General features: G+C 37.6%; 5 protein-coding genes and 1 pseudogene across 7 annotated transcripts; 4 read left to right on the forward strand and 2 right to left on the reverse strand.

Moving 5' to 3' along the window:
- Nucleotides 1-882: 882 nt before the first annotated feature.
- On the forward strand, nt 883-26,583 carry LOC127941729 (E3 ubiquitin-protein ligase Siah2). Its single transcript, XM_052537092.1, has 2 exons — nt 883-1,477; nt 25,356-26,583. Exons 1-2 carry the CDS (start codon nt 1,031-1,033, stop codon nt 25,905-25,907), a joined length of 999 nt encoding a protein of 332 aa, XP_052393052.1. The 5' UTR covers nt 883-1,030; the 3' UTR covers nt 25,908-26,583.
- A 1,307-nt stretch (nt 26,584-27,890) lies between these two features.
- LOC127942316 (RNA-binding motif protein, X-linked 2-like) lies at nt 27,891-40,509 on the reverse strand (annotated as a pseudogene).
- Nucleotides 40,510-40,590: 81 nt separating this feature from the next.
- Nucleotides 40,591-46,855, reverse strand: LOC127941727 (glucose-dependent insulinotropic receptor-like). The gene has a single exon (XM_052537088.1). It carries the CDS (start codon nt 46,034-46,036, stop codon nt 44,939-44,941), a length of 1,098 nt encoding a protein of 365 aa, XP_052393048.1. The 5' UTR covers nt 46,037-46,855; the 3' UTR covers nt 40,591-44,938.
- A 6,805-nt stretch (nt 46,856-53,660) lies between these two features.
- Nucleotides 53,661-72,854, forward strand: LOC127941728 (brain mitochondrial carrier protein 1). 3 transcript variants are annotated; one of them, XM_052537091.1, is made up of 9 exons: nt 53,661-53,824; nt 54,396-54,491; nt 55,193-55,331; nt 57,226-57,320; nt 58,023-58,108; nt 60,434-60,529; nt 60,658-60,782; nt 60,892-61,105; nt 70,530-72,854. In XM_052537091.1, exons 2-9 carry the CDS (start codon nt 54,428-54,430, stop codon nt 70,569-70,571), a joined length of 861 nt encoding a protein of 286 aa, XP_052393051.1. In that variant the 5' UTR covers nt 53,661-53,824; nt 54,396-54,427; the 3' UTR covers nt 70,572-72,854. The 3 variants fall into 3 exon arrangements, 2 of the variants coding, with proteins under 2 accessions (XP_052393051.1, XP_052393050.1); XR_008149138.1 differs by lacking the exon at nt 53,661-53,824 and having other exon boundaries at nt 54,266-54,491; nt 70,530-70,848; nt 71,107-72,854; XM_052537090.1 differs by lacking the exon at nt 53,661-53,824 and having other exon boundaries at nt 54,266-54,491.
- Nucleotides 72,855-80,601: 7,747 nt separating this feature from the next.
- On the forward strand, nt 80,602-104,522 carry LOC127941720 (protein POF1B). The gene is made up of 13 exons (XM_052537080.1): nt 80,602-81,302; nt 84,948-85,016; nt 92,554-92,768; nt 93,176-93,209; nt 93,966-94,046; nt 94,453-94,545; nt 97,877-97,990; nt 98,126-98,278; nt 98,841-98,960; nt 99,790-99,918; nt 100,702-100,772; nt 100,868-100,991; nt 102,850-104,522. Exons 1-12 carry the CDS (start codon nt 80,739-80,741, stop codon nt 100,986-100,988), a joined length of 1,764 nt encoding a protein of 587 aa, XP_052393040.1. The 5' UTR covers nt 80,602-80,738; the 3' UTR covers nt 100,989-100,991; nt 102,850-104,522.
- Nucleotides 104,523-123,751: 19,229 nt separating this feature from the next.
- On the forward strand, nt 123,752-131,277 carry LOC127941730 (protein sprouty homolog 3). The gene is made up of 2 exons (XM_052537093.1): nt 123,752-124,305; nt 128,596-131,277. Exon 2 carries the CDS (start codon nt 128,664-128,666, stop codon nt 129,513-129,515), a length of 852 nt encoding a protein of 283 aa, XP_052393053.1. The 5' UTR covers nt 123,752-124,305; nt 128,596-128,663; the 3' UTR covers nt 129,516-131,277.
- The last annotated feature ends 12,902 nt before the right edge of the window (nt 131,278-144,179 follow it).

The following is a 144,179-nucleotide window of genomic DNA, read 5'->3' on the forward strand; positions in this document are numbered from 1 at the left end:
TAAAGAGATGCCCATTATTCTTGAATAACTGTCTCACCAAGATTAGCATTAATAGCATTAATGTACCGTTTCTGTAAAATAAGTTATTTTTTACTTATTTTTAAACAATATAAACATATATTTTGTTCCAAATCACTGAGTTAGGTGGAGAAAAGTTAGGCTTAAAAATCATCCATAAAAAAAATAACCTGTTAATGAAAAGAAGAAAGCTTTACTGGAACAAAATTAAATATAAATAAATAATAATAATAAATATTAATAATAATAATAAATCCACATAAATAATTAATAATAATAAATAAAAATTCTAGCCCCCTTAATTTATCAAAAATGTACTCAGGGATGTTATCATAGACTGTATAAAGGATGATATTCCAAATTTTGCATTTAGATTTAAGGTCTTTATCCATTTATTAAATACATAATCAGCAGTATTAAGTTAGCAAACCAATTAATTGGGTATATAACCTTGTCGTATTCTCTAAATACTGCTAACAAAAAATATATATTCATAATATTCACCAATTAAACAATCATTCCCAGGTGATTTAAGCCTTGCTCAGACTGTCAGTTCGAATCCGTTTTTGTGCATATACCTATCCTGTTGGAATCTGATCTAGATGACTGAGTTTGTTTGTTAATGCAGTGATGTACTTCATTTACAGAAATATCTTCGTCGCACATTTGAATAGCAGAATTATTTATCTTTTGAATATCTTGTTCAATAAATTAAAAGAATGACTATGCATTACCCAATTTGTTATTATCACTCACGTAATTACTACTACATGTTCCAGCACCTCTCACGTAGACATCAAACGCGGTTCTCTGATTGGCTGAGAAGAGTGTCAATCAAAGAACCTTCATCCAATAGGATCGTTACTCGCTCTCAAACTATGGCGGCCATGTTGCATCCGTGGGGGACTGGAGGCTGTTCGGAACCGAGTCTGTCTCCAGTCGGGGGTATACGGTGGGGTTCTCGGGCTTGAACTTGTCTGGGCTTTACACCATTTGAGATCTACTCCTCGCCATGAGCCGTCCGTCCTCTGCGGGTGGTGCGGCAGGAGGACTCGGGGCTGGTAAAGCAGGAGGAAGTAAGCATGGAGGTTCTGGAGGAGCAACCGCCTCTGCTGCAGCCGCCGCCGCCGCAGCTGCTGCTGCTGCCGCCGCGGCCGCAGCAGCCGCCGCTGGGGTATCCGGCTCTGTCGCGGGCTCTGGTACGGTAACCGCGGCCGCTGTATCCCTTCCAGCCACTGCCCTACCGGGACAGTCAGCAGAGCTGACAGCGCTGTTTGAGTGCCCGGTGTGTTTCGACTATGTGCTGCCTCCGATCTTGCAGTGCCAGGCTGGGCATCTGGTGTGTAACCAATGTCGGCAAAAACTCAGCTGTTGTCCAACTTGTCGCGGCCCTCTCACGCCGAGCATAAGGAACTTGGCAATGGAAAAAGTTGCATCTACTCTGCCGTTTCCGTGTAAGGTAAGAACAACTGCTGTCATAACCAATCCAAAGTTGCCTGCAACATTGTTTCATTCAGTTCAGTATGATGACATGAGTTTAGGATGTGTGGTCATATCGTGTAACTAAAGCTCAGATGCCACAGGTGTATGTTGCATCAAGGAAAGATGCAGCACATCTGCTTCATTCATATTTTTAAGTCTCCTTTTATATTTCCAGTGAAACATCCAGCTGAAGTGTGTATAGATTCCGTGTTAAATACTTTCCTCAATAACACAAAAATGGTGTGCACATCCCAAACATCCAAATAGGATGCAGGTGCAAGACAACTGAATAATATAATCAAATAAAGAAGTGAAGTCTGCACACTTAGAATAGTAGTGGAGCAGTAGTTCTCAGTGTGCAGACTTCACTTCTTTAAATACTTTCCTCAATCACAGCATAATATTTAGTCATTTGTATGAAAATATCACGGCAAAATCAATACTATATTTTTAAATATCCGATCATCTCCAGCGTCTCTACATTGTCTCGGCCAATGGCATTGTTTTGTGAGCTTGCTTATGATTTTGTCCAACCAATTGCAGCTAGTGTGGCCGAAGAGAAGTGCTTTGGAAACCTGTTTGAGAACAATCCTTATTTTTGTAATTCCATTTGGTCATATTAGAGGTGCAGAAATGGCACACTTCAGCTTTAAAACAGAGGCATATTTTTACAGGCACCCCCATCAAAAAATATTTGAATATTATTATTTTACATTTATGGATTTAAGTTTACAGTGATTATATATAGTGCCTGTCATTGTTAAGACTCTATATCCCTCATAGTCTCTTTTTTATTTGGCTAAGGACTTTATCAATCTAACCAAGTGACCTTTATTTTGCAGCTTATAAAATATCCTGTTACTATTTCAGTGTGAGAAACCACTACAAACGATTCACTGCATGAGTGAACTGTCCGAATGAATCAAACTAAATCACAAACCTTTTTTTGCAAATCTGATAAATTCTTCTGAACAATTTTCAGTAATGTCACAATTAGCTTTGTTTTTGTTTTTTTTGCAGTCAAAATGACTGATTTATGTGGTGTTAATTTTTAGAATATTGTGGAAAATTTGCAATGTCATTTTATAATAAGTATATCATATTTACAAATCACAAATGTTCACGCAAAGAAAGAAGGCATGGCTTCAGTAACCGAAGTTAGTGTAGAAGCAGCCATGTCAGGGGGATGCTGCATCTAGGCAAAAGCACGTTATTTGGCGTCCCAAAAGTAGATGCATCTAGGAATCTTTAAGATTACTTACAACAGAACAGCAAAGTTATGTGAACCTAGGAGAGGAGGTAATTTTGACTTTGCTACGACAATCTGGTGCTTTTGAATCAGCTACTGTAAGTATGTTATTAGTATAAGGATTTGCTATTGACTGATTGCTCAGTTTCAAGTTTCAACTTGAGATCAAATGCTGAGTTTTGCGTGTATGTGTGAGAGAGAGTGGAGTCAGCTGTTTTATTAACCATAAGTGGCTTATGTACTGCAAACACATATGAGCTTCATCACTGTGTCTGTCATGTGACTCTGTTCCTCTTTCCAGCTTGAACTGAAGGTAAATCTAAGGTCATTATTAACTGTCTTTACATTTATTTTGAAAGAAGAAGCTCGCGATTATGGAAAAGGGGGTTATATTTCCAATGTGTGCTTGCAGTAATCGGCCAATCACAAAGCACTGGGTCAGTTGGCCAATCAGAGCATACTGTGCTTGTGGAAGGAGGGACTTTGTAGAAAACTACACGTTTGAGAGAGGCGGGACATAGAGGACCTACAATAATGTACAGTATTTGAGAATCCTTTTTTTTTATATATATATATTAAAGCATGTCAACATATTCTATTACACCAAATACACCAAATAATGATCTTTAAAAAAGCATCATATGACCCCCTTTAATAAATGGTGACATTTTGTTGATTTCGCAGAACACAATGCGAAATCAACAAAATGTCACCATTTATTAACTAGGGGAACTGAATCGTGTCAAAAGTGTTTCATTCACAATTCCAAAATTTGTGTTTCTGATTCTAAACAGCTGATAAAAAAAACACACACACTGTGATTGCTGAAATATTGTCAAACAAGGCTCAGTCACATTTTTACTGGAGCAAACTGAAAGTGGAAATAAGTGTGATTGCTTGGTTTAAACGTCTTATTAAAGCCTAATATATCTTGATTGTGATCATTATTTGATAAATTAGATTGCATTAGAAAGATCTGTCTAAACTAAAGATGTCTCTTGACAATGCTGTTACATTAATTTCAGTTTACATTTGAGTTTACACTTTTTGGGCAGTTTGAGTTAAGTTTTCTCTCTAGTTTGACTGACCTGAAACACCTTGATTGCATCATCAGTACATTAAAGTTGTATTCTCTGTTATCACTGGCCTGTGAAAGCTGATCACTACTATTATTTCCTAGGGTAAAGTTTCCTCCTTTACAGTTACTGTAATCAGGACGTGACTGGTACGTGATGTAGTGCAGTCTCTAGAGTGTTACCAGCCATCAGTAAAGAAAAACAGCCCTCAATGTTTGTAGTGAATGTAAAGCTGGATCCGCTGTTGTTTTAGCAAAGGGCTTTGTCAGCTAGTTATTCGATGCACTGTACCAACAGCATTAAAGTGTATGGGACCTCAGTTTTTGTGGAGGGATGTTGTGAAAACAATCATTCTGGGACTGTGCCATATGCTGCACTCCACAGGTGACCGCAACTTTGCTCTTTAAAGACATCATATACTGTCTAGTTTTTTTTGTTTTGTTTTTTGATACAGTTTTGAAACATTTATGAATTATATTGGAATTATATTCAAATTTAAAAAGCATAATTTAAGTTAGGGTGAAGAGAGAAGCTTTTTGCTTCTCTCCTGATTACGCAAAATATTATTAATGCACGTTTAATACAAGCATTAGAATACATGACTGTTAAGTTAATAATATAAAAAAAAAATGTTAATAAACCAATTATAATTAAGTTGCTTAAACAACTATAAATAAAACAATGTCATGTGTGCATGCATAGTTTCAGTATTCGTTACCGATACCAGTGAAAATCCACGGTTCTCGGTACCAATTTCGGTACCAAAGCAAAACACAAAATTATGCTAATTAAAAAAAAATAACTTTTTAGCACTAAAAATGAAACCAGTGCCATTCTTTATACTTATTTACAATTGTGTTTAAAGTTTTTCTACAAGTTATAGAATTATGAAAAACAGTAAACACGTTTCACCCAAATTTAATTTGTCTTTTAATTTATGAAATTTAAACACATTTTATTTTTGGTAAATAAAGGGGATTTGCTGTTAAAATTAAAACATGGAAAAAATATTGTGATTTATTTCTTTAAAAAAGTTTTTGGATTCGAATGTGAATTTTTAGTTTAAATTCGACATATTTGAAATTAAATAATTTTTTTGACTGCCCTAATTAGAATTAAAGCGGTCATATGACATTGCTAAAAAGCATTATTTTGTGTATTGTATAGTGTAATGCAATGTGTGATTTAAGGTTAAAAAACACATGATTTTATTGGTGCTCCTCTATGCCCCGCCTTTCTGAAATGCATACATTTTTACAAAGCTCATCGGTCTGAAAATCGAAGTGTACTCCGATAGGACAGCCATCCGGTGCATTGTGATTGGCGAAATTACTCAATCGTGTGACGTAAATGTTACGTCCCTTACCATACTGTGATGCCGTGTCCCGGCACGACGGGACAAAACCAATGTAAAACCATTACAAACGAGGCATTTGTAGCATCAAGTGGGCACATAATTACTGATTATAGTACAGTATTTTCTGCACTATAAGGTGCACTTAAAAGCCTTTAATTTTCTCAAAAAACGACAGTGCACCTTATAATCCGGAGCACCTTATATATGGATCAAGGTGCTCTGTCAAAATGTTGACATTCCCTTTAGCACAGCTCCATCTAGTGGATGCATAATGTAAATCCAGTCAAACGTTTCACTGCAGTGTCTTCTATTCTATGCACCTTATAATCTGATGCACCCTATATATGAAAACAGTTCTAAAATAAGCCATTCATTGAAGGTGTGCCTTATAGTACGGAACATACGTTAACTTATACTGTTATTTTAAGGGTTTACGCGAATAAACATATAACCATGTCTGCATTTTTGATTGGAGAAATGATAAACAACAAGTGCTGATTTACACTGCTTAAATTGCGCATTTGAATCATCAGTGGCAAATTCTTTAAATATATAAACTGGGGCTGCATGGCCAAGTGGCCACATGATACCTGGAAAATTATACGGTGTAGTCTTTATTAGGGCTGTGCGATATGGACAAAAATATTGGACAAAACATTTTTCTTTATCAATTTTGCGATTTCGATTTTAATCACGTTTTGACACACACAGACATGCTTTACAGTCATAAATGCATTTAATATAAATTTTAAACATATTTCCAAAAGAAAACCAATGAGAGCTTTATCAAATGTCTCTAGAACAGACATAGGTCAAAATAATCACGAAGATGTCAAACAAAATGTCTAGACATATGGAGAATCTTTTATTTTTTTTTTATTTTTTTATCATGTATTGGTCATAGAGCTCGCTGTAGCGGTGCCTCAGGTGTTATATGTTTTGCCCAGTATATTTATTGCCCAAGGTTCACACGTACTCCATCTGCAGTGCGTATACAGTACGCGGTTCAGAAGCAGCAACGAGAGCGCATTATTGAAACACTAAAGCACATTAAAATAATGCGAGAGCGCGAATCTATCCTCTCGCACGCAGATTTCCTTTGCTCTGTTCACAAAACAAGATGCGCATGCTCAGATCATAAACTGAATAAGGGTCAGATACACGCTGCCTTACAACGTGTCTCCTCTTGCTCAACTGGTGTCCTGTGCACTCACAACTCTCTCTGTGCTCACGTGCAATATATTAAATCTTTTCGCACCTTTCTATTTATAACCTTTTCTGTTCTCATCTTTACCGCATGCAGTGTGAACTTTCCGTTCCATTAACAAAAAGGCTACGCATCACAGACCGTGTGTGTGAACCTGGAGTTAGGCATATGCCCAGTCTGCTCTGTTCTCGTGCTCCACTTAGACGCGCTGCATCTTTATTGGTTCAGTTAACATACTGCAGGAGGTAAGGGCGGCGGAAAATCATGCTATAAAGCGAATTAGAAATCGCGCACACTCAAATTGATTTCGATTAATCGCACAGCCCTAGTCTTTATCACCCTGCAGAGGTTTATTTTGCAAAAATCTGCTGATTATAAACTATCCCTCAGTTATGGAACCACTGGAATAGGCGATTTGCGCTCTATTAGTTTGGTCTTTTACAATGCTCTGTGTTTGATTACTAATGTCAGTGAAGTACTGTGTTGCCTCAACTCATTAACGTCATTTGTGTTGAAATATAGCAAAATTGCGGTATAGCAAAATCCATGTCATTGAGAAACATCATAGCAACCACCCCTACATGAGGGTGAATAAATGATGACAGAATTTCAAAGAATTTCAAAGAATCAAAATACTTCATGTTGACTTTGAATATTCAGTATTTGCAGTTTTTTTATATGCTTTTTTTACTGGTTTTATCTTTGCAGATGTTATTGGTGTATGTTATTCTAAATTAAAATAAGTGTTGGTTTTAATAATATTTTATGAAAATGTAATTACATAAACAGCCTCTGAAATTACTTTTTTTTTCACACAGCATTTCATGTTTTATTTTAAATCCAATCTGTGACAATTGTCCTAAGATACTGATTATTGAATGACATTAATGGGTGTTAGTGAATAACTTGGTAAAATAATTTTGTATTATTATTAATTAATTCAGTTATTAATTCATAAATATACAACGTTTTTGTAGACTTGCACGACATTACATTTTACATTCATAATTTAATTTCCTTGCCTTTTAAAAATCCACATTTTTTATATTTCTGATTTATTATTATTTTTATTCCTTATTTTATTTATTTTTTATCCTAGAGTCATGACTGCACTGTGTGCCTCCGCCTCCTTTTCCTTCCCTCTTTCTTTTACCCTGCATAAACTTTTCAGACTCCTTCTTAAACCTGAAATAGTTCCCTGTTAGCATACAACAGGTATGACAAATATACATGAGTTGATCCTGAAATAGGATCCGTTTTTTTTTTTTTTTTACATTCCCAAGAATTATTTATTTGGTTTATAAGAAACGCACACTTTGGGAGAAGTGGGAAAGGAAATGGAAGACTGTGTCTCCTCAGATGTCTTAGTAGCACACCTCATGTAGGATGTCCGTGGAGCACGGCCCAGAGAGTCTGGCAGGAAGGGAGCAGTTCTTCAGAACTGTCACTGATCTGCTTTCCTCACAAGCCAGGCTCTGGCAGCGGGTGGCTGTGTCCAGCTGGCATACGTAACAAGATTAGACATAGATATGTTTAGTCCCCTAAGGCTTTAATGTGTGAGTCTATTTTCAGCTTGTTCTGTGGGTTTAAGACAAAAGTTGCTGTCACCATGAATAGAGGTGTGCAAAGGCGAATTAGAAGTTTGTTATGATCCCCCACCATACACCGTTTATAGGAGAGAGCACCCCAGTGCGACGAAAACTGGTGACACCTGGCTACTGCGCATGTATCGCATTGATATTAGCACTGAGTGTAACACTCCTCCAATCATCTGTGTACACAACACACAAAGCTCTGTGCCTTTGAAAACCTCAAGTGTCAGGTCCAAAATCTACTGACAGCCTTGTAAATTTGTTAAAAAGTCTTTATTAATAATAAAAAAAGTCTGTTTTTACAATAATTTTTTTTAATTTATAGATTTGTTCAAATTAAATTTGTTAATTTATTTATAAATTTAAAAGAAATATTATCCAATACTTTGTATCCTTTATATAAAATGTTTACAAAAATATGTAAAATATTAATATATCATTAAATGTTAATTGAAAGTCATCGTCAATATGTAATAATCCCTGACTTATTGTTTTTAGATTTAAATAATAAATGAACACATTATAAATAACTAACAAATTCTTTGTGTATTAGTTATATTAATTCTTTACAAAAATGTAAATATTGAAATAAATATTCAAATATATTGTACACTTTTTTATTTATTTATTAAAAATTAGATTTTATTTAAGCAAAAATTTATACTTTTATATAATATAATATATTTATTTAATTTATATTTATATTAATTTATTTAAATTATTTTTTTATATAAAACCTTACATTTAAATTTAGTAAATATTAAAATATTGTGAAATGTTTGTTATTTCTAATTAGTATTTATAATATATATAAACAATACATATGTTTTTGTGAATATCTCTTTTACTGCCATTTAATTATTATATAATGGTGATATCTCATTCTTAGAAGTGTCATGTAAAATGTGTTTCAGTGGTACCAATGCACAAAGTATTGCTGCATACACATGGCCTACCTCTTTCTTATATTAAGTGTGCTGCTATTAATAAACCATGAATGTATAAACACATATGTCACATGCACTATTATACAAATTTAGCCTATACACACATGCAAAGAGCTCTCAAGGCACTCACTGTCAATTAATTAAAGAAATGAAAGGATTAATGAAAAATTGGCAGTTTTCACACATGAGCTGTGCTGAGTTTTAGCACACAGCGTTTCCACCCCCTCCAGTAATAGCTGCAGCCCCTTCATCACATCATTGGAGGAATGAATGTGAGCACTGAGCAGCCCGTAATTAATTTCACAGATGAGTTCCTCACAGGGTGACTCGCTTGCCCCTCTGCAGCTGCATACACACAAACTGCACGTGTGCGTTTGCAGGTTGTGTTGAGAAAGGACATGGTCAGCACATTGATCTTCTGTATGATCTTCTGAGAGCAAAGCACGACAGAAATTAAGGCGTGAAAGCATGACCTTAGTGAAGCATTAAGGTTAATACAGAATGCTTTTAATGGCATCTTTACATTCACCAGAGATAATGTACGATGTGGTCTTCTTTATACTTCAAGGATCCATCTGGTCGATAAACGGCAATTGTTGTATGTAAACATTTAATGCACCATAATACCTCCTGCTTCTGCCCAGGACATTCACACCTGCAGAGATAATAATAGTGAGCAATGCTGGGCTCAGTTATATCAAGTCAATTTTGTTGTTAAATTTTGTAAGGTTTCAATGGAGAGACAACAAATATTGCTGTAAGTGCTGCCCTATTCTTTATGCAAATGCAACTTCTTTTTTTTTTGTTTTTTTTGGTGATGCAACTTTAATAGCCCAGAAACAAAAATTGAAAAATATCTGTAGTCAAATGGCAACTTTCTAGAGATCAGTGTAGATGAGATAACGTTACAATTTAATATTAAGACCTCATCGACTAAATTGTTGACCATTTGACTTTTAAGGCTAAATAATGTAAAATGTAAGACATTTTAAGACTTTAAACTGCAAAAAAAAAAAAAAAATAAACACAATGTTTTAAAAAGTTTAACCCTTAAATGCATTAATGTTGCACCAATCATTACATATCAGGTCGAAGTTATATTGAACTGGGTCTGTAACACGGATAGATCTCTAACTGCTGCAATAGCATAAAACTCTCCTGAAATTTTAATAACAATTACAAAGGAATAAAATAAGGCATATTCCTTTACCCTTTCAAACCTGGAAGGTTTCAATATGAGCAGACAATTTTACCATCACTGACTCATATTCGCGATCTAAACCATATTGTCAAACTATCGTTTTAAACGTCTTCTGAAAGAGCATTTTGATCGCTACTCACCACATCCACCATCAATTGACTGTGCCACCTATATTACATTGCATACAGTAATTGATCTGCAGTAAAGCCATTCAAGTCCGTTAAATTTTTGCAGATTATATTTTGTCACGTTGCATTGTATATGAGACAGTGCCAATCTGAGCAATTTATTGAGTCATCAAATATTTAATTATTGTTGTGCATTATTTACACTATTATAGGCCTACCTCGGTAGTAGGGCCCCTATACACTTTTTACAAAAAAAAAAAGAAAATACTTTTTTTTTATATATATATTTTTTTTATTATCACTTTAAGAGAAAAACAGTCCAATTTGACCCATTGTGATTTCCCCCATCCCCATATCGGGAAACCCAGGAGTATGTTGAAGCAATTGATGGCAGTTTTGGGGATCTAAATAAAATTGCTTTCTTTTGTTTCACCAATACACATTTTCTTATTTTTGTAAAGGATGTCTAGGCTTAAATATCACAACTTAAATCTATTATATTTAATGTCTAAAATACAGAGCTGATTTCATAATCAAAACAACCTATAAAATGATTGCATTGGTTAATTAAATTGGACTTATTTAAAAAAAAAAACCTTTACACATTACCTTATTCATTTATGTAATTAGATCAATTCGCATTTATTACTGTCGATTTTGACCTATAAGACAAATTTTAAATCCATCAAATTTAAAGGAGATATGTGTCCTTATAAAGGCTTATGTGGTCCTCCAAGTGAATTGTAATGAGTAATAATTGTAATAATTGTATTTTTATTTGCTGTTGAAACTACAGCAGGGACCATGTTATTGTGGAGGCCTTGATGTTTTTTTTTTTTTTTTTTTTTAATGTGGTGGCATTTTCAGACATTTACCTCCTCTACTTCATAAGGCAGCACAAAGTAATAGCACATTCCCGTAAATACTGTAGTTACATTTCCTGCAGCTCTTAAATATATGAACAAAATTGATTTTCATCTCGCACAGAGCAATATCATCCTTTGCTCCATCTTCAAATTGGATTATCTGATTCTCTGGAATGCAGTTACCCAAGCGTATTCTTCCGCCTGCTCTCTTGTTGTACGATGTGAGGATGCCTATTGAAAACAGTATTGAACTTTGGTGCCATGTCGTCAGAATTTTGTATCTGGCTCGTGGGCTCACTGATGCGTCACTCTTCGCTACTTATGGACACAGCGATCCTTGACCACATTGTCCTCACCCTCCCTGCCTGGCCTGTTCAACGGTGCGCCATCTGCCTTGTGTATGATTCAACGCAAGGGCCACAATCTTCACGTGATCATGGCTTACTGGCCACAAGGAAAATGGCTCATCGTGGAATCCAGAGAGGGTAATGGGATTACGACAATCCACTGAAAAAGCAATTAATAGTTTAAAAGTTAATAGGTTAATTGAACTCTTCATGACAAAGCTTCAAAGGAGCAAACTCTAGAATACTTTCAAAGAGTACTTATTAGGGAAATTAAGTGCTTTTAAAGAATATACTTAAGTGTAAAATTAATTTAATGGTTTCAGACACTAACATTAATTGCATGTCATTTACAGTTAAACGAATTAGATGAAGTAGATTAAACTAGTACAATTAAAGTAGATGAAATTGATTTAGTTGAACTCGAGTGGTTTTTCAGTCCACTAAAGTAGGACTTGAGTTCATTTTTGTCTAATAACCTAATTTCTTCTGTTGTCTTTAAAATATGGTTAGTGTACTGCTGAATGTACACAAGAGTTTTAATTGTAAAAAAAAAAAAAAAAAAAACTTTCATGATTCTGCATGGGAAGTAAAGCAGTTGTACGATGCAGTTGAATATGAATCTGGATGCTTTGCTGAATGTGGTTTAACCTTCGGCCTTATCCCTAAGCTTTGTTTAATGTCCATTATAGTGCAGTCAGTGAGCTCTTTAGTCGGCTGTAATCAGTCGCTTACGGGGTGACCTTTCCTCATCCCATTAAACTAGTGAGCACTTACCTTAAATCCATGGATGGGCTAAATAAGCTAAGTGAGAGCCACCAATCCTCTTTGTAGATATATGGCTTAATATATTCCCTTCCCAGATCCAGTTCCTCTATGTGAAGAAGGTAAAAGGAAGTCAGGGCGAGATTAATGGGATAGCTCAATTGTCTCTATTTCAGTCATCTTCTCTTTGTAGTCCTTCTTCTACACCCAGTCCCCATCCAGCTGCTTCAGCCATTCACTTAACGGAGCCTTTTAATCAGAGGCCATTTAGAGCAGAGACGGGAAGCTTGGACTATTTTGCCTGCACTGAATGACTCCCAGGAGGCTAAACTCAAGGGGACACAGCAGTTTGTCATACAATGGGACTCAAATTAAATGAAAGTCCAATTGAACCTTGTTCTACCCAATTAGGATTTGAGAAATAGAAGATATTGATGGTAGGACATGCTCCTAGACAGGTTTCAAGACTTGTGAATTGTGTTTCCTGTCATGATGTAATATTTGGTAAGGAAAAGGTTGAATGTTGTTTGTGAACGTGGAAAACATTTGGAAAAGAATATGAAAACCTATTGCTCTTTCATATCATACTCGGTTGGTTCTTTTTATTTTGGTGCTTTTTTTATTTTTTATTGATAGCTAGTAGAGATGGAACAGGAGACACCGAATGGGGATACAATGCCGGTCAGATAGGAAATGTCAGTGCATCACTAGTTTTCCGTTTTACATGGCTTTTAGTTCCCATGTGGATGGATGTTTTATTACACTGTAATCTCATCCGTAGTTTATAATATAACCAGGCTTAAATGCCATGTGAGTCAGCATAATGAATGGTGTTTAGACTAAATGATTTGTGGCAGTATATAAATTTGTACAATGGCAGACATTTCCACATGGAAGTATCCATGTTGACTGCTGCTTCCAATTTGGGAGGAGAAAACGTCCCGGCTATAATTTATTCTCTCTCTCTCTTCCTTCCTTTCATAGTCTCTCCATCATTTACATTTCACACTCTGTCAACCCTAAAATTTCCACATTTCTCAGCTCTTTACATTTTGCTCATGTCCGTGTAAGAGCTGCTATTTTCTCTTTTCTCGCACATATGTTTGCAGGAAAGAGAAATGGAAGTGATTTTGGAGTGTGCACATACTGGCAGACTGCCAATCTCATCCCATCACTGTCTCACATGGGTCTTCGAGCTCTCTGTGTTGGGGGGCTACAGTTGTTTGATTGATAGGGGGTTTTCTTTGTTGAGCTATTCAGGTATGGCTTTAGCATTAATCTGCTTTGTTTAGCTTTTTGTGTTTTTGTTTTGTTTTGAGGTTGTTGTTGTTGTTGTTTTTTTGTTTTTTTTAATAGCATTTATAGCATGCCACTAGCAAACATACTATTATACTGAATACTGTGAAAACATGTTGTTGTGCCGAAGCAGTATCCATACGATCTGTCTCTGTCCTTGCTCAGCAAACATTAAATTTAAACTGCAATCATGGGTCAATCACTCATGTCATGCCCCATAAATCCACAGGCACCATCGTTTAATTAAATTGCCTGGTTTTGAGAACCCAAGGCAAGTCTAGCTCTCTCTGTCTCCATCCGTCTCAAACATATCTTTCATCTCTCATCATGGGGTCCAAATGGAAACACAGCAGGCTCTTTAGCTGGAGAGATGCACCCTTTTTAGCTCATCATCTGTGTGTGTGTGTTGCGTGCATGCCCATATGCTCATTAGGGCTCGGTAGTATGACAATGTATAACGTGTGTCAGTAGAAATGTCAACAAATATCCAATCCTGCTGTCTGGTGTGATATGTCCTCAGCATGATTTTAAAAATATGATGACAACAAGCTAAACTTGTATTCTATTTGTCAGTGATAAACACAATGTCATTCGCTAATGCATGCCGTTGTAATGAAATGAGAATGCAAGTGTCAGACTCCATCTCGTATACCCCTCTAATTGTAGCCTCTTAATTGTGCTGCCAGTCATCGTCAGGCTAAAAATAGGTGGCCTTTCCACTGTGGGGAAGCAAAGAGGTATGAGGCCTGTGTAGCCCCTTTCACACTGCATGTCGGACCCATTAGATTGCCGGAACATTGCCGGGTTGTCTTCTGTGTGAAAGCAAACACGTCCAGGGATTGATTCCGGCATTGAACCCGGTTTGGGGACCTAGGAACATTGCAGGTTTATCCCGGGACGAGCGCTGTGTGAACAAAAGCCAGATCTAATGCCGTGTCGAAGTGGTGACGCACGTTATCGCGCGAGTCTTTTACCGGCTGTTTGGAAGGAAGATCAACGTTTGTGATGAAAAAATATGTGCAAACTGTAATGAAGCAGAGATCCGTTTGTTCCTCACTTTCCGCGCTGACGCAGAGATCGTTTGCTTGCTTCAGTGAAAGTATAACGTGCCTAACGTTTTCGACTCGTACATTACACGTCACGCCCTGATGTCACGTGTCGTTACGGGATCTTTACGGGTTGTGTGTGAAAGCACGCACATATCCCGGGTAATCACTGCCAGTGTGAAAGTGCAAAATCTAGTGACCCTGGAACAATTGCCAGAACACTTTACCCGTGTATTTGCCGGAATGGCAGTGTGTGTGTGTGTGTGTGTGTTCTCACCCAGAAAGTGAAAGGGGGTAAAGATGAGTAGAATGCAGTTAGACAGATTGTCTTTCTCTGTGTGCTTGAATGTAAATAAAACCTGTGTTAGTGATGGCTAGATCTACAGACTTCCAGCCGCACATATGTGTGAATGCATCCAGGTTCAAATTAAACCCTATTGCAGAAGGTGGATGAAAGGGAAATGGACAATGGGTAAAAATACAAAATGCTGGAGCTGTGAGGAGATATCATATTCAGCAAGTCAGCTGTGATTCAGTAAAGAAAATCCAGTGCCTGGTATGGTTATTTACAGGCAAACACACAAATGTAATATTTAGAATTGGGACTGTGCAATGTATTTGAGGAAAAAAAAAAAAAATATATATATATATATATATATTGGGGGTGCTCCGATCACGATCGGCCGATCGTTTATGCGCATCTCGTCAGTAAAGCCGGTTATCTAATCAGCTGTTAATTCCATCAGGTGCGTGATTTCACATAGAGCAGCTGTTACTACACAGAGCCGTTGTTAACTGAGAAGATGCGCCAATAAACGCTGAAAATGAACTGGATTTGCGCATCTTCTCTATTAACAATGACTCTGTGTAGTAACAGCTGCTCTATGTGAAATCACGCACCTGATGGAATTAACCGCTGATTAGAGAACCGGCTTTACTGACGAGATGCGCATTAACGATCGGCCGATCGTGATCGGAGCACCCCTAATATATATATATATATATATACACACACACACACACACACACACACACACACACACATACACTCAAACACACTTATCAGCCACTTTATTAGGTAGACATGTTCAATTGCTTGGTAACAAAAATTGCTAATCGGCATGGCAATAATAGCATGGCAGCAATTCAATCCATTTAGGCATCTGCGGAAGCATTTGACATCACGCAGAAAGGCACCATAATTTCCGCAATGAATGAATGGCTGATGGTTTAAACAAAACACCATCAATACCGCTCATCACCGACATTAGTGGTGTTTTCGACCCCTGTCGTCTCACTACAATGATATGAATACACAGCTGGGGAGATCTGCGCCGATACCCAGCCTTAGTTGTTGGTGCCAGATGGGCTGGTCTGAGTATTTCAAAAACTGATATGAAAATATCCAGTGAGCGGCACTTGTGTGCCTTGTCAGAGGAGAACGGGCAGACCGGTTAGAGATGATAGAAAGGCAACAGTAACTCAAATAACCACATGTTACAACTAAGGTATGCAGAATACCATCTCTGATCACACAACACATCGAACCCTGAAGCAGATAGGCTACAGCAGCAGAAGACCACACAGGGTGCCGCTCCTGTCAGCTAACAAAGGAAACGGATGCTACAGTTCGCACAGGCCCACCAAAATTGTACAATAGAAGATTGGAAGAATGTTGCCTGATATGAGTCTCACTTTCCGCTGCAACATTCAGCTAGTAGGGTCAGAATTTGGTGTAAAGCATGGATCCATCCTGCCTGGTCTCAACAGTTCAGGCTGGTGGTGGTGGTTTAATAATGTGGGGTATATTTTCTTGGCACACTTTGGGCCCCTTAGTACCAATTGAGCATTGTTTAAATGCCACAGCTTACCTGAGTATTGTTGTATTGTTGTATGTGTGTGCATATATATATGCACATCTGGACTTCAATATTTGCCTACTCTTCTTTAGAGAACTGTACAAGTTCAGCTAAATTTGATGTTGACCGTTTGTTGTTTGCAGTCTTCAAGTCATTTCACATATTTTCAGTGTGGTTTGAGTCTGGGCTCTGACTAGGCCATGCAAGGACATTCACCACTGCATGCTCCTTCAATCCTGCTCCGGTCTCTGCTGCAGAGGAACACCCCCATAACACGATATTACCATCTCCATGCTTTACTGGAGGAATGCTGTTATTTGGATGGTGAGCTGTGTTGGATTTCCATCAGACATATTTGGTGTTGAGGACAAATAATTCAATTTTAGTCTCATCTGCTTGAGAATCTTCAAGTTGTGTCGTGCGTCAAAGCATAGTCTTACTGCATGTGGCCTTTCCTGAGGAGTGGCTTTTTTCATGCAACCCTCCCATACAAGCCAAATTTTTTTGTGATATGGTTGTCACTTGCACACAATGACCACTCTTTGTCATAAATTCCTGCAACTTCTTCAGAGTTGCCGTAGAACTCTTGGTAACCTATCTGACCAGTTTCCTCCTGGTTCTTTCATCCAGTTTGTAGTGACATCCTAAACCAGGGAGGATCTGTGTTGTACCAAATGACCACAGCTTTATCCTGGATATCTTTTGATAGTGCCTTTTTCACCCATAGTTGATTGTTTGCTTCAGTTGCTCTACCAAGGACTGAAATGCTCCAGGAAAGCTCAAAATGAGCTGATCACAGTTGAAAGTCAAATGGTTTTTTTGTGTGCCATTGACAAGGAGATTAGCTACAAGTCATTTTTAGGAGGGGGTGATCCTTGCTCCAACTCCTCAGTGATTCTGTTTAAAAAAAACAAATTCATGACATGTTGGCATTATATTTTTAACTTCGAAGTTACAAGTTGCACTGAGCAAATAAAGCTCGATAAAATAAAAACAGTTTCTGTCTTCATTTTAGGCTGCAAAGCAACAAAATGTGATTTATTTTAATGGGGGGTGATTATTTTCTATAGCCACATTATAAATATAAATATATTCCCATCTCTATATAGTATAGATGATTTAGATATTCATGATGCATTCATAATATTCTTTTTCCCTTATGGCTTACACAGAATGGTGTAGTGTATAAATAGTGTATGTTCATATTTATGCCCTTCAAAGTGCCGCAGGGGAATAAACGAGCCCAAATCTAACATGAAAGTCCTGTAGATTATTTTCTGCTTGAAGTCCCCAAATGGCTGTGCTATGGGCATCAAAGACAGAAAAAAACATGAGCAGAGGAATGGGGAGGTGTGAACCCTCCCCCCCACCACACACACACAAACACACACACCACCTCCTCCTCCCATCCTCCTCCCGTCGTGTGCCAGTGTTCTGCAGTCCAGAATGTTTTTCCGCTTCCACAGCTCTGCTGAGTGGTCACTTTCCAGAGTGCAGCAACAACAGAGGAGATCGGTAGAAAGAAAGGAAGGAGAAAAAATTGTTTTGCAGGGATCCCAGTCACTTGTCTATCTGTATTTGTAGGAACTTGCACAATATGTGACGATGCTGATGCTTTCCTGGGGCTACAACATCTTACCTGGAATCTCTGATTCAGTTTAAAAGCTTTTTATTGAGCCTTATCCATTTCAACTGGATGCTGACCTATCCTCACAGCTTTTTCAAAGAAATAACCTGCCTTCACTGATTTGACCTGCGTTTGCTGAAAATCCTGAATTGGGAACTTAGAGGAAATAATCTTTTTGCATCTACATGGAATGAGAACAGAATTAAAATTGGGATTTAGGTGTTTTAACGATGACAGTTTGTGTACCGCTAGTGAATCACAGCATGGGTCTCTGGTCCTGTAAGGGGACAGTGCAGTTCATGGTTTATGTTTTGAATCAATAGATTGTTTGTTTGGCTTTACTGTTGTTGTGTGCATGTGTCTGCCACCATACGAGGAGGCTTCGTCACTATAACGGGTCCGCGATGCTTGTGTTTTGGCAGTAGATGTGAAACGTGGTCTATCCTGGCTGTGTTCTTCAGTATACAAAAGCATCCTTGTCAGAATCAGAGGTAAACAGGGAGGCATTTGATGTAATTGCTCAGCGCTGCCGTACACACTTGCACTTGTTCAAATGCACTCGTGGGAATGGTGTTTTCGCTTTAGTGAAAGAGTACAGATTGTTCGGTTTGCTTCCTCAGCTCTTAGTAGGTCAGTAGGTTCATTCCTAACACATTTGAAATACATTTCTTTGCAGGACTCAGTAAGATTCTTAAGACTTTCTCTACCAGTGAATAGAGAGACCCCAAATAGTTTTCTTGTTCATGTCGAGCATTACTTTGGGTTTAATTTTGGGTGCAGAAGCTCGAATTACATTTGTCCCATTTTGTCCGACAAGGCAAAGACAAGTCTCAAAACATTTTGACTGAAGAGTTATTGTAGGGTTGTATTTGAAGTGATGTTGTGCCCGGCCTCCTGTTTTCCACTCCTGAGGGATTTGTCCCAGTTGCGGTGCCTACTTAGTTGGCCACGACAACGAGGTGTTTGTGTCACAGGCACAAATCGACCGGTTTGTCACACCAAACCACTTCCAGGAAGCAAGGTGAGTATGGAAGATCATAGTTCAATGTTCAATATATCAATGTTTTTTTATTTTGTTTTTAAGAAATAATTTGCTGTTTTATGTAGGAATATACTGATTTTTTTTGCCTTCATTAATTTTTCTTGTTTCCATACATGTCAGCTGGCAGCATAGTGCATTATGTATAGGAAACAAAGAAAAATACATATTGTATAGGAAACTAAAAAAAAATTCAGGAAAGCATTATAAAATAGGAAGTGAAGTTGCACCACCAATGGGAAATATTGTTGCACTGCTTACAGGAATATAATCATGCTTTTAAGAATACTCTCATAATCGTAATAGAATACTTTCTCAAGACAGAGTTTTGAGTATACACGAGTAAAACATGAGATTAAAAGTTATGACAATGAAGTCACAAAGAAGCTAGCCTCAAAGTAAACATTCTAAAATTAGTAAAAGACTTAATGTACTAAACATTTTGATAAAAGTTGACACGGTTTGACTTTATTTTTGTAAAAGGCCTATTATGTAATCATTCTCAAAAACACTTTATTCTTTAAATTATTATTATTATTTTTTTTATGGGGTGGTTTTGTTATAGGCTTGATTATGTTTATGGTGTGCAGTCTAATATGTTCATGCTTTGTTCTTTTAGAAATGCATAATTTTTCACATATTTTACCTTTATTCCATACCGATCTGTCCCTTCTCTGACAAACGCCACAATTTATTTCCTGTTATTATGAAGCCCTTCCTTCAGAAATATGCGATTCACTGGCTCAGTGAATTGTGATTCGCTAAACCGCCTCTGAAAATCCTGCCCCTCAAGCTCAGAATGTGCTCCGGGTGTATTGTAAACAATGACATCCTCTACATTGCTTATCAGTTTGAGCATGATTTAGACGCAAAGAATATTAATTAAGAGGATCACACAAAACTTGTGCAAGCACGGCTCTTAATGGTATGTTTGTTTGTTGTTGTCTCATACTTTTCGATACGCTGTTGTTTGTAAATGCTACTGCTTGGACCGTATACATGGACCGTACACACGTCCATTTATAACGCTTCTCATTGCTTTGTGAAAATAAGTGTATAAAATGTTGGATCTGATCTGACAATCTGAATGAGAGAGAGAGAGAGAAAGCAGAGCAGGCTGACGCGAGGAACAGAATTAAGAACCACTGCTTTAGAACATTGGTTTTGAAACTTGTGAATCCATTAGAATCATTAGAAGACAGAATCGCGATTCATATATGAACAGATTTTCACGTGCACCCCAGTTTTCTCTTCCTCTTCTCTAAAGCAGCACAACATAGCCTCGCCCCCTTTGTTGCATGTTCCCGGGGGGCGGGGTTTATCTGGGTTTGTGACGTAATGGACCCTGGAAGAAGCTCGTTGTAGTCACTTACCAGACGTTTTTTAGGCATTAAACTGTCAGAATTTTAAAAGATGATATCTCCGTTTGCATTTAACTTTTAGTGCTGCAACTTAGCAGATATGGTTTATGCTCAAACAGCAACATTACAAACTAGTTAAAGTTAAAAAAGTGAAATCGCAATCAACCACCCCTTTACTGTCACACTAAAATGTCCTTCTATAAAGAAGTCTTTGATACAGTGCTCAGTGGCGTTTATACTAGGGCTGCACGATATTGGGAAAAAATTACATTGCGATATTTTATTTTTCTGCGATAAATATTGCGATATGAAAAATCTAATCAAATTTTTCTTCCAAACAAAAATGGGGTGAGCACACTTACATACTAATTTTAAATGATTTAAACATCGACACCACCGTGTCAATAGATTAATATGCGCGAGGGAGAGTGAGCAAGACAGGGGAGCAGCTGGCCCATACAGTTAATGAATAACAGATCAACTACGACAGCCTACATCGCACATCCTGCAATGTGACTTTCGTGGATTCTTACATCGCGATATCTATGCTTAAACGACACATCGTGCAGCCCTAGATTATACTATGTATTAGTGTTGTCAAAAGACCCAGTACTCCGGTACCAAGTCGGTACTACAAAAATGAAAATGTCATGGTACCAGGTTTCTTTAAGTACCGGTGGTACCGAGTGAATGGTCAACCTGGTTCTTGACGCATACAGCGCTATGATCGGAATCTCAAAATCCAATAATTAAAATTAAACGTACATTTTAATATGGACAGTCACGGAATTTGTCAAAGTTAGCGTAAATTAATAAAATCAAATCGCCATATGGATCAGTATCTGTAAATGTTAAGATGCAAAAATTGGTTGAAATATGAATCCTGCATGTTTTGCACGTCTCTGTCTGAATGAATGAATGGCAGAGATGTGCGGGTTTGTTTAATACATAGACTGAATCGCGTGATGCTTGCAGTAATTTCTGCATCTGCCTTCTCAATGAGGACATAAACACATAAACAAGTTCATCTTTACATAAAGGCATTGATTGTGCTAGAAATATTACTATTATTTAGTAGAACGTATGTGATAATGCTACTACTGTTGAAAAATTTTATAAAACTTTAATTTTTAAAGAAAATAAATCACACTGTTTCTTCCATGTTTTAATTTTAATAGCAAATCCCCTTTATTTACCAAAAAATAAAATGTTTAAATTTCATTAAAATAAAAAATAATTGGGGTGAAACTTACCTGTTTTTCATAATTATATTACTTGTAGAAAAACTTTAAACACAATTGTAAATAAGTATACAATTATATGGCATTAGTTTTATTCTTACCCAAATTGGTACAGAGAACCGTGGATTTCTACTGGTATCGGTACCAAATACTGAAATTTTGGTACCATGACAACACTACTATGTATATACAGACAGATTACACTAATTGCTACGTAGAAACATTAAAGGTTCTGTATGTATGATTGACACTGAGTGGCTGTGTTGTGTATTGCAGTCCAAATTCAAAATATTGGAGAGGTTTTTTTTTCACCCGGCCCCCTGAGTGCACTTAAAGATAAATGAAATGAAATGAACTGTGTTTTTCCTGCCCTGAACGCACATTATCAAAGGAGAACAAAATAGTCAAAATTTTACATACAACACCTTTAAATGTAATTGAAGAATCGAGTGAGAAGATAGCAAGCAAGAATTCCCCTCCCCCCTTTAACCTAATTAATCTGGCCTTCACTTGGCTGATTTCAGCTTTGAAACTTTTAACTAAATTGCTATTGATTCCAGAGAAGGAAAGCGAGTGTCTAGCTTTCCATTGCAGTGGTAGAAGTGGGTGCGACAGCTTGCCACTGATTAGGAGAAATCCAATTTCTCTGTGCCGATGCACAGGCCTTTCGCTTGGGGTAATTGAAGGCCCCCACAGAGTTGATTTTAATTATGACCTGAGCCAAGCCGCATCCTAGCAGTGATGAGGTCATGTGCAGGCAGGAGGACCAAGAGGGGACCAAGATGCTGGTGGGCTCACTTGGTTTCAAGAACGCTTTCTTTCATATGCACTCACCCTGAGGGAGAAGGGAAAAGAGATTGTAACAATGCCATCTTGTCTGTCCTGGTTTCCAACTCTAGGGATCTAGATTTTTTTTTTATAACTGACACATTGGTGATGGAAACTCAAGGTCCTCCTGCTTGTTAATGGAGGAGCGATAAGCCTGTCTCTCATCCATTGCTCTGAATAGGTGTATGGGAAACATCAATTGTTTCTTGAAATGAGGCCCAAGGTACCCTTGACCTGAACAGTACTTGTAGCACAGTGTGTTTATCTGGCAACTTGTTATAACCATAAGTTTAGCATATTGCTTGCATACTTTGAGTAAATGTTATTTCGTCTGTTTGGCCTTCAAGTTCATAGATGCAAAAATGTAAATGTATTGCAGCAAACTACTTTTAAGGACTTAGCTAAGTTTTTCTTTCAAGGTCTAGGGTTCTTTTGTTGTACATTGAGAAATATCCAGACCCAGATGCTGTGTTTAGAAAAACATTAGCTCTTTGCTGCTAATATTCTAAAAAAAAAAAACACATTTTAGCCTAGGGTAAGATTAGAACCAAAAGACAGTTGAAGACTATAATTATTACATGCCCCTTTCATGCTCTGGTTTATTTGAGTTAGCCTAATTATTTGATTTTAAAACATACTTCCATTTCAACACAAAAAGAAACAAATGAATAGACCATCCAAATTCATTGTCATTCATTAGCATTTCCAATGACTTCTCCTCTTGGCTAAAGTACAATTTGCAACTTAAATGCAGAAATGTGTGAATAATTCAGTAGCTAAGCTTCCAGCCCAGGGTCTATGCATCTCCATAGGGCCGTCTTGGCTCAGCGTCAAGGGTGTATTAGAAAGAGAGCACTTTACTTATTATTTTGTCAGGCAAATTATTTTTTTATTTTGGTCCTCCATTCATTTTAATGGAATTTTTTTTTTTTTTTTTTGTGGGCATATTGGTACGGCTGCCAATGTGTTGTTGAAACGCAGTTAATTTGTTTGCTCCAAGGGCTAAACAATGCAAGGTAAATGATATACAGGGTTGTTTTGAAAAGTTCACAACTGGAATCAGGTATAGTAGTGACTGAATGCACACATACGCATAAAACCACACACTCAACAGTGTACCCTAAACAGAAACTTTATACGATTCCTTTTTACACCAAGACTCTCAGTGCCAACAGGCTTTAGACAGATTTTTTATCTCCACCGTACTGCCTTAGGATTACTGCTCAAAATCCTCTCATTCTCTCATTAAAAAGCTGGATAAGAGGATAACTGTCTGATTGGGAGGGAATAGATGGACCACATAAACCTTCAACACCTCCAAAAGTCAGATGGTCTGATCCTTTAAAGAAAGGCTGGGAAATTAGAAAGGATTAGAATGATGAATTTGAGGTTATTTGGGCATAGGCCATGTCCTAATAAAAGACAGTTTGGAAAACCCAGTATAATGTGAAGGAGATACAATGATTATTTCTCCCTAGCTGCTGCTTAACAGATTTTGACAATAAATGTCAGTGTTTTAAGGCAGTTATGGCCTCTAGGGCCTTCTGGACCACTGGATAACGGCTGACACTGATTGATTTTTGCTAGACATGCCAGTCATTTACCACTCAGAATAATAATTAAATTGGCAGATATTGAGGCACACCCTTGTTGGGGGGGGGGGGGGGGTCGTTGAGTGGGCTGTACACTCATACCTCCAGCTTTGCTTTAACCTGATAGAAACGGATTGTCCTGTGGTGTAGTTATTTAACTCTGATTAATTAAGTTTACATAGATTTTCTGGAAATAATATAACACGTCTTTATACAATTATTTTAAAACGGGAAAAAAAAACTCAAATTCATTTTCTTAGCTTGTGTGTTTAAAAAGTATTTTTTTATTTGGTCTTAGTTCTTTATGAAGACATAAGACATTCTAAGACATAATTGATCTTGCCTTTTGCCTTTTCTCCAGCCCATTCATGCAAGGATTTACTTTCTTTGTTGCTTTGTAAAAGGTCTGACATTTTTCGGTTGAATTCTAAACCTTTACCCATAATTTGAGCTGAATGCCTTATTTTGAATTCAACTCTGCTAAGCTGATGAAAATTCCCCGGAAGGGCATTCATCAGGTTATTGTGGGATTTCACCTTTTGTTGTTGCAAGTCCAATCCTGTAGGTCAGTCAGAGAGATAAATGTTGGTTTTAGAGTGATCAAAGAAAGTCATGCAGTGTGCACATTTCTAGCAAAGTGGGCAGCTTGGGGTAACATTCATATTTCACCTTCATTTTTATTCCCTTCCTGAGATAATCTAAGAAAGCCTTGCTGGGCTATACATCTTGAAGCAATGCGATCCGTCCCGCTCATTTTCCCAAACTGCATGGACACATGCATAAAAAATGAGTCTTGTCACAGCTTGACACATGATTAGCAGGAACCTCGTTTTTATGGCAGGTACACACACAAACAGACTGATTACTCTAGGCAAAATATGGATTCACTTCTAATGATACTGACATATCTCAACACATTGCATAGTTCCCCCTTTGCTTTACCTATATATTATTCCCTGTCGCCTGTGTCCTTGATCTGCCCTCCTGAAATCCCCTTATCCTAGTTCCCCTTCCCCCTCTTTGTTCAGCCTCCCACTCACCTTTCCTGCTACTCTGTCTTTGTCCTTCATCATCAGTAACTTCCAGTGTTGTCCCATTACTTACCTGAGCGCTCTTGATCCAATCTCTCTTTACTCTCTCTTTCAGTCATTAAGTATCTCTCTTCAAATGTTTTTTTTTTTTGTACCAGGACTCATGCAGGTCTCTCTCTTTTTGTCTTTTTTTTTTTTTGCAGTATGCTTCTGCTGGATGTATGCTTTCCCTCCACCACAGTGAGAAGCCAGAGCATGAAGAAGTCTGTGAGTTCCGGCCGTACACCTGCCCATGCCCCGGGGCTTCCTGTAAATGGCAGGGCTCCCTGGAGGCCGTCATGCCACATCTCATGCATGCCCACAAATCCATTACCACCTTACAGGGCGAGGACATTGTCTTTCTGGCCACGGATATTAATCTACCGGGGGCTGTGGACTGGGTCATGATGCAGTCATGTTTTGGGCACCACTTCATGCTGGTTCTAGAGAAGCAGGAGAAATACGAGGGACACCAGCAGTTCTTTGCCATCGTGCTGCTCATTGGCACGCGAAAGCAAGCAGAGAACTTTGCCTACCGCCTCGAGTTGAACGGCAACCGTAGGCGGCTCACATGGGAAGCCACGCCACGCTCAATACATGATGGTGTAGCAGCGGCCATCATGAACAGTGACTGTCTTGTATTTGATACCTCCATTGCCCACCTGTTTGCAGACAACGGTAACCTGGGTATCAACGTGACCATCTCCATGTGCTGAGGTGGCAGCGTAAGGCTTTTTCCAGTGACCCAAACCTAGGACAACCTCTGCTCCCTGTCAGACTGCAGGTTCTGAAGGCAACGGCTGGGAGATATATACAATTACTGTATATTTATGTTCAAGAGTCATCCGCTAAAATAGCACACACTATCCAGATTCACTAGTGGGTTGGTATGCTCGACGGATGGCAAGAATCCTTCTGGAAATGAAGCGGGGAGTGTGCAGGTGTTGGCTATCAGTTGAAGTCATTAGTGCAATTGAGAATTTCTTTTGCACACCCCAAGGATACAAACACCTCAACTTTCTGATTACACCTTCGATTAAAGTACAGGTGTGGATGACCATCGTCGCAGAATCAAAATGCTAACTTAGAAAGAGTCTAGGCATGAAGGTGTAACATTTGCCTCAGAAGCTTATAAAACCTATATGTATAAAAACTGCACTGACTACTTTGGTTTTTGTCTTTGGATATTGAGTGAAACCATGGAAAATGTACATGGCAATATAAATGGTAATCCTCTGAATTTCATGGTTGTATATCGGCTTGATAAAACAATGCCCATGGTGGAAATGCGGTGTACATGGAAATAAAATACACTTGCAAAAATGACTACATAGCCACCATATTTATAAGGCAGGAATCTGACCTCTTCATTAAATTTCCTTTCCTTTTTTTTTTTTTTTCTAAAAAAAAACACCATATCTGCTGTCAATGTTGCAAGACGTAAATAAGGACAATAATAAAGTTAGTTATTTTGGGGTCCTCTCTTAAAACTTGTCCAGAGGAGAGAACTGGTTTGTGATCAACACCGATATTGATCATAAGCTCCATAAAATGACAGCACTACAGCCAACCTTTTCAAATTTTGTTACTCATGATTTAATGCTACATATTCATAGGTAGATTTGTATATGATTCTTTATTTATTTATTTTTTTAAAGGCATAGTTGACCTATAAATGACTAAATCTGTTATTTAGTTACCCACATGCTTTATAATCCTTATTTGTGGAGCACCAACCTTGAAGTTTATTAGAATATCTCAGCTGTTCTCTTTCAGTACAATGTACGTGGATGGAACTGCTTGTCAAGCCCCAGTCAAGGACAAACAAAGCAGGATAAACTTAGATCATACAACCTGTGCTATATATTGCATGTCTTCTGAAGCCATACAATACCTTTTTTTGAGGCAGAGACTGAATTATTTATTTTATTTACTGAAAATCTCTAATTGTATGAAAAAGAACAGCTCACACATTTTGTTAGATAACTCCTTTACAGGATTCAATAACACAAGGGTGAGAAAAATTATATAATTTTCATTTTTGAGTGAATGGTTTCTTTTATATAGGTGTTCCTTCATTTCTTTTTAGTGTACTTGTCAACAGTGGCTGTTATGTAAAAAAATTTAGACTGCGCACAAACCATGTTATTTTCTTGTTGATAAAGTGTCCGCATTTATTTAGTTTTGTTGTCTTTGTACGTATTCCTTTCTTTATATTTGAGGTTATCTTCAAGGTTAAGAAAATCTTTTGTAAAAACACAAAAACAACTTTAGTTTTATTGATATTTGTTGTTGCTGTTACGTCTCTTCAAAAATTATTTAGTCTAGCTTTGTTTACTCTAGTTCACTTAAACCAAGTAAGATCTGAGCAATCACTCACTCTCCTCTTTGATCAATGAAACCCACAATGCCTTACTTGTATACAAACTCAGTCTTTTAGAGTCTGCTGCCTTCTAGGACTCCGTGTCAAGTTCAGGTCACTATCGTCCAAACCTCCAGTGTCTAGAAAGAGACTTACATTTTACAAAGTGGCATTATGAGTGGGAAGGACATGGCACGTCATTCTACCTTGCCCCCAAAACCTGCTGCAGTAACCGTTTCCCTTACACTGTTCAAGAATGGACCCAAGCCTCTTTTCAAATACCTCTGATGTCTTTGAAGATGTCTGTGCAAGGAGAGCATTGATATACCTGATGTGGGTGGTTCTGTGAAGAGATCGAAGTTTGATGCACAACTGACACCCTCAGCTCTTCTTTATCTGTCTGCTATTTCACTCCTGGAAAATAATTTACAAATGTAAATTAAATGTTTTAGATATGTGGAGCAAATGTATTCTGTTTCGTTTATTAATTTTTACATTTAGAGACCCAAGAGTGTTCATATGGTTAGTGTCTCCACTCCTCAAACGTGTGGAAGAGGAAAAAAGAGTTTTGTCCCCGACGCTTGTTCTCGCTACATGCAGTTGTCATGACAACTTAATATGCAAATGAGAAATCTAGCTCATTCATTCCTTTTTTGTTTTTTTTCTTGATTAATCTGAAATTTTAAACTGAAACAACTTTTTTTTTTTTCTTATTTTTTTTTTTTTGCCTTCAAAGTAAGTGAGTCTCTTATGGTATTTACAGGAAATGTATCATTCCTCTAAAAATAAAAATATAAAATGATGCAGTTGATCCAAATTAATGGTGACTGTAGAATCTTTATCATTTTAAGTCCTGGGTAAAAATATCAAATGCATGTTGAACAGGACAAAACACCTGCATGTAGAATACAAGCCCTGAAGGAAGCTCTAAGCTTCCAGGTCTATGTGGCATGACTTCTGCAGAATTGGCTGACAACGCAAAGCTTGTGCAATAAAGAATAACAATTTAGTCACAGAAAAACCAACCATGTTCAATTTGCACATTTAGCCTGTTATGATTTCCAAATAATACACAGATATATTCTGATGTCTTAATTCTGAGGTGAGCATCCACCAGTTGTATCTTGTTGCAGATTGTTGTATCTCCAAGACAGAGACAAGACATACCATGTCAAAAAGAGACCACCAGCCATCTGTCTCTCTCCCATGGCATTTTAGACTCCCCTATACAGAAGTGAACACAAAACTGAATACATGCTTTTAAATGAAGTGAGCAGGTGGTTTCCTGAGCTGTGTGCCAAGCCTCACAATCAAGCCATCACAATCAACATTGAGCACCACATCCTAATGAACTTGCGAATAAACATGTATTCGTCAAGGACTAGAATACTTAAGGTTTATGGCAGGGATAGGCAACTTCGGTCCTGGAGGGCCACTATCCTGCAGAGTTTAGCTCCAACCCTAATTAAACACACCTGAACAAGGCAATCAGTGTTTTCGGGATTACTAGATAGATACAGGCAGGTGAGTTTTTATGAAGGCTGAAGCTAAACTGGATAGTGGCCCTCCAGGACTGGAGTTGCCTATCCCTGGTTTATGGCAATGAAACAATTAAATGTTTTCTGTGCCAAATCAGTGATAAAAATACTAGCATGTGAGTTTACAGGTCTATCAATAAAAAACCCTAACCATAGTTATCCCAAATACATAAAAAAAGTAGTGACATCTTTTCTTCCATTTTGTGATGTAAACCTGATTATCAAAACAGAAAAAATGTAGGGCGGTTCATTGGCTGTTGATTAAATGTAGGCAGATCTGCTGAATGTGAGCTTGTGGTGCATTCAAGTGCTACTGGGAAGTTCATATTTACAAGTTGGTAAGTCGTAAATATGATGTTGGTGAAACAAATCATTTGATCGGAGAAAGATAGTGATGTAAGTTTTCAATAAAATAATCTCTCTCCACCTGTAATTTCGACTTTTGGTGGCGTTCATGTGTATTTAAGTCATAATTGGCTTTCATGTGCATTCAAGTCGAAAATACAATATTTCCTAAAAGACTTACTCACCGTCGCAATTGAATGTAAAACAAAAATAAATAAATGGCAGGTATAATATAATTTTCATTACATGCTGACTTTAAAATACATTTTGTAAACAAAACCTGGAACACACACTACCCACCACACAGAAATCACGACCATTTCAATAACCAATACTGCAACATATTTGACATGATTTCTCAACAAATACTAATTTTACTTCATGTTTTTAGAAGCTATTGTAAATTTATTTGCCATACTGAATGGTTTTGCTGCAAAAAGCTAATGTTTTGCCTTTGATCTGTTCCTTTAACTATTACATTGAGAAAGTAATTAAAGAATTGATATGATCATTCTCATGACAAATATTCACATTATTTAGTTTGGAAATACTGTGACAGTGGCTAAAATGTCAAGAAACCACTTACGACTACAGAAGATGCCTACATCCAAAGATATGATGACCTATTTGGCAGCTGTTTGTATTTTTAGATGGGGTTTCATTAAGAACCAGCATTTTATCTTTTTTTCTCTATTTTTAATAGCTTATTATATAGTAAATTATTCCAGACAGATATTGACAAAATTCTGAACATTTATTTACATTTGTGAGGTACACACAAAAAGTCAATTTTGTATATATATATATTAAAAAAGAAGAAAAATAGTGAAATTATTATGTGCTCGATTTTACCTGTGTTCTCTTTCACAACTGCCATCTCTGTTTGGCAAACCCTCTGTCTCTATCCCAGTGTCTCTCTCGTTCCCTTTCTCTCTCACGCTCTCCGTCTCGTTCTCAGTCCATGCCTCATGTTTCTCTTCCTTTAGTGCGTTTTTCTTCTCTTTCTTCTCCCTTTTCTCTTTTTTCTTTTTTTTATCGGAAGTATAACAACATAATGAATTAGTCAAATAACAAATAGTTTTTTTTCAAATAAAAAGATAAATGTCTTGAAATAATCATATCAAATGTAGTTACATTTACTGAACAGATATAACCTCTTCTCACCTTTTTTTTTTTTTTTTTTAGCTTTTCCACAGGTACAGCATACTCTTTTTCAGATTCGGACTCAGAGGAGGATGGTGGGGGGACTTTGGGAGCACATCCCTCTTCTTGCAAATGTTTTGTGACATCATCAATGTCATCTGTGTCCTTTGGCGGTCGATAATTTGCTACAATCTTTAAAGCAGAATAAAACAATTAAAAAACAAATATATGCAACACATGGGTTAATAACATTAAATTATTATTTCCCTAATATATGAATTCCTTTTTTAATGAATAAATGAAATTAAATGCAATAATTTGACCTCTTTATAATAGCATAGGGCTGGGTGGTATGGCCCAGAGTATGTGAGCGGAGTGGAGTAGCAACAATTTCCCCTCCGCGCTCAGAGCATTTCATAATCACTCCGCTCCAGCTCCGCCCTGGGTTCACAATTTCCCGCTACCACTCCACTCCGCGCTCAGTGATACCAGAAACACTGCTCCGCCTTTGCTCCGTGGCTAAAGTATTTTAGTATGTTTGAAATGTTATGTTCATAACGTAGCCTATATTAAAATGAAAAAATAAAATAACAGGAGAGTTTCAAAGTGGCTTAGGCTATTGTGTGCAAACTTTTTTTCCTACCACATGCCAAACTAATTAAATGGATGTCAGCATTAATATAATTACTGTATTCTGCTGTGCAAATTTTGTTTGTGATGAAAATAACAGTAAATTTTTATTTTATCTACAGATCAATGCATTTATTACAGATTTCTGCTCATTAAAAATCAGATACAGATGAAGTAACACTGTAAGATTACATTTGTTTGAATGCATTATTGCAAGAGCGATTGCGTGTGAATGTGCTGTAACTGTTTAAATCATGCTTTGACCCGAAAATATTCAGTAAAAGGAACAGACAAACTCCTTGAGAACTAACCTATAACTTTCCGCTCGGCTATTGTTGTCATTGTAACCTGCTGATTTGAGAGATCCATCTGTATCAAGCTATAGTTAAATATGTTTAACGTGAATACTTGCTAAATATAAAGTTATATTACGGGCCGTTGGCATGAATTGTACTCGTGATGGAGCGGTGGTGGAGTGCTCTTGGAGCGAGTGAAAACCACAACGCTCCGACTTTTTAAAAATCCGCTCCTTGCTCCTGTCAAAATCACACCGCTCCGCTCCCACTCCGCTCACATACTCTGGTATGGCCAGAAATAATATCACAATATTATTATAATATAATTATAATATCACAAATTGATATTTACCAATTTATTAATTTTTTCTAGATTCTGTGTTTTATGATTCAATACAAATTTGTCATAGAAAATGGTGTCTAATGAAATGAATAAAATGTTAACAGTTTGATCATTCTTATAAAATGTAATCAAGTTAAATTAATTTACAACAAATCATTGCATTTTAATTGTCAAGCACAACATAACTGTATAAATGAATGGAAAATACCCTAGTTGTATGATATTCCTTAAAATAATATTATTACTATTATTATTTTGAGAATTTTATTTTATCATACAATAGTAATATCTCTCTGACAATTTCTTTAAGTTAAACCTGACTTTTATTTTGACGAGTTGTTGTGAAGGTCTTTCAGTGTATTTGATGGTAGTTTTTTCTCAATTGAAACAGTGTAACAACATGCAGACTTTTTTGGTGCATGCACTGACTTGTGTGATATACTGTAATATTAATTAATATATTAAAAATGTCCAGAGCTCATCATTTTTATCGACAATAACAATGTTAAATGCGATTCTTTCAACAAGTAGAATATATTCCATTAGTAAACACACAACTGAACAAGCAACTGGAATAAGCCTTTCACCTTTATTCCAGTAAAGTTATCTACAGCCAGAATGGTGCTCCTTTGATCTTCATAGCACAGGAAGCAGAATCCTTTGGATTTTGCCCGTCTTTTTATCTCGCACCAAATTGACGTTGGCAATCTCTCCATACCTGACATGCACAGAGGAGAATTAAGCTTCACTAGGAGAAAAAAAAAACTGAAGTACTGACTTCTTTAGCAATAAGTGAAGACGTCTTTGAAATGGGAAAAACATGGGTGTGAGCAATTAGGACTTACTGAGAGAAAACACAGATCTTGTCCTTCTGTCAGCTCATATGGACTTCCACTTGAAGATAACAACATATTTACATACAGTGTTGACTGGATTGGCATTAAATAATAATAAAAAAATTATATAAATACATAATTCACTAACAAAATGCAGAGGTGTAAAATACTTAAGTAATTTTACTTGATTACTGTACTTAAGTATTATTTTGGGGGATTTGTACTTAACTACAGTTTAAACTGACTACTTGTACTTTTACTTGATTACATTTCTTAAGAAAAACTGTATTTTTTACTCCTTACAATTTTATTTCATCTCGAAAAGCACATTATATTTTTATTTTATCTTATGCACAATAAATATGGTAAACAGGAGCTCAAATGTGTGTGCCTGATGTGAGAACTAATGATGATTGTTTTCATTCATCAAACACACACATTTCTACTTCAATTATGATTTTCATCAGGAAAAATGTCTGTCTTAAAAAGTTCACCATCAATCTGAGGAAGAACATTGAAGTAGCAATAAGTAAGTTTATTCATTATTTGTTCTGTTTTGATAGAGCCATTAGCTATATAATATATTAGCTGAATGCACAAAATTGAGTGCAAATAAAATCGGTGATGAGAAATTAAATACAATTAATATTTTTGTGGGATTTGTTTTTATTATTAAATGTTACAAATCTCCAAAAAAGTGTTTAAATAAACATTATATGCTAAATTAATTGTATTTCATGTTTAGTGCTGTTCTTACCAGGTTGTGGATAAGTTGTATTTACAATATGTCATTATATGAATCATTAAGTAGGAATTAGGACTGTCAGTGAATATTGTTTTTATCTTAATAATTAAGTCACATCTAATTAGTCACAAATAATTATTTAAATTCAATTCAATTCAAGTTTATTTGTATAGCGCTTTTTACAAAACAAATCGTTACAAAGCAACTTTACAGAAAATTATGTTTCTACAATATTTAGTAGTAGCTAGTAGTTTGTGCACATTTGACAGGATTTTAGAAAAAATAAAAATAATAATAATAATACAAGACGTAGTCAGCTAGACGATGAACTATCAATATTATTAAGTTATTATATGATTCAGTCACACATTTAGCAATAATTGTTAGTTCTGTTTGTTGATTCAGGGTTAGCATCATCTGAGGTCCTCTGAGGGTCAGCATCATCTCTTCTCAGGTGTTCTGGATCCAGACTGGAGCTTGTGTAAATCCTAGTTACCACGGGATGTAAATCCCGTGGCGAAACATAGAAACAAAATACAGACATCATTAGCATAGCTGCTGATCCAACAAAGTAAAATTAGTTTAACCAAGCTAATGAATAAAAATGCACCTTTGATCAGATGCAACTACACTCACAATTAAAAAGATACATTATTCGAATGCTTGGCGAAAGAGATGTGTTTTTAATCTAGATTTAAACAGAGAGAGTGTGTCTGAACCCCGAACATTATCAGGAAGGCTATTCCAGAGTTTGGGAGCCAAATGTGAGAAAGCTCTACCTCCTTTAGTGGACTTTGCTATCCTAGGAACGACCAAAAGTCCAGCGTTTTGTGACCTTAGGGAGCGTGATGGGTTGTAGCATGGTAGAAGGCTAGTTAGGTACGCTGGAGCTAAACCATTTAGGGCCTTATAGGTAAGTAATGATAATTTGTAACTGATACAGAACTTAATAGGTAGCCAGTGCAGAGACTGTAAAATTTGGGTAATATGATCATATTTTCTTGACCTCGTAAGGACTCTAGCTGCTGCATTTTGGACAACCTGTAGCTTGTTTATTGACGAAGCAGGACAACCACCTAGAAGTGCATTACAATAGTCCAGTCTAGAGGTCATGGATGCATGAACTAGCTTTTCTGCATCAGAAACAGATAACGTTTCCTAGCTTGGCAATGTTTCTAAGATGGAAGAATGCAGTTTTTGTAACATTGGAAATATGATTTTCAAAAGACAAATTGCTGTCTAATATAACACCCAGATTTCTGACTGTAGAGGAAGTAACAGTACATCCGTCTAGTTGCAGATTGTAATCTACAAGATTCTGTGTAGTGTTTTTTGGTCCAATAATTAGTATCTCTGTCTTATCCGAATTTAATTGGAGAAAATTGTGTGTCATCCAATCTTTTACATTTTTAACACACTCTGTTAGCTTAGATAATTGGGAAGTTTCATCTGGTCTCGTTGAGATATATAGCTGAGTATCATCAGCATAACAGTGGAAGCTAATTCCGTATTTTCTAATAATATTACCAAGGGGCAACATATATATTGAAAATAGAAGGGGACCTAGGACGGATCCTTGTGGCACTCCATATTTTACTGATGATAAATGAGATGACTCCCCATTTAAGTAAACAAAATGGTAGCGATCGGACAGGTAGGATCTAAACCATCTTAGAGCCTGCCCTTGAATACCTGTATAGTTTTGTAATCGATCTATGAGTATGTCATGATCTAAGGTTTCGAACGCAGCACTAAGATCAAGTAAGACTAGAAATGAGATGTAGCCTTGGTCTGACGCAAGGAGCAGGTCATTTGTAATTTTAACAAGGGCAGTTTCTGTGCTATGGTGGGGCCTAAAACCTGACTGAAATTCTTCATACAGATCATTTTTATGCAGGAAGGTGCTCAATTGAGCAGACACAACTTTTTCTAACATTTTAGACATAAATGGAAGATTTGAAATAGGCCTATAATTTGCCAGTACACTAGGATCTAGTTTTGGTTTCTTAATAAGAGGCTTGATAACCGCCAGCTTGAATGGTTTTGGGACGTGTCCTAAAGATAACGACGAGTTTATGATATTGAGAAGCGGTTCTTCGGCTACAGGTAACAGCTCTTTCAGTAATTTAGTGGGTACAGGATCTAATAAACATTTTGTTGGTTTAGATACAGTGATAAGTTAATTTAGCTCTACCTGTCCTATGGTTGTAAAGCACTGCAGTTTATCTTTGGGTGCGATGGATGAAACTGAACTGTTAGATGTTGTAGAATCTACATTCGCTATTGTATTTCTAATGTTATCTATTTTATCAGTGAAGAAATTCATAATGTCATTACTATTTAACGTTGTTGGAATATTTGAATCAGGTGGCGTCTGGTAATTTGTTAACTTAGCCACTGTGCTAAATAAAAACCTTGGATTGTTTTGGTTATTTTCAATGAGTTTGTGTATATGCTCTGCCCTAGCAGTTTTTAGAGCCTGTCTATAGCTGGACATACTGTTTTTCCATGCAATTCTAAAAACTTCTAAGTTAGTTTTTCTCCATTTGCTTTCAAGACTACGAGTTACTTTCTTGAGAGAGTGACTATTACTGTTATACCATGGTACAGTACGTTTTTCTCTAACTTTTTTCAATTTGATTGGGGCAACAGCTTCTAATGTATTAGAGAAAATAGTGCCCATGTTGTCAGTAATTTCGTCTAATTCATGTGTATTTTTGGGTACAAATAGCAGTTGAGATAGATCAGGCAGGTTATTTGCGAATCTTTCTTTGGTGGCTGGAACAATAGTTCTGCCCAGACGGTATCGCTGCGACATATAGTTAATATCAGTTATACGCAGCATGCACGATACAAGGAAATGGTCTGTAATATCATCACTTTGAGGTACAATATCTATAGCAGTAAGATCAATTCCATGCGATATAATTAAATCCAGTGTATGATTAAAATGATGAGTGGGCCCGGTGACATTTTGCTTGACTCCAAAGGAGTTTATTAGGTCAGTAAACGCAAGTCCTAATGTATCATTTGCATTATCAACGTGAATATTAAAATCTCCTATGATTAGCGCCTTATCAACTGTAACTAGAAGGTCTGAGAGGAAATCTGCTAATTCTTTTAGGAATTCTGTATACGGCCCTGGTGGTCTATACACAGTAGCCAGAGCAAGAGATACATTAGATTTCTTTTGCATGTCTGACAGCGTAACATTTAGCAGAAGTATTTCAAAAGAGTAAAACCTGTATCCTGTTTTCTGGGTAACATTGAGAATATCACTATATATTGTTGCAACACCCCCGCCACGACCAGTCTGACGCGGCTCATGCTTATAACAGTAGTTTGGTGGAGTAGACTCATTTAGACCAAAATAATCATTTGGTTTTAGCCAGGTTTCAGTCAAGCAGAGTAAATCAAAACTATTATCTGTGATCATTTCATTTACAATAACTGCTTTTGGTGTGAGTGATCTAATATTTATGAGCCCAAACTTTAAAAATTGTTTTTGTTCATTTACTTTACATTTTTCTGGTTTAATTACGATAAGATTTTTTCTAGATCCTACATTATATTTAAATTTATATTTTGACCTCACTATTCGGGGAACAGACACAGTCTTAATAGGTTTTACAGCACAAGTATTTTTAGCATTTAAGCGGGTGGAACAAAACTCATCATAATGGTTATTTGAGAATTGTCTTACTAGTCACATGGAGCGAAGTGTCCTGGAGATGTTGTCAGAGAGAAGCTCCGCTCCAATTCTGCTGGGGTGTAATCCATCAGCGCGAAACAGTCTAGGACGCTCCCAGAAAAGATTCCAGTTATTAACAAATAGCAGTTTCTGTTCTTTACACCATGACAACAACCATTCATTTAAAGAAAAAAGTCTACTGAACCTTTCGTGTCCTCGTCGATACGTTGGCAGTGGTCCTGACACAACGATCGTCGCCGCGGGCCTCGTGCTGCGAACCGTCTCGATCAGGCTGCTGAAGTCCCTCTTCAGCGTCTCCGTCTGCCGCAGCGTGGTGTCGTTAACCCCGGTGTGAAGCACGACCGCTCTGGGGCTCTCGCCGTCCTTCAGTATCGCGGGTATCTGCGCAGAAACATCGAGAACACGAGCACCAGGCAAACAATGAGTGTGCACTTTACCTTCAGCTAACGTAGCACTTACGTGTCGGACGATGGAGTCTCCGATGATCACAGCGTCGCATCCTGTCTCGCGGAGGGGAGCGAAGCGGTTCTGGATGGAGATCTCGAAGGCAGGAGGGGGAGAAGTCGTCGCCCGGGACCCAGCTCGCGTCCTCCCTATTTATCAATATTTGCTAAGAAAAAAAACTCTAAATGCCCCAAATAAACATTTAAAATATTAATTGTCCTTTTAGACAGTGACGTTGAATAGACAACACAAATAAAGTGGCCTTTAAAAACGTTAACGTATGTTTCAATTCTTGCATTCTGTCTGGAACATGTTTCTAGCCTCTCTATCACATCTTGCTCTTAAAAGGGATAGTTCACCCAAAATTTTTAATTCCCTCAACATTTACTGAACCGCTGTCATCCCAGATGTTTATGACTTTCTTTCTTCACAAGCAAAGCATTTTTCACAAGCATTTTTAGTCCATATAATGCAAGGGGACAAGACCACTTCAGAAACCACACAAAATGAACATGACGGTCAAGATTAAAATATTGGTATTTCAGATAGGAACCACTTAGGCAAGTTTACTTGAGTTTATTGAAAACATTTTATCTTTGGCAGTATGGTTCCTTTTGGGGTTTTTTTGCTCCCAAATAATTGATCATACAAGAGCTTTAAACATTAACCCCCCAAAACCATCAGCTTGCAAATACATTACAATTAAGACTCTTAATAATGTCTATAAAGCAAACTGTTATAATCATGTAGATGTGGCAGTGGGACATCTATCCTGTAGCCTGGTTATGAAGATGAGTGTCTCTCAGCAGAGAGGTCCATGATATTACTTGAAAGCCTTAGTGATCTGAAACAAAGAAAACAACAACCAGAAGGTGCACAGGTTTATGCTTATGCTTATAAGGGGAGGGAGGGAGGGTTGCTAGCCATTTGAGCATGCTTACCGAGCAGTGGTGCCACGTATATATGTCCCTGTGTCTAATAGGAGAGTGGTAGTATTTGGACCGATGACAGCTTACCACATCAGCTGGTCGCACCCATTGCCTCCGTGGCCTGACTGGACTAACGCTGCGCTCGATTTGTATTTTTCTTACATATGCCGTTACATATATCGTTTCACTTAAGAAGACAGTGATTCATTAACAGGTGTTGCATGAGTTACTGTCATATTCTCTTTGTGTATAGTTTTTGAAGCATCATTTTTGGATGTCCCATACACTTCATTATATAAAGAGAAATTACTATTTATTTTTTTTCCCCTAAAACTCTCATATTGTGTTCATCTGATAAATGAAAGTCATATAGGATTGCATGAGGGTGGAAATGATGGAGTTTTCTTTTAATCCCTTTCCCTGTATTTTTTTATTTATTTATTATTTTTTATTAATTTTTATTTTTATTTTTTTTGGTGTTCCGCTGGGTTTCATTTTAATTGTTGTTGTTGAACTAAATATATATGTTTGATCTGTGCCATTGCATTTTTTTGTTCTTTCCCTTTAACCATTATTCTGTATTGTCTGTCAGAAGAAAAAGTAATTCTAGTTTTTTAATACTTGAGTACAATTTAAAGTTTAAAGTACTTTTTTACTTTTACTCAAGCATGATTTTGACCAGATACTTGTACTTTTGATTGAGTAAAATTTTTCACTGAGTACTTGTAATTTCACTTGAGTAAAAATGTTGAGTACTTTTTATACCTCTGACAAAATGTCACATTTTTGAAACAGTACTCTATAATCTGGCAAATAAATGTGAGATAAAAACAATTAATTTACATCACTTGGAAACTTGACGAGGACAAATCAGCATCACTGTACTGTGTGCTAGAGGGCTTCAGAAAAAGGCTGAGATCATGCCATTTTGTACAGAAGCACACTTTAAGTGTGAAACAGGTGAATGCTGCCATCATCTGGCAGTGTCTCCGAACCTGCTCCTGGAGAGCTACTTTCCTGTAGATTTCAGTTTCACACACCTGTCAGTTATTTTCAAGTAACTCTGAACACTTTGTATGGCTGGTCGTGGTGTGTTTTATTAAGGTTGGAGATGAAATCTACTCCACGGTTGCTTCCAGGAGCAGGATTGGAGACCCCTGGCTAATACTAAGAGCATTTTAGTGTATATGTAGCCCATTGACGAATATTTTTTAGTCAGACAGTCAACTGGGTTTTGTCCCACAACAATGATTTTAACCAGTCGCTCACCGATAAAGATCCAGGCACTGTTCTTATAGACTGAATGCTAGGACACACTGTCTTTGACATCTAGTTCAGCCTCTTTTTCATTCAGTTCATTGATGAGTTTCACTTTGGTGAGCGGACTACAAATAAATAACAAATATAATGCACATACATTTATGTTTATTGTATCTATCGTCTTCAATATTGTTATTCTGTTGTGGTGTCAGCATCATAAGATTATCGTGTGTAAGAATGTATTCTTCAATCAGTGGCACTTATGACAACTTGAAATCTTGAAAAATGCAATTTGTTCAAATTTTGTTTTAACATTTTATTACAAATATTTAAGACAATAAAGTAACATCTAATAATGTAATAAGGACTTCTTTTACCATTTATGCCAAAAGAATAGGTGTCTTAAATGTTTTAATTTGTAAGATTTAATTTTCTTGTTATTTATCGGTTTCATATAAACTAATCAAAAATAATAACTGAATCAAGAACAAGTAAAGTAGCCTTTTTTTAGCCGTTGTATTTTACGTTCAAGTTTTAGCAGATGGATAATAAGCATTTGGCTACTGTTGCAAAAACTGGGTTTAAAACTTTAGCTTTCACCTTATGGCATTTCATGTTCCAATCCTGACGAGTCTAGTAGTTTTAATTAGAAAGACTAATTAGAAACATATGGTAACAAATGTAAGTGAAACATTTCAGTACAAACATTAAAAACAACACTTACGTCTTAGTCATGAGCCGCAGTCCCTCCAGTAGGTTTTATTTCTACTGGTGAGTTTAGTTTGCAGTGCACGTGGTAAAACTTTTTTCCGGGTTAATAAAAAAGATTGTGGGATATGTAGTTGACTGACTCAGATTGCTTATGCAGTTTCTTCTTTATTACAGATTGTGTGTATTACTTAAAAGTGTATTTATAAAATTTTGCAATTACTTTTACAGATGAAAGACAAATGAACATTAAGCATACTGATAGTTTTATTGGCATAAACGTTCTTAACTAATAGATTAAAATAGTAGCCTAATCCGGACACCAGTGGCAGTGATAGGGGCCTTGACAGATAGCTTTGGGTGACATTATTTAAAACCTGTTTGGGTGGCACAGAACTTACCTATGTCCACTTAAACTAAAACCTAACTAACTGAAACTAAACTAAATATAATACAAATCACTATTCCCGCAAGATGCTAAAACTATTGCATCAAGCCAAGGCACCAAGTGAAAGCAAGTCCTGCCAGCCCCACAAAACTGGATGGATCACGAAATCTTCACCATTGCCTACTAGGGGACCTGAAACAATTAGACATTTTACAAAATAGACAAACATATTTCATAAGGTATAGAGATAGAAAGTTTAACCACATATTTTATCATCACTTTACTCTGACTGCATTTAATTTAAGTCTATGAATTTATATAAAATAAATATATTACGATTGGATTTTTCTTCTTCTGCTCCACATGGTCATCCTGAGCCTTGGTTGATTTGGGGCGGGACAACAAAGGAAAAATAGCCAAACCTCCAATAATAGCTCCAATCTTGATCAAACTCTCAGTCCAGTAACTTAGTAATCCTGAAGAACTTGATTGAGTTTGTAAGGAAGTCCTTGATGGGGGTTGGAGTCTAATTCTGCAGGAAAGTGGATCTTGAGGGCCACAGTGGAGAACCCCTGGTATACGAGATAATCATTGTCTCATGGCCAACACAATAAAATGCTATCAACAACTGTATACACACTGTAAGCGCCACTGATAACACTCAAAGTGAGCAGGTGAGTTTCGTGCTTTATATAGTCCAGAGTCACATTCTGAAACTCTTGGAATTCAGCTCATACAGAGGTGAAAGCAGGACCTTGACACAAACATTAAAACTATTAATAATGACTAATGATGCAATTCACATACTGTATATGAATGTGCTTGTGTTGAAAATATTTAGATACATATAACATACTGTATATACATTCAAATTAAAATGTAAACATTTTTCTTATATAACTTAAGCTTTGTGAGGTTCAAAATGTATATTATTATTATTATTATTTGTAGTAGTAGAAGTATAAGTAGTATACAGTAAGATAATTTAGAGATTTAGTTTTAACATTTAACGCAGTACTTAACTGCTAATGTAATGATATTTTGTTGTAGTTGTTCATCACTGGCCATTAAATGTTTATTTAATTGACCTGAATAAGTGTCTAAGTGAATAACTGAATAAGGGAAGTAGTTGTGTTTCCCTTTTAGAATGACATGAGGGGTGGCAGACATAACTTTCAATTCCTTTTGGAATTACCTTTTTTAACAGAATAGGTTTCTTCCTTGAATTAGAATGTACTGGAAAGTGTTCTCTTGTGGGGACTACAAATAGCTACAGTATATACATTTTTATGTAAGTGTGATATTAATGTTTAGGTCAATATTAAATATTTAGTATTATTGTAAATATATTTACTTCATATTAAGTCTAAAATAAGTTTTTTAAAGCTAATCACTCAATTTCTGATTATCTACAATGGTAGATGTACAAGAAGAGAAACATTGTCAACTGAATTGTTACAATTTATTTATATTGTTCTGTTCACAATGAAAATTGCAGGAAACCATTTTACAGAAAATATTGCCTTATAAATCTTAATTAATGAGCTCTGTTATAACCCCCAGTGGACGAGATGACACTGATGATGAGAAACTCTCTAGAAACATAAACACAAATAGTGTTTAATTTATTACAGTCATTTTACAATTGGAAAAAATGGGAACTTAGTGGTTTGGATATATTTTGAAACTAATGTGTTCATTGCAGGTGGAAAGGGAAAGCAAATAAATCGGTGTCTTTTGTATTTGGACAGATCTCGAATCTCCCTTTTCTGTCCAAGATACTACAAAAGGTAGTATCCTAACAATTATATTCCTTCTTAGAGAAAAATGGTATCTGTGAGGATTTCCAGTCAAGATTTAGACTGTAGTACTGAGACTGCTCTATAGATTTACAAATGACCTGCTCTTATCATCTGATCGTGGTTGTAGCTCTCTGTTAGTGCTATTGGATCTTAGCTATGTGTTCATCACTATTGACCACAATATTCTTTTGCATAGACTAAAAAACTTTGTTGCCATTAATGGAAGCACATTAGCATGGTTTAAATAATACTTATATGACCGCCATCAATTCGTAGCAGTAAATGAAGAGGTATCAAGTGCAGTATGGAGTACCTCAAGGCTCACTAGGGCTGTTACTCTTCATACTTTACATGTTACCCTTGGGAGATATCATCAGGAAACACAGTGTTAGCTTTCACTGTTATGCTGATGATACTCAGCTCTATTTCTTCGCAGCCCGGCGAAATATACCAATTTGAAAAACTAGCAGAATGCATAGTCTATATAAAAACCTGGATGACGAGTAATTTAAGGGGAAGTCGTGGCCTAATGGTTAGAGAATCGGACTCCCAATCGAAAGGTTGTGAGTTCGAGTCTTGGGAATTGTAGGAGCAAGGCATTGAACCCCCAACTGCTCCCTGGGTGCCGCAGCCTGTGCACTTTGGATGGGTTAAATGCAGAGCACGAATTCTGAGTATGGGTCACCATACTTGGCTGAATGTCACTTCACTCACTCACTTATTGCTAAATTCTGAAAAAACAGAGGTGTCAATTATAGAAAACTCCTAAAAACTCTGCATGTAATAACATAGAACGCTGTCTAAAACTTGATGGCTGCTCTGTCAATTCTTCGTCATCAGTTAGGAACCTAGGTGTGCTATTTGATAGCAGTCTTTCCTTAGAAAGCCACATTTCTAGCATTTGTAAAACTGAATTTTTCCATCTCATTAAATTATGACCTAAACTCTCGATGCCAAATGCAGAAATGTTAACCCATGCGTTAATGACCTCAAAGTTAGATTATTGTAATGCTTTATTGGGTGGTTGTTCTGTAGCTAGTGAGATAGATAGATAGATAGATAGATAGATAGATAGATAGATAGATAGATAGATAGATAGATAGATAGATAGATAGATAGATAGATAGATAGATAGATAGATATTCATAGACTAAAATTAAATGCAGAGTAAAGTGATGACAAAATATGCTGTGGTTATACAAACTTTATATTCTAATGAAATATGTTTTTCTAATTTGTAAAATGTCTAATTGTTTCAACTGAGCCTGGTTTCTCCCAAGGTTTTTTCACCATTCTGTCACCGATGGAGTTTTGGTTCCTTGCCGCTGTCGCTTCTGGCTTGCTCTTGCATTTACAGTGATATCGTTGATTTGATTGCAAATGATTGCAAAGATACTATTTAAAACGAACTAAACTGTATGATGACATCACTGAATTCAATGATGAACTGTCTTTAACTGTAATTTTGCATTATCGATGTTGTTTTCCTAATTAATGTTTTTCAGTTCCTTTGACACAATCTGTTTTGTTTTAAGCACTATATAAATAAAGGTGACATGACTTAGCAAATGCTCTTTGCTTCACATCCATTAAAGGTCCCCTTCTTCTTGATCTCATGTTTTAAACTTTAGTTAGTGTGTTGTTGTTAGATTATAAATAATATTGGTAAAATTCTAAAGCTTGGTGTGTTTAACGGTTTCTGTAATTTATTACACAAAGGGCAGCCCTGTTTAGCTTTGTTAACTAGATGTTAGGGCTGTGCAAAACAATCGAATGCGATTTTCATGCGCATCTCATCAGTGAAAATCACAGCTCCTGTGATTATAAGTACATCTCCAGCACGAGTGTTCAGATCAGGTTTGACAGGTTTTCAAAACAAATCCTACCCACTTGCTAATCAAAACTAGCCCAATCGCGTTTCCAGGAGGGCAGCGTGTGCTCAGCTGGTGTCGAATCACAACACAGGAACAGCTGGCACAATCAGAACTCATTACGTATTTCTGAAGGAGGGACTTTACAGAACAAGGGAGTCATCAGCCCGTTTTTATGACAGTGAAAACAGCGGTATACAGATTGAATTGTGTGAAAAATACAGTTTTTTTTTTTTTTTACATGCGAAACATGAACACATGTTATATTGCACACTGTAAACACAATCAAAGCTTCAAAAAAGCATGAAAAATGGGACCTTTAAGGGATGTAGCAGTTTTGTAGATCTTTTACAGTCTACAGACATTCCCAGTCTATTGGAAATATTTTACAGATTTTATTCGGGAGTTGTTAAAGACCTACTGCAGTTTAACTGGGTGGCTATCATCTTGTCATTAAACAAGATGTTACTGCCTGAGTGAAAGTCTGCTGTCTCAGAATGTGTCACAAGACACAACCTGACTTTAATATGAACAAAGATCTCACAGAGCTGGTTTCTCACCTCATGCTGCCAGCAAGCATAAACAAGGGGATTTATAAGGGAGTTTGAGAGTCCCAACAGCCAGAGATGATTCTCCAAAACGTGATAGAGTTTACAGGTTGGACATGATGCCTGCACAATACTGACCACAAAAAAAGGGCACCAGAAGAGCGTGAAGCAACCAACCAGCATGGCGACAGTCTGCAGGGCTTTTACGTGACCCCAGTAACGACTAGACGTCAGAAAGCGTGAACCTGCTTGCTGGGCATGGATACGCTTCTGGTGGCCGCATGCAATTTTCAGGATGTCCATGTAAAAATAGATAAAGACAGAGAGCAGTGGAAAGAAAAAAAGGCAGAAGACAACAATGATGCTCTTGGGCTCTATGACGGAGAAGAACGTGCAGACCTTGTGGTAGTCTTCCTTCTGCAATGGTTTCAAAATGCTGGGTGAAAATCCCACAGACATCGAGATGAGCCAGATGAGAACCAGAGCCCCAGCAATCATCTTATTATTCATTAACTGCAAATAGCGCAGAGGCAACTTTATAGCTACATAGCGGTCCAGTGAGATCAAGAACATGGTTAGGATGGAGGCTGCTGAGGGTGCAATGATAAAGGTCATGCGCAACAAACAAATGTCCTTCTCCATCGAAGCTGTGGTTCCTTTGAGAGCATCAGTGGCAATGCCAGTGATTGCCACGCCAACTAGGATGTCCGCAATGGATAGGTTTAAGACAAAACACCAACTCTGGCAGCCCCTCTTGCGGATGAGCAGGACCAGGGCAATGGCGACTAAAAGGTTGGTGGAGATAATCAAAATGGATCCAACACTAAGAATATAGCCCATGGCCACAAATTCACTTACTATCACAGCAGGGGTTGTGAGCTGTGGACTGGGTGATGTCACTTCATAGTTCTCCCTCATAGTTTCCAAGGATGTCTCCTGAGTCATGTTGAAAGCGATCAATGTTGCATCACATGTAAAAAAAAAAATTCTAAGTTGACCAAGATACTGATGGTTTCAAGAGGAAGCAATGGACATGAAGATGTAGATTTTCTTTTCTCAGATTGGGAAAAACATAACATATTCCTTCTTTTGCTGCTGTACTTTTATTTATCCACCCCTTGTTCTGTTTGGCTGTCATCCAGGTCCCATCTGAACATACTTCCTACTGGAGGTGGCTATATCCATGAAAATGTGATTATTCAGAATTTACAACCTTACCTTACTAAATAATAATAATAATAATTCATTACGTTTATATAACAATTTTCTGGTCACTTAAAGTACTTTACATAGAACGGGGTAATGTCCTCAAACACCACCTAAAGTGCAAAGATAATGGATATTGATAAAATCTTTATCCTTTAAATATTCTCAGGATACTTCTCAGATGTTTAAGAGTGTTCCTTGCCTGAAAAAGTGATGGGAAGCAGATGAACTCCTTTCTCATGAAAATCCAATCTCATCATAGTGGAGAAGTCCAATAAATTCAACAGAGAACATATTTCATCTTAAGTCCAGAAGAAGGATTCCCAAGTGAGTGGTCATTCTTGGATCTTTAATGCATCTTTTAGATTTGGATGGCTTCAGGATGAGGACAAAAGATTAGTTCTTTCATTTTAAATGAGCTGATGTGCCTGTGTCCATTTTGTTGGTATTTCTGAGATGTTTCTCTTCGAGCATAGGATCAGTCTATTAACTTTGAACAAACTAAAAGGGGGAAGAGAAACTGATGAACCTGAAGAGGGGGTTGGGTTTGAAAAGTGAGCTTGGACACTAACAGCATGACTGTGATTACTCATGAGTGAACAAATTCTGAAGAATAAATAGAAGAATGAAAAAAAATTTACCATATCCAAACACTTTAACATTTTATAATTGGAGTCAGGGTCAGTGCACATATATGGATATATTTTGGGAACAAGACAAATCAGTCACATTGATTCCACATGAATGACCTCTTCAGCTTCCCTCTGGAGTCATGAGAATGAGTCAAAGCCCTCAAGTACAATGGACTTAAAACCACACAAGTATAATTTACTTTTAACAATCTGCACATTGTCGTCCATACCGAGGAAAGATCTGACAGTGCTACACAGTAAAGACAGACTCCCACTGTTCAACAATGTGCCAATGTTATTCACCCCTACTAGACTGTTCACTGCTATTGAAAGCGGATTTTGGTCAGCAGTTATCGTGCCCACTGCTACACTCTGCCCACAGAAAGCTCCTGGATGTGATTTGTGCCAAAGTGTGCCCACCCCTCAATTACACATCACTGTGTCATGGTATTGTCATGATCCTGTCTCTATCTCTCTCTTTCTCTCTCTCTGTCTCCCCCTGCTGGTTTCTCCCCTCCTGTCTCCCTCGCTCTTCGTTTCTGTGTCACAGCTGTCTTCACTTCTCATTAAGATAATTTCCCCTCCACCTGTTTCTCATCCTGCCTCATTATTATGGCTACTTCTACCCTCTCTTTCTCTTGTCTCTTTGTCAGATTGTTGTCTCCGAATGAAGCATTTGTCATTGGCACATCCAGTTGGTCTTGTCCTGTCTTGTCCTGTCTCGTCGGGGTTTGGTTAGTTGACCACAATCACTGCCGGAATTACTCTGTGCTCACCATTTACACCCCACAGAACCTTACCTGCTGTCTAACACCGCTGCCTCCCCGCTCTGCGAGCTCCGGTCTCCGGTTCTCCCCTGAGCCCAGTCAAGCCTCCGCCTCGCCAGCCTGCTGGTCGTTCCTGCCACAGAGGTCTCCTGAGTTATTCGTACTACCCAGCCAACGGGTCATCCTCTGTTCTCATCTTTTCCACTCCTTGGTTGGATTTACCTGTGGCTTTCCTTTGTTTAATTAAAGACTGTCATTTTGCCCTCGCATATGAGTCCTCTCTCTTCGATACCCATCACAGAACAATCTGACCAAGAAAATGGACTCAGCGAGTGGCAGCCCGTTCCAGACCGCCGTTGAGCAACATGAGGAGGACATCTCCGCTGCCCGACACGCCGTCGGGACTTTGGCCGCCCAGATGTCAGAGCTGTCCAGCCAGGTCCACAACCTCCGCCTCCAGCCTTCCGCCTCTCATTGTCCTCCTGTTCAGATGGAGCCTCGGATAAATAATCCTCCGGTCTATTCGGGTGAGCCAACACAGTGCCGCGCTTTCCTTACCCAGTGCAAGGTGGTTTTCTCGCTCCAGCCCGTCACATATGCTACGGAGAGAGCCAAGGTTGCTTTCGTTCTTTCACTCCTCCACGGTCGGGCTCGCGAGTGGGGAACAGCCAACTGGGAGACTGAGGCGGAGTGCATCTCAAGTTTTGAGCACTTTAAGGAGGAGATGATCCGGGTCTTCGACCGCTCCGCCTACGGAGGGGAGGCTTCCCGTCGGCTTTCCACACTTCGGCAGGGGAGGCGATCCGTGCCGGATTTCTCCATCGAGTTCCGGACCCTCGCTACCACTTGCGGGTGGAACCAACCCGCTTTGGCCGCTCGCTTCCTGGAAGGGCTGTCTCCAGAGGTACGGGACGAGGTCCTCGTCCGTGAGATCCCCACCCGGCTCGACGACCTTATCGACCTGGCCATCCGTGTGGAGAGACGTTTTGATCAACGCCGTCGTGCTCACTGCCTGGAGGATACTCTCTTCTCGCTGCCTCGTGTCAGCCCCGCCCACTCAGAACCTGAACCCATGTGGCTGGGTGGTCTGCGTATCTCATCTAAGGAGCGTGAGAGGAGGATTTCGAACCGCCTCTGTATGTACTGTGCTAGTGCCACTCACTTTGTGTCCTCATGTCTGGTAAAAGCCAGCGCTCACCAGTAGGAGGAGGGTTACTGGCGAGCGCTACCTCTAAGACCATCCCTTCCGTTTCCTACACGACACTTCTAGCGCATCTCCAGTGGGCGGGGTCGTCAGCCTTCTGTGTGGCCTTGATCGATTCTGGGGCCGAGGGAAACTTTGTGGATGAGGAGTGGGCGCTCCAACAAGGTATTCCGCTCACACCGTTAAGGGACTCCACCCCTTTATTGCTCTTGATGGCAGCTCCCTACCTAGGGTGCAGAAACAGACTATCCCATTAACTCTGACCATTTCTGGTAACCATAAAGAGACAATTTCTTTTTTTATTTTTAAGTCGCCTTTTTCTCCTTTAGTACTGGGGCACCCTTGGTTAGAACTCCACAATCCGCACATTGACTGGGCTAAGGGGTCTGTTTTGTCTTGGAAGTTGTCATGTCATGTTAAGTGTTTAGCCTCGGTTGTTCCCCCTGTGTCTTCTGTTTCTGTGTTGCAGGAGGAGACAGGAGATCTGACTGGGGTACCGGAGGAATATCACGATTTGCGGGGGGGTTTCAGTCGTTCTCGAGCCATGTCTCTTCCGCCTCATCGCCCGTATGACTGCGCTATTGATCTCCGCCCGGGGACCACGCCCCCTCGGGGTAGGCTCTACTCTCTTTCCGCTCCCGAACGGGAGGCTGTAGAGAATTGTTTATCTGAATCCCTCAGCGCCGGCACAATTGTTCCCTCCTCGTCTCCTGCCGGCACCGATTCTTTTTTGTCAAAAAGAAAGACGGCTCTTTGCGTCCATGCATAGATTATCGGGGGCTGAACGACATCACTGTTAAAAATCTTTACCCACTGCCGCTGATATCCTGAAGGGAGCAAAGGTCTTTACCAAACTCGACCTACGTAACGTTTACCATCTCGTACGCATTCGGGAGGGGGACAAGTGGAAGACCGCCTTTAACACGCCCCTCGGCCACTTCGAGTATAGGGTCTTCCCCTTCGGATTGGTTAAGGCCCCCGCTGTCTTTCAGGCTCTGATCAATGACGTCCTTTGGGATATGCTCAATTTATTCGTTTTTGTCTATCTCAATGACATTTTGATTTTTTCGCCCTCTCTCCAGATTCACGTGCAGCACGTTTGCCGCGTTCTCCAACGTTTGCTTGAGAATCGACTCTTTGTTAAGGCCGAGAAGTGCTCCTTTCATGCATGGTCTATAACATTTCTAGGCTCTGTTATTTCAGCAGAGGGGATCAGTATGGACCCTACCAAGGTTCAGGCCGTGCTCGATTGGCCTGTTCCTGATTCTCGTGTCTCGCTACAACGCTTTCTCGGTTTTGCTAATTTCTATCGCCGCTTTATATGCAACTTCAGCCAGGTGGCCGCGCCGCTCACCGCCCTCACTTCGGTTAAGTCTCATTTCAGTTGGTCCGGTTCTGCGCAGGAGGCTTTTGACCGGCTAAAGACCCTTTTTACGTCCGCCCCTATCCTCCTCACTCCATATAGCTCAAGACAGTTTATCGTTGAGGTCGACGCCTCCGAGGTAGGGGTGGGAGCCGTTCTTTCCCAGAGGTCAGCGTCGGATAACAAGATACACCCTTGCGCGTACTTTTCCCACCGCCTCTCCCCCGCTGAACGTAATTACAATGTCGGGAATCGTGAGCTCCTCGCCATCCGCCTGGCATTGGGTGAATGGCGGCAGTGGTTAGAGGGTTCCACTATCCCTTTGATAGTTTTGACTGATCATAGCAATTTAGAATACATTCGCTCCACCAAGAGATTGAACTCGCGTCAGGCTCGTTGGGCCCTTTTCTTTACACAATTTGATTTTGTCATTTCATACCGCCCGGGCTCAAAGAACGGTAAGCCGGACGCGTTGTCTCGACTTTTCGATCCCTCGATAGGCTGCACCCCCCGAGAGGACATTATTCCTCTAGGTCAGGTGGTGGGGGCTACGGTTTGGGGAATCGAGAGACAGGTTAAGCGCGCACTCTCTCACGTCGCTACTCCCCATAACTGCCCTAGGGGCAGCCTCTTTGTCCCAGTTCCCACACGATTAGCTGGACTTCAATGGACTAGCGGTTCATCCCGGTGTTCGAGGTACTATCGCATTTATCCGCCAGCGTTTCTGGTGGCCCTCCTTAGAATGTGATGCGCGCCGTTTTATCGCCGCCTGCTCTGTTTGTGCCCAGACCAAGGCGGGCAATTCCCCATCTGCTGGTCTCCTCTGGCCGCTACCAGTTCCCTCTCGCCCGTGGTCCCATATCACTCTCGACTTTATCACCGGTCTCCCGCCCTCGGCCGGTAATACAGTCATCCTGACGGTGGTCGACCGCTTTTCTAAATCGGCGCACTTCATTCCCCTTACCAAGCTGCCCTCTGCTAAGGAAACGGCCCAGATTATGATTGATAATGTGTTTAAGTTTCATGGGTTGCCCACTGACGTCGTGTCCGATAGGGGTCCGCAATTCGCCTCGCAGTTTTGGAGAGAGTTTTGCCATCTCATAGGTGCCACTGCTAGCCTTTCCTCGGGTTTTCACCCACAGACTAATGGTCAGGCCGAACGAGCCAATCACATTGTTTGCCCGCATGCTCCGCAGTCTAGCCTTTCGCAATCCCACGTCTTGGGCCGAACAGCTTTCCTGGGCCGAGCATGCTCATAATTCCCTCCCATCCTCTGCCTCTGGTATCTCTCCCTTTCAATGTTGCCTCGGCTATCAGCCGCCCTTATTTTCATCCCATATATATATATATATGGGCTTAATTGGTATGGCACCACAAAAACTAATGCAAACTACAGACAACACAAGCTAACCTTGAATCAAAATTTTTTACCATTTCTTAATGTGGGCAAAATGAAAAAACAAAAAAAAAACAAAAAAAAAAACACCAACATTATTTTACCGAATCTCACTACTTTAATTTACAACTCTTATATATATATATATATATATATATATATATATATATATATATATATATATATATATATATATATATATATATATATATATATATATATATATATATATATATATATATATTGTAGAGGCATGTTGCCTCCATGAGGGCACAGGACAAAAAATTGTCTAGCAAAACAGTTTGGAGTGGGCAGAAAGTTTTTAAGGAAGTGAGTGAACCTCAAGATCAGGGTTGATGCTCATCAGGGACAGGAGACCCTTCTCAGCTCAGCGGTAGAGAGCAAGATTTCAGTGTGTCTTCAAGTAGACTGCTAGAAGCTAGATTATGTTATATAGACTAAGTGTAAAATTAAAGAAGGAAACGTGAAGTTGTAAGGGGATCTAAAATGGCTTAGATTAATGTGTCTTTTTAAATTTTTTACAGATAATGAAATGATCTGCTTTGCATACTGTTTTTCATGTTGAATGTTACTGTTAAAGGTAGCACTAGCAGAAATGTTTTTTTAAATAATTGTTTCACTTCTTTGAAAACAATATATATATATATATATATATATATATATATATATATATATATATATATATATATATATATATATATATATATATATATATATATACAGTAAAGATTAAAAGTTTGTAAACATTGCTATTTTTAATGTTATTGAAAGTAGTTTCTTCTGCTCATCAAGCCTGCATTTATTTGATCAAAAATACAGAAAAAAATGTCATATTGTGATATATTATTACAATTTACAATAATTGTTTTTAAATTGATTATACTTTAAATTATCATTTATTTCTGTGATGCAAAGCTGATTTTTTAGGATCATTATCACATGATCCTTTAGAAATGATTCTAATATGATGATTCATTATCAAAGTTGGAAACAGTTCTGCTGCTTAATATTTTTTCAGAACATGTGATACTATTTTAGGATACTTTGATGAATAAAAAGCAAAAAAAAAAGAGAAGCAGCTATGTTTTTAAAATATAAATATTTTGTAATAACAATATACACTACTGGTCAGTAATTTGGGGTCAGTAATTTTTTTTATTTATAAAATCAATACTTTTATTCAGCAAGGATGTGTTAAATTCATTAAAAGTGATAGTAAAGAAAATATATTATTGGAATATATATTATTAGAATTTTTTTTTTTTTTTTTTTTGAATAAATGCAGTTCTTTTTAACCTTTTATTCATCAAATATATTAGACAGTAGAACTGTTTCCAATACTCATAATAAATCAGAATATTAGAATGATTTCTAAATGATCATGTGATAGACTGGATGTTACATGTGACACTGAAGGCTGGAGTAATGATGCTGAAAATTCAGCTTTGCATCACAGGAATAAATTATTTTTTTCATTTGTATATTCAAATAGAAAACTATTATTTTAAGTTATAATAATATTTCACAATATTACTGTTTTTTCTGTATTTTTGATCAAATAAATGCAGGCTTGATGAGCAGAAGAAACTTCTTTCAAAAACATTAAAAATAGTAATGTTTCCAAACTTTTGGTCTGTACTGTACATATATATATATATATATATATATATATATATATATATATATATATATATATATATATATATATATATATATATATATATATATATATATATATATATATATATGTATATATAGTGAAAGAAAATGTAAAAATAAAATAAAGTTACTAAATATTGTTCACAACAGTTTTTTGAACTCTGAATTTTGTTATTTTTAGTGAACTAATAAATAAAAACGTACATGTATGAGGGCCATTACATGAAATCAAAACAAGCATCACTGATTGCTCCCCTGGGCAGGGTGACATTGAAAAGGGGAGGGGGTTGGGGGAGTCTAGTCCCTTTCAAAATTCGGGGCGGGAACTTCCGGTCGCGGCGAGTTTAGTTCCTGCTAGAGATGGTAAACTGAATGCCGTATGCACTCCGGGAGTTTGACTGCGAAAAGTACTGTGATCCTACATGTGGTCGAGATGATGGAGTCCAAAATAAAATAACAGAGGTGACTGAAGCACCAAGAATCAGGTATGTGAGCTCAAGAGACGATATTAACTAGAATGTCGTGATTTCTCAGTTTTGTACTTTTTAATGGTGAGAGAAGTTCTGCTCTACGTTACCTGGCTAACGTTTACTGTGCAAGCCGTTAGCAGTTCCATACGGAACCAAGTACAGCGATATTTCATGCTATGTCCACAACATAGGCACATCTTATTTATATAGGTGGCTATACGCTGCTATATTTAATTTTAAACGGTAACCAAAAAAGTTAAATGTTACACGGTTTGATCAAAATAGGCGAGCCTTTGCTTGCTGTCATTCAACCTCCTTTGCGGCGGAAGTAGGTGCAACATGAGATAATTTTGACCAAAGGGGATCGCCGACAAAATGATTGACAGTGTTTACAACCAATAGAATTTCCGCAAATTTTCTGTGGCGCTTGCAATGAATCTTTAATGCGGTTCGTCTTATTCCGGTGCAGATATGTCTGTGCATCTGACAGGACAGGCTGGAACACAGACGGGTAGCGCTATGTTGTACAATGTGAGATTAAAACAGCTGGTCTGTTCCTATTTTGGGTTTTTGCTGTTTTTAATAGGACTCCATCAAGTCGAAGGAGCCGCAACAGAAATGGCAAACCTGAACTGGAAGCCGTTTGTCTATGGGGGAATGGCCTCAATTGTCGCAGAATTTGGTGAGTCTGTGCACCTGCTGTTTTTACATCATCATCATCATCATCATCATTTGTTACAGATCACTTCTTCATTAAAGCAGTTAATACAAACTATTATCTCAAATGGAAGTGCCATAATGCATCTTAATAGTTCAGAGAGAGTATATATATATATATATATATATATATATATATATATATATATATATATCGTTTACTGGTTATTTCTGTTTGCATGTCTAATAACTTTAATATTGAAATATGTTTCTGCTTTTTGACACTCTTAAAAGTAAACAATAAAATATATGCATTATAACTTTTTTATTATTAACATTATTATAATTATGTAATAGCGTTATTATTACTGTTTGCTGGTACTATTAGTTGTTGTACTGAAATATACTCCTATATAGATTTGTTTAACTGTATCAATTGGATCAGTCATTGTATTTGCCACATGGAGGGACTGAAATTAGCCTTGTTTTGTTAAAGCAAGAACACTCTTGTTCAACATAACATTGCAGAATATATATATAAAAAAGCTATACTATACACAGTGTACATTGAAAGTGTCTGAAATGGGGCTGGGGCAATAGATATGACACATTATACAATATACATTCACAACCGTGGCTGCTTGTAGATAAAGTACTAGTATGCTTAAAGTAAATAAGATTTGATTATTAAATCACCATTGATCATTTGATGATTAAATCTTGCAGGTACGTTTCCCATTGATCTCACAAAAACACGGCTCCAGGTTCAAGGGCAGACGCACTGTATGGAGGTCCGATATCGGGGAATGTTCCATGCTTTGTTGAGGATTGGCCGTGAAGAAGGGGTCCGGGCATTGTACTCTGGGTAAGTGCAAATTTCTTGAATATGACAACAAATGCTTAATTTGCACAGTATCAGTGTTGTTGTGTTTAACTGTATACTTTCTGAAGATCATGGTTGTATTCCATTTTAAAGGCATATTTGCAACTCATGCAATGGTTCAAGGGTATTAAATACAGCTGGTAGCTGTAATAAACTCTAAATATAGATGATATTTAATTCACATGAGTCTGTAGAGGAGCTGAGTCAAGTGAAATTGGCCCACTGCTTTGGCATGAGCAGACTGCAGTCGTTTGAGTTTAGCTTAGTCGTGCTGTCTGTGTGTCACTGAGCGTCTTGTTTTTCAAACCATCAACTCACATACTAATGTGCTGTTTCCGTTTCTGGCCAGAAGCTTACAGTTAGTAAGTTTCTGTCATTTCCTATTTTGTTAGCATTTGAACTTTTGATTGAACTTTGATTTGATTTGTGAAGGATTCTTTTCAGTGAACTTATAGGATGATCGCAAATCTTACAGGATGATTCATTTGTGAATTGGACTCATCCAGTCTCAGCTCTTCCTGAGTCAAAAAGAGCAAAGGTGCGTTCCATTCGACCGTAAGTGTACTGCGAAGTGGACTTCACAGGGTATTCCACCATCTTAAGTGAGATTCCAATCCGAAAGGAGCGAACATGTTCAGTTCGAAGTGCACTGAGCACGGCACAGGGAATAAGGGAACATCGATACATCACTTCACAGGAAGTGGAGAGCGATTATCCCCCGTCATTGCGCGCAGCACGTCATCACCAGTCAGAACGGCCGTCTTCGCTGTCATCGTTCATATTCATTAAGGATTGTAAAAAGGTATGATAATGTAAAAGTGACTAGAAGCAGACGAGGCTCTGCCATTTTTCTTTATTTTACTTTATGTACCTCAGTGTTTACTATACGGCTGTGCGCGGGAAGAAGGTGCACGAGACCGCTATGCAATTATATGACCATTTATTAAAAACGCATATAGGCTATACAGTTAACCAAATAAAAGTTTATTTTCATATCTGCATGACAGCACGGCTTCAATTCTGTTAATAATTAAGTAATAGCAGCAATTGTCAATTAAAGTGTATAATAAACATACGTTTTTCATTATATAGTACTCAATGATTTTTTTTATTGTATAGTGTACATATTTTAAATGTGATTGTAAATAAAAATGTAAATATGAATGTAGTCTTATATATTTATGTCATAATCTGCGCGACCCCATCGGTGACTTTCTTTGATGACGTTTGCAGGGCGTTCCAAATGAGCGGTTATTGTCAGTGAAGTCCACTTCAACTGATATACCGTGCTCAGGGAGTAGGGAGCAGTGAACACTGCGTAGGGACCCTGTCAAATGGAACGCACCTCAAGTCTCCAGGGTTACTTTATGGTTCAGAGTTAATTAGTCCCAATGGTTACTTGATTATTACAGGCAGGTGTGCTGGAGCAGGACTGGAACTGAAATTACAGGACGGACGGTGGGAGATTCCTGGTGTGCTTTGTTCACCACTGATCACAACACTTTAGCGTTGTAGCAGCATTTAGCATTGGTCTACACCTAGTTCTAAATGTATATAAAAACAATTGTCTTTTTTTTTTTTAAGTGTTGTAATTTTGTGACTGTAGTACTGTTCAAAAAAAAAAAGTTATTGAATATGCAGGCTATTTGTCTAAATTTCAGTTATGAAATGGGACAATGCTGTAGTTGTCCAGCAAATATATTTCTGTTAAAAAAACGATAAAGTTTCATGTCCTGGTTTTCCTGTGAAAGAAACTATTGTTGAACTTGAACCTCTTTGAACCAAACTTTGCATATATGCTTTGCATGATTTTGTCTTCTCAGTATGGAAATAAAGCATTGACCTTGAAGTTGTGATTTATTTATTTATTTTACAGAATTTCTCCTGCAGTCCTCCGACAAGCTTCCTATGGGACAATCAAGATCGGTACATATAACACATTGAAGAAACTGTTTGTCAGTCATCCAGAAGGTGGGTTTATTGGATGAATGCTTTGATACTGTTCAAGTCGTACAAGATCTTTTCCATTCAACATTACATTATGAGAACAGAACATCCTGTTTTCCACTTGTTGATATCTTCAATGAAATCACGTGAGTTTCTATTATCAGTCATGGTACTGAAATCATATGTTTGACTCACTGAACCAGTTTTGTAAGGGTAGCTGTCCTGAAATTTGAGCATTTTATTTGGATTTCACAATCATTCATGTCTAGACATATCTTTTTAACTTTATCAAGCCGCATTCATTAAAGGCCACAGCTAGGCCTGCAGTGGATTTTTATGGTATTGAACAGGCTGTATTTAGACTCTCCTAGCCAAGCTAAATGGCTTTTCTGACTTTTGGACACATTGATCAAGGAATCTTACTAAATTTGATCAGCTAAATCATACTAAATATGATATTTATGAAATCTTTTTTATATATATATATATACATTCATCTCTCGTCATTGGTGCCTTGAGCTATAAAGTCTCGCTGCTACATCTTAAAATAGTGGAACAGGACCTTTTTCTGTCTAATTACTGATTCATTGTTGAATTGTTAAAATGTTTTTGTTCTGTGGCATTTCTTTCCTGTGTGTGTGTGTCTGTGTGTTGGTTTTTCTTTCTTTCTTTTTAATGAAACGTACTGAAGGACATTCTAAATCTAATGGTTACTATTTTTTTCAGATGAGACTATGGTGATTAATGTGTTTTGTGGTGTGGTGTCTGGAGTTTTGTCATCTTCTTTGGCAAATCCAACTGATGTGCTAAAGGTAATTAAACTCAAATATTATTTAAAGTCATGATGAATAGAATTTTCAAAATAACTATATATATTTGAAATATAATTTGTATCTTTGTAACTTAATAAATGTTTTTAGTCAATGAAATATGTTATTTGCTATAAAATAATAATAATAATAAAAAAATTGAAATGTACTGTTTGTGTGGCTATGTAATATTTGTTTTCAATATTATACTCAGCTCTCTTAATACTCAATTAAATAATTTTCAATCATGAAAGACATTAAAATTCATGAATAGATATTGATCAAAATGAAAATGAATTAAATGCATACAAACTTACAAAATCATACTAATATATGTATGTATGTATATTTATAACCTACATTCCACATATTGACCAAGAAATTGACCATTCATGTTAAGTTTTGTCCATATATTCAGACAAAGTTGTTTTGTCATTTAGACTTTATGCAAGTACACAAACTCAACCACTGCTTTTGCCCAGCATCAAACATGCTTACATTTCATAACACATTTTGTGACATTAGAAGTAAATGACCAAGCTTTAGTACATAGCCATCATGCCCCCCCCCCCAACCCCCCCCCCCCCCCAATTAAATTTTTTTTATGTAGTAGATGCCATTTCCTGTATTCTGGTGCCTTTTAATTGCACAATTGCTTTTAGCAGCCTATAAAGGTTACCACGTACCTGGCAAGGTTTCCCAAAAATTAACACGGCTACAAAACAACAGTTAATCTGCAGTTAATGCACAGTTCAGACAACCTGTACATAATATGTGCATGACTGCAATACAATTCCTTCAAGAATAAATCTCTTAATGAGTAAAATTGGTTGTGTGCATTATTATAGATCATGCAACATTTTAATTATTTGCAAAGTCATTTTTAAATGATCATCCTTCAAATTTTCCCTCGGTTTAATAAAGGTACAATTGTAAGAAAATAGCAGCGGCTGGGACAGACTTTCAGTATCACCTTCACTTCAAACAATACAAACTAATCCTGTTTACATTACATTTACATTTAATCATTTAGCAGACGCTTTTATCCAAAGCGACTTACAAATGAGAACAATAGAAGCAATCAGACCAACGAGAGAACAACAACAGTATAGAAGTGTAATGACGAGTCTCAGTTAGTCTAGGACAGAACACGTAGCTATGATTTTTTTATTTATTTTTTCTCCAAAAATAGAATAGAAAAGAGAAGGTAAGTGCTAGTATTAGTTGGTCAAGTGCTGGTGAAAAAGATGTGCCTTTTTAGATGGTTTTTTTTTTTTTTTTTAATGAGTAAAGACTGTTCGAATTCAGTTTGGGAGGTCATTCCACCAGCTCGGCACAGTCCAGGAAAAGGTCAGTGAAAGCAATTTTGAACCTTTTTGGGATGGCAAGGTGTCATTCACTTGAAGAGCGCAAACTTCTGGAGGGCACATAAGATTGATGTAGGCTCATTAAAGACAGCTCTCGCTGCTGCATTCTGGATCAGTTGCAGAGGCTTGATAGTACAAGCAGGAGGCCCGCCAGGAGAGCATTACAATAGTCCAGTCTAGAGAGAACAAGAGCTTGGACAAGAAGTTGTGTGGCTTCCTCCGAAAGTAAGGTCTAATCTTCCTAAAGTTGTATAAGGCAAATTTTCAGGACCAGGTCGTTGTAGCAATATGGTCTGTGAAGCTTAACTGATGATCCATCATAACTCCTAGGTTTACATGGAATAAGGCTGCTTCTGAGCAGGTTTGAGCTAACGGACCTGTTGATATGACAGCAACTGCAGGATGAGCTTCAAAGAACCAAACAATCCTGCATCATGCCAAATCATCAAAATTAAAATTCAGCCAACGGAGTCATCCACAAACAAAGAACAGACCCCTGAGCAGCAGATATGCCAAGATGCTGTGCCGTAGGAGTTCTTCAGGTGCGAGTGGTGAAAACGGGGAATGGATGATTATCTGATCGTGCTCCTCCCGAACTTTGTTAATAAAACCACATGTAGAGTGAATTTGAGGAGGCAGCAGTGTGGATCTCAAGGCTGTAGCTAAAATGCAGAATGGAGTTTAATTCATAATGGCATTCCTCTAGTGGAATGGATTTGACTGATGTCACTCTGAAAAGGGAACAGAACTGTAAACTGAATTAGACATTTTAAAAGTGAATGGGTCGATTATCATTGGTCTTAAAAAGTGTGTGGGTTTTGTCCCAATGCTTTAGTATGTATGCCTGTGGCACTGTACAAAATTGCATTAAATATGTTTCTGGCATTAGCTTTAACCTCACTTTTAGTTTTTACAATACCGATCTCATTGAGTTTGTTTCTTATGTTCTTTTGGTTTTCAGATTCGCATGCAGGCTCAAGGCAGCCTGTTACAGGGAAGCATGATGTCTAATTTCATCAACATTTACCAGACTGAGGGCACGCGAGGCCTGTGGAGGGTGAGTGCTTTCGTTATGTCTCATCTTGTTGCCATAGGTTGTTTGAGTTATTCATTAGCATTCCAGCTTTTCAAATGCAACACATTATAGGTTTTGCTTTAATACTGTGTTGTCTTCATTGTTTTCAGGGTGTAATACCTACAGCACAGAGGGCGGCCATCGTGGTGGGAGTAGAGCTGCCAGTCTATGACATCACCAAGAAGCATTTGATTCATTCAGGCCTCATGGGAGACACAGTGTTAACTCATTTCATGTGAGCATCTCTACCAGTATTTGCTTTGTTGATTCAAAATTAGATTTATTAATGAGGCACTAACTTTCACTTCACTAGGAACATGATTCATATAGTTTCTTCTATTTAGTTCCAGTTTCGCGTGTGGTCTGGCAGGTGCTTTAGCCTCCAATCCAGTGGATGTGGTGAGGACACGTATGATGAATCAACGTGTTGTCGCAGGTAACCTTATGTACAAGGGTACCCTGGACGGACTCATGCAGACCTGGAAAAACGAAGGATTTTTTGCTCTCTATAAAGGCTTCTGGCCCAACTGGCTTCGTCTGGGGCCATGGAACATAATTGTATCCTTTAACAATAAAATAGGTTTTGATGTAATATTCATAGTTTGACTTAAAGTGCCCCTATTATGGCATTTCCATTATTGCCTTTCATGCAGTGTGTAATGTAGCTGTATGTGAACGTAAATGATCAGCAAAGTTGTAAAACCGAAAGTGCACGATAAATATTAGTTACTGTCTCCCAAAATAAATAGTCGACTCTCTACAGCCTAAATGATTCATTAGTAATTAGTTACCATGTCACAGGGTTATACATTTGCATAATTCTGCCTATGTTCCACATTGGCCGGCAGCGAACAATTTGACCACGCCCATGTAATTCTCGGTGAGTTTGTGGTGTATTTTGCCGGTTCTCCAAAGAATCGAACTCAGTCAGGGATTTTTCTCTCAGAAGAAAAGACTTTATTTTGCGCAAAACAAAGCCGAGAGCTCCTGGCAAGAAGATCTCTCGTATGCTATTTTGTTTTTGGTTTTATACATTATATGGGGCGGTTCCACATAGTCAACAACTTTATCTTTAGTCTACACATTTCATACATCCCTAGAGGAGAGGCCTTCTGCTTGCTTTACGCAGGCCCTCAATGTATATCTGACCCTGTGTTTCTTATCAGTTTGGTACATTCCAGGGCGCAGGCAACTTTAATAGAATAATAACTTAAAACAAAAATGGCTAGATTCACATTGATTATATACTTGATTAATTAAAACCTTACTACTAAAAATCTTCCACATATTCTCCCCTTTGAGACTTAATAAGTCTCACATTTGATTATTCTTATCCAGAGTGCTACTCCATAATCCAGTCATATTAGTTACACTACCTAGTGACTAAATAAGTCACATTGTATTATCACCAGTGACTAGATTATGAAATTCCACTCTGAGGGATTACTGGACCAAACATCTCTCTCCTAATTTGACTAGGAGCGAGTAAAAGATCCAGTCTCCCTAACCCCTCTTTTAATAGTAAACATTGTTAAACGCATGAATGTGCAATTGGTTCAGCACTGGCCGGTGGTTATCACAGTTATGTATAAAAGACATACAAATACATACATCACATCACACATTGAATATCACAAGATTATAAGAGTTGATCTTCAGCTTAGATACCTTATGTATCATAGAGAGCCTTTTCGGTTACCTTCAAAAATCTATTTCCCATCATTTTGACATCTTTGAATTTAATTTGCTTAACTGTGGCTTTGACTTGTGACTTCAATATAGGAAGTATACATTAAAATAGTAAATCTCCTGTCAATAATGCAATTCCTAAAAACTTTCCCAATTTAGTTATAAACTATGCTCCCCATGCTCCTAACTGTAAATCAAACCAGTCTTACATTTTATTATCTTTTCCAACAGTTTCTTTATCTACCATTCTTAGCCTTTTCAATTGGATCAGTACTTCATTAAATGCTCCTTCTTGAGCAGTATTATTTGGTATATAAATACAGCATTGTCCCCCAAACATAACACATACTTTTCCTTCTTCAATTCACAAATAATCTTGAGCTTTTCTATTTTGCTCCTTTCATTCTATTTGTTGCATCCAATTGCTCTATTCTCCCTTCTATCCTTCCTACATCCATATTTCCCTTCTCATAACCTTCAAATTCTTCATCTACCATTACTTGACATTCTTTTTCCACTTTTTCTTTTCTATTTGTTGGCTCATATCTGCACCCCAGTATTTTGATCTCAATAGCAGTCCCATCATTCTCTCATTCCATCTTCACCAGGGAGACTCTTTGCGAGTCGTTGCAATGGTCTTTCCCTCGTTGGCAAGGGTGGGTCGTTACTAGCACGCCCTTCATCCCTCACTTCATGCTGTGTGGAGTTGTTGAATCTGGTTGGGGTATTTTAAGGTTAGAGATGTGAACTCAGGTGTCACTCTGTAACCGTTTTTCTGATTCATGCCAGGCTCTCTTGAGATCATAACTGCACCCTCACTGGTTCTCTTTGATGGGGCGAAGCGTTCCTTGGTCTTACTGGAACTGCTGTCACCTGTAAATGGAAAACTTAAGAGTTTTTTGTTAGTGTTATCAAGCATGCTAATTTGCTCATCTTGCTAGTCGCCCTTCTTGGTGTGACCTGTGGAAATGTAATGTGGGTTGAGGGCTGTCCTGGCCCCTTTTTGAGTTTTCAATTTCAATTTACAATTCCAGTGCTGTCTTTACTATTTTTTAATTCATTTCAATTTTATTCTCAACAATTTGCTTATTTAGTTATCTCTTTGTTTTGTAAACTGAGTTCCACTAGATTAATGGATAATTTATCTAAGCCTATGTTGCTCAGTAGCATAGGCCTTTTGACCTGGAAAACACTCAACCCACTGTATTTATTTTAACAGTCAGAAAGACAATATTTCATCCTTTTGACACAATCAGCTCCATCATGATATGCTGAAAAGAAAGTTAAATGTTGGGTAGACAGAGCAAGCTTGCTTTGCTCTGCTCTGCCTTCCCATGTTATACGCTGCGCATGTGTGGCACTGTTTTTCTTTCTGCCACAACAAAGACCTAGGTACTGACCAGGAAACTTAACCAAATACATCCATGGTCATTATTTTTCTGGGCATAAATTTGCCCTGTGGGCCCACATTCATATTTGTATACAGCTGTTTGGGCAAATTGATTGAATTGCCTCAGTGTCTCGTCAGACACTCTCTTTCATGCCATACAACACCATCATTCATACTTTTTCACACACTTTCACTCCCCTTTTTTTTTTTTTTTTTTTTTTTTTTTTTTTTTGCCAAAAACTTTTATTTTCTTCTCCTTTTTTCAACATCTCATAAATGAATTTGTTTAGAATATTAGGCCTAGGCATTGGGCATTTGAGAGAGCCAATTATCATTTCTCAAATGTCATGTGTTTGTTTAATTTAAAGTTTAGTCAAATACTTTTTTGTTATTGCTCATGAGCAACTCTGAGAAGAGGATTGGAGATCTCTGTAAATCTTGGATCCATGGTCATCAACATTTCCATCTTGTTATCCCCAGTGATGACAGCATATTTGATTTCATGATTTTGGATCTTTGGAATAATTTTTTATTCAATATTATTTTATTCAGTTTTACCTTAGAATTTGGATCTTTAAACAAAATGGAGTGACCAATATTTCTATTTTTTCAACCATATATATTTTTTCAATTGTTCATCAAGATACCCTTTTTTTTTTTTTTTTATTCTCTTTTCCCAAAGCACTCAGCATTGTTGTCAAGTATTCAGTTATGCATTTTCCCCTAGTTGGTTAATGAAACAGCCCTACTATGCCAAATCCAGCTCCATGTTTATCTGATCGGTGAGTCAAGTACTCACTTCTGTCTGTCAGAATATATATATATTTTTTTTTTCTTTAAAATATAAGATTGGACTGGAACCTATTGAAAAGCAGATTGAGAGAGTTAGTTAAAACACAGAATTTAAAGAAATGCTGTGAGACCAGTGAATAATCAAGATTGAAACATAGTAAATAAGATAATTAAATAAAATAATTAACATTTGAAGCAGTCTCTATAGTGTTCATTGAATCTGCAGGACCTGTGCACTGAAGGCATGGAAGTCCTTCTGATGACATCATCAGCCTGGGCTGTTGTACTGGGTCGTCAGTCTGTGATGGCACTCAAAGACCTGATGTTGTGGCGTACGGTCTCTGTTGTTCCTCTTCTTCTTCTCAGTCTGGCTTCTGGTTGCTTTCTGCCAGAGTTTGGCATTTCATAATGTTCTTTTCACCCTCAGGAAAAGTCTCAAGTGAAAGATTCACCTTTTCCTGCTTAAATTCAGTCTTTCTCCTTTCTGAAGTGTGTTCTTCTCTTTCAGGAGGGTATAGCGTCCATTAGCCCCTCCCTCTTCTTCTCTCTGCTGCTGTGTTTGCTGCTTTGCCACTTCTCCAGTTCATTGCTTTCCTTTGTCAAGGCACTGTTCCAGAAATCATCTGAAAGTTTAACACTCAGAGACTGCATTAATCAAATGTACCTATGTAACTTCTGACCAAATTGTTTCTGAGCAGTCAGCTCTTTTTCAAATTTTATATACTTTTAATCCTCCTCTTTCAGTGGTCCCTTAATAAAAACAAAATCATCTGGTTGAAAACAGCAGTTCTCTTATTCTTTGTTAGTTAAGCAAGTTCTTCATTGCAGAAAAATAGCAAGCATTTTTTCTTCTTTGCAAAATGCAGAAATCAGCTACCTTTATTATCTAAGTATACTGCAATAAAATAAAATAAACCCTTTTATAACAGCATGACATGCATATGGTAAAAAAAGACTTCAATTATATTTATTCTTCTATATTTGCATACATGATTCAGCATAATCTGGTATTGGTGAATTAATGTTTCCTAACCAACATAAAATAATTCCTATTATTGTAAATAAAATAATTAAATTAAATTATTTAAGCAACTAGTTCCCTTCCTGTTGTAAAATGCCTATGGCTTTTGTATCAAAATGTCTATTAACTTGGTCACCCAATCTTGCTTTCATTCCACATTGCACAAGTTATGTATTTTATTTTTTACATTTAAACAAGCCCAATCTCTGAAACTCTGTAATGGATTAATTTTCATACTGTGTCCCAGGGATAACAAGATACAAATTTTAGATGTCTTCACATATTTGATTTAAAGTTTTAAGCACGTGCATCTTTTAAATTAATTAATCTATTAATATAAGTTATTAAATAATAAATGCATATCTTATTTTAATTAATTTATTATTATTTCTATATTCCACCATATCTGCCATCTCTATATTAGTCCATTTCTTGGAACATTTGTATTTATTTTTCTCTAAAACAACCTTCATACAGTTAACTTTATTGTTTTAGGGCTCCTGCACTTATCCTTTCTGGGTTGCCTCTGTGTTTTCACAGCTGGCTTATTTTCCTCATCCATGTCTAACTGCCCTTCTAACTCTAGTTCTCCTGTTACCTCCATGCTAAAGGCAGATAAGGAGGGGGCTCTGCATATATCTTTTCTTTTCTCATGTTATCTTTCTCTGCCTCCTTCAGGACTTTCCTAGCCTGTTTTATACTCTTCAACATATCTTCACCTTCTTTTTTAAACAGCGCAAGTACTTCTTTCTCTTTTTCCCTTTTTGTTTCTCTTTTTTTTTTCATATTGATGCTTTTAATTTTATAGTTTTTTATCAGAGTTTCCATTTCCTCACATAATGCCACATCAAATGTCCCTTCCTTTGGCCATTTTGTTGTCATATTTTTTCTCTTCTGCCATTTTGTTTGAGATTTTGTTTATTTGCTCTTTACACAGTGGATTTTTTAATCCAATGATTTCCACTGGTGTGGCTGCCATATCTTTATTTATATTATTACCACCAAAAATCAACTTTTTAGTTTTATATAGTAACTTGGTTACAATCTCTTATTTTCCTCTCACTGAATTTAACTATTTTTAACCATTTCCCCCTGCTTTTTATTCTTTATTATGTGTCATACCTTTTTGAATTTAGTTTTTTATTGTCTCATGCGTTTACACTTTTTTTAATTTTTATTATTATTTAACTGTCTATTTTATTACTCTATTTTATTATCACTTTTTAGATAACTATTTCTAACAATAATTCTTTATTTTTATTTTTACTTCTCTTTCCTTTTTTTTGTCCACCCATGTATTAAAACTTTAATGTGGAAACTTCCTCCCTTGCTCTCACTCCCACTGTACTGGGCTCAGAAAATTTTCTCCCCTTTCACACAGACATCCAAAATGCAAAAATCCATTATAGATTTTGGTTCAAACTATATTGATACTATTTTCCTCAACTCATTCACACTTTCTGCACTCTTTATTGAGCCAGAGTGCTTATTCTCGCATACTTTTCCCCTTTATCTAAGGGATAATCAGTCATTAATTATCCTTTTATTATCAAGGCTTGTCATACATTAATCCCTCTCAAGTGGATACCCGTTGCGTCCAACTCCACCCAGCCACCCTGAAGTGACAGTCCAAGAATGGTGCGCAACTTTTACCCACCCAACACAGAATTTATTTGTTCACACATTCATTTCGTCCGGACACAAATACATCCACACAACAAAACACAGCTCACCTAGAGCTCCTTAAGGGCCCACCTATTTCTGTCCTTCGAGAATTTCACTTATACTTTCTCAAAGCGGTATCCGTGGGACTTTTCCTCGCGATTCCTTAACTAATCTGCTTATCCGTTTATCACTGCCCTTTCCTAGGTCACAGCTATCCAATAAACACAGACCCACAGCATGCAATGTCTTTCTGCCTACACCATATTTGTCTTAAATCAAGGTTACCTTCCAAGGCTTTCCTATTAATAACCCAAATATGTGCATGCAGTTATTTCTTCTGGAGTAAAACCCCTTTTTCAATTTGGATATCCTATTTTTTCTAAATTTGGAAGAGTAGATTTTAAGTGTCCTTACCACTCAGAACTGACCTCAACCAACACAAACGAATTTTATAAGCAAAAATGCTTACCTTGTTTTATGGTGGCCACCCGGTTGTGTTGATCATCGGTCAGCTCAAAAGCGGTTGTCCACTCTGCCACTCTTGTCCAGTCCCATCTGGGGTGCCAAATATGTGGTGTATTTTGCCGGTTCTCCAAAGAATCGAACTCAGTCAGGGATTTTTCTCTCAGAAGAAAAGACTTTATTTTGCGCAAAACAAAGCCGAGAGCTCCTGGCAAGAAGATCTCTCGTATGCTATTTTGTTTTTGGTTTTATACATTATATGGGGCGGTTCCACATAGTCAACAACTTTATCTTTAGTCTACACATTTCATACATCCCTAGAGGAGAGGCCTTCTGCTTGCTTTACGCAGGCCCTCAATGTATATCTGACCCTGTGTTTCTTATCAGTTTGGTACATTCCAGGGCGCAGGCAACTTTAATAGAATAATAACTTAAAACAAAAATGGCTAGATTCACATTGATTATATACTTGATTAATTAAAACCTTACTACTAAAAATCTTCCACAAGTTCAACATAGGATTCACTAAACTTTTACTATTGAAAGATGGCCCTGTTTATTTGGACCAGCTGGCTCCACTGAATCACAAGTATGATAAGTAACAGATGTTTATATTTTCTGTCGAGATTTTATTTTATTATACTGTATAGAGATTTTATTATTTTGTATGGCAATAAGCATATAATTTTTGACGCGGGCTGTATGCCGTAGGCCTATCACTACAGACGGGGCCATTTGATCCATCAGCGCAGAGTAGGCTCACGGAAAGGAGGGGTTTAGAGAGACTGAATCTTAGAACTGCTGCGAACGACTGTTTTGAGATTCGCTGGAAAATTAGGTGATATTAAATGCATATTTTGAGAAAACAAAATCATTTTTTTTTTTACTTTCCATGCATGTAATCCTATTGTAGGAGACTCGTAAAACAATATTGCAAACCTTAAAGGTCCCATGACATGAAAATTTCACTTTATTTTTAACATTAATATGAGTTCCCCTAGCCTGTCTATGGTCCCCCAGTGGCAAGAAATTTCAATAGGTGTAAACCAAGCCCTGGGTGTCCTGTTCTGCCTTTGAGAAAATGAGAGCTCAGGCGGGCCAATCTGGAATCTTCCCCTTATGTCGTCATAAGGGGAAAGGTTACCTCCCCTTTCACTGCTTTGCCCACCCAAAATTGACATGTTATTCAGTCGCAATGTCAGCACAGGCGTTACAAACAGACTTTGACGATATGGATTCGACAGCACCGCCACAAACAGTGAGTAACCCTGTTCATTAATGCCTGATCTGTGATCAGTGATTTCTGATGTGTAGCTAATTATTCAAGTTCACATAGACTTTCTTTCTAAATCGTTTAATACTGTTTATTCATCAGTGAATCAAGCCCGTGACTAAATGATCAACTTCACATTCTCCTAGTAGCATGAAACAAATCTGTTATTTAAATTGTGATTAAACTACATAGAGTGATCAAAGAATGCTCCATTTATATTTGTTCGGAGCTTTCAATCACACATCGTGAGTATATTTGCACACTTGTCCAAACTGCCGTTATAATGAATGACGCCGTTATGCTGCACAACGAAGCTCTTACTGTATTCATGTCGATGTTGTGTTTGCTGTTAATTGTGGTGAAAGCATTTTGTGAGGAAAAAATGTGTTGCAATGATGAGATCACTGCATTCACTCGATAAACAGACTCTGTCTACTCAATGCTCATCACTGCAGCAATTCACGTGATGGGAAAAGATCTAAATAATAATGCTATAATCAACACTTCCATGATTCCTTAATCTCGACAGCTGTAATAGTAAAAAAAAGTATTTGAGAGGGGTTCCACATGTAATACGCATTTCAAATGCAAAGATGTCAGCGAATCACAACAGCTGGTGTTTACTCGGAGTATCACAGCAGACATGGCCCTTCAAACAGACAAACTACTAATCAGACTAAAATCAGGATATAAAAATGCCTTTTATTTCTAAATTTATACTGACAATATAAGTACACCTCAGGAAACATTAAAAAAGCATTTAAAAAAAAAAGAAAAGAAAATAATCCATGTCATGGATCCTTTAAAAATGGCATAATGGGGCACTTTAAAAAAAGTCCTTGGTTTTGTGATGTTTGCATAGTTCAACCACTAGAGGTCAGCATATTACAATATGAAGTTAGCTGTCGTTTTCACCCAAGCCATGAGACGTTTTCTTTACTACAGTTAGTACACCGATTAAAGTTAAAATGCTTTAATGATTGATTTGATTCTTACAAACATGCAGCTTTTTGCTTTGACTTTATGCGACTGACTCAAGTTGTGAGGGTTATTGTCATGTGTTTATTGAACATTCATTCTGACGGCCTTCATTCACTGCGGAGTGATTTATTACTAAATCCACAAAATCTGTTCAAATGAAGAAACTAATTCCTCTACAACTTGGATGGCCTGATATAGTGAGTAGATTTTCAGCATTTTAATTTTTGGAACAACTGTTCCTTAAATATATCACAAGTATTATATTATTACAAGTGCCATTTACTTTACTAATATACAAGCTTCCTTTTACAAAAGTATTATAAGTCTCTGGTGTCCCAGAATGTGTCTGTGAAACTTCAGCTAGAAAAACCCCAGAGATTATTTATTATAGCATGTCAAATTTGCTCCACGTTGATGTGAGCTCACATCAAAAACACAGTGTTTAACTCTAAATGCAAATTAGCTGCTGCTTCCACACCCATCTTTCCAGAAGAGGGCAGAGCTTTACAACTTGCTCTTCATATAGTCTGTCAACAACAAAATGTCCAAAATGATTTCTGAAATATGCAGACAGTGATTGTTTCTGGAATAAAACTAATGACATTGCTCTGTGAATACAGGCAGAGACAGTGGTAACTTTGCACTAATGCACAAATTGACTATACAGAGTCTGTAATGGTCGTCTTGTGATCCTTGACTTAAGTTTCAGTTCTTCATCACCTTTGAGCAGCTGAAGAAGCTTCCATTGTAGAGCTGTGTGTATGTGTCTGGGGCTTCTGTCCTTCAGCATTTACCATCCCTTCTCCGTCACGCACCTATAAGTATTTTTATTTAAGAATGAACATGTATTTTGTTCTCATTTGCATTGTACATAATTGACCTATTTAAACATACTTGTTTTTGAACCTGAATGCTTTGTGTTTCACTCCTGGCAGCTATGTTGTCCATCACCGCCATGTTCTCAGGCCCAGTGGTGTTTTCATCATATATGCTTGGTCAGATAGGAGCAGCACTGGTGAATATTTGAGGTAAAGGGCTATAGCTAAAACTGGAAACCATGAGGCATAGTTTCTCTACACTGGATTGAGAGTCTAGAATTATAGCATAAGTTACTAAAAATACATCCGCCATGTGGGGGATGCAAAGCAATAGTTTAGTGTAGAACTGAATGCAGTTGTTGAATATAAGCAGGGATATTTGAGGTCCACGCACTCCTAATTAGACATTGTCCTTATTTAACATGCAGACACCGCTTCAGTAATGTATGTATTTTGCTTCATCTTTAGACTGCAGATATGATAGAAATTGTATGCAGCCCAAATTAATCCCAAAGGAACTAGTAAAGAGAGATGTGGCCTCATATCCTGGATCGTTGAGATCATTGGGCCTTATTCATAAAACATGAGCCAATTTCAATGTAGCCTAAGTCTGTTCTTGTGCAAGTTTGTCACATTTAATTCAAAACTGCTCAGAAATTGTTACGCTTATAAGGCCCAACATGTGCAGAAAGCTTATTGTATCCCATATTATGTCAAGGACCTGTGAAAAGCTCCATGAAAATGGGTTAGAAGTTTGTTTGAACGCACAGAATTCTAAACACTTGTGATATTGCACAAGTTTTTATTTTAATTTTTTTCAGTGATGTCTTTATTGCCATGTACATTTCATTTGGGTGTGTGTGTGTGTGTGTGTTCTGAGAAGCACATGTAAAATGTCAAATATTTTGGCAGCCGTCAAAATGTTTAAATACTGCTACTGTTCTATAGAATAAAATATTAGCGCACATAGTTTTTGTTTGTTCATTTTCAACCACATTTTGTAGAAAAGGGTGTCATTTGCATTTGTATTGCTTGCCTCTTTGCCAAAGTGAACGTGTTTTAAACCAGAACTGCACTGATGTTGCTGGTTTTTAAAAGTGACTTGTTATTATTGGGAGAGTACTGTTACATATTCATCATTGTATGTCATCATATTTCAAGCCTTAACACTTCCTGCTTTTATATTTATGCCTTTGCCTGATTAAAAAAAAAAAAAAAAAATATGGTGTGCTAGACAAACATGAAGTGTTGTACTTCTGCTATAATTTACTGTCCGTATTGTTCATAACCTTTTAACATGCAAATCAGACTGTACTGTAAACTTCTAAGCAAACATTCTTGCTTAAGTTATATGGTCAAGCTGTTCTTCATATGACTTTAAGGGGACACGTTTAATGTATGTAATGCTTGGCTTATTCACAGGATTTTTAATGTTCGTTAAAATTGCTTTTTCCAAAACTTGGGATTTTTCTAGATTGGTGACTAAAGCATGGTGCATGATATGTTCCTCTCTAGATAACTTTTTTTGAAAATGCTAATTTCATTATGTAGCAAAGACCAAGAACCACATTAAACAATGCGTCCGTGTTTTAACTTTAGTTTACTGTTAAGTCACTCACAGATCATAAGGATGAGAACCTCTTATGCTGTATCTTATACTCTCTCAGTAGTTTTTTTGTTTTTGCTCAATTATAATTTTTTTACACTTTTATTTACGCTTCTATTATAAGAAAGGTGCTTTTGTGTAGAGGTACGTTCAATTTGTGGGCTGTGCGTTTGGATGTATAATTGAAATAAAGATGAATTTTTCTGACAATACTGTTTTACAACTAGGGAAAATTGTAGAACTTATTACCCAAATACATTCGATAAATGAGAGCTACTGAAAATGTGCAGAATTAAAAGGAGTATACAGTATATATATTTGGAAATCAAATATTGAACATTAAATATCATATCATGTAATGGCTTTATTTTGTTTTATTTCCCAGCTTGCAGCAAACATTAATATATTCTATAATCGCTTGCAATTGCCAGTTTCTTTGTGATCCACTCTTTTGGTTAAGTGTCTTTTGATGTGAACAAACATGATTTATGATCTTTTGCTTGAATATACAATGAATTGTATCAAGAATGCTTTGTTTTCTTTTCTTTTTCTGTTTTGCTTTGTGTAATGTAACTGTGCACCTTGATAATAAATACGAGGTTCAGTGAAAGTTGATTGTTATAGGTCCCATTTAGTCCCATTGAGGCGTAGAAGCAAACAATGGTATGACTTGTTCAACAACAACATATGATTATTGTATTTAATGCATGAGTTGTTAAAGCAGTTTATGAAGTTACAGGCATTGGATTAAAAAAAAGTTTGATTCATTTTAATGATAATATATAAAATCATTCTGCATTCAGGCAATTGAAGAAACAATGCACTTACATAGGTTTTAGCCTGCTCCGGGGTGCACAAACCATTTTATCTTACCAACCGCTAAGAGTTCTCATAATTAGCAGAAGAAATTCTAAGGTAAGAGTTTCCTCTTAAAACCTATTCACAAAGCTGCTGGGACCAACTTTTACACAGATATGCATATAGGCAGCCTTTTTAACAGATTAGCATAATTATGGCTGATATTAAAACATTGTGGAAACCTAGAAGAAATCCGAACTGGATCCAATGACAGCTGTTACTTTTTGCCCAATTTATAAATGAAAAGGACATATATTCAAATAATTATCATAACATGAAATTATCATAAAATGATGTTTATGTTCTGTTTATGTTCTGAGGTTTTTAGGATTGTGATTTGGTCTTAGTGACTTAGGAGTCTTTGTGACTACCTTTTCAAAGATATAGAAACTGAATTTATTTCTAAAATACTTTGTAAAATCAAAAGCATAAAATGTATTAGTCCTAAAACTAGTCCTGACACATCCATTATTTTTAAGAGTTTATCCTATATTGGAAAGTTAGAAGCTAGTTTTAACCTTAAAATTTTATGTGAATATAGCTCCAGATTTTTAAAACTTACGGCTAAACACAGAGTTTAAATCACTAATAATTAATAATATAATAATAATAATAGTAATAATAATAATTAGTTTACAATCTGAAAAACAGAAATATTAGATGAGTTAAGATAGGGGGTGAAAATTTTTCAAAATATTTATTTAATGACATTTTTATTTTATTATAAATAGTCAAAAGCTCATTTGTTAAAATATTTAACTTTTGTTTAGCATTTTAAATTAATTTGAAAAGTGTGTACACAACTGCTCTCCCTTCAACAATACTGTTACAAACACAGTCAGTGCAGAACAGAAAAAGACGGGAAATGAATGCGTTAAAATATGGACAGCAAGTCAAAGTTAACAAACATAAATTGGTAAGCTTAACCTTTCAAAAATAAAAATAAATAAATAAAAAAGTGTTATGTTTGTGAATAAATGTTTGATTTACTTTCAAGAGAAACTGAGGAGATTGTTAACAGAGATGCAAAATAGTCTAACTTCACCACCAAATATAAAAATCCCAAAAGGTGAATAGGTTTAATTCATCTATTTCCAATTAGTATTTTCAAAACTTTTGCTACTTCATACTAAAGTACAAAACTGTGTTGAACTTAAAGTTTAAGTTATTTTTAAATGTGTAAATATAAATACAAAAATAATTATATTAGGGAATGGTTAATGAGCCAATGAGTGATCCTCTGAAGCCATGGTTTTAGTGGTAATATCATGTCATTTTCATTTTAAAATTGTTTTCCAAGTGGCAGACATCTTCTACAATAAAAAAAAAAAAAAGGAAAAATGTGTATTATTTGCCTGTCGATTTCTTAAAGATTGCATTTCACTAACATCATCATGTTCATGTTTGTGTTGCGGCACAGCTATAAAACATGCAATACCTAAGAATCTATACTTATTTTTTATTATACATATGTTATTGTTTTAATAAATCTTACATCTATCCACATTCCATTGCATAATTTGTATATAGCACATGTACATACAATATACTGTTTACTGTATTTTTATCAGTTATCAGTATCTGTGTCTTGTCACTTGTTGACCTGTTTTTGCATTGGAAGCATCTGTCACCAAGAAAAATTCCTGATCGTTAACACCCCCAGCAAATGTGCAGTTGCACCTAAGTTGACAAAATTGACCAGAAATTTTGTCTAGGTAGACAACGTATTAGGTTTTTATACAGCCACAGAAAATAAGTGAAAAATGTCTCAGGTTAGGAATGTAACCATGGTTCCCTGAGTAGGGAATGAGACACTGCGTCCTCTAGGGGTCGCTATGGGGAACATCTCCTGGTGACCTGTGTCTGAAGCATACATTTAAAACACACCAATGAATTCGCCGGTGACAGCTTCTGATGTCACTACTGGCGCGACTATAAACAGGCACTGGGAGAACACGTCATTCACTTCTTTTTCTGAAGCTTGCGTCCAAAACATGGCAGGGAGCTAGAGGACGCAGTGTCTCATTCCCTGCTCAGGGAACCATGGTTACATTCATAACCTGAGACGTTCTATTTCAATGGAACAGGAAAGAACCTAGCATTTTATACGAAGTCTTGCCTGACACACAGGGGCTATCGCTTGCTTTCGCATTAGCTTGCTGAAGGTGCTATCTCAACAGATCTCTAGTAGCAACACTCTGTTTAGATAGGTATCCGAGGATACAGAGGTGGAGTGGTGCCCAAGATGAATGGGGCTTTTACCAACTCAAGAAAGGGCACGAAGCAATCACGCCAAGCCCTCGCCATATTACTCTGATAGAGCAGCTCATAGATGGAATGGTGCATCTCAAAACAGTTTGTCTGAGAGTCATTAACTCCATGGAAATAATGCTGGAGCGCTCTGGGAAAAAAAACAGATAACTCAGTCTCATATGAGATTCAGAGTAGCGCACTCATAGGAGACCCATTTTTGGAAAAGGGGAGCGCTGCTAAACTACCATGAGAATCGCCCAAATAGCCCCTCATGTTGAGGGAAGCGATGCTTGAAGTGTATAAATAAATACACACTGGCTGAATGGAGCCCAAGGAACCAAGGTCTATTCATCTCAAGAAAGGGAACGAGGCGGAGCGTGTAACCCTAACTGTACAGGATTTCGGAAAGTGCGCGAAGTCTTGCATGGACACTTACCACTTAAGTGGTTTTTAGAAAGTGCGCAAAGTGTTCACGTGCACACTGACCACCATGTGGTTTTCAGAAAGTACACGGAGCTTAGCGTGTGTACCTAAAGGTTCCTAAACAACGCAGAGGCACTGAACCGCACAGGAGAGTCAAGCTCAATTTTTAACAAACCTCTGCTGAGGAGAGCATGACCTGAGGCAGCATATACAAGAAGACTTCTGTAACTGCCACCTCCACTTCCTGCTGGATGCGATAGCACAGCTAAGCAGCCAGGAGACCCCTCAGGGTCACCTGGCTGGACATCCATGAAATTCCCTGCAGTTGCTGTGACAGGCCTGATGATCAAGGAGGCTCCCGCAGAAACCTTTGATCTCAGCTGCCTAATACCGGAACATGAAGCCAGATGGCTGGTGCTGACAAGCGTTTAGTAAACACTGTAACTAAGCACTGCAAAGGAAACTCGCATATTTTATTAGTAGACACATAGCCACCAGCAATTTAATACACATAAGTATATACAGAAAGGGTTACATACTCTCCCACCCTCCTGCGCTGGAGCCCCGCTCAGGGGGCACCTCTTTTTAGTCTGGACCATCAGTAAGGTGGTTGCTATGAACATAGAACCAGCCAAAAACATTATAGGTCCAGGATAGGAGACTGTTATGTGAGAGGTTTCCACATAACCTCGATCAGGTGGAGAGCTGGTGGTTACTGGGGAATTAGGAAGGGGAGGATAAAAGCAGAAGTAAAAATTCCCTAAAGGGAACGAGCAGATACCTTGGTATCGCTCTGATTCAGATGAGGACGCTGCCTTGTCTGGATCACATCCCTTAGGTTATGCATACCTCCTTGTGACCCACGATTCCTCTTACCCCTGCCCGTAGGTGGGGGAGGAGCGCGAGCCACGACACTAGCCTTCTGTGCCAGTCTTTGATCCTCAGATTGAGACAGGCCAGGACCCCTATGTTGTTGGCTCAGACCTGGACCTGGATCTGAAAGCAGTGGAGCGCGCCTTCGTCTCCCTAAACTTCTCGATCACCGTCTCAATGTAAATACCGAAAAAGTTCAGAAGGCGAAACCTGACATCGAGAAGAAAGCCTTTTCTTTCTTCCCGATGTCTGCAAGGAGATCTGTGGTATGGCGCAGCTCGGCTACTTGATCAGGAAAAAGGCCCTCAACTTTGTCTAGGTCTCTTAGCAGATCAGTCTGATATGCTTGAAGCACCACCATCATGTGTAATAAAGCCACAACCTGACCTGCTGCTGTGTATGCCTTGCCATTTAAGCAAGATGTATTTCTTGAAGGGGCTTAGATGGCAAGGAGGGAGATTAAGAGAGAATGTCTCCACCGCAAAAAGAAAGCTCTTTCTACAGGGGACATCTTCTCATATCAGTTTTTGCGCATCGCCTCGATGTCGGCACAACACTTATGCCAAATCGATGGATGCGAGAAGACAACGGCCTCTTTCATTTGTTTTCAATCTCTGTATGGAGATCAGGCAGAAATGGAAGGGTCACCTGAGCTGGAGGGCTATGGTCAGAAAGATAATGCTCATTGAGGCGGCCTCAAAGCGTCACCTTTTTAGCGCACTTTCCTGGCAAGTCCAAATTTGCCATGGCGCGATCCATAACCTCCAACAGCTCTACATACGCAGGACAGGACAATTGAGAAGGCTAAGCCTCAGCTTCTTCGCCATCCTCAAATATCTCCTGCTTTTCCTGGGTAAAAACCCAGCAGAGCACTAAACTCAGTATCAGAAAGTGTTAAAGATATAACATCATCCTCCCAAGGCTCTCGTCTTCCGCCATTATGAGCGCGAAAGGGAAAGTCTCTCTCTAAACCATTCAGACAGATCCACCTGTAATTCTTACAAGCTCATTCTCCACCATGCCTCAGCAGCGGAGGAACCTTGAACCACAGGAAGCAGATGGCTGCCTTTTTTTCCCCGGAAAGAGAGACGAATCAGAGAGGAGCTCGAAGGCGAAAAAGAGAATGACGTTTTCTCCCGGAGCATTTACATTTATTCATTTAGCTGACGCTTTTATCCAAAGCGACATACAATTGCTATATATGTCAGAGGTCGCACGCCTCTGGAGCAACTAAGGGTTAAGCATCTTGCTCAGGGACACATTGGTGTCTCACAGTGGATTCAAACCCGGGTCTCTCACACCAAAGGCATGTGTCTTATCCACTGCGCTAACACCACCCCCAGAGCATGTTTATAGTCGCGCAGGTAGTGACATCAGAGGCTGTCGCCAGCCAACTCGTTGGTGGATTTTCAATGTATGCTTCAGGCACGGGTCACGACGAGGTATTCCCCATAGAGGATGCAGTTTGAAGTTCCCTTGAAAGGGATCGACAGCTTTTACCTCCTCCCTGGAGTAGGGTATTCCTGCAATACCAGAGTTTGTAGGTTCAGGAATGCAGTTCTAGGACCCTATAAATTTTACATTTTATTTTGTTAATTTTTTTTGTATGCATGTATGTATTAGCAGTTTATACTTTTTTATAATTTGCTATATTAAATTATTTATTTGTAGTATTATTTTTAAGTAATTATTTAGTTGTTTAATTTGTAAACATTTAATTACTGTCCTAATCAATCCCTAACACTAAACATACACATTGGTAACCCTCTTGAAATATTAACTTAATTTGTTTCAGTACTTTGCTTTTAAATTCAGTTTCCTTTGATAGAATGACTTGTGCCATAATGTACTGTTTTTGCACAGCTAAATGGGATAATAAATATAGATTGCTGACACCACCTCACACCCTCATGTTCAATCCAGCTCTTACATTAAAAATCCACACACACACACAAAAGTTGGTTCTTCAGCGGTTCTTTGGGGTGGTTAAGGTGCTATATAGAACCACTGCCATACAAAGAACCCGTTAAGCCCTATGCATAGTTCTTTGAAGGCTCTTTAACTCTCTCTTAAGCTCTATCAACACAAACACGTGTATTTTCAAAGCAGTAGCTTTTTATGTGCGGTTTGGCCATTTGTCCACACGCAAACAAAGGATCAGGTCACTCAAACTGAACATTCTGCTAAGGTGAAGATTTTCAGAAAATCTGGTTGCAGTGTTGTCATGTAAATGGTGAAACCAGAGGTATTGGCTTGTGATGTCAGAGTGCGCACTGTTATCTTTGTTTGACATGATATTGTGCAACTTTATTTACATAAGGCGAGTCTGACTAACACTGGACGTAGCCAAAATATTGCTGCTAATAACTGTGCTAACCTTTTTTCAGGATTGGTCAACATGGCTTTACGGTTAGGGTTATAACGCCACCTGTTGGTTTGGCATGCTCTTTTGACAGCAGTGTTCGAATTGTGTCAAGGCTCTTGGGGGGTCCGCCTATAATCAGCCCCATGCCCCCTTTAAAAACAAATAAACCAGTGATAAATAATTAATAAAATAAATATATATATTTCTCCACAAAAATCTATGCAATAGCAAACTTAGCACGTTTCTTTTAATCTCGTAATTTATATTTTTGGGGTTTGTTTAAATGAAACATAATTCATATGATTTATTTATTTATTATTATTTTGTCTTCCTCACTAATGCTCAAAAATCCTAATAACTTAGTGGCTGTTCGTTGGTTCTAAGACAAAAGCTTATTCAATATCAGTTAAGTTGGTGTACCAAACTATCATTAAGCGAAGAAGAATTAAATATCTACCCACCAACAGTGTGTGAACCAACTGCAGGGTAAGGCTAACAGTAATAGCCTAATGTTAGTGAAATGTAGACTATAAATTACACATATCATAAACCTGCCTGTTTAGACACCTACCTGATATGATGCCAGGAAATATTTTATGTTACGTTTTCATGTGGATGGAGATTGTTTTAAACCCTGTTTGTATGGATGATAAATTTAATTTAAATGAAGAAGAAAAAACTCTGTTTATAAAAATACCTGTGTACATGTAACTAGGCCTTAGTCTCTTATACTCTAAAAAATGCTGGGTTATTTTTTCTACCCAACTGCTGGGTGGAGCCTGTTGGGTCATATGTTGGGTTGTTTTTCTAGTTCTGGTTAGTTTTGTGTTACCCAGCCATTGGGTTAGTGGCTGGGACAAGATAGTTTAGAAAGATTTTAAAAAAAAAAACGAAATTAAAATACAGTGTGTATTTCCCCAAAGATAATGTGGCCTTCAACCTTTTTCCCCCAAGCCCCCCTATTAGGAAATATTCCAGGGCCCCACATAAGACTTTTTGACCATTTAATCACATTTATTACTGTGATTTCAAAGCTCAATTTTTAGCATCATTACTCCAGTCACATCATCCTAATATTCTGATTTGCTGCTCAAGAAACATTTGTGTTGAAAGTATTAACCCCCCCCCCCCCCCCCATTCTATTTATCAAAGAATCCTGAAAAAAAAAAAACTCAGCTGTTTAAGATATTGATAATCAGCAAATCTGAATATTAGAATGGCTGAGACTGGAGTATTGATGCTGAAAATTCAGCTTTGATATCAGAGGAATAAATTACATTTTAAAATATATTCAAATACAAAGCAGAAATTTTAAATTGTACAAATATGTTACTGTTTTTGCTGTACTTTTGATCAAATAAATGCAGGCTTGGTGAGCAGAAGGACGTAGCCAAAAAAATTCTAAAAAAAAATCTTTTTTTATTGAATTATTTTATTGAATTGAACTATTGTCCAGAACTAGGTCCTAGAAATGCTGTCATGAAACCGTATTGCAGGAGAGTAGTATTGAGTCCTCCCTGTGCCTTCGTTTCAGATTGTTGGATATTTGAGCTGAGGGTGGAGTAATAAGGGAAACACGCCTCTTCTAATTTAACCAGCTTCAACGGAGAGACTTCAGGAGTAGGGCAGCGGCACGCATTAGGGATTCGTTAACTTCACCTAACTAATTTTTATTTCAATGGTATTTATTACTTAATTTTCTGGACTTACACAACCGCAGAAATGACTCTACCGTACTCCCAAAGCGTAAGGACAATGAAGACAATGACCATGACGGAACCGAGCACACAGACTGTCTTGACATCCACTCCTGTCGGGATGAACGAAGGTTCGACGACTTACCGAACGGTAAAACTCGGGGGAGCTCAGCTACAGCCGGTCCAGTACTATAACAGCCAAGTGGGGACTGGAGCTCAGCTACAGCCGGTCCAGTACTTTAACAGCCAAGTGGAGACTGGAGCTCAGCTACAGCCGGTCCAGTACATTAACAGCCAAGTGGAGACGGGAGCTCAGCTACAGCCTGTCCAGTACTTTAACAGCCAAGTTGAGACGGGAGCTCAGCTACAGCAGGTCCAGTACATTAACAGCCAAGTGGACGGCAACGTGATGTACGGGGGTGCGCGTTACCTGATGCCCGTGCAACAGCAGCGGCGGCCCGCGGAGTCAGTCATGTACCTGAGACAGGCGCCGCGCGTCATGCAACCTGTGTACTTCCAGAACGTTCAGAACGTTCAGCGCGTGAGCAGCGTCAGCAGCGTCGACGAAACTGATGTCTACAGACAAGAAGTGAGTATACAATTTAATTATTTCCTTTCTTTTTGTGTTACATTAGTATCGAAAGATTACATGTCATTAAAATATAATTAAATTAATTAATATATAGGATTTACAATGTAACTGCTTAAAGGGTTTCCAGGTAGTTGGGCAAAGTGAAGAAAAAAAGGCAAATGAAAAGAGGTTGATGATAAGATGCTGTCGTGTCAATACAGGTGTTTGAAGTTAAACGTCAACATATGTCATTCAAAAGTTTTAGGTTTCTTTAGCGCCCCCGATGACCAAACATGATTGTATTGTACCAAGTTTTATGAAAAACGACATTGTGCTTAAAGGATACAGACCAATTAGTCAATATGGGTCACACCTACTCAACATTTATTTAATTAAAAATTCAAATTGTCAGATATGACAATTTAATATGCAGTCACATTTTTAAACCTTACTAGTTAGCCTAATTATTACTAGACTTACATCTCTCAGTAAAATTTGGTCTACAGCCAATGTATGATGCTATTGTATGCTAAATTTTATGATAATTAGCCTGAAAAGCCTGTAATATGCGATTTTAAATCAGGTTCTGCTGTTACAAAATAACCGTTTTGATACCACACCCTGCTGTTAATCAGTGTATGTTTATTGAACTATATCTTTTTTTTTTTTTCTTTTTTTTTTCTGAGCATTAATGGTGGACATGTTCAAAAGTTTATTTGTAGGCAACAAAGTTTCTGTTTCTTCACTGGAGTAAAAAGTGTGGCAACTAAAAGATTCCCTATAAATAAAACATACAAAATTATAAAACACTTCACTGTTTATTGGCTACATTATATATAAATTAACCTAGGTTTGATATTGTTATAATTTGTATAATTATTGCAACATATATAATAATAATAATAATATATTTAGTGTTTTTTCCCAGTTTGTACCTATAGATATGTAAATCTGAATTTATAACCAAACATACAAAAAACATGAAATCTTTTAAGGACACAAGTTACAAAAATTAGTGCACAGTGCTATATATATATATATATATATATATATATATATATATATATATATATATATATATATATGCATAGATAACATTTTTTAAATCTAGATTTATCTCACTGTGATCTTGAAATTAATCTAGATTAAAATGGATCATTCGATTTCTGCCGAAGGCATTCAGAATATGTACGTATATGTAATACAGAAACCAAATAATTAAATGTAAAATAGCACTGGATAGTCTTCAATGTAAAAATGAAATATACAATCAAACCTATATTTATTCAGACACCTTTAATATTTAAATCGACAAGCGGTAAGGCTTAAAAACACGTGAAAAAGATAAGCTTTCGTGACGATGTGCAGCAGTAGCCCGTCAACTGTCCTGAGCATCTTTTTAGGCTGGCCTTAGCCAGTCGGTTATATAAAATATCAAGGTGAAAATCATCATAGCTTGCTTAGTATAGACCCAGCTCTCAACCCAACTTTGAGAATAGATTAACGGCGATATTTTTTTTATCGCCTGATAAACGAGTCTCGCGTTAACGCAGGACATTAACGCCGATAACGGCCCACCACTAATATATATATATATATATATATATATATATATATATATATATATATATATATATATATATATATATATATATATATATATATATATATAATATGTATGTATATATAATATGTATGTATGTATGTATGTGACCCTGGACCACAAAACTTAAGTCTTAAGTTGCTGGGGGATATTTATAGCAATAGCCAAAAAAACATTGTATGGGTCAAAATTATTGATTTTTATTTTATTCCAAAAAGTAAAGATCATGTTCCATGAAGATATTTTGTAAATTTCCTATTGTAAATGTATCAAAACTTAATTTTTGATTAGTAATATGCATTGCTAAGAACTTCATTTGGACAACCTCAAAGGCGATTTTCTCAATATTTAGATTTGTTTACACCCTCAGATTACAGATATTTAAATAGTTGTATCTAAATCGAATTTATATTGCACTGTGCAGTGTGCACTAATTTTTGTAAAAATCTAAATTATGTCATTAATAACTCACGCTCATGTCGTTTCAAACCCGTGAGACCTCCGTTTATCTTCGGAACACAGTTTAAGATATTTTAGATTTAGTCCGAGAGCTCTCAGTCCCTCCATTGAAACTGTGTGTACTGTCTACTGTCCATGTCCAGAAAGGTAAGAAAAACATCATCAAAGTAGTCCATGTGACATCAGGGCGTCAGTTAGAATTAAAAAAAAAAAAAAAACATTTTGGTCCAAAAATAGCAAAAACTACAACTTTATTCAGCATTGTCTTCTCTTCAGGGTCTCTTGTGAGATTTCAAAACACCGCAGTTTAGTGATATCCGGTTCGCGAACAAATCACTCTATGTAACCGGATCTTCTTGAACCAGTTCACCAAATCGAACTGAATCGTTTGAAACAGTTCACGTCTCCAATAAGCATTAATCCACAAATGACTTAAGCTGTTAACTTTTTTAACATGACTGACACTTCCTCTTAGAACGAGTCAATATTTTGTTCGTTATCTGGCTCCGCAGTGTTCATCTTCAGTTCTCTCTTCACAGCAGTTCAGTCAGTGTACTGTTTGAGTAAATGAATTACTCTGGGATATTGGTTTGTTTGAACTCAGAGAGAGTGTCAGCCACATTAAAAAAGTTAACAGTTTAAGTCATTTGTGGATTAATGCTTATTGGAGATGCAAACCATTTTAAACGAATCAGTTTCGATTTGGTGAACTTGTTCGAGAAGATCTGGTTACATCAAATGATTAGTTTGCGAACCGGATATCACTAAACTGGTAAATGTCTTAATGTCATCGAATCATTTATTCATTCATTTGATTCGTTCAAATGGCTGATTCATTCCGGAGTGAAGTAAATCGTTCTTAATGATCGGTTCATTGAATCATTAGGCTTGTTCGACTTGAAGCAGATCATCACCATCAGACCGATCGGTGTGTGACATCAAAGAACCGCAAGAGCTTAGAGAGCAGACAAATCCTTGTGCTTTTGAATCACTCTAGTGATACTTTTTCATACACTGATCGGTCTGTGCAGTGCCACTTCAAAGCTAACGCATATGCCAATGGCCAATGTGCCAAATGGTTCACCAAATTAATTCAAAACGTGGATTAAGAAATGAAATGTTGCTGTGGGTTCCTCGGAGATGAACAATGCTTCTTTGTCTTTATCTTCTGGTTGGCAAAATTGAGCAAATAGACAAAGTTTTGTCTAAAATGACACAATATGAACTTCTTAATGAACTGCTGTATAAGATGAGTAACACATTTGCACTAGTGTGATCTTGCACAGCCTACTTCTTGTGTGATATTTCTTAAATATGTGATGTAAATATGAGACACAATCTCAAACGGGCATTTTGCCCCATATCTTGAATTCCTTGACATTTTCTAGGCCCCATCACGCAGTAAGATGTTGCCCTGCCTCATATTAGTCATCAATCGACTGTATGAAATGGCAGATGATCCACATACTGTAGGTCTGAGGCTGGGCAAGTGTGTTAAATGCATTAATAATTGTAACACGTTATCTTTATATATATATATATATATATATATATTAACTAAGAAGCCCTTATTCATTGATGTTTTCTTCTTCTGTATTCAGGACATAAATGGACAATCATCTGTCTCTAGCCAGTTATCCAGTCCAGTCAAGAGCCCTGCACCATCTGAGGTAATGAATTAACGTTTACCGTGTATGCAAACAGGCACATATAAACACTAATGTTTAAGGCAGAAAACTGTTTGTATTTGCTAATAAGGTTACCGCACAAACACACACCTTATTTTACACTTGACTTGACTTTCATGCCTTTACACGAGGTACTGTATTACACACACTTTCTTCTGGGTTTGTTTATGCCTCTGGCTTTTGAGCTGAGCGGGGAGAACAAGCTTTAATGTAACCCAGGCTTTAGTGTGTAGTTGCACGCACATGCTAATATGACAACGTTATGTGTTTGAGCACAAGTGCTGTACCTGCAGGGTTTAGGGTGTGTCTGACAGAAAGAATGGACTCTTTAGTTCCCAGAAGAGGCAATGTGTTAACGCCCATTTAGATTGGACCCAATAATAGTCATAATATTGCAAGGAAAGTGTTAAAAGGAGTTGCCCTTTAATGTAACTGTTGCTGTCAACCAGCCTGCAGGTGATGAGAAGATGGCAGGTGTATGTTGGAAGAGCTTAAATGTGTACTACCAAATAAACACCTTGCTTTATATGATGTAATATATTATTTTAACATGCCACAGAGCTGTGATCACACTAATAACGTTTTTCATAATAAGTCAGTGTACTTGTTTTTACATGTTGTGTGTATGTATCGAAATATGAAATTATGATATGAAAATATGAAAAAAAAATATGGGAAACCGTGTAAGATTAAAATTTGAAAAACAGACTCTAAACTGAAAAACCTGCAGCTATTGAATACATATATGTATATATATATGTGTGTATTGAGTCATAAGGTCAGTCTCTGACATTTATACATATCCTTAATTTCTGAAGGATTGTATGTATTTTAATTGTACAAATTCACAGGTCTTTCAAACATAAAAGTTGGTACGCGTCAGAAGACAAAACATGGTTGCATTGATTTTGCGAGTTTCTAGCAGTTTTCTAGCAGCTTTATTTTTAAGATGGTCTGTATTGGTGCTGAAAATTCATTCTGTGAGTTTAACCAATGGATGTGAACGTCTAGTGTGTGCCATGTAAGGTTGATTCATCAGCCTTTCATAAAGCAGTTTGAAAAGTATTACACGCAATGATTTAAAGAGAGTTGTCATAGGGTTGTGCTTGCAGACATGCTGGGACAGGAGCGGGGAGCTTATCGTCAGCTTCAAGTTTCGTACATGAAGGAGGATTTTGTTAGAATTAGGCGTCTTGCACTCAAACACACTTGGGTCTTAAATTTTAGGTTTGTAATGTGAAGTAGCATTGAAATTTGGAGTTTCACATGATGTCATTATGATGTTATTGGTCTGGCACATGCAGTGATGAATGCAAAAATGTACTTGAGTTCTTGAGTATTTCATGAGAAGGAAGTGTAATGTGTAACTTAATGCTGAGGTTCTTTAATGTTGTAATACAAGATCTGAAGCAACTATTGTGAAGTGGACTCAATAATACAGAAGTTATAATTGCTAAAGTCAGACTTTGGTTCAACTATGTTAAATGACAATTAATAATCAAATATATCAGAGATTCGAGTTATATAACATAGACCACAGGGGCAACGCAACAGGTAAATTACATTGGCCGTCTTGCACGAAATAGCACCTTGAATATCAAAAAAAATTCCGATGTGTAAAGGTCGATGTCTTTGTCTTATATGTGAAATTGCACTGTTGACAGTTAGCACATCTGTAATTCCAAAATGGTAGTTTTTTTTTTTTTTTTCAAGAAATGAAGAGCATGTTTCAAATCAGCTCTAACCAAAATATTTAGGAGAGTAGGTGTTTTTTTTTTACAAATTAAGAACTTGAATAAAATCCAATACTTGATTCTTTGACTCTTTCCCATGATTTGACTGCTTGACAGCTCATGATTTAGGTTTGACTCTTGCAAATCAGTGACTTGGAGCTAAAATCTTAATGCAAAACCATGTTAAATGTGCAATGGGAGATCTTGGAAAATGCTAACATTAGCCTGATAGCACTGAAAGTGAACTTCCCAGCCTCCTTGCAATCGCCGTCCAAAGCTAAGCCCCCTGAACGCGTTTATGCTCACAGATCAGAATACTAGAGACAACATTACTACAATAGGGTACATCAGCAGTCCCCAATTCCAGTCCATGTTCTGAAGTGAAGTAAACCCCTGCTCAGGGAGTAAGGAGCAAAGAACATGGTGTAGGGATCATATCGATTGGAACACAGTTCATTCATGTAGCTCAAGCTGGTCATCTGAATCGGGTGTGTTAACTCAGAGACATGCCGGGAACAGCTGGGCTACAGTACATCATATGTCATTAACCAGCAAGAAACTTTAAAAGTACTACAATACCAGGAAAGAAGGGTTGTTGATGTTCGAGCTCGGTCTGCACAGCGTGTGTGAATGCAATAATGACATTCTGTCTGCCCGAACAGGGTGCGCAGAGGTATGCAGATAGATATGTTTACAGGCAGGTAGGAAAGCTATTTTAAACACTTGGGCAGGACATATTGATTGGTGGTACATTTCTTGGTCCTACAGAATATATGAATACCGATAAATAAATTGAAACCACTTAACTTAATGATTGCTATCGGGAAGTGAAGAGACTTTCAACCAGTATAACAAAAAAAAAAATGTTTTGTAGACAATCACTTATTGCACCTTTTAAGTTTTAATTTAATGGTGTAAAGGAATTATACAATGTACAAATATAGTTCATATTTTTACACTTACAGTCCCTGGGACCATGAGAGCATTTGAACTGGCTGTTTTCAATTCTGTTAAAACCTTAAGTCATTTGTCTTTTAAATGTAATCTAAAGGAACCAGGATTGCTTGATTATAGATGGCAAAATTATTTTAAAAAGTTCAACAACAGTAAAAAATTTTCTGGAATTCAGTTTATTTTCATTTAGAATAATCATCACCTTATGAATAGTTTGGAATCAAATTTAGTTTTACAGTGGCTGATGAGAACTGATCGTTTTTAAATGTTATTTTATAATGCTTAAAAAGGTACCTTCATTCTTTTAAATGTTAAATCTCTCATGTTCTCTGTATCTCTCTCCACTGGCTCCCTGCGGTCAGACAACTTGAAAACTGACCTCCTCCTTCCTTTCATTGTAGATTAAAGCAATGACCTGCTGTTCTTACACTGGAACAGAGAGGCTTTTGGCTCACACATTGACCTATTTTGCAGACAGTAAGGTATTGTGGAAAGTCAAAGCCAGAAAGGAAATACAGTCACAGATTTAGTAGCAATGATTGTCTTCAAACAGTGTTTTCTCATAATTCTTGCGAATAGGCTTATCAGAAAGTTAGATAATATATAACTGTTTATTCAGTTATATATTTACATCAAAGTGAAGGGACACTTAAAGCTACGGTTCCTAATTCCTGGGTAATTATTACATGATACAAATGTACACCATTTTTCCTGCTCAACCATATGTAAATTTCCAGAACCTGTTTTTCAAAGTTTAATGACTTAAACATTTATGCTTTGCTTAAAAAAAAAAAAAAAACAAGAATAGGTCCTGTGTTAATTAATTTGGACTCAGTCTTTGACTTTACATATACAATTAATTTGATGAAAATTATTAATCAAATGACACAGCCCTAATTATGATTTCATGTTGCTCACTTTTAAAGTTAAAACCCTTACAGCTGATTTAAAGGCCAAGCACAAAGTATTTTTCAGATGGTGCTATATAATTTTTTTTCGTATGGATCTGCTGTAATGTTTATTTTAGGATTACAACTTAATGAAGCACTTCCTGCGCATTCCTGTGAAGTTACTCAATGCTGCTGTGGGAAATGAGGGTACAACATTACAACTGAATGGTATTTGCATATAAAAGAAAGTGAAACTAAACTGTGAAGCACTAAACTCTTTTATGTGCCCTTGCTTGCTATGTGCAGAACTTGCTGCGACTTGTACGATGCTAAAAGTACCTAATGTCCAAAGTACGTTTCAATCATTGATTATTTCTTATCTTTCTAATATTGTAAGAACACACCCAGACATAATCTTTAATTCACACAACTCTACATTCAGCTAACAGGCCTGCAAACCTGTACACATTTAACACATCAAACTACACTGGTACGATTTGTCACTCTAATCTACGCAAAAAGACTGATTTCTTAAGCAAGTACAGTACAGTAGTAGTTTGCATTTAAATCATTTTTGAGCGCTTTACTTCTCTCTGAACTGGCTCTGTTTTTGTGTGTCCCTGAGTTTACGCATTCAGATGAGCAAACACGTTGCCACTTATAGCATGCATAATGCATTTGAAAAAGCAACACACACCAAACATCTTCCCTTGTAATGGACCTTTTTCACATTTTCCAGGTTTCTCAGCAGCAGAAGTCACCATGGTTGGGTAAACGTCTATAGCTGTGAGTGGGAGACTAACGCAAATATATTTTTTGCATTCTCATTTGCTCAAATAGCAAAAGAAAATCTCCATGATAGTGTTTTAATGACTTTCAAAAAAAGGTAAAAACTAGAGAGACTAATAAGGCAGTCAGTAGAAAGTCAAAGTATGGTGTTATAAATGTACATACATTAATAAAAAAGAATAAAAAAAAGAATGTGTCATTACAGTCTTGTGAAAAGGGAAGCGTTTCTAAACCGTTTGACCAAATGTTTACTCAAATGTGATCTGATCTGATGTACACTGCTTCTTATCACAGAATGAGGCAGAAACATTTCTGATTTCTGATTTTTTTTGTTAGTGGTATCTGCCGATAACGATTTTTGCCAATTCCATTTTTTTTCTCTAAGAGATATAATTGACTGCAAATACAAACAAAAATCTACTTTTCTTCAATGCATTTCTTAAAACACCAACAACAAAAAGCTTAAGTAAGTTTTTATCCAGGTAAGAAATACTACAGAAACCTGTGGGAATGACTTAAATAATGTGCAATACAAGCACCATTTAACTGGAGCGAATGAAACGTGTGTGTGAGAGAAGTGGTCGTTGGAGAGAACAGTGTGAGAATGCACATCAATATCGCGTCCTTTTTCTCATGCTAAACAACGATATTTAATGTATCTGCATTACTGTAAGGGTAGGTTTAGGGTTGGGGTAAGTGTAGACTTTAATAAAAACGCAGTCTAATTGGGATAATATTTATTGTTGGTTTCCTGTAGATCTATCCCTTCTAGCTACAACCGTGAATATAACACATAATTACTGTATTTGCATTACTGTAAGGGTAGGTTTAGGGTTGTGGTAGGTGTAGACATTAATAAACCATAACTTTACAGTAGCATTTTTGGTTGTTTTATTGGGAGGTAGGAAAATCTGACCAGGTAGGACAAATCATCAGAACACCGGCTGATGTTACATTATTGCATGTGCTGCTTGTAACAAAATGGACTGGCTTGAAATCGGAAAGAAGTGAGTTTGTTCGGTCACTCACCAATCTGGGCCGATCATGAAGAAAGTCAGCCGATTCCGATCCCTGGCCGATCGATCGATGCATCTCTAAAATATACATTATGAAAATACCCAAGATTGCTTGAAGAACACAGATAAATTATTCATTGTAGCAGTCAAGTGTTTATTGTCTTCTTGTTTCATCATTCAAAACATTCTGTGTTTTAATTCAGCTACAGCAATATCTGGGGATTTCCATTCATAGCACTAAATAATGGCCAATCCATAAAAATAATACTTCTCTCAAAAGAAATTTAAAGTAGGCATGATAATCTATGTTTTTCTGCAGTGTCCAGAAGTGTTCTAGAGTTGTAATAAAAGTGTGCTATAGTGTATGGTTTCTTTTTTATTATTATTATTGCAAAAATACACAGATGGTACTAAAAACATTTTTCCAAGGTTGGCAGGTTTAAGCTAATCATTTAAAAACCACAAATTATGCGCAACTGTTAACATGCTTGGCTCATTGTTGTTGCAGCTTTAAACCGGTTTTGCACAGCGGTCTCCGTAGCAAGTACACACAAACACACACCCAGTTAACACTGTCACTGGTCGCCACAGAATGTGTGGAATGTTCTCATGGACCAACACACCCACTGTCAAAAACAGATGCGAACGCCTGCAAACACCTGGACAGAAGTTACTCTTTGATTCACTGTTAAATTTTAACTTTTTACTTGGACAAAACAGATACACTCGGATTGCTGCAGTTTCTTGTCTGGTAAAGCGTGGAACTTGCAACATTAAGAACACACGTTTAAATCCCAGGAAAACAAACACAGTAATTAAATGTGCAGATTGTATGCACTGTGGATAAAAGTAAATGTGCCAAATTTTGGTGTTTATTGTTTTTTGAAAATCATTGTTTTTTTTTGTTTTTTTGCCCGTAGTGTTTTGCCTTTATAAATTTCAAACTTTAAATATATATTTTTTTATCTTTTGATCTTGTGGTGAAATATGACCTGGGCAATTTTTGGTGAGATTCAGACATAAAGTTGAAAACAAACAAAGGAATGAAGGATCCGGATCATGACTAGAGTAATGTCATCTGGGTACATGACTTACAGTTATATCAATGCAATTTAAATATTTAAACATAAGATCACATGTAGTGTCAGTTCGTTTATAATTCTGGGTGAAGCAAGACCCTGAATGAAGCTTAAATGTTTGATTCTCTCTGACAGATCAGTGGAATCCAGCCAGACCACACTGACACACCTCAAGCTTTAACTATTGTCCAATTTTAAAAGAGAAATCAGACATCAAAACATCATATTTTACAATAGAAAATGTGGATAACTTCTTTGAATTTTATCATGACAGATTTTTTTTCTATCGCAGAATATAATTATATACTATATATATATAGTATATTTTTAAGTATGTCCAACTTTATCCACATACATACAGTATTCTCGTGTGCCCCACTTCATGCACTACAACACCATAATGTTCTGCAAAGCTGCTTTTGAACATTATGTGAAATGCGTTTTACAAATGAATTTGAGTTGACCTTGAAAAATCCGAGCAATGCAGATCATTTAAAAAAATGCTTATATTGGCCAATAATATTGTGCATCTCCACCACCACTAATGCTTTCTCGAAGGTGATTTGCATAAAAAACCTTCCAATCAACAGGTTTAGTTGCTGCATGTGTCACATTTTTTTGCAGCTCCCCAGGAGGCCTTTAATATTTATGGTCCACTCAGCTCCTGGCATGTAGTTTTGTTTGATTTTTTTAAGATTATTGTTAGCGAAGTCACACAGGAGTGTCTGATCTGGATTGATATGCAGGGGTGTGGTGGTTCACTTACTAATCCTCGAGGTGTGGACTGTCTGATGTTTCTCACTCACAGTCTAGTGTAAATAATTTACACATACTTGAACAATTTCTAAGCGTACATAGACAGAGGTTGTCGGCGTCTTGTGAAGTTTCCTGTTCTTATGTAAGAATCACATTTTGCATGCTACGAGGAAGAGCAGCGTTGATCCTGTAGCTGATTTGTTTGCTTAGCTGATTAGTTGGTTACAAAAGCACCTTTTGTAACTCAACTAAAGTTTTGCACTCCCACTCAAAATATCCTGTCTTCACACCCTTTTTTCCAGTCGGAGTTTGTGGAGACTTCAAGTATTCGAGAGGAAGTTGTGGACCAGAGAGAAATAAAGAATGGCCATTTTGAGATTAAGACCGAGGTTATCGATGTGGAACCGGTCGCCAAGATGGACAACCGCTTCTTTGGTGAGCTTCTTGCTGAGGTTTACCGCAAGAACTCAGATATTCACACCTGCATCTCCGAGCATGTGGCCAAGATCCGCGGAAGGTAGAGGCGCTTCTTTTCATTTATTGATTGTGTTTTAGTTGAAGATTTGCATGCAGATAACCCTAAGCAACCATTAACCCTGCCAATCTAGATGATTGAGGACTTGACACATATTGAGAAAACCAATTACAGACCATTATCTAAAAAGAAAATCTCATCTTTTCACTTAATCTGCAGTCACTTTCTCAAATGACTCATTAGACTGATCAAAAACCTGATACCTCTACACCTCGTCCAAAACAGTCTAAGAGCAATATTCAATCCAGTGATTCATTTGCAAGTTAAGAGGTTCTGTAATTTACACCTTAGTAATGATTGTGAGAACAGCAGCAACTCTGGACGCCTCTGCTTTAAGGCTTTTTTAATTTTTTTTATTGACTCATTCAATTTGTTCTTTTTCTCTGCAGGAAACACCTCCTGGACCCCACCGTTGACTACAAGGTAGGGAGCGGCAAACTGTTCAGTTCCTGTGGAGTTAGCTGAAAGTTTTCCGTGCTGCATAAATGATTTCAAGTTTCAGTTAGTTAATTCTAAACCTTATTGTTATGATTAGCAATGAAAATAAGTCGATGACAGTGATATCACTTTTGCATTTTTTGACATTTGTTAAAAAATACATTTAAAATATAGTTAATTCATACACATAGTAACTTCAATGCACTTTTTCTATGATGAGAATGTTTTTGAATTTCATTTATTTCATTTTCATTATTTTTGGGCTGTCCTGATATCATGCCGAACATTCATTTAAATAAAATTCTTGATAAGAAAACCTTATGTAGCTCGTAATACATAATCCATTATTTGATGCTATTATTTTATTTATTATTATATTATTTCTTAGTAAATATACAGCGATTAGCGAATCATCTGTTTTTTAATATTACACAAGTATATTGTATATATGTATATATACAAATGTTACATTTTTAAAAGTCATGTGATGCAACCAATATGCAGAAAATGGGTAAAAATATAATTTGATGTAGCTTCCCAAGAAACATAATATTATTAATTAAGCATTCAAGATATATATAAAAAAGAGATTAAGATATTTACACATACGCATGTATTGTAAATTTAATATAGTAATATAGTTGCTGCAGGTCTTTGTTGAAGAATATATACACTTAATTTTTAAGTGTATATGTCTGTCTGTCTGTATGTGTGTGTGTGTGTGTGTGTGTGTGTGTGCAGGTGGAAAAAGAAGAAATAGAGAGTGTCATTCCTAAAGGCGTGTCTGAACTGACTAAGCAGCAAATCCGCTACCTGCTGCAGGTGAGAGCTTATGGAAACATTCTGAATGTCTGCCCTGTCCTCTCCCACTCAGCCCCACCCACCTCTCAGTACACCTCACCCTCAGACACCTCTAACAGCAGTAGATTATTAGTTTATGAGCCTGTCCCAGGAACACATGTTCCTCCAGGCACAACAGAGCCACACAGTTATTCAGTTTATTGCAAATAATTTTTTTATTATTATTATAATTATACTTGAAACTTACTTCACAAGGGAATACGTTAAAAGTAGATATGCAGTTGTTCACATTATGAAACTGAAATATGTGTGACACATTTAACTTGAATTAGATTGATTGCTATCATTTGTTTTATGTTTTTGAATGACCCCAAATTTTTAAATACCGAAAGTAGTTTCAGACACAAAGTGTCTTTCTCTCATCTAGACCCGTATGACGGCTGATAAAACCATGCGTCTGTTGATGGCCACATTCAGCAGTCTGCGAGAGGAGCTAGTGCATATGCAGGACGATCTCAGGGTGAGTATGACATCACAAATGTATATCACAACAGCAAGTGGTGACTCTTCCAGAACTTTCATTTCCTGTTTGGCTGAAAAAAGTTTAGTTAAACATAAACCATCATCATTGTGTCATTGCAAATACATTACACATCTTTTCAGTCGGTTAGCTAACATGGTGTGATCAACAACTACTGAAGACTTCAGCAACTACGTCAGTGTCTGAGTTAGTCATTTTCACTAATTATTCACTCACTTAAATAATCAACTGAAGTTAATTACTTATAATTAAGCTTTGTGCACGGTTGATTTAAAGGGGGGGTGAAATGCTCGTTTTCACTCAATATCCTGTTAATCTTGAGTACCTATAGAGTAGTACTGCATCCTTCATAACTCCAAAAAGTCTTTAGTTTTATTATATTCATAAGAGAAAGATAGTGTGTACCGATTTTTCCCGGAAAAACACGAGCGTCTGGAGGCGTGACGTGTGGGCGGAGCTAAAGAATCACGAGCGCGAGTAAGCTTTTGCGTTGAGAGCGTTTGGAAGCTGTGACAGCTGTGAAGGCTGAAACTGAACGAGAGCAGCAGCAGCAACGACTCGCTACGAGCGGGGCTCAAACCCGGGTCTCCGCATGGGAGGCGGACGCACTAACAAGGAGGCAGAGATATTTTAAGCAGTTTTACTCACCGCATGCGGTTCCAACACACGATCGTGACCCTTTTTCGTTGGGACTGCATTATCCTTAAGAAATAAACGATGTGCAAATCCGGCGTCAAACTGGGCCTTGTTTGTAAAACAAGCATCTTCGAAATGCAGGGAACAAACACAAACACTTGCACAACTCCGTTGATGCTCTGTAAAAATAAACTCCATCCACTGGTCCCTTAATGCTGTTTCTCTTTTGGTAATCTGTGCAGAGTTGTCTTGCCCTGGCAACCAAAAACACACTCATTTTGTGACATTTCGCGACGCTCTCGCTCTGATCAGTGATTGTCTGTGCTCAGCCTCTCAGTGCTCTGCTCTACGGGAGCGCGCGCTCTTCCGGGAGAAGTGCCCTCAGGACCCATATAAGGAAATTTGGAACAAAAATACTCCTTCAAACGTACAACTTAATTCTTGAAACTTTGTCCATGTTTAGCATGGGAATCCAACTCTTTAACAGTGTAAAAAACTGTATGCATGATATAGCATTTCACCCCCCCTTTAAAGAACATAGAAATACACTGAAATACACAGAAGTACGCTGAACGCACTTGTGCATTTCATGTGTCAGTGATATCTGACTGGTCATGATTGGTCATTTGTGGTCTTCTGCTTTCATATATATTTTTTATGTTATGACAAGGGCTGAATTATTTTATTTTATTATGATTTGTTTTTATTATTATTAAAAAAAGTGATGTATCATTATGCCTATAAAACACTACTACAACTACTGGTGGTCGACCGATATATCAGCAGATATTTGTCATTTTTCAAATATCGGCATCAAGCCGAAACGTTTTTCTGTTTGGCCGATGTGTTTGTGGCGGGAGTTTATTTTGACGGCGCTGAGAATGGCAGCACCTGAGCACACACAGCTCACATTCTCCCTCTTGATTACTCGTTGTTAACAGTTCTGTCTAATACAGATAGAAGTCTGTCTAATAATCAGATAGAAGGGTTAAACAAAGGAATTAATGTATACTAAAAGTATTATAACAATTACTTTTATATTATTAGTAATAGAAAGGCAAATATTATACTACTTTCACATTTGCCATCAGCATTAAACAAATATGCTTTAATATAATTGAAACAAATCTTTGAGTGACTAATGAACATTTATTTTCACAAACCTTGCAAACTTAGTCGAATCCAGCAGTAAGATCTTGGAAGTTTTCTGTGTGATGGTCGGTCCGTGTGAATTGAATACTTTAAACTTTAAACTCATGATTTCGAATTATACTGCGCTTTATGCATTTGCCCACTGTCATATTCATATAATTTTCTCTGTGTGAGACAAAACCAATAAAACCCCTTACAAACGAAGCATTTTTTGTATCCAGTGGGGAAATAATTATTGATTTATAATTACTTGTATTGTCTTTTTATGCATTGCATTGCGTATTGCGCTACATAAACATAAAAGCATGTCTGCATTTGTGAGCCGAGAAACGACAAACAACAAGCACTACGCTACACTGCTTAAAACTCTCGTTTGAATAGTCAGTACCAAATTCTTTAAATATGTATACATACTTACAGGTTGTGAGTCAGAAGTGCCAGACTGTTCTTGCAAAGTTGGAATTGCCCCACTTCATAGAACCAACCTTTGTGCACAGAAGCATTGTTGTCTACTGGTTCAGGAAACAGTCCTTGTCCTCTGTTAAATGCGCTGCACACATCTGAATATTTGGGTTGAACTTTTCTGGAACAGTGTTGTAAATACAACTTAACCACGGAATTCTAGGTATGTCCTCTTTTGGAAGGCCAAACAAATTAGTTTCGCTTTCACAAAGAAACAAACAGCATCCCCACAACATGGCAGCGACGGCAACAGGGAGAATAAAAGTTACACTGCCTTTCTTGAACATTTGGGCTGCAATATGCAAATCTTCCAACATCGTGATGTAGGCTTGTCATGGAGGCTTGTCAGAATGAGGAGTCGTTTTAGGAGGGCGAGTTTGATTCTTATCTTTTATAAAGAATATTTCTTTGGATTTGACACTTTAGTCTTTGAAACTTTACAGATCTTCATTATGCACCAATAACTTGTAACACTCCAAAGAGAAAGGAAAAATTTTAATCGCATCAGATGACCCCTTTAAAGCTTCTTTTTTGTTGACAACAGCCCGTTTATAATCGCTTCTCATTACAAGAAGGAAAGATTGTTTACGAATGTTGCCTGGCCAAATGACTCAAACTCAGAGCAGAGGCAGAGATGATTTCATGTGAAACAGGATTTACTCAAATACTGGATCATGAAAAATAAATGCTTTGCTTTTTATGTGCTTTACTCTAAAGTATGCAGCACATACATTATTTAAAAAAATTATCCAGGCATTTCACAATTTTTATTTTATTTTGATTAACCATGCACCTCTAATTATGACCATTGAACATTCATCACTGTCCCTTTCTTCTCACAAAATTTAATTTAAATAAAACTTGAATCAATATTTTTTTTTAAGTTGTTCAGGGATTTTTGAAGATTTCAGCCTGTCCCTGTTAGCAGACAAATTTGCATGAAACATTTAGCCTTAAACTGAAACTAGGGAAAGCATTGCTCCCTTCTATTTTTATGACCTTAACCATGCGTCATGTGGTTGGTAGCATTTGGATTTATTGTGTTAATTTTATCGTGCAGCGTCTGGAGAGTGAGAAGGAGGAGCTGGAGAGAGATCTGAGCTTCAAGGCAGATCAGGCTCAGCAATATGACAGACTGATGGAGACCGTACGGGAGCACAACAGACAACTGCAGGTAGGGGGCGCCACCATAAAACGTCACTCAATTGCCCTTCATAACTTCTGCAAAAAATACAACATCAATAACACTCATTACATTATATGATAAATGTAGATCCATCTCTGAGCTTCATGTCTTTCTTTCTCTCAGGCTACTGTGAAGGAAAGTAATAATGCTCAGCGTACTCTAGAAAGTCAGTTACTGACCTTGCAGAGCAAAGACCCCAGCAAAGACTTCCGTATTAAAGAACTGGAGGGCAGCCAGAAGGCCCTGGAGCAGGAGAACGATCTGCTCAAGAAGAAGGTGGGCAAATCTCAAAATGAACTGTATTTCAAAGCACTAGCAGCATACTAAACAAAAATGCTGTTTTTGTAAATATTTTAAAACGTTTTTTATTTAAATACTACTTATCACAAAAACTGATTGTGAAAGTGTACATTTAATTAAGCCTGCATGTTGTTACATGCACAAATATATATATAAAAACTGTCATACACATGACATAACTAAAGAGTAGTTCTCCGTTCATTTCCAGATATACATAAATTAAATGGATGGTTCATTGAGTTACAATCACTGCTGGCATGTTTCACTAAACTTTTCATTAAAAGCACCGACAGAGTCAGTTGTTCATGACGCAAACTAGACTGGTAACACTGCATGTTTGTGCATGGACATTTAAACTCATTGAATTCACACTGCAAACTCACAGCCCAAATAAATCTCTCACCCAGTCCAACTTATTCTTATGTTATTCATATTATGTTTTAGTATTGTGGTTAAATACTGCTATTATAATCAGTCTTGTATCTTGTGTAAATTCATTTGTGTAAAGTCATATTTATTGGATTTATCTCTTCTATAGTTGGCAGGGCAGTGCAGTAGTTCCACTGTCCAAATCAAAACACAGGAGCTGTCCAGAGAGTATGAACAGATGCTGAGAGATCTACGAGAGGAGAAGGAAAGAGAACTCAAGAATCTGCGGGTAAATAAGGAGGAAATAGGGATGCTCATTTTGGTTAATTTTCCAAAATGACAACCGCCCTTCATTGTCTGAACATTTAATGATCAATATGGGCACCCCTAGGAGGAAAACTAAAAATGGAAAGGAGTTGAATGAATGTGTTGAACTGAGATGAATTGGTACTCAATGTACTAAATGATGATGGTGTTTCTAGACTAAACCCACTTAACTACGGTAAAGCTGGTATAATACACAGCCTTACGTTGCTTATTGCTTTTATTAAATGGTGTCATGACCATATGATAAAGAGTCAGATGTTCAATAAATAGTTTCATTCAGCAATATAGTTAATTATCCATATAGGCTGTGTATGGTTGCCAAACAATTTGTGTCGTATACTCAACCAATCAAAAGTTTGAGGTTTAAAATGACTGCATTTATCTGATTAGCATCACAGTTAAATCTGTAATATTGTAAAATATTATTACAATTTAAAATAACTGTTTTTTTATTTGAATAGTTTTTCAAATGTAATTTATTCCTGGGATGCAAAGCTGAATTTTCACAAGCCATTACTCCAGTCTTCAGTGTCACATGATCCTTCAGAAATCATCTGGTGCTCAAGAAACATTATCAATGTTAAAAACAATTGTGCTGCTTAATATTTAAGTCTTTCCTGGCACTTACTATCAGTTGAATATGTCCTTTCTGAAGAAAACGAAGTAAATAAAAAATCTAACTGAACCCAAAACTTGTGAACGATAGTGTAGAATTCTTCAATACATATAAAACTAAATTCTACATTCAATGTATATAGCATATATTTATTTATTTATTTATTATTTTCTAGACTCAGCTTATAAAGATCCAGACCGAGCGCACCACTACACAGACCTCTGACAGCGGGTTGGAGATACGTATCTCTGAGCTTCTGTCTAAACTAGAACAACGTGAAACTCTCATCAGACGCCAGGAGGAGGTACGTCAACACTATTATACAGACATAAAATGCTTTGTCAATGTTGTTTTAACAAGCATGCACTGCAGTTGTTATCAGTTCTTCCATGTGATGCGGATGAGTGAAATTTTCCTAATGATTCATTTTATAATGATCCGGTTACTTATAGCCGTCATCACTGACCAAAATACGACAGCTTTGATGCCTGCTGGAAAAACATAAAGCTCAATGTGTTGAGTCGTCGCCTTTTTGACCCTTTTCTGTCATGCTATGTAACCAGTGTTGGGGAATCGCATTCTAAAATTGCATTTAGCTGTTTTTATTCTTTCTGAGGAATACTGAAGCTTTTTTTTCTTGGTCATTATACATGCTAAGTTAATGTGAGCTATGATAGATGTTGATTTGAACTGAAAAACTGTATAAATTGGTTCCAAGTCTCCAAATCCATTAGTTGGAGCAACTTAATTTTATTTTATTTTATATTTATTTATTTATATAATTTAATCAAAAATTATGTTTATGTTACAATATTGCACTGTGATCAAACATTTAGGGGAGATAATTGTACATTTTAGAAAAATGTCAAAAAATGCCCACCTCCTCCTTCATTCCTTAAATTAAAAACAGATACTGCTTCTTTTGATCAACTTATTATGAGCAAGAATGTCATAGTTGAGATTCTTTCATTTTCTTCCGTCTCTGGGTTAGCTCAGGCTCATTACTCTTGAGGAATGTGAATTCATTTCACAATTTGAACAGATAACCTTCCTTCTTTCCTAATGACCTATGACCTTGCACTCTCAGGAAATCAGGCGACTCAAACAGCAGAAGATCGACGACTCCAGCAGTACAACGAGGACTGTGGTTACCAAGAGGTGTGTGTATGTTTATTGCATATAAGTACCATGTGAAAACTAAACTGCAGTTCAGTCCTAATCATCATTTTAAACTTTTTCCTATCGTGGAACAGATACATGAACCAGTACCCTCTTTTGGGTCTTCTGAGTGACGACTACCAGTATACCGCACCCATTAAAGAGGACAGAACTGTCGTCATCGAGAGTACGGGGGTCACCTCGCGAGTCATCTAGATTGTAAGACTTGAAATTGTGTGGAAGGTGACATATTTCTGTAGGTGCAGTGTAGAAATGCCTTTTACCTTGGTCCTTTAATTGGGCTTATAAGCACAACAAAAGACCACTGAAAATATAGGTGCTTTGATTTTGCACTTGTTATAATTTAAAGGGGGGGGGGGGGGGGGTGAAATGCTAGTTTTCACTCAATATCCTGTTAATCTTGAGTACCTATAGAGTAGTACTGCATCCTTCATAACTCCAAAAAGTCTTTAGTTTTGTTATATTCATAAGAGAAAGATAGTCTGTACCGATTTTTCCCTGGAAAAACACGACCGGCTGGAGGTGTGACGTGTGGGCGGAGCTAAAGAATCACAAGCGGCAGTAGGCTTTTGCGTTGAGAGCGTTTGGAAGCTGTGACATTACCGTGAGGAAAAAAACATCCAAAACAAACCATGGCTAACAGTCAGATTCAGCGTATATTTATGATCCAGAATCAGATCCAGAGGCTGAAATTTAACAAGAGCAGCATCAGCAACGACGTCTCTATGTGGTATGGATTGAAACAGTCATTTTCCAAAACCGCTAAGCAAATATATACAAAGTTCCACTTTGTCGTCTTTTTTTTTTTTTTTTTAAAAGCTGTACATGTGGAAAGTGCAGTTTGATGACAACATCGCATGTTGTTTACTTGATGTGCTTACGCGCCGATAGCTAAGTTAATAACACAGAGATATTTGAAGCAGTTTTACTCAAGGCATGCGGTTCCAACACACGATCGTGACCCTTTTTCCTTGGGACTGCATTATCCTTAAGAAATAAACGATATGCAAATCCTGAGTCAAACTGGGCCTTGTTTTAAAACAAGCATCTTCGAAATGCAGGGAACAAACAAAAACACTTGCACAAGTCCGTTGATGCTCTGTAAAAATAAACTCCATCCACTGGTCCCTTAATGCTGTTTTTTTTTTTTTTTTTTTTGGTAATCTGTGCAGGGTTGTCTTGCCCTGGCAACCAAAAACACACTTCTTTTGTGACTTTTTGCGATGCTCTCGCTCTGATCAGTGAATGAATGTCTGTGCTCAGCCTCTCAGTGCTCTGCTATACGGGAGCGCGTGCTCTTCCGGCAGACGTGCCCTCAGGACCCATATAAGGAAATTCCGCTCCATCTAACGTCACACAGAGCCATACTCGAAAAAAACTTTCTGAAACTTGTGACAAACCGGAAGGAGTATTTTTGTTCCAAAAATACTCCTTCAAACGTACAACTTAATTTTTTTCAACTTTGTCCATGTTTAGCATGGGAATCCAACTCTTTAACAGTGTAAAAAACTCAGTATGCATGAAATAGCATTTCACCCCCCCTTTAAGACAAAGCGTAAACTCCAACATGAGCTGTATGATTCAGGTCTATAGCCCAGTGAATGTTTCCATCGACACCTACAGTGCCAGAATGTCTTTTACAGAATGTGTTGAGCTGACAAATCTTGTAGTCATATTTTCAGAAAGGATTTTTGGTCTCATTTCTGGGTGTATATTCTGGGAAGGAAGCCAGTGTGTCTGTTTCCACTGAGTTTCCACATATTCATATCAGAATGAGGACAGACTGGGCTGAAAATCAAAATTTACTACGAAGAAAGTCCGAGAAGTTTGCCAGCAACATTTTATCATTCATACTACCATGCAAAACAAATCTCGAGCAATTGTAAACGCTGACTGGGGAATTCCCAAAGTTAGATAAGATAGCTATCAGTTGGTAAGTGAATAAGAATAGGTTTTCCCACTAAAATACAGCATGCAAATGTGGCGCAACTGTCTGGTGAATTCCAACTGTTTGTGTTCTGTTATTACCAATCCTTAAACTGTTTATTTCTGACAGGAATGAACAGGAAGAAATTCAAGAGGCCTCCCTGTTTTCCCCATCCAAATCTCATTCCCCTCCTCTCTCCCTACATGCTGCCTTTTTTCCAGTGGCTCCTATTGGTGATGGTTGCGCTGACTTTTTAGATTGTATGCTTTGGAATTGGATAATGCCGTATGATGTAAGAACTAAAACAGCTGACACAAAGTCTTTCAGAAGTATCTTGTTTATTACAATACCGTGTGACTACTGATAGTTATTTTTATATTGTTGAGTCGTCTTTTCATATGATGCACCACAACCTTTAGTAATCTCTAGTCAATACTATTGTAAGCATGTAAATATTTGTCGAAAAATGATTTGCAATTATCATTTACCTTGACTGGAATAAAAGTTGAGCATTGTCTGTAATGTAAAAGGTGATTTGCTGGTTTTGTTGATTTTCTTATTCATTTGGGTGTATTAATTATGCCAGTTTATTTTCTTTTTTTTATTGTTATGTCACAGAGGTGATGCTTTATGTAGAAAATTATACATATATGTCATAGTGTTCGACCGATGCATGTTTTCAATGGCCCATGCAGATATCTGGAGAACAGGAATGACCCACTATACAGAAATATAAAAGTCTGACCAAGGATGCTATTATTTTATCAAACATTAAAAACAGAAAAATTGTGAAATATTTTTTTGGAATTTTGGAATTTTTTACTGTCACTTTTGATCAATTTAATGCATCTTTCTTAAACTATTCATTTAAAATAATAATAATAATAATAATAATGAAAAAAAAAAAAAGATCCCAAACTTTGGAACAGTTGTGTATATGGAAACCATAGAAAAGGCAAACACAAAAATAAGGAATATTTTAAAACAGAAAATAACAGTATCTAAAGCTGTCAGATATTGTAACTGACACAAGGAGGCGCCAACACAATATTCAGCCAATGCCAAATATCTGCTTACTTATTAGCCTGGCAGATGCTTCGGGAGACCACTGATTTTTAATTTTAGCTGGTGAGGGGTTTTACTGTTTAAAAGTGGTTAATAGAACATGGGCTAAAAGTTATTTCTGTAAGCTATCTAAATTCTCACCGTTATACTGTATGGAAAGTTAAATCTGTCAAATGGTCAGTTTTGTCCTATATCTAAACATTGGTTATTATTATTATTATTATTATATAAAATTTACAAACATAATAGTAATTTTTTTTTTTTTTCTTTTTTTTCCCTTTATCATTCTTCATAAGACTTACACTTGAAGGGAAATGGCTATGTATGTATTGAGTGTGGAGTTTTCTAGGTTTACTTTATTACAGTGCCATTGTTAGTGGCATGCAAGACTGTGACTTGAGAGTGGCAAAGAACGAATGGTTTGTGACGTCATCAAGTGGTAGATTGTAGCATTACAGGTAACTTGGATATGTAGACATTTTTTTCAATATCTTGATGTGACTAAAGATATTCTTCTCTTAGAACAGTAAAATAATGCTGAGTTCAAAAAAAAAAAAAAAAAAATGTTTAATGTGATATCCTGACTAAATGCATCTTATCTACTGAAATGTGTTGGAGTGCCCTTTAAATTCTTCGACTTTACAGTGCGTTACATCTGCAGCATTTATCTCTTTTGTGGGTGTAACTTTACATATTGTAACTGTTTGTGCTTGAAATAAAGATTTTTGTCCTCTTGACACCTGAGGGTGTTTATTTCTCTGAGCTCCACAGTACAACGCTTTGTTTTCTACTTATATTTAGATTGGAATTTTACACATTGCAATAATAACATTTATTTCAGCATGAATCAGTGTTATTTTACTATTATTTGTATACAGTGAATATTTTATATTAAATTTTATTTTTATATTTTATGTTTTCTGCCTAAAGTTTTACAAAATGTGTTCAGTTTTTCTTTTCTTTTTCTTTTTTGTCTAAAAAGATTTTATTCATTTATTTATTCTATTAAATTAGCTTAAATATAAATTATTCCATATTTTACTTTATTAAAGTTAATTTAGTTTGAAGTAACCAAAAGTCAACAATAATAACCATAGAATAAATTGGTAAAAAGTAAGTATAGAAAAGAGTCAAGAAGTAGCTAATCTAGTCCCCAGAGGGCGCTAAATAACAACTTCTCCTTTCAATCACAGGACAGCGATTAAACTTCCCCACCAATCGAACAATGAGGTCATTACATGTGTGTGTATTTGTTATTAGGTTATATAGTCAATGTGTATGTACTGTAGTTATGCTGAAATTCAAAAATATAATTTGTTAGATATAATATCACCAGTGGACTATTTAATAAAACATATATGATTGCCCTGAAAGACAAGCAGCTTGTTTTCACATTACTGCAACGTTTACAAAGATGAGATGCAATAACAGATAATGACGTAATCAGATATCGGTTCAGATCTTCAGCTCAAATTTGGCAGAACCTATTCAAAAATAACATCCCACACCCATCAGCAAGGTGCTAAACACCACCAATACCTACATCCCCCCATAATGACATTTCCGCTTCACTCATTTGCTCTCTCTCTCTCTCTCCCCGGATGATCCCACGGCCTTGCTGTGTTGTACAGTGCATTGGGAGAGCAGGGGCTGTAATGCAAAGGCATTGATTATGGCTGATAATTCAGAGCTTTGATGTGGATAATGCAGCCCATCTCTTCCTGCACTGGCTGTGCACTCCCAGCCCCTGGGGCCACAGAGGATATTGGGTTTACAGACACTGCTCAGTCTCTCTCTCTCTCTCTCTCTCTCTCTCTCTCTCTCTCTCTCTCTCTCTCTCTTCTCTCTCTCTCTCTCTCTCTCTCTCTCTCTCTATATATATATATATATATATATATCACTCACACACACACACACACACACACTCTCTCTCTCTTTCTTTTTCTATCACCCACACACCTTCTCTCATGCCCACTTGTATGTGCTTTTGACTTTAGCTAGATACAGTATTTTATTATACATCTTTGCATTATAATCACATTATAAGGTGCATTTTATTTACCATTAAGATGATTATTCAAGAGGAAACATTGAGGTTTTTCTCTCTTGGTTGCATTATGTATGTGTGTGTGTTTGTTTCAAGGTATACATTATTCTGGGGAAATATGTCTCCACAAATATGACAATATCCACATTCCTTATCCTTGTGGGCACATTTTTATTTTATTTTATTTTATTTTATTACTGGAAATGTTAACCTCTCACCCCCTCATTTTTTTTCTCCACTAGAGGTGTGTTATGTATGCTAAAAAAAACATCCAGATAATATGCCATTTAGGGAATGCTCACAGAATGTATCTTTTAGCAGAGGTTTTGTTCACTGATAAACTTTTGAGGGCCAGTTGTGGCCTAGTGGCTAGAGAGTAAAACTTGTAACCCACAGATCATGGGTTCGAGTCTCAGTACTGAAACTGTAGGTGGGGGAGTGAATGTACAGCACTTTCCTCCACCTTCAGTAACCATGACTGAGTGCCTTTTAGCAAGACACCGAACCTCCTGTTGCTTCCTGGGTGCTGGAGCAAATGGTTGCCCATTTTTCTCTGTATGTGTGTATTCACTACTCACTGATGTGTGTGCTCTTGGTTGTTTTTTTTTTTTGCCGTTTTATCCATTTATTTCGATAGGACAGTAAGTGAAGAGGAAGCAAAGTGTGTGAGAGATAGGGAGACAAGATTGGGAAAGGTCCACGAACTGGGACTCGAACTCGGGACGCCTGAAGCGCAACAGTGCTACATGTAAGTGCTCATCAGTACTGACATAATTTAACATTTTAAGACTAACAACACTGTTCTGTGTTCTCGTTTTTAAATATATTCACAGTTTAGTAATAGTCTAATTATAATTATTATTTAGGGGTGTTATGGTCATTAAGACAGAATTTCAATGTTGTTGAGCACAGTCCAAATGTAGTCCAATCTCTGCAATTTGTGATGTTTCCTTTTTTTATGAAGGGGCGTTGACTAGGCGGGTGAGAGCAGGAGATTTCAAAAGTCTAAAAATAAGGGCCACCCTAGCATGAATGTGTGTGTGTGTGTGTGTGTGCTGCTTCCTCTGAGAATGCTTGTGTGTGTGTCAGGATATGTTTTTTTTTTCTTGTGTAAATCATGTGTTCCATGATCTTTTTTTCCTCTGTTTCTCCAGTGTGTCTCCATTGTATTTATTTAGTTGTGTCTGTTTGTGTCTGGAATCCTTTGCATGCTTGCTTTTTTTTCACAGTCTGTTTTTCCCATTTCCTAGAGACACTGATTCATGTGAATAGGCGCAGACTCGTTTAACAAAATAATTTTTTAGCTGACCTAATCAATGCTCAGTTGGTGCTGCTTTTGCATAAATAGACAAATGTCATGCAAAATATGGTTTTTGTATTTTTTTTTTTTTTTTGTATTTCATTTTGTATTTCAGATGTAAATAACACACAGTTGTGTGTCTTACATGCCCTTTTGTCTCTGTGGATTTAAAACACATTTTTCAGACTCTCAATACTGTAATTTGTCTCCTAACAATGTCCAACCTACATACACAGTAGTCCTGTTTTTATTTGTTTTTGGTTTTTTTTAAATGTATTTTTATTTTTTGAACATTTTAATTTCCCACTCAATTTATTATTTGGTAGAAATTACACTTTTTACCTTGCAGGAATAAAATTGCCAATTCATTTGTTAGGGTTATTTTTAGCTAGTACTTTATGTATTAAATCCTATTGACACTTTTTGCATATTTTGACATAATTATAGCTTGATTGGAAATGAAAGTGAAGACATTTGCCAAGAATGGTAACTCATACTCGGAATTGGTGCTCTGCATTTAACCCATCCAAGTGCACACACAGAGCAGTGAGAAGTGAACACACACCAGGGGCAGTGGGCAGCTATACATAGATCCAGTGCCTGGGAAGCAACTAGGGGTTCTGTGTCTTGCTCAAGGGCACTTCAGCCTTGGGTATTAAGGGTGGAAGAGAGAGCTTTTAATTCACTCCCTCCCACCTACAACTCCTGCCAGCACCAAGACTCAAACCAGCGACCTTCTAGTAACTAGTCCAGTTCTCTAACCATAAGGGTGCCCATCTGGCAACATATAAATGCTGGAATCAATAAAAATATTATGTTTGGTGTAATTTTTGAACATGAATTGAACTGAATTGAATTTGAACTGATGTAGCAAACAAGATTTTAAGGAAGTGAAATTATAATGAATTGAAATTCAAATAAATGTATGGAATGCAATTGTATCACTAGAAAAGCAATATTTGGAATGTTCTGAAAGCATTTACAAGTCCTTGTAGATTTATAGGCCTTATGGACAGAGAGAATGATAGGTAGAATGATAGAATGGCAGAATGATAGATAGATAGATAGATAGATAGATAGATAGATAGATAGATAGATAGATAGATAGATAGATAGATAGATAGATAGATAGATAGATAGATAGATAGATAGATAGATAGATAGATAGATAGATAGATAGATAGGTGAACTGAGGACATCTTGAAACTGCTCAACAGAGACTTTAGCAAAAGCTTTGAGTAAGTTTTTCTGGATGTGCTATTAGGTCCTGTCCACTCTACACTCAACAGTGAGAGAGACTGATTCAGACAGAAGTGCTTCCGCCCCAGGTTCACATTTCCTCACTTCTTGCTGCACTTCAATAATTAATATTCATAATCGCATATCATGTCAGCAGAACACCCTCAGCTTCCTCTGCGGAATGACTGATCCCATCACCAACATCATTTTCCATTGTCACATCAGCATATATTAATAGTTTTATTCTACACTGTATACAGCTAGAGCTGGCCAGCCTCCTGTCAGACGATGTCAGTGGATGGTGACTTAATACAATTATGAATAAAAGTAGCAAAGGAACAAACTTTTTGCAATATTCTATATTTTTGGTCTTGTCATATTGCTGTAGATGAATTCTTCACTTTGGATTTGGTATAGTTTATGTGTGTGCCTTTTTATACTAACTATCAACAAGGAAACACTGTTCAATATTAATAAAATGAAACTATATTGTAATTTATCTATATTGCAATACAACTATATTGTAATTGCATTATTTATTAAAACTATATCACATGAAAGTTTCATCAAATTTTATGATTTTCAAATATTTTTAAATGCTCTTTATATATATATATATATATATATATATATATATATATATATATATTGAAAAAAAAAATAATATATATGTATATATATATATATATATATATATATATATATATATATATATATATATATATATATATATATATATATATATATATAATTATTATTATTATTATTATTATTTTTTTTGCTGCTGTTAGTGGAAATACTGTGTACGTGTGCTTTTTTACACACAAAAGATGTTTTGAAGAATGTTAATTTTTTTGAAAATTATCATGTGTTGGTTGTTCAAAATATGATGCTATATATATATATATATATATATATATATATATATATATATATATATATATACATATATAACAATTTTAAATTAGTCATAAAAATTTACATTTTATAGTATTATTGTCCGGTTTGACAGGTCTGACATTGTTTGTATTCACTGTACGGAAAAGAGAAGCTTGGACCATCTACCTCTTATAATCTAGTGTTCTATATTGAAGAAAGAGATTCAAACAGGTTTGGAACACTATGAGGGTCAGTACACAATAGAGTTGGGTTTGCAATAGTGAATAATCAATTTTAATCAGTTTAAATTTTGATGAACCAATATCGATTATTAAATTCCAAGATCTTTTAGCCTATGCTTTTTTTTTTCTTCATGTCATGTCATGTCTATGCTATCAGCTATCATTTCTAATTTAATGGCTAATAAGTCTGATCTCTGAAAGTCAATAAAAAAGCTTGTCACACTACATTATAATTTACCTCAGTGACCATAACACACTGAAACTACACTTAATTTGATGTGTTGACTAACACACTAAAGCACATGTAAAGTACACAAACGTATTATATTTTAAATGCACTAAATTGCAACGCCATTAATGTGTATTTGCTAATTTATTTAAATACATGTCATACAAGTTTCAACAGAATGTCATTAAAGTAAATTTTAGTTTACCATGTATGTACATTCAACATTACACTTTAATCATATTTCACATACATATAATTATGAATTACATAATAATTATGAAATTATATAAGATGTACTTATGTCCTATTTTAAGTGGGAAACAAGAGAACACTCTTAAGCTTAATTAACAGCATTTAGTATAAATATAAACTATAATGCATTTTCATTTAATTGTAACATTAAATTTTAAGTGTCTGAAAACATTACATTCACTTCACACTTAAGTACATTCTTTTATTTCTATAATAAGTGCTCTTTTTAAAAGTATGCTTAAGTGTACTGTTATAGAAAAGGACTATTATAGAACCAATGGACAGATTTTTCTGTTAAATTTACAGCCAGCTGAGGTTTTTTTTCTCCCCTAAGGAAAATTGACGCCGTACTGTATTGGACATATATTCAAATTAATCGAACTGAATTGGGAACTCTGACTCAATCTAATCACGTAATTTGTGTCCATAGCATTATCTAGTAAAGAAAGTCAGAATTTGATGTTTGCATGAATAGTTTCTTTAAAGTCTCAGTGTATCTACTTTGAATGACCTGTTGACCCCCTTGCTCCTATAACTATGGCTCCTGTCAAGGGTCAGTGAAGTCCTCTTCGCCCTCGCCCCTCACATACACAAACTCACCTGACATGGAGACCTCTTTCGGACCTTACCTCCATCGTCAGCCATTAGCTGCCACTTTCTCTCAGCCACTTCACATTTCTTACTCTGTGCTGTTCAGTTTCTTGCTTGTCCGTCAAGTCATGGTTTTGATGGGGGGGGGGGGGGTGTAGACATTTCCTATCCTTCTTTTTCCTTCCTTTCTATCTCCGGTCATAAGCCTCCTGACCTCTCCAGGGGAAAGGTGAGCAACTGCTTTCATTTGTGCCATCTTTCCACATGCTCTCAGCCTCTTTTCAGTCTATATACCTAGGTTTTGTAGCCTACACTAAATAAATAAAGGTACAAAGGTACAGGTCTGCTGTCACTGGGGCGGTACATTTTCAAAAGGTACATATTTGTACCTAAATTGTCCATTGTGGTACCTTAAAGATGCATATTGGTATTGAAAGTGTATATATTAGAACCTAATAGGAACAAAAGTGTACTGCCCCAGTGACAGCTGTTGTACATTTATTTCTGAGAGTGTATCTCCAAACTAGCATACCCCTAAATGTTGACAGTTTGAGCCATTGTCTCGGACCCCAAACAGAGTATTTATTAGGACATACTAGACTCTCAAAGTGTTTTCTTTTTCATACTCATTCATTAAGTTTTGTCTTTCATTATATCTTCCCATTTCTTCCTCTGCTTTCCCTTTATCTGTTTATGAGACAACGAACAGACACAGGTCTGCACTGTCTTAAAGATGTTCTTAAAAGGGCATTCTGGAAACTCTCGTTCTTCCTCCCTCGATCATCTTTCTCAATCATACTTAATGCTGTCTTTCCCCTCACTCCATCCATCTCTGTCATCCTCTTTCTCTCTTTCTCTCTTTCTCCTTCACTGAGCCTTTGCTGATGCACTCCTGGCCATTAATAAAAATTTTATACATAGTCAGGAAGTGCATTTGCAGCGGGAGTGGCTGGAGGCTCTCAGGACGGCAGGAAATGAGCCTCTGGCTGGCGGCCAGCTCGACTATTCCAGGGGGCCAGTGGCTTGGCCAATCAGTGAGCTCTATTAACTTAATGGAATATGGATACTTCACCCCCAAACTATTAGTGACAATTACATGGTGCGAAGGGGGGACAGGGAATGCATGTTTGTGTGTTGTGAGAGGAGTTTTGGGGTGTGTTTTGATGGCTTGTTGATGTGTGTGTGTGTGTGTGTGTGTTCACATCTTTGCCCATATCTGTGCAATGGGGTGATGATTTGTAAGTATCTCCATGTGTGTACGGGACCAGGCTGCCAGAGGGGCAGTGGGGAAAATAGGGGGCATTAATTGTGATCAGATACAGACTGTGGTGTTTATGTAGCTCAGTGGTACAGAGCAGGAGGATGAGATTGTTTTTGAAGTAAAAGCTCCACTTGAGTGTGTGGGGTTAAGGCTGCTTTGAAAATGATACTTTAAGGATTCTGCAAGAATGGCTCAGTCTGCTTTCTGGGGTTTATTTTAAAGGGACATTTCATGGACACAATTTACCATGCAACTTTAATGAATAAAGGGTTCAAAATGATGCAGAAGTACTATAAAAGTAACACAGAAGTGATTCATATGACTGTTTTTAGTGCAAAATCTTTACCATTTACTGCACTTTTATTCTTCTAGTTATAGCAGCTTATAACAAACTAGTCTCGCACAAGAAATATGTTCAGCATTACAAAATAAGGTGGATAGTGTCACATACATGTTTATGATATTTTGATTGTGCCATTTACAATGTTGGGGTTAACACAAGTAACGTAAGTTACATAATCAGATTACTTTTTCAAGTAACTAGTAAAGAAATGCATTACTTAAAAATTTACAAGAAATTTACAAGAAAGTTATCTTTTTCAGATAAGTAACATACTGTAAGTTACTTTGTTCCCTTTCAAGGGAACATCGAACTGTGTCCTCTAGGGGGTGCTATGGGGAACACCTAATTGTGTCTGAAGCATACATTGAAAAAACAACAACTTCTTGGTCGGCGTCAGCTTCTGACGTCACTACCGGCGTGACTATAAACAGGCACCGGGAGAACACATCATTCTCTTCTCCGTCTTCACTTACTTATCTGTTCGAAACATGCATCAAAAAGAACTGGTAAGAACGATCTTTCTCTGTCTATCATGGCGACTACTAGCAAGCGTTTAGACAATGTGTGCATCCATGTCGCCGTTATTTGACACCCGATGACACACATGATCTCTGCGTTATTTGTTTGGGTGAAGAGCACGCCTGCGATGTCTTTGATGAGGCAATCTGCATGCATTGTGAGTGTTTTTTCAATGAAAAAGCTCCGTTCTCGTTCATCTCTCTTTCAGAGGAAAAAAAGGAAAAAAGATAGCCATCTGCTTTCCCCAGGTTCAGGACCTGCCGCTGCTGAGGCATGGTGGAGAATGAGCTTGTAAGAATTACAGGTGGATCTGTCTGAATGGTTTAAAGAGGGACTTTCCCTTTCGTGCTTGTAATGGCGGCGGATGAGATAGAGCCTCAGGAGGATGATGTTATATCTTTAACACTTTCTGATACTGAGGTTAGTGCTCTGCTGGGTTTTTACCCATGAAAAGCTGGAGATATTTGAGGATGGTGAAGAAGCTGAGGCTGAGCCTTCTCAATTCTCCTGCCCTGTGTATGTAGAGCTGTTGGAGGTTATGGATCACGCCACGGCAAAGCTGGACTTGCCATGAAGATGCACTAAACAAGGTGACGCTGTGAGGCCACAAAAAAAAAAAAAAAAAATATCTATCTGACCATAGCCCTCAAGCTCAGGTGAGTCTTCCATTGCTTTATGATCTCCATTCAGAGACGAAAAGAAATGAAAGCGGACGTTTTCTTCCCGCATCCATCGGTTTCGGCATAAGAGTTGTGCCGACATCAAGGCGATGCGCGAAAGATGATGCCCCCTGTAGAAAGAGCTTTCTATCTGTGCGGGAGACATCCTCTCTTAATCTCCCTCCTTGCCATCTAAGCCCCTTCAAGAAATACATCTGGCTTAAATGGCAAAGCATATGCAGCAGCAGGTCAGGTTTGGGCTTTATTACACACAATGGTGGTGCTTCAAGCATATCAGGCTGATCTGCTAGGCAAGGCAAGGCAAGGCAAGTTTATTTATATAGCACATTTCGTACACAATGGTAATTCAAAGTGCTTTACATAAAAGAAAGTAAAATAATCATGAAGAAAAATAATAACAAAAATAAAACAAGTAATTTTAAAACTTTTAAAATGATTAAAACATTTAAAAACAGTTAGAAAATGATTTTACATAAATAATAAAACATAAAACAGTGAAAATATAGTGCAATCAGTTCGGACATTGCACAGTGCTCATTCAACAAATGCACAGCTAAAAAGATGTGTTTTGAATCTAGATTTAAATGTGACTAGTGTTTTAGCACATCTGATCTCTTCTGGAAGCTGATTCCAACTGCGGGCAGTATAGTAACTAAAGGCAGACTCCCCTTGTTTTGTGTGAACCCTTGGTATTTCTAACTTACTTGATCCTAATGATCTGAGTGCTCTGTTAGGTTTATATTCAGTGAACATATCTGCAATATATTTCGGTCTTAGGTCATTTAGTGACTTATATACGAGTAAAAGTACTTTAAAATCAATCCTAAATGTAACTGGAAGCCAGTGTAAGGACCTGAGGACTGGTGTGATATGCTCAGATTTTCTGGTTCTAGTCAGAATCCTGGATGAGCTGCAGCTGTCTAATGGTCTTTTTGGGAAGGCCAGTGAGGAGCCCATTACAATAGTCCAACCTGCTGGTGATAAAGGCATGAACAAGTTTCTCCAAGTCTTGACTGGAAACAAAACATCTAATTCTTGCGATGTTTTTTAAATGATAGTATGCTGATTTAGTTACTGCTTTGACATGACTACTGAAACTAAGGTCTGTCTCCAGAATCACACCAAGATTCCTGACTTGATTTTTAGTTGTTTGACCCCTAGAGTCAAGGTATGCATTCACCTTGAACACTTCATCTTTGTTTCCAAATGCAATGACTTCAGTTTTTTCCTTGTTTAACTGAAGAAAGTTCTGGCACATCCAATTATTAATTTCTTCAATGCATTGGCAGAGGGAGTCAATGGGGCTGTAGTCATTTGGAGATAAAGCTAGGTAAATCTGGGTATCATCAGCATAGCTGTGATAGGCAATCTGGTTCTTTCTCATTATTTGACTTAGTGGAAGCATATACAGGCTAAACAAGAGCGGTGCAAGAATTGATCCTTGTGGGACTCCGCATGTCATGGACGTCCACTTAGACTTATGCTCTCCTAGACTCACATAATAGCCTCTCCCTTCTAAGTATGATCTGAACCATTTGAGTACCATCCCAGAAAGCCTGACCCAGTTTTCCAGTCTCTCTAGTAGTATGTTATGATCGACAGTGTCAAACGCAGCACTGAAATCTAGCAATACCAGAACCGATATTTTGACAGAGTCACAATTTAAGCGAATATCATTTATTATCTTAATGAGTGCTGTCTTTGTGCTGTGATGTGGTCGGAAACCAGATTGAAAATTGTCGAGGTATCCATTTGAGTTTAAGTATTTGTTCAGCTGATTAAAAACTACCTTTTCTATAATTTTGCCTATACAAGGAAGATTAGATATTGGTCTAAAATTGCTCAAAATTGTGTTATCAAGATTGGTCTTTTTCAGGAGGGGCTTTACAACTGCAGTTTTTAGGGAGTTTGGAAATGTCCCAGAAAGAAGTGAGGCATACACCACTTCTAAGAGATCTGCTTTTAAGCAGTCAAGCACACTTTTGAAAAAAGATGTGGGAAGTGTGTCAAGACAACAGGTTGATGATTTTAGTTGCTGCACTATGTCTTCCAGAATTTTGCTATCAATTTTTTCAAAATTAGACATAGTATCTTTTTGATATTTTGGCCGAATCTGTCTGACCTCTGCATTACTTGAGGATGTGCTAATCGCCTTCCTGATATTTATGATCTTCTCAGAAAAGAAAGAAGCAAACTCATTGCATTTGCTGTCTGATAGCATATCAGTGGGAATCTGACTTGGGGGGTTTATCAGTCTCTCAACAGTGGCAAAAAGAGTACGAGTGTTATTTAAGTTACTGTTTATAAGGTTTGAGAAGAAGTTCTGTCTAGCTGTGGCTAGTTTCACATTAAAAGCATGAAGGATGTCTTTATAGATGCTATAGTGAATTTCAAGTTTCGTCTTCCTCCACATCCGCTTGGCTTTTCTGCATTGTCTTTTCATAGTCTGAACTGCTGTTGATCTTCTCCAAACTGATTTCTTTCTGTTTGTTTTCTTACTGACTATTATTGGTGCAATATCATCAATAACATTCTTAACTTTTGAGTTGAAGGAATCAAGGAGAATATCAACAGAGTCTGCAGAAATGCTTGGTGTTAAAGATATAGCCTCCATAAATTGTACACTTGTGTTCTCATTTATGCATCTCCTTCTGACAGAGACAGATCTAGATTCAGTGGTAGCAGAGATCAATATATCAAAGAAAATACACAAGTGATCAGATGCTACGTCCTTAATAACAATGGATGAAATGTTTAGACCCCTACTGATGATTAGATCCAGAGTGTGTCCACCTTTGTGTGTGGGTCCATGCACATGCTGAATCAGGTCAAAGGTGTTTAGAACCGTTATCATTTCTTTTGTAGTTTTGTTTTCTGCATTATCTATGTGAATATTAAAATCCCCTGCAATTGCAAAACAGTCAAACTATGAGGAAATTATTGATAACATTTCTGTGACCTCTTCAACAAAGGCTGGAGAGTATTTTGGAGGCCTGTAAATAATAATAAACAGAATGCGTGGAGCACCTTTCAGCACAATCCCTAGATATTCGAAAGACAAGTACTGACCAAATGACACTTGCTTGCATTGATAGACATCTTTAAATAGAGCAGCTACACCCCCACCTCTCCTAACAGTCCTGCAAACACTCATGTAAGTGAAGTTAGGAGGGGCTGCTTCATTTAGGATTGTTGCACTGCAGCTGTCTTCTAGCCATGTTTCATTTAGAAACATAAAATCCAGATTGTTTGTGGTTATAAAGTCATTGATTAGAAATGATTTATTTTTTTTAGTGAGCGAATGTTTAAAAGTGCTAGCTTGATGGCAGTGCTATGTGTCTTTACATCAATCTTAGTTTGATGCACAATAGGCCGCAGATTAGATGAGTTTGCCCTTCGGCTTGAGAAGGCCTTAGACTTTCTATCACTTGATAAAACTGAAATAGAGAAAGTTACAGGCACACTGGGTTCCCGCTTGCTCAGTAGGCATTTGTCAATGTTGCTGCTATTATAGCGGGGACCCGACACATATCACTGAGAGCTGCTATCAGTTGTTTTTGGTTCACCTTCAGCAGATAGAGGGTTTGGGCCCTGGCGTTGTGGCAGCGGTCGGAGAGCTCTCATAGGAACAGGGCCCACAGGCTTTGGTGGTTGGGGGTCCCGCTGTTTTTTAGTTGATATCTGCGGGCTAGCAGCGAATGAGTGGGAGAGTTTAGTCCCAACATACACCAATTCCTCCATTTTCTGTGAGAAGCACAGAAGTGGAGATGCTGGAGAGAGGGATAATGTGTCTGGTGAGATGGGCTGTGTCTCTGGTGTTTCCGGTGGCTGTGATGTGTTGTCCTGGCTTCTCTGGCTGTTTTCCAGAAAGTCGTCCTTGGGTGGTGAATCTTGTAGCTGTTTTGATACATCACAGTCAGTCTGTGAGGAGCTCTGTGGGCAGGGCTCAGCAGGGATAGTGTCTATCAGCAGTGATTGTTTTGGCTGCATGTTGTTATCAGTGTCCTTGTGGGATATGTCAACCACATGATGACTCGGACCCGGTGTGTGTGTGTGCTGAATGGATTGACACACTCTGCTGAAGGATGAAGAATATTGTCCTTAAACACTCTTGCAGTTTGTTTGGGTGGAGGCCATCCGGTTTAAACAATTGTCTATGGCCCCAGAAAAGATTGAAGTTGTCGATTAAATTTACTCCTTTTATATTACAAGATCTTTGTAGCCATGTGTTCAGCCCAAGCAACCGTGAAAACATATTTGTTCCCCTTGCTGGGAGTGGTCCACTGATGAACGACTGAACTTTGAGTCTTTGAAGTGTTTCAAAGAGTTCAATGAAGTCCTTCTTAAGGAGTTCTGACTGCTCTTTCCGAATATCATTCTTCCCCACATGGATGATGATTCGATTTGCAGTTTTGTGCTTCATCAGAATGTTCTGAAGTTCCTTGTTCACATCAGAGACCGTTGCTTGAGGAAGGCAGCATGTTGTTGTAGTCCTGCTACGGATGTTTCTGATAACAGAGTCACTATCAGAGTCCTTGGCTCGGCTGCGCTCTGAGCTGAAAGCCGCTGTCTGCTCGTCCTTGAGCGCCTGTTAGTAGCGGTGTTTGCTGCTGGCTGATCAGATCCATATTTAAATACATTTGGGGATTCCTCACCCACATTTATTAATGCTTGAAATCTGTTCTCCAGATGTATAGGGGGTGGTAGAATACCAGTATTTACAAGCCTTGTCATAGTCGAATCTGGGGTAGAGGAAGCCAACGATTAGTGTGGTGATCAGTTTCGGCTTGTTCCTCTACACTTGGTATAAACTGTTGAGATTCAGAAGATTTGTGGGACTCACCGGCTGTATGCTGAGAGGGTCCATGACGACGGTCTGCTGGGTGTTCCATCTGTTTTGGAAGTCCAGAAAGTAACTTTGTTTCAAGAATCACAATCCTTTGTAGAAGTTTGCAGCAGTTCATGCAACAAGTAGATCCAACAGGAGGCATTTTCTCTCTCTTCTGTTTGGTAGGCAGTTGTTTTCCCGTCTCCAGAATGTAAGCTGTTCGCAGTGGGAGACGAAGTCTTCTTTTTTTAGTATTATTCCAGTCCCAGTGTTTTTAGTTTTAGCGTTTGTGCCAAAAATCTGTTGTTTGAGAACTGTGCTGATCTGCTGAAGTAAAAATCTTAGAAAAATCTGAGAAAAGTACAGAAATAAGAAGCAAAGCGCAGAGCAGTAAGCTAGAACGTCCGAACGGTAGCAAAGCCGGAAGCACTGCTAAGAGACCTGGATAGAGGCGAGGGCCTTTCTCCTGATCAGGTAGCCGAGCTGCGCCGCACCACAGATCTCTCTCCATGCTACCAAGCAGGCCACCTCCATAATGGGCAGGACTATGGCGGTCATGGTGGTAGCAGAGAGACATCTGTGGATGAACCTTGCAGACATCAGGAGGAAAGAAAAGGCTTTCCGTTGAGATGGTGATCAAGAAGTTCAGGGAGACGAAGGCATGCTCCGCTGCTTTCAGATCCTTCGTTCCACGAAGGTCCAGGTCTGAGCCCGAACAACATAGGGGTCCTGGCCTGTCTCAATCTGAGGATCAAAGATGGTCAAAGAAGGCTAATATCGTGACTCACGTTTCTCCCCCGCCTGCGGGCAGGGGTAAGAGGAATCATGGGTCACGAGGAGGTAAGCAGAACCTAAGTAATGTGATCAAAACAAGTCAGCGTTCTCGTCTGAATCAGAGTGATACCGAGGTATCTACTCGTTCCTTTTAGGGATTTTTAACTTGTGCTTTTATCCTCCCCTTCCTAATTCCCCTGTAACCACCAGCTCTCCACCTGACCGAGGTTAGGTGGAAACCTCTCTCATAACAGTCTCCTATGCTGGACCTATAATGTTTTTGGCTGGTTCTATGTTCATAGCAACCCCCTTACTGGTGGTCCGGACTAAAAGGAGGTGCCCCTTGAGCAGGGCTCCAGTGCAGGAGGGTGGGTGAGTATGTAACCCTTTCTGTATACACTTATGTGTATTAAATTGCTGGTGGTTATGTGTCTACTAATAAACTCTGTGAGTTTCACCTTCCCCTTTTTCACTTTCAGCTCTACCCCGGGCTGAGGCCCTAACAATTAAGTTGGTATGTAGCTTAGGCCTTTAGCCGTAAGGGGTATTGTCACAGACAGCCGTCTAAACATTCCAGGGGCAACTCCCATGGAAATGGTAGGGTTGGTACTTAGTGTTCGCCATGATTCTTGCCTGCACTCCCCTCAGCATGGCAGTATGGGTATACTTGTTCCCCATAGCTCCCCCTAGAGGATGCATTTCGAAGTTCCCTTGAAAGGGAACGTCTCAGGTTACAAATGTAACCATGGTTCCCTGAGTAGGGATAGAGATACTGCGTCCTTTAGCTCCCTGCCATTCTTTGGACACAAGTTGTTGTTTTTCAATGTATGCTTCAGACACGGGTCACGACGAAGTGTTCCCCATAGAGCCCCCTAGAGGATGCAGTGTCTCGTTCCCTACTCAGGGAACCATGGTTACATTCGTAACCTGAGATGGAAAGACGGAAACCTCTCCTGTCCCCATGCTGAGAGAAATTGGGAGTAAGATGCATTAGCCAGATGTTTATTAATTTAAATTTTGGTGTGCAAGGCCCTATACAGTTGCCAAAAATATAACTTTTGGGTTTTTTGTTATTAAAAACAAAAACAAATAAGTAAGCCCAGCTCAGGTGACAAAATGTAACGCAAAAGGAATGTAATGCATTACTTTCCATAAAGAGAAACTAATTGGGAAAGTCATGGCCTAATGGTTAGAGATTTGGACTTGTAATCCAAAGGTTGCTAGTTTGAGTCTTGGGCTGGCAGGAATTGTAGGTGCGGGGAGTGAATGTACAGTTCTCTCTCCACCTTCAATACCATGACTGAGGTGCCCTTGAGCAAGGCACCAAACCCCCAACTGATCCCCGGGCACCACAGTGTAAATGGCTGCCCACTGCTCTGGGTGTGTTCACAGTGTGTCTGGGTTCACTGCTGTGCGTGTGCACTTTGGATGTGTTAAATGCAGAGCAATAATTCTGTGTATGGGTCAACATGCTTAGCTGAATGTCACGTCACTTCAATCAGTTACTTTTTATGGAGTAACACAATATTGTAATGCATTACTTTTAAAAGTAACTTTCCCCAACACTGGCTTTTTTATCCTTTTGAAACATGACAGCCTCAGATATAATTCCCTTTCATTACATTGAAAAGATGGATTTCAGAAATTCAAAGTTGTGTCCCACAGTCATCATACAGGTTTAGAACAAGGCGAGGCTAAGTACATAGCGACATAATATTCATTTATTTAATGTGAACTATCCCTTTAACCGATCTGGATGAGTCAGGGCCATGAGTGAGTTTTTTTTTTGTAACTCAATATTACAGCTTCATCTGCAGTGGTGCTTTGACATGGGAAGTGATCTTTACACTGACACTGTCATAACAGGATACACATGCACATTCACAAAAAAATACTCTCAGTTTCTCTATTTATCAAATTCCAACATCAGAAGTCCATTGAGCTTTTATTTGTTTTTCAGGCCTGTTTGGTCTTTTTCTCATTCTAACTTTCTTTTTCATTTTGCTTTCAAACAGACAAACATGCAAATCACTCTTGTTCACGGACACACAGAATGCATAGTGCCGGCAGAAATGAATGACTTTGTCAGCTGTGTTCCGGTCATTAACCAGGCCATTTAACATTGATCCTTCTATGGCCCAGTACCTCACCAGTACCTGCCTCTCTCTCTTTCTCTCTCCCTCTCTCTTTCCGTCTCTCTCTCTCTCTGTCTCTCTCATTCTCTCTCTCCCTGGCAGTATGATTGCAATGGGCTGAGGCAGTGGCTGGCCTTGGGGGAAAATGCAAACCAGTCAATGTTTCCCATCACACTCACACACCTACTAATCGAAAATGAGATGGATATATGCTATTGCATCATATAGATGGGAGAAGATAAAAAGGACTGGAGTAATTTTACGTCGTTGCTATAAATGTATTATTTTGGAAAATTTGTACTTCATTCCAATATTATTGAAACAGATACTTATACTAAGTTGGATTTTTACACCTACTTAAAGATCTAATCCAATCAGATTCCTGTACATTACTTATTTTCAGAGTAAAACCAAACAAAACAATCAATTAAAATTTTTTAATAAAAAATGTACATTTTCTATCCATTTTCCATCAGTTTGATATTGCTTTTGATAAAGTATCTAGAGCTTGCCTTTCACAATCCATTATAAATATTCCCAAAAACTTGGGTCAGTTGTGAACAACTGTAAATAATTAAATATCTTCTGTATAACGACTATAAAATCAGCTAATACGTTATAAGATTAACAATTTATAGGTTTGACAGAAAACATGTTTTCTGTCTTAGCCTAACATAATCACACATTTACATTTAAATTGTTCATTTCGATTTTTTTTCTTCTTTTTTTATGAAATGTAAACATATAAACATTGTTGGAAAAAGAAATGTGAAAACTTTTATGAAAGTATTTCTTTTGTTTTGTTTTAATTTGATGACTGTTTCTAAAGTTTAAAAAGTTTATTTTTAAAACTTACTTAAAAGTAACTTTTAAAATATTTTACTGTACTGCGTGTTAAATATATTAACAAAAGTATAGTATGTAGCATATTTTTACCTAAGTATGATGAAGTATAGTTAACTATTTTTAATTGCACTGGATTTTTACACATTATCATATATATATGGTATATACAGTATATTGAAATGGTTTATGCGGAGATTCAGTTTTTTGGGCTGAAGCTGTTCTGTCATGCGTTTTGAGTGTGTTTAATATAGAGAAACCTGATTCACTCTCTTCTCTCTGCACTGTTTGGCCATCCTAGCTATTTCCCTCGACAGGAAGCCAGGAAGCACCCCTCTTTCTGCCCCATTACGCACACAGACACACACACACACACACACACAAAATGTGTCCTGTTACCTTGGAGATACCTTCCATGTGCTATCAATAGTCTGGCATGAACACATATGATTATCCTTTTGTTTATTCTCCAGCCAGTGCATTAACATTATGCTTTTGTTTATTTCCATTTTGGAAAATGATAAAGCTTTCAACACAGTAGACCATAAATAATCCTTACTTTCATTTAAATTTTCATTTGTTCATACTTGAAAATTGCACTGCTATTATGATAAGGCAGTTTGTTGTCTGTTGGCAATGACTAAAGTGATGTGGAAAGGAACATGGGCTGGGTTCCAATCTGTCATGCACTCGATTGAGACACTGAATTATTCACTGTTATAGGATGTAACCTGCTCTAGGACAGCTGCTAGCTGGCACAAACACATCAGAATGGGTCAGTGAGTTCCCAAATGTTGAGTCTACAACCACATGAAGCTCTTGGAGTAAATTTGGCATGTGATGTTCATACAACTCCACATTCTGTTCATGGTCATTAACTGTGAAGTTTAAGTTGCCATGCACTTATTTCTCTTATTCAATGCCCCAAGATCTAGTTGTACACTTTTAGACACTTAAAACAACTTTTTATTGCATTAGAAACATTATCAAACCATGTGGCATCTGCAAACAAATGCTATCTTTTCCCAGAGATAACTTCATTTTTCTAACCCTATTTTTGACTTTTAATTAGTTGGTGTCAAAGTGATTTTAATAAATGTATGAAGTAATTTCTCCTCAAGTTCACACAAGTATCATAATCATTACATTACATGCTTCATTCTGCATATTCATTTACAATGCGATATGTTGCTACTATTGCACAGACTCTACATACTTTTAACAATAGTATAAGTGCCCAAATACTTATTGGTGCTATTGTATGCCAGAATAATATCAGCAATAATGGAGCTGTTGATATGTATTCAGAATGCAGTCAGCCAGAGCTGTCCATCTCTCTATGGTTCCAAGAACTGATGCATTTTTCTCCATGAGGTTCTTGTCAGATATTGTGTTTCTCATCTCCCTCCCTCATTGTTTTCATCATCTATCATATTGTTGACTCATATCTTCGTTCTTTTTTCTATCTCACTGTCTTCATCATCTCTCTCTCTCTCTCTTTATCTCCTGTTCCCTCCCTCCCTCTGTCCATCTTGTTAGGCTTAGCTCAGGGAATTATATAGAACAGTTCCTGAGGGGGAGAAAATGAGAGATTGGGTTTCAGCCCGATGATGCCACTTAGCCATTAACTATCTCCAGCAAAACCAAGTACCCCTCACACCAACCCCCTCAGCCCAGCCTCCTTCCTTCTACCATTCATATCCAACCACCCCTCCTCCTCCTCCTCCCCGTCCCATTCCCCTCCCTCTCTCCCTCAATGTTTCCCACCCTCTCGCTCTCTCTCACACACACACATATACACACACAGACTCTGGTAGTGAGTGGATGATCGCATGAGCAGGAAGCGCTGACCGTACACAGATAGAGAGAGAAAAAGAGAGACAGAGAGTCAGAGAGAGACATTCTAGCATTCACATTTTCAGCTCATACTGAGAGAAGACAAACTACAAAGCCACTGCTGAGCTCTTTCCACACTGCTATGTGGAAGTAATTCTGAAAAGCAAAGCTCCTCTCTGTTACTCTGCCCCGGGGACATTGTTGTTTCTTATTCAAATAAATTGGGATATTCGGTGTGACATGTTGCCCTCGTTTCCACGAGAATCGTGTCTTTCTTCTGACTGTTCTTTGAACATGCAGTGCTCTAGCTGTTCCCTGATAAAGGCTGTTGCTGTTCTCCAGAGGGAATGACTGAGCAATAAGGAACCAGGATTGCTTGCACGTATGGGACAGTTTTGAAGAAGCATTTTGAGGCAGAAGAAAGAAAACTGCTCAAGAAAACATAAAGTTAAGAAAGAAAACAATAAAGAAACAGACATAAAATACTGTTTTGCCGCAAAATGGATCTCCCTCCTTTTAGGGGTAAGTGCTTTTTTTATTTAAATCTCTTTTAGTCTAAACCTTAATCTGTCTTATTTATTTATTTATTTAAGCTCAAATGGTTTTCTCTTGAGATTCTCTAGATCTAATTCTAGATGTTTTCTGAATGAAATACAGTCTAGTTGACACATAATGGGAGTAGAATATCATCCAAGTAAGAGAATATCTCTGTGTCGCGTAGTGCCCCAAACACAAGTCCTTCTCTGACCCAGCCAGTGCACAGGGCTTCAGGCATAAAGGCATGGAATTGATTGTCCTCAAGGTCGGCGATGTCAATACTACCCAGTTTGTGCTGCTAGAGGATGATGGAGAGGTTGGAAGTGGAGTGGGAAAGGACAGGGGACAGCCCTGCACACATGCATGCTCACAACGGTCTACTTGTTTGAAACTAAAAGATAAAGTTCTTACAGTAGACGACAGTAAAAAGAATGTTAATTTTGTGAATGGCGCAGGTTTACAACAACAGTGGTTCAAATGTGTTAAAAAGTTCCTCCCTCTGTCAGTTAATTCAGATTATACTTCCATAATAGTTTCATTTATTAATATTCATCTTTTCATCTTTAATGTTTACATTACAGTTTTACATTCACATCACAGTTTGTCATTCAATTTAGTTTTTCTCTCACTGAGTCTATCTTTATGATATATATTCCTCCTTTCTCTTAGTGACCCTCCCCCTTTCTCTTTTTAGTCTCTCTCTGTTTCTCTCTTACCCAAACTTGCTTGTCTGCAGTGTCTATTTCAGTCCTTCCTGGGGGTCGGATTCTGCACATCCGGAATCTCATACAGTTTATTGTCATTCAATCCCACTGTGTTCCCAGAGGGGTGAGAGGGGCAGATCCCAGGGTCCTGGTGCCTGACAACACAAGACCAGCCACAATTAAGCCTGGCCTCTAGGAGCGTATATATGCCCTCTGTGAAGCCTTCAGCCCTTAACCCCTGCGACTAGCGGCTAATCAACCCTCAGTCAGCAATTGCCAATCTGCCACTCTATCTGAGTCAGAGAGAGAGAGAGCAGAAATGGAAAATGGATATCTCTAATGAAAGTTAGCCTGCAGGAAGTCAGACTGGCCTGATGGCTCACTGCAGAATTGCTGGGTGCTTATCAGCAGCAGCAGGGGTCAATGAAAGGAGACTGGACACTTTAAAATAGCACCACAGCATGATGTCATTGGTCCACATCCCATCAGCCCCCAAACAAACGGATGGCATCAGCACCTCATTCACCTGATGGCCACACCCACTGATAGATAAACATTCTGAAAAATTTTCAAGCTGTTCCAGTGTTGTCCAACGACCCTTTACGGGACAAATGTTTTGCCTTTTCTCATTTGCCTGTTCTCTCCTCCCTGTTTGGTGGTTTAAAGTTACTCTCAGTCAGTGGTGTGTGGTGACGTTTATGAATAATATGCTCTTCTCGCCATCTTCCTGCCTTGGATTGGATTACCCTGGCCAAGGATGTGTGCAAGGTAACTGGTGCAAGGAGCCCCGGGGCAGAGCCGCGAGGTACAGCTCACTCAGCACTGATACTCCCAAAGCGCAGGGGCCTGTCTTCAGGTTACCCCTCATGGCAAGCAGGGCTGAGTAAACACTGGCCTCTCTCCCCTCCTTTTCTCTTTCTGGTGCTCCAGATGCAGCTGTCTCTCGCTTAGTTTGAGCTGTATTCTGTGACTTAAAGTGTGTCTTAACCTGGAACAGGTGTTGTTATAGAATATGTTATCTTCTTGTGTGCTCGCAGTCTCCCTTCTACTTTTTATGCATGTCTATTCCCTCTACTATAGTGGTTTAAATGTGATACAAAGTTGGATCAGGGCTCCTGTGTCCTGAAAGAAAAAGAGAAATACAGACCGCCATTAGTGGTGAATGATTATTGGACTTGCTTTACTTCATCCAATGTGAGATATGCCATCAAGTTTGGAGAGTCAGATACAGCATATCCTTTTATATGATAAAACCATCCAGCGAAAACTAGAGGATAGAGTCTTCAGAAGTGAGACCTGAAAAAAAAGAACATGCTTTGGATGAATACTAGATTGCAGAAACAGATCCCAAACTCTGCCTTCAGGACAGCTGTTCTAAACAGATTCATTTCATAATGAATGCTGAAGTAGTGTAGTTTAACCTTCTTCTTTTCTTCAATTGCAGTCATCGCCCCATTAAAATAAACTGTACTCTAAATCAGTTTCAGCTAGGTGCTGGCTCATTTGGAGTAATGCTTTTAAGAGGTCATGGTAAGAGCTTGCGAATGAGAAGACTTCATCTGAACAACACAATCAATATCCTAGTGTACACTGTCACAATGAATCAACATGTCCAAAATCTGAATGTTCCCTAAACAACAGCCAGTAGCACTTTGGAAGGCACTTAAGTAGCAGTTATCCACAGAATTTGTTTAAGAAAAAACAATTGTGCAAGCTCCACTGTAGAGACATGATAGACCAGACCACCAACCCCAGTACAGCCTCACCCTGGTGTGAGGTCTGGGGCATGCCGGGCTAAAGAGTGTTTTGGGTCTCGACAGGGAGGGGTAGAGTGCTCTTTGTTGGGGGGTTTGAGTGGCAGGTTGATCTGCTGGGCTTCCTGATGTCAGCACCTTGCCTGCAATGCTGCTGGATTGTGACTTATCGATCCTCTGGCACCCTTGCTGCTGCTTTTGGGTGGGGTGGAAGATTGTGTCAGGGGCTGTTATATAGCAGCTTCTGCTCTGGTCTACTGCTTCACAGCCTATTTTACAAATGTGTCATGTCCATTGACAGAGTGAGCATGGAGGTGGTTGGGGAACGCTAGTGGGAGGCAGTTTTCGGTTAATGGATGGTGGCTTTCCAAATGGTCTGGCTCAGGGGAAGTAATTCACAGAATAGAAGGGTATTTCATTAATGATCACTTGAGAGGAACTTTTGTGGACAGAGTTAATGGTGAGTAGGCAGTTCATTGTAAAGTGGTAGTTTAGAAACTTTCTTTGTTCTGTTTCTCAGAGCCCAGGAAATGCAACATTTTGAGGTGTAATTTGGGTATGTTTTTACACAAGAGCACTGCAAGTCAGTGGAAAGTTCCAAATAAACTCCAGTTGTAGCCGCGAGTAATAAATGCTCCCAAGTGCTGACACACTTGAGGAAAACCACATGGAGAGGACATGTGCAAATGCTCAAACAAATATGCAACCAAAAGTGCCTGACATGACACAGATGAGCTAACCCAAAACTTCCTTTCTGGCTTGCCTGCAAATCCGAGACTACAAGTACAATGTTGTTGTCGAAGTCAGGCCCCAAATAATGAGCTCATGGAAATGAACAGCAGACCCCTTTCAACAATTAGATAAACTGATAGGACCTGACTACAGCTCTCTGTTGGATTTGATGTAATTACTCTACAGGACGTCTCTTTCCTCCTCTGTGTAATTTGTAAATGCGTTTTGTGCTTCCGACCTGGGCCTCCTTATCTTGAGTTTCTGGCATGGGGGGTAGTGCTATCTTACCTTTTTTTGTGAGAGCATTCAGGGCTCTTGCCAGGAATTCAGCTGACTGTGCCCCGGATACATGGGGACTGGGAGTTGTGTATGGATTTCCATTGCTTGTTATGGCAGAGGCAGTTCTCTTTTCTTGTCGAGTCTCTTCAAAGGCTATCTAAAATGTTTGCATTTATCCTTATCACACATTGACTTTTGAAACTGTCTGAGAGTCTGACAAACATCACAAAGTGATCTTCTCTACATCTGTACATTTCTCGATGGAAGAAAGCAAAACCAATTGTTATCTAATCCAGTGCAATCCAAGGTCTTGTTTGGCTATGACATCCAGTAATGCAAGCAGCATGTTTCTCAATTCCAGGATGCTGATTTGTTCCATGCACATTCCAATAGCCATGTTGTTCCTGTTTATGGAGGATAAGGCTTAACAAAAGAAAGGCTGCAGGGAGGGGCTAGAGCAAATTCCTCCTGCTGAGGAAGAGATACCTCAGGACACTGACACTAAGTCTTTTGGGTTCCCCAGTTTCTCACAATTCATTTGCTGTCAAATTCCTTGCTCTGGTTCCATTTCCTTGTGTCAACAGCTGTGTTCTACAGATGCTAAATTACAGTGTGATGTCAGTGGTGTTATCTCTCCATCCTCTGTGTCTAATAATAACCATAGCTTTAGCCATGGACCATCTGAAAAGAGTAAAAGTATTCATATGAACATTTGTTTAATAATAACACATTATGCATACTGAATTTAAACTATTTCAGTTGATTTCGAATCTAACAATGATGCCTTTATTCTTTTCTTGCTACAGGTTTATCCGATGTACCGTGATATTGGTCAGCCTTGCAGCTCAGCCCCTACCCTGGTGGCCCTAAAAGAATGGATCCAGTACCACCTATTCGGATGGACCGTGAAAGCTTGGATCTTCAGCAGGTCCCTGTGTTGTCCATTGACCAGATCCGTGCTATAAGGGCTAATAATGACTATGTGGAACGCCCTGTGGCAATGGAGCATGCGTCTCAGGTTGGTTTCATCTATACATATGATGAACGACACTCTCAGATGTCTCGCAGTCAAAGTCAGAACCAACATTCCCATTTGGCCCACTTAAGTCGCTCCAGTACCGTGAGCTCCATGTCTCGTGGCAGTGCTGCTTCAGATCAGAGACTTCTTACTGGATTAACGCCTTCCCATTCTGGTCTAGCGACTGTAGTGAGGTCTCAGCCCAAAGGTGACTTGAAACCCGAGTCTCTGGGCAAAGGACTGGCTGACAGTGAGGACTTGGGCCTGCATCTCTTCATCTGTGAACGTTGCGGCCACTGCAAGTGCCAGGAGTGCTGTGCCCCTCGTAGCTTGCCCTCCTGTTGGACCTGTGGCCAGCGCTGCTTATGTTCTGCAGAAAACGTCTTGGAGTACGGCACCTGCCTGTGCTGTGTGAAGGGTGTGTTCTACCACTGTTCTGCAGATAAAGAGGACAGCTGTGTTGATCGACCATGCTCCTGTGCCCCAGCTCATGCCTGCTCCCGTTGGAGTGCTATGGCCTTCCTGGCTCTCTGCCTGCCTTGCCTGTGCTGCTACCCTCCTGCCAAGCTGTGCCTCACTCTGTGCCAGCGTGGCTACGATCGTGCCACCCGTCCCGGCTGCCAATGCAGCAACACCAACACTGTGTGCCGCACGATCTCTGCCACCAACCCTGCGGCCTTTCGTAAAACCCTAGAAAAGCCTGTATGACAGAATGAATGAGCCTCTTGCAATCCTCCTTTCAAAGGAGACACCTCTGATGCTGAAACAGCTGGGGAATTCTGCTAAATGAACTGACCAACTCTAAACAAATCAGGCCTCCCTGCATCATGTCCATCATCATGTATCCCATTTCCCTATTTTTTTAGTAAATCCTTGTCTATTTATTTATTTATTAGACTTCCAGAATAGAGTTGGGTAATGTGAACCGTATGTAACATACAGGGAGTACGCTATCAGAATTAATGCAGAGGCTGTACTGCTTAAAATGATCGTCCTAGACATTGAAAGTTGTCAACAGACGTCAGCACTGAGTCTGTCTTCTTTAGCCTTACTGAATGAAAAAAACTGTAAGCAAGCTGGCTCATTCTAGACTATGTAAGTCAATTGTGTTTGACACCAAAAATGGGACCATAAAAAAATCTGAATATTAAGCTCACTTAAGAGGGAAGTGTTTCAAGAGAAGTGGTAAAAAGAGACATTGTGTGCATGATTGTGTGTTAAGGAAGAAGAAGGAAAAATGTGTGTGTGTGTGCATATGTGTATGTGTGCATATATGTATGTGTGTATGTAGTGCAGTCTCAGGACGGCATCTGCTGACAGCAGAAGCCTCTTTTTTATTTTTAGAGGAGCTACTCTGAAAGATAAAGTGTCTGGTCAGGTTTCCAGCCCTGGGCAGCCTGACGCCAACCTCTCCCAAGCACTATTACATCCTCAACTCTCTTTTCCACTGGTGCCCCTTGTGCTTTCCAACTGCTCAACAACAGCGATAGGATCCTTGACTGTATCTGCATCCAACCACATTGTGGGACCAAACATCAAAAGGGACTGTCTGTCCAACTTTGACAGTGCTCTCAGGATGAGATACAAGCCATTACTTTTGGAGAGCTCTTGGACAAATTGGCCAAACAACCTGTAGGACCATGCTTTAGATTAACATCAGATCTGAGCAGTATCAGCTAAATGAAGCCATTGTGGTTCCCTGGTTATGCCATACATGGGACATTAGCATTTCTAAGGACTTTGCCTTTCCTCTGGTTCTCTGGTTGGCCCTGAATGCTTCATAGAAAATGAGGTTAATGGAGACTAGAGATTATGTCATCTGACAGGAAGAAGGGATTGAATTGAGACAAGGTCTTAGTCACCTGGCCAGAACGAGGTGGAATACAACACTTGGGAACGAGGTGAAACATATGCACTGACATCCAAAACTGGGAAGCAAGTAAAACAAAACCTGTTTCAAGTGTGTGTGTTCATCCCCAATAATGCACATCTTTGTGAGTTCCTTTGCTATATTTTTGTATGTACATAGAATTATTATTGTATTTGTATTTTTATTCCATTTGTTTTAATCTGGTTATTATTACCTGTTTTCCTATTACTGGACATTAACCTTTTCAGATATCTGGCCAATACTTAAGACTAACCATAAGGCTGATTTTGTGTTGTGGAGGAGAGGTCCCTTGTGCATGGCACAGCATTCCACCGCAGCAGTGTAAATTACCCTACTAAATCTTAATAATTAGGCTCTTTTTTGGTTGCCTGCATCCATTATCATAAAATGTTACATAATTACATCAAAACTGATTTAAATGTGATTTTCAGACAAGGCCTAAATATCCTGAAATATACTTTCCACAATTATATAAAAAATATATCTGACATTACCAAGTTAAGCCATTACTGGTTTAGGTTACACACCAGCTTGCAGAGCCAATTATATGTTTTTTTTTTTTTTTTTTTTTTTTTTTTTTTACCAATACAATATTTATTGGCATCAGAGACAAGCTTTCACAGGGTGAAACAGTGGAGAAGATACCTCTCCTCCACAGTCACATCCCAAAAGAATGGCTTCTCTAAGAAGGGTCCATGATGTGGGATTTCAGTGTGTAGGTACATACAATTTACAAGAATGCCTAACTGGTGCTGTCCACAGTCTCTTAAGTTAACCACTAAAACTTCACCATGTTGTATTAGTAAGTATTGCTTTGGTACAATTGGCATCTTGTAAGTTGTAAAAGAGTTAAAGAAAAATATATAAACGTATATATATATATATATATATATATATATATATATATATATATATATATATATATATATATATATATATATATAAAATTATAAAATTATATATATATTTTACACTTTTTTGTTGCTGATATTATCATAAAACCACAGATATTTATTTCAATGATTGAAAGGAAAGCTATGTATTTATTTAGGGTGAATGATGAAAAGAAATTATATTAAAAGACCCATGTAATGATTTCAGCCTTTTCAGAGTGGATTGGTGGGTGTGGCCATAAGGCCATGGATAATAAATAAAACATTTTTAAAATAATCTGTGTACAAGGCTTGTTTTTACATTTAAAAAAAAAAATTGACTACACTATATGTATACATTTTATAAAATGTGTAAATTGAAATTTCAAGATGTATAGGAAAGGTAAAATCCATCTTTAGCTGAACTGACCTGAACTATGCAGGACATTTAAAGTAACTGTAAAAGCCACATGTGCATTTTTGAGTTTAGTTGAATCTGTAGTTTTGTGGTTTTTACCACTAGTGCAAACACACTGCTATTCTGCAGATTCCTGAAGGAGTTATTAAGTGCGTAAGTGATCCGTTTAGAAAAAAAAAAGTGCTGTGAAGTAGCAAATATATGTTCGTGTGGACACTTATGGATGTTAGTTTCAGTGCAGAGGGGTTCCGGTCTTTGTCTGTCTCTTTACTCCACTCCCCGCACTTCTGCCTGTTTTCCTCATAAATAAATAATCAAGGCCATCTCATACTAATGGCCTTGGAAAAGCAGGACTAGAGTGTGTGTGTGGGTCGATGAGAAAGAGCATGAGTTACTTCAGAAGTGTGAGCATGTGTATAAGGTGTGTGTATGTACCACCATTCGTGTGTAACACCCGTCATACTATCATGCCTCATTTTCCTAGAGCTTCAGAAGCATTAAGTCTGTTCCCCAACATTGCCCACCCTCTCTCTAGGCTTTGTCCATATAAGAAGATGGTGCATGAATAATACAGATCCAGTATTTTATTTATGTGTGTGTATTAAGATATAGAGTGCATACATATGTTTGCTGTCTGGAGAGACAGAGTTCTTGATAGAGATTAATTCATTAAACTTAATTAAAGGGATAGTTCACCAAAAAATGATGTCATCATTTACTTACCCTCGTGTCATTCCAAACCTGCACGACTTGCAGAAATATCCAGCAATATTGCATAAACTCTTTTTTAAAGACTTGTGAAAAGTATTAAATTACTTTATAATACAGTTTGGGCTGTCACATGAAGTGTATGCTCAAACAAGTGGTTATGTGTAATGAAACACAGGTGGCACAGCATATACTGTACATCAACATCATGATCACATGTTGGGAGTCTTTCAATGTATGTTATGTTTATCACTCACATACATCTCATCATCCATATTATTAGATATATAAAGGTGATGGATATTAAAACCATGTTTTGGGATTAAAATGCTCAGAAGTTGTTCTTTCGGATCCCCAGTGAAGACAAGATGTGGTTCATCAGGATGTGCCATGGGATAATGTGCACCAGTACAGTCAAAAGTCAGAAAAGGCTTCTTCACAAAGAAGAAACTGACTCTGGAGGGATGTTTTTTGCTTTCTTAACCTTAAACCTAGATAATACAGAGCAAGAAGGGATGGGGTTGGTTGATCTTCTACCATTCTGACCTCATGGCCTCTGTAACCAGTGTGTCCTCCTATGTGGCCCTTGCCCGGCAGGGACAGGCACTGTTAAGGACACTCCAGGGGTCAGGGATGGAGCTATAGAAGCTGTCAGTCAGAGCTGCAAGCATCTGTCAATCACAGTGCAGCGGTGTGTGAAAATTTTTCTTTTCTAAGTCACCCTAATCCAAATGTAAAAACACTCCACTTAAAAGCAGCAGCATTAGGGCTTACAAATCACTTACATAATTGAGCAATATCAAAGTGGCCTTATTATAAAGTTAATTGTTTGCTTTCGTAACCATTCAAAAATCATATTTTTTGCAGCACTTTCTGTTTTGCACTGGATGCTTAGTACACCATTTATTAACTAATCATTTGCCTTGTCATATAACCTAAACACAAAATATTAGATCAACTTGGTTCCTTCATATTTGCACACTCATCAGATTCGACAATGTAACAAGCCATTTCTAAAGGTTGCTTCCAGCACGGTGGCTCCCAAAAGGTGAGACTGGTGGCAGTATGGTCCTGAGCCACCCTGGGGGGTGCTGGAGCCTCCGAGGCTGGGGGAGAGCTGGAGCCGTTGACAGGTGGAGGTGTGATGGAGAAGCAGGCGCCAGAGAGAGCTAAGAGGGGCTGAAGAGGGCCACAGTACTGGGGCAGAGTGGAGCCAGCCTACAAAGCCTAATAACAGGGATATATATATTTATATATATATATATATATATATATATACACACACACACACACACACACACACATTTATGTGTGTGTATATGAATAAATACTCATTGCCCCTATAAAGAATGTTAAGTTGTTAGCATGAAATCATTTATTAATTTTGCCAGTAGCATTATACAGTTTTTAATGCTGATATGTATATTTTCTTTTTTAATTTAAAAGAATTTGTAAAGGCAGTATGTATTAACTTACTAAGTTCTGAAAATTATGTTAAAATGTTGTCTCTGTAATGCTTGTTGTTGGGTAGAGAAGAAAGTGCACATGACAAAGACAAAGATTAAATAATAATCCATTTTATAGTAATCCAAGAGGAAGGGTAACACAAGCTCACAACATCAATGCCAGACAAATTTAAGGAGAAACAGAGGAACTTACACACACACAGATCTAATGAAGATAATTAACAAGACACACCTGAACATAATGACATAATCAGACACAAGGGAAAAATAGGGTGAAGGAACACATGAGAGAAGAAAACAAACTAAAAGTCCATGTGGTGTGATAATTTCTTAATTTTAGTTTGCTAATGTACAGTATTGTTCAAAATAATAGCAGTACAATGTGACTAACCAGAATAATCAAGGTTTTTAGTATATTTTTTATTGCTACGTGGCAAACAAGTTACCAGTAGGTTCAGTAGATTCTCAGAAAACAAACAAGACCCAGCATTCATGATATGCACGCTCTTAAGGCTGTGCAATTGGGCAATTAGTTGAAAGGGGTGTGTTCAAAAAAATAGCAGTGTCTACCTTTGACTGTACAAACTCAAAACTATTTTGTACAAACATTTTTTTTTTTCTGGGATTTAGCAATCCTGTGAATCACTAAACTAATATTTAGTTGTATGACCACAGTTTTTTAAAACTGCTTGACATCTGTGTGGCATGGAGTCAACCAACTTGTGGCACCTCTCAGCTGTTATTCCACTCCATGACTCTTTAACAACATTCCACAATTCATTCACATTTCTTGGTTTTGCTTCAGAAACAGCATTTTTGATATCACCCCACAAGTTCTCAATTGGATTAAGGTCTGGAGATTGGGCTGGCCACTCCATAACATAAATTTTGTTGGTTTGGAACCAAGACTTTGCCCGTTTACTAGTGTGTTTTGGGTCATTGTCTTGTTGAAACAACCATTTCAAGGGCATGTCCTCTTCAGCATAGGGCAACATGACCTCTTCAAGTATTTTAACATATGCAAACTGATCCATGATCCCTGGTATGCGATAAATAGGCCCAACACCATAGTAGGAGAAACATGCCCATATCATGATGCTTGCACCTCCATGCTTCACTGTCTTCACTGTGTACTGTGGCTTGAATTCAGAGTTTGGGGGTCGTCTCACAAACTGCCTGTGGCCCTTGGACCCAAAAAGAACAATTGTACTCTCATCAGTCCACAAAATGTTCCTCCATTTCTCTTTAGGCCAGTTGATGTGTTCTTTGGCAAATTGTAACCTCTTCTGCACGTCTTTTTTTTAACAGAGGGACTTTGCGGGGGATTCTTGAAAATAGATTAGCTTCACACAGACGTCTTCTAACTGTCACAGTACTTACAGGTAACTCCAGACTGTCTTTGATCATCCTGGAGGTGATCATTGGCTGAGCCTTTGCCATTCTGGTTATTCTTCTATCCATTTTGATGGTTGTCTTCCGTTTTCTTCCACGTCTCTCTGGTTTTGCTCTCCATTTTAAGGCATTGGAGATCATTTTAGCTGAACAGCCTATCATTTTTTGCACCTCTTTATAGGTTTTCCCCTCTCTAATCAACTTTTTAATCAAAGTACGCTGTTCTTCTGAACAATGTCTTGAACGACCCATTTTCCTCAGCTTTCAAATGCATGTTCAACAAGTGTTGGCTTCATCCTTAAATATGGGCCACCTGATTCACACCGGTTTCTTCACAAAATTGATGACCTCAGTGATTGAATGCCACACTGCTATTTTTTTGAACACACCCCTTTCAACTAATTCAACTAATTGCCCAATTGCACAGCCTTAAGAGCGTGCATATCATGAATGCTGGGTCTCATTTGTTTTCTGACAATCTACTGAACCTACTGGTAACTTGTTTGCCACGTAGCAATAAAAAATATACGAAAAACCTTGATTATTCTGGTTAGTCACATTGTACTGCTATTATTTTGAACAATACTGTATAGGTAGGTATTTATTCAAATTTTAATCTGTCTAGGCATGACGGCTGCGACAGAGTTTTCAGTTTGCTTGCCGTGGGCCCATCTGTTTTTTGGCGATCGGTTAGAGGTTGGCGTGTTTGTGTTAAACTATGTGAAGTGTGTTTTAATGCCGGGTTGGCTGAGATCTATGTATCTTGCTGCTCTTATGTGGGCAATGAGATGGTGGGAAATAGGAAATTTGGGAAAGATGGGAGATTACCTCCCTGTTAACAAATTCCCACCAATCTTTTTCAACCCTGTGGGATTGAAATTCTAGGCAGTTAGGCAGTTTCGTCTGATCATCCCTTAGAGAGATAAAATATTTTTAATTCTGCAATAAAAAACCTATATAAATAAAAACTTTATATAGGTATATGTATGTATGTAGGTATATATATTAGTCGTGCTTTGAGCTGAGTTGGGACTGTACTTTATGAAAGGATGATGTGGTGGATGAGTGATGTCCGGCGGGGGAGACAGAAGAGCACAAGGGAAGAAAGAGCGAGGGAGTGGGGGAGGAGAGAAGAGGAGGAGGACTGTTTGTGAGCCTGCTGGGTGGCTGAGTGCAGACAGCTGGAGGAGGAGTTGATGGGAATGGTATCTGCAAGGTCAGGGGTCACTGGAAAGAGCTTTAGCACACTTCCGCTGCTGGCCCCATGGCTCTCCAGTCTCTGGAATTCTGCTCCTCCAGCTCCCACTCAAGCTTGTGTGTTTTGACCACATTTATTCCCTTTTCACTACTTTTCTTTCCTATTTTCCTAATTTATTTGTTTATTTGGTGATGGGGTGGGCTGGGAGCATTTACTGTATGTATTGGAGTAGTCTGAACAACATATCCCAGACTTGTTTTATATTTATGAAATATCAAATGTTATTTATTTAGATGCATAATAATATATGATAAAGCTGTTTTTTTTTAAAGTCTTTCTTAGTGCCAGATTCAGATTATTCATCCCACATCTGTAACTTTTTTTTTTCTTCTCCACTCCATGGCCTACATGCATACTCCTGTGTGTGCTTCCCCAGTCAATCAATGGCATTATGGATTTACCGCTGCAGCTGTAATATAGATCTGCCCTTGCTCGTTCCATGCAGTCCTGTCATTTCAACAGCGGCAATGCTGAGCTCTTCTCTCTCTCTCTCTCTTCCTGTTGTTTGCATATCGAGTGGCTGTTTTTCTCTGCACTCTCTGATGGCCCTTGCTACAGCCGTACAAAGAGGCCAAACTATGATGAGGATAATATCTGTTATTTGGCCCCTGCCAGGGAAGCAGAACCCACTGCTCTATCATTAAAGGATATTAGTGTGTGTGTAAGAGAGAGAAACGGAGAGTAAGCAGATATCTATAAAGTTTGTGTGGCCTCTGACAGAGAGGATAGCATGTGCTGAATGTGATGCATGCGTGTTTTGAAACATGATTCTGTCATAATCTTTGTGTCTCTCACTTAACAACCCACGCCAGTCCAACCCCCACACACACATACATACATGCACATGCAGGGGAATGAGTGGTGCAAAATCTCCCTGCAGATGTTCTCGATTGTGGTGATCCAATATCCTCTTGTGTTCCGCTGTCTAAAAAAAAGAGAGCTGTTTTACATTTCCCTTAGGGGCAAGAAGGGAGAGATTCTCACAGTGATAGAGCTGACCCTGGTCCTTCGAGGGCTGCCCCGCATTATTTTAGACTGAGTGTCTTTTTTATGAATTTAAAAAAGATATGGAGGCAAGATGACAAAATGTATGAGTGTATGTATGTGTGATGAATAATGATTTCAATCCATATAAACAATTCTTGTTATTTGTAACTCATAATTAGCGAGAAAGAAAAAGCACATATCTTTATTCTCTGAAAAGGACATAAATAGTCTTCTGTTTCTCTAAAGTTTCACAAAAGATCTCAGCTTCACAAACTGCGCTTAGATTTTCTAATATTTTGACATATGAAATCAATATGAAACATTTTTAATCACATTCTTCCTAGGATTGAGCAGTCAATACTACGTTTGTAGCTCTATACTTAAATGATATGTCAGTAATTGTCTAATTTCTTTCTATTTTGTATTTGTCCTAAATTAATTTGTATTATTAACATTTATTGTTAACTTATTTTAACTTGACCCTCGTTACAAGTAAAAAATAAATAAATAAAAAGTTGCGGTAAGAGAAATGGTCATTTTGGGGGGATTTATCTAAAGCAGAAATATAAAGCACACAAATTTGATTAAAAACACATTAATTAATCTGATAAAATCAGTGATAATTTGAGCTGTAAAGTTGTTTTCATCAATTTAATGGTAGTTTTGGGCTTTAAGGTGTTACATTGTGGCATTTGGTTCTCCTCTGGCCAGACAATGCTGCAGCAAAGTTAGATTGTGCAGAGGAATCATCTGGTTCTGTGGTCTTGTCCCGGTTTAGGAGACAAGTTCTAGGAAACATGGTTTTAATATCAGTCACCTTTACATATCTAATAATATGGTTGATGAGATGTATGTGAGTGATAAACATTACGTACATTGAAAGACTCTGAACGTGATCATGATGTTGATGCTGTGCCAGCTGTGTGTAGGCGTGTCTAATCCTGGGTGGCTGGATGCTGGAAACAGGAAATGCTGGTGCATTCCTTGCATTTTTCAAAATGCTGAAAATTGCTGAACACATCATTTTGACTGAACAGGATCACTGAGGTATCACAGGAGGAATAGATATGCATACACTACGTGGGAGAGAGAACAGTAAAATACTATCTGTTTTGTTTCACTCACATCGATCTATGCTTTCACATTTGTGGGTTCATTTCTACTGTAACTTGCAAATGGAAATAGTTATCTATCACCTAACAGATCCGTTAAACAGGATTCCAACTTAAAAAGATAAAATGATGCTTTTAACATATGGACCACTGCATCTTGTGAATGGATGTACAAGAGTCCAAAAAGCTGTGGTCACCAGATCCTGGACGATTACTCAGCTTGAACAGCACCAATAACCAGAATCTCTGTCTTAACATGCCTGATGTGTGACTCAGACTGAGAAGAGGAAAGCAAAGAATAGAAACATCCAGTCCTTCTGAAAGGCAAGTACATAAATAGGCACCTGGCTTGGGCAGGAAGTCTCAGCCGCTGTGATGGTCAAGCCACCCTTGATGATGTTTTCCTTTTCTTTGCATGTACAAACTGAAGTTCTTGCAAAATGAACGGTCAATTCCAAACATCCACTGAAGAAAAGGCTACTGGATAAAAAAAAAATTAACATTTTACCACATTTATTATTTTTTTTCTCATCATATGTTGATATGTTATCAAATATATTCGATATATGTATATTAAAATATAATGTATAAATAATATATTTATGAAAAATCAACAATAAGCCTAGTCAAACCAGACTTTTGTTTGTTGTCATTTTTCTAACTTGCAAGTATCCACTATGATGATATGAAAAACAGATGCCAATGTTTTGAAATCAGATCATTCTTTGCCTCAAAGAGGTGAAACTGCTTGCAAATTAGTCATACATTTCCTGGAAAATGAACATTTGCTCCCTGACTCACAACACAAACCTACAAATGACTCGCAGAAAAAAAGAAAAGAAAAAAAAAATCACAAATTAAACTACTAAAGGTGTGGTTCACTGTTCTGTGTGACAAGCTGAGGAGAGTATAAAAACTTATTTAAAGTTAATTTAATTAGATAATTAGTTAATTTGAATGTAATTAATGCTACTTGAAAGAGAAATATATGCATGCACTCTCATTGTCAATTATAGAATCATGTTTTTTTCTCCTCCCAGTTCACGAACTGTCTTGCCAACAGGATTGTAAAAAATGCATCGGACTCACATATTGTCAAGATTCTGCCTATCATGTGACTGCTGAAGATAAGAATTCTTCACAATTCATAAGAAGCTCTATGATATGCATCTTGACTGTGCAGTCACTGTATAATCGACCTGATAAAACACTGACTCAGAGGGCCACATTCATGTAGTTTCATTTCCTCTTCCCCTTCTCATCTCCATTCTTGCTACCTCACACCATTCAGGAAAGTGAAGACCATTGCCAAGCGGGAAGAACGTCAGTGGCCGAAAAAGCCATCGGGAGGAACTTGGAAAGAACATGTTTGATGTCAGCGCCGGTGTATTTTTGGGCCCATGCGGAACAAAAGGCCCGGTATATTTAGCGACAGTCAGGAAGCAGGCAGAGAGAAGGGCCAGGGGGTTCAGCAGAGGCTTCGTCCACTTTCCCACACTTGCAGACCGGAAACAGGCGATGACAGCTATCCACCAAGAGGCCCCAGGTCGCCTGTTATGGGAGCCATTGAGCTCAGGGGAAGGAAGAGGTTATACAGCCAAACCCCCCCAAATCAACATCCAAACTTTCTATGAGTAACCTGCTCAAGAGCTTCCCTTATGATATGCACTATTTCGTCAACACCAAATTTTTAAGGGAATCTCAAAAGCCTGGTGCGTTTGCATATAGGCATATGTTATTATATGTTTTGGACAAACATATTTTCTTCATAAATTAAGCTGTACGTCAAGTCACCTTTATTTATATAGCGCTTTAAACAGAAAGGATTGCGTCAGAGCAACTGAACAACATTAATTAGGAAAACAGTGTGACATTATTAGACATGAGGTATGACATTATAAATTCCTTGACTTCCAAACAAACACACTGTGTATTTCAAGTTTCAGTTTATTTATGTAGCACATATTTAAAAAAAGCCACACGGCTGACCAAAGTGCTGTACAGAGATTCAAAAATAGTAAAAGAATATAAATATGTATTCCTCCGCATCGTTTTGGTTATATCTGTGCTTAGCTACATCTGCACATGGTCTGTGTTGTTTGACCCTGGCATGTACGCAAGCTTGGCATACTTTAATGGCATGCTTATCCTAGACACATTTCCTCCTCAGGAAACTCAGTATTAGATTGCACTTTTATTTATTTACTCCATTCACACAGCTTGATTACAGCATGCTCAGGGGATGATGGAGTTTGTTAAAGCATTTCCCTTTCATTCTGTAATTGTTTTTGTTGACTTAACATATCTTTACCATTACTTTTTAATTGTATAATTATTATTTTATAATTATATTTGTTTTTATATATTATTTATATAATAATATATACTCTTGATTTAGTTTAAAGCACTAGGCTGAAGTGGGGTGACTGTCAGCCCATCATGAAATATTTATAACAAATACATAGCTCAGTCTCTCATGTCAAAGGGGTATAAAATATGTGTCTTTCCCCGCTAATCAAAGTATCTGCATTTAATATAATGTATTTGTTTTAGACAGATCAAACCTATGTTACATTCATATGTATAATTCCTCTTTTATTGTTCTGCAGCTGTTTCCTTATAAACCGTACAACAACTTGTTACTGATTTTTGGAGTGATGTAAAAACGCAGGTCCAAATGGTTCATAGCTCAACATCAGAACATCTGAATGCACTGGGCTTTGACTCCATCTGGTGGTCGGTGGTGTTTCTACAAACAGTACACATTTGGACATGCATTCCGCCTTTATATTTGCTCTGTGCGGCTCAAGATGTAATGTTAAATGTAATTTTGAAGTAGAAGACATAGACACCTTTAACATAAGTCAGATAAATACTGGCTCAGAAGAGCGAGCGCTTGTGTTGAGACTTGTGTGACTGTACGTCATAGAGGGTGTTACATTGTGTTAACGACAGAAGGCAGTGTTGTCAAACGTGTCTTCACGCGTTTGCATATTCATTTGCAGAGCAGTCTTCGTCGAAAATGTGATGTTGTAAGAATGGTCCAGATTCAGAAGTTATAATTAAATGTTCAGTCAGTAAAGCTTGTTGCTTTGTTGCCTGCTGAAACTTTTCTTTTTCAGTTGGTTCGCCCCCTTTCTATGTAGTATAGTTTAATGACTGTTTGTAGTCTAGTGTTGCTTACTTCACCTCAACATTACTTAGTTTCCTAATCACATATGTTAGAGAGAGAGAGAGACTGAAGGATAATGTTGCTTCACCACACCAAAATGCCAACAGATTTCCAGTGTAATTAATAATGAGTCATAAAATATCTCTCAAATCTTAAACTTGTTGGAAGTTTACTAGGCCTAATTACTGTAAACAGGTTTGCTTATCTCTATAATTGAAAAACATTTTAAATATTACTTTTAAAATATTTGAATCACATCATTCAAAATGTGATATTTATAGCCAAAGTCAACACTATTGGACCTGCTTAGGGTTTGATATTTGTATATATGTCCCTTGGGACACGTATACTTAATTTTATTGGACTGCTTTTGCTTTGGGCTTTGGACAAGGAAGATGCTTTATAGGATAAATATATGGTGAATTACAGACCTTCAGGGGTAACATTCTTTATTGAATGAATGAAAAAAAGCTGTTGTTCAAAGTGATCTATGTCAGAGCTGGCGTTAGACTTTAAACAGTTGAGATTGTTTGGAGGTTTCTGCTGCTTAATTTTATATATATATATATATATATATATATATATATATATATATATATATATATATATATATATACAGTGATACCCACATGGAAAGAACCTATATGAGGATATATGTGCATATTTGAAACCTATATGCAGTTTATATGCACATATATGCTGGCATATATGATAATATATATGATGCATATATGTGTATATATGCCACATAATGGCATCAGTCAGAGCAAGAAGTACAATTCAGGTAAGAAAATCTAAAGTTTTCCTTGTGTTAAGTCAAAGTCTTTAATTTCTCTTTGAGTTTCTGTTTTGGGGTGATTTTGTTTTGCGTTCTAGTATTGTGTAATCGGTTTATTAGGCTGTTAATATATGATTTTGAGCTGCTGGGAGATGTGAAATTGCATGACTCTCTGTAATGTATTGACTTTAGTATATACGTATATACTAGGGCTGAAACAATTAATCAACATACTTTCAGTAACTAAATAAACACAACAAAAACTGACCGTGATGTAAAAGCAGCATTTAAGAACACATTTCAGTACAGCGATGTTGACGTTTGCACGAACTCAGAGGTTTGGCACTCCAGTAAAGAAAAGTCCACCCACATGGAAATAACCTATATAAACATATATGTTTTAATATAGGTTTTGATATAGGTTTTTAATAAAAACCTATATCAAAATCTATATTAGACCATATATGTTTATATAGGTTATTTCTATGTGGGTATATGTCACCGTTGACATTTGATGTTTTGTAGTTGTTGTCCTGCCAATTGCTTGTATGAGCCTCTTGGTTAAAACTGTAAGTATTTCTCCCAAAATAATACTTTATGTCAATTAATGTTAAGTTGCTTTGACCTGTAAAAGCAAATTACTTTAACTTTCATCTGGCTGTAATTTGCTGAAACTCACATGCATGTCGGCCCAGAATCTAAAGCACTCTTACTTGATGGCTGTTTACAGGCGAAATGCGAAAAAAGATTGAGTGAATGCTGGCAAACGAAGACGAATGCAATGAAGAGGTGTCTGAAAGGCGATATCTGAGGGATTTATTTATTTTCCGATGGGGGGAACATGGGCATGAAATTGTTTTGGGAGTTTAAGCGCTGAAGTACTGGGGGAGTTCAAGGCCAATAAATTTAGAGAGCACAAAAGTCTGCGAGTTAAGAGCAGAGTCTCTTTAATCCTTAATATTATTAATCCTTTTCTTTTCCCCTCCATTTTTCAACAGATGTAGAAATGATTGAATTCCCAGCAGACCTCATTATCTGCATCCTCCTGATGCCCAGGGAGGGCTTAAGGTCTTAAAGAAATGATTCAAACATGATTTGTATTAAAGACAACAATCTCCCGCACAGAACATCAAAATACTGAGGAACTTGCACAGAAAATGAGTGTGTGAGGGAGTTGTCTTTTGTGTGTGTGTGTGTGTGTGTGTGTGCTGGGGGAGGTCACTTTTCACAAAATTGATATTGCATCTGACTCAGTGAATCTCATTTAAGATTATAACTGACTACATAGATGACTAATAGAAAGTGTATTGTTTTGGTC

This window comes from Carassius gibelio, chromosome A21 (assembly GCF_023724105.1).
Source record: "Carassius gibelio isolate Cgi1373 ecotype wild population from Czech Republic chromosome A21, carGib1.2-hapl.c, whole genome shotgun sequence".
NCBI lineage: Eukaryota > Metazoa > Chordata > Actinopteri > Cypriniformes > Cyprinidae > Carassius > Carassius gibelio.

Coding starts and splice junctions, on each gene's coding strand:
- LOC127941729 (XM_052537092.1), top strand. CDS start 1,031: ATGAGCCGTCCGTCCTCTGCGGGTGGTGCGGCAGGAGGACTCGGGGCT. Junction 1,478..25,355: donor CTCTGCCGTTTCCGTGTAAG/GTAAGAACAACT, acceptor TTTTTTTTGCAG/TATGCTTCTGCTGGATGTAT.
- LOC127941727 (XM_052537088.1), bottom strand. CDS start 46,036: ATGACTCAGGAGACATCCTTGGAAACTATGAGGGAGAACTATGAAGTG.
- LOC127941728 (XM_052537090.1), top strand. CDS start 54,281: ATGTCTGTGCATCTGACAGGACAGGCTGGAACACAGACGGGTAGCGCT. Junction 55,332..57,225: donor GTCCGGGCATTGTACTCTGG/GTAAGTGCAAAT, acceptor TTTATTTTACAG/AATTTCTCCTGCAGTCCTCC. Junction 57,321..58,022: donor GTTTGTCAGTCATCCAGAAG/GTGGGTTTATTG, acceptor TATTTTTTTCAG/ATGAGACTATGGTGATTAAT.
- LOC127941720 (XM_052537080.1), top strand. CDS start 80,739: ATGACTCTACCGTACTCCCAAAGCGTAAGGACAATGAAGACAATGACC. Junction 93,210..93,965: donor ACCCCACCGTTGACTACAAG/GTAGGGAGCGGC, acceptor GTGTGTGTGCAG/GTGGAAAAAGAAGAAATAGA. Junction 94,546..97,876: donor ATATGCAGGACGATCTCAGG/GTGAGTATGACA, acceptor TTTATCGTGCAG/CGTCTGGAGAGTGAGAAGGA.
- LOC127941730 (XM_052537093.1), top strand. CDS start 128,664: ATGGATCCAGTACCACCTATTCGGATGGACCGTGAAAGCTTGGATCTT.